The following is a 144179-nucleotide window of genomic DNA, read 5'->3' on the forward strand; positions in this document are numbered from 1 at the left end:
TTTTAGCCCACCGTAAAAAATATGGCGAGGAGAAGACGGCTGGTTTAAATGACTTGGTCAGTAACAACCAGATTCAAACATAAGTTGCCTGTGAAGGATAACAAAGTCGGAAAAGGCGAATTAGAAAATAAGGACAAAGGTGTGGAACAAAGACAAGGCAGGCGAGCACGTATGCACTCATTCTCTGTTAACTGGGACCATTGCTGTCGCCGACATTTTTGGCTGTCGGTGATTTCAAATTTGATATTAAATCGAGATGAATCTGTGCAGATATTCTAAATAATACTGTTTACAATCAGTATCAAACTTCAAAAAGATTGCACCAAGTCATATTGCAGCGTCATTTGGTTCTATGTCGGCATTTTTGCTATGTCGGTAGTGCGTATTCTTTGCATTTTAGCTTGCTGCAAAGTTTATCCAACGGAAATTTTGTTATATTTAGTGTCATGAAAGAACCAAAATACATACGGGTTAATTTGCCCATGGTAGCATGTCGATGGTTCACCAAGCAAAACACAAAACTCACTTTTAGATTATTTGCTGATAATTTGCTGTTACGTTGTGTTTGTTTACAGCTTTTCTTGTGGTAAATTATCGCACAGACCACACACGATAACTTTTCTTGATTGGCCTATTCATCTATTCTCGATATGTAAAAACATGTAGTTTCGTTGACATTGATTTTTCTTACTATATGGAAAAATATGCTCGACATCAGTGATTTTTTTAGCAAGTAATCATAAATTACCGTTATAAGTCAAAATCGAGCATCCCAGTATTCTTCACTGTACATTTGGGGCCCGGCGGTCTCTTGTTTATACATGTGCCCCAATATATAAGCATTCTGTATTTATTCATCTTGCCATAACATTATTGATTACCAGAACTAATTTACGTTACTGTAGTTTACAATACCGCCATATTTGGAAATTTGGAAAGTTTCGCGAAACTATTGTGTTTTGTTGTCTGGTATTGTCGAAATATCAACAATGTGAATCAAGCTTTAACAAGTGAATGTAGATTTAGGTAGTTATCGCCCTTTATGTATAAGTAACGTCAATTACATTGCGGTAACGTAAATTACGTCGATGAATGCTTAACGATGTTAGTTTTTTATGCTCGATATTTTCAATTCTTTTAGTGTTAGAAAATGTTATTAGGCATCGAAATATTCCATTTGTTGCATGGATTGTGACAGGGTTATATTATTGAATGTTGAAATAAACTTCTAATTGATGAGATGTAAATTAACAAAAGTATGGAGCAGTTTCAGATAGTATCAATATGTTTGAGTTTTATTTGAAATTCTTTTGTGAAGGGGGTTGTGGCTGAAATAATCCATCGAAATTATTAATTAATTCAATAGTGTGCATTCACGAGTGTTGGTAAGCACATCATTATCATAACGTAAATTATTCATTACCCCTGAGATATTCAGGCGTTTCCAGAATGGTTGAATTAATATGGTAAAAACCGCTGTCATACCATTGATGAAACGTATGTAACAATGTCAAGTGGATTTCATTTCAGATACAATGGCTAAAACTGCTGCCCAAACGTAACATGATTATACAGAGAAAAACAAAACAAAAATGGAAGTAGCATACATTTGTATCTCAAAATGGAGATATAGTTGTGATAGTTGACGATTTTGTGTCGTTTTTATTAAAAGAAAATTGTTACAGATTGATTATAAGTTTTCTTGCTGAAATAAAGTTTAATTGTTATCAAAAGTGGATGTCATTATTGAAATATATTAATAGTAGTAATTTACATTACAGACGAATAATATCAGAATATCAGAAATATTTGTGCTATTGTCGATTGTTTGTCATCAACAAGCTTTGCAGTTTCGCACTCGGGCAGAAAACTATCAACTGATATTTCCATTTTTGATTAGTGTTGTTGGTTAAATATTTTACTGATATCATCAAACAGCTAAATAAGCAGTTCACAATGTTAATTACTCTATTTATTTATATATCAGATTTGAAGCAAATTAATTCTCTTCCATAGTTCGATGGATTTAGATACAATTTTGATCTACGAACGCCTGAGCGTATCACGCAATTCAAGTGGAATAAATAGATCGTAAGCATATAGGGATACTGTAACGTAAAATACAACACGGAATTGGTGGTCATATATTTGTGGACAAACATTGAGAAATCTGGTCGTGCCTGAGTGTGAATATTTGCAGAAAATTAGTTTAGATAGGGTACTAACTGAAAATATGACCGCGTAGCAAATTTCATTGACTTTATTTTTTCACAGTTGTAGACCCCAATGGTCCCAGTTAACTGGAATGAGTGATACAAAATTGCTATTTCATTGGTATATGCATGAATATCGCTAAAATGCAGTGTTCCAAATGATGTAGGTGAGCAGGTTTAAGTAACCTGCATCAGTTGACGTATTGTTTCGTTCATTGGGAAACGAAAGCATGACATCTGAGTGAGTGAGTGAGTATGGTTTTTAAGCAGCCGTTAGCAATGTTCCAGCAATATCACGGCAGCGGACACCAGAAATAGTACACAGTGTACCCAAGTGGGGAATGGAACCCGGCTCTTCGGCGTGACGAGCGAACACTTAAACCTCAAGGCTACCCCAACGCCCCGCATGATGTCAGAACAGTTCAGCTAATAAGATTGTAGGAATTAGAGTGAACCCGATGCAAATGTTATTATTGAAGCGAAAAGACAAAACGGACGCGAACATTGTGTAAATGAATTACAGAAAGTCAATAGTGACACCAGGTGCATCTCACTTCACCTCACCCCCACTGAGAAATATGAGATTGGCTGGTTGTTTAACGCCGCATTTAGCAATATTCCAGCTATATGACAGCGGTCTGAAAATAATCGAGTCTGGACCAGACAATCCAGTGATCAACAGCATGAACATCGATCTACGATATGATCTACGACCTATCTCACCACTCAAGGGTGCCGTTTTACAAAGCGATCTTAGGGTTAAGGTGATCGTAACTCCCATGCCTTCACATAGACTTACGACTGTCGTAGCACTAAGGTGAACGTAACTCCCAAACCCTAACATAGGCTTACGACTGTTGTAGCTCTAAGGTGATCGTAACTCCCAAACCCTAACATAGGCTTACGACTGTTGTTACAGTAGCTCTAAGGTGATCGTAACTCCCAAACCCTAACATAGGCTTACGACTGTCGTAGCTCTAAGGTGATCGTAAGTCCCAAACCCTAACATAGACTTACGACTGTCGTAGCTCTAAGGTGATCGTAAGTCCCAAACCCTAACATAGACTTACGACTGTCGTAGCTCTAAGGTGATCGTAAGTCCCAAACCCTAACATAGATCTTACGACTGTCGTAGCTCTAAGGTGATCGTAAGTCCCAAACCCTAACATAGTTTTACGACTGTCGTAGCTCTAAGGTGATCGTAAGTCCCAAACCCTAACATAGGCTTACGACTGTTGTAGCTCTAAGGTGATCGTAACTCCCAAACCCTAACATAGGCTTACGACTGTTGTTACAGTAGCTCTAAGGTGATCGTAACTCCCAAACCCTAACATAGGCTTACGACTGTTGTTACAGTAGCTCTAAGGTGATCGTAACTCCCAAACCCTAACATAGGCTTACGACTGTCGTAGCTCTAAGGTGATCGTAAGTCCCAAACCCTAACATAGACTTACGACTGTCGTAGCTCTATGGTGATCGTAAGTCCCAAACCCTAACATAGGCTTACGACTGTCGTAGCTCTATGGTGATCGTAAGTCCCAAACCCTAACATAGGCTTACGACTGTTGTAGCTCTAAGGTGATCGTAACTCCCAAACCTTAACATAGACTTACGACTGTCGTATCGCTAAGGGTGTTTTGTACAACGACACCTTGATCAATAAAGAAAGGACGTGAGATACAGATAGAGGCACGTATAAAGGCAGGCATATTGGCAAGTTAGAGCAAGTATTGATCGATCTCACAATAATCAGTTAACAGCTTTTGTATCTAGTCAGTTCAGGGTATATACTGCTACAGAAGACAACGAGGAGAAGTATGGGGAGGTGTGGAGTCGTACCTGTGCTCGTACTTCTGGTATATCCTGTAGCACCTTGTAAGTATATTTGGATCTGTTATACTGTTTGCCTCCATGCCGTGATACGATGTCCTAAATTGTAAACGATTTTCTGACTATTTCTGAAACTTTGAATGTTACATTGATATTGTATATTCTTAAATATTAACGGGAACTAAATATTTATTAACAAACGTTAACCCTGGATACACAAATATACTGCACAATGCTATCTTTGACAAACATTTCAAGTATGCTTGCGTATTAGAAAATGTACAAGGATCATCGTTTGTTATGAACTGGTCCAAAGGAATGGCATTCGCATTATTATAGACATGGACCTTAATCAACCATCACCAACTTTTTATACAATAAGTACGAATATACTTCATGTTGTTGTAAACCCTTTGAAAACAAAACTCCATCCGACCAGCACCCTCCTCCTGAGTGAGTGATTTTAGTTTTACGCCGCTTTTAGCAATATTCCATCAATTTTTGGGGACTCCAGAAATGGGCTTCACACATCGTACCCATGTGGGGAATCGACCCTTGCTCTTCGGCATGACGAACGAACATTTTAACCACTAGGCCACCCCACCGCCCCCATCCTTCTGACTGTATTGGTTGAGACCCGGGCTCCAACTATCCACTGCCGGCGCAGGTTCTCGCCTTGGGATCACTCGTCTAACTCTGTCTTTACTTCACCCGTTGTCTCACAGGTCGAATAATAACCTTGTGGATAACGTTACAGTTACCTTCGACTTTGCGACATGACGTTTTTATATGCCTTTCAGTATGCTGGGATGTGATCGCCTATTTGGTTCAAAATTGTAAAAACTGCCCTTGGATTCCGGTGGTGCTTCATTATTGCTGGGGTTGGGGGTTATAAATATGAAATATATAAAACAAATAAATTAATCATTATCAGTTATATATGAGATAATCCAGAAATTCGGAAGTTTTGTGTACGTTTTTCTTCTTTTCAATAGAGTGTTGAGGTAATAGCGGGTTTAACGTCACGGTCAAGTTTTGCACTAACTTGTCTCTCTCCATGTCAGTCTGTCCCTGTTTCTAACTATGTCTCTCCCTTTTGAAGCTTGACTTGACCTCGAATTTTTGAATGTTTTATCCTTCATCAAGCAAATTTCTAAGCATGATCCTGTGAAGATCCAGGTTAGAATTGGTCTTCAGTAACCCGTAAGAGGCGACTAACATGATCGGATGGTCAGGCTCCCTGACTTGGTCGTATCCCAATTGCGTATAGCTAGAATATTGTTGAGTGCGACATTAAACAACAAACCAACCAACCAAATCTAAGCATGAGTCTCTTAGAAATCTTCAATGATTGTAACTAAAAAATTGTTAAACCAATGGCTGGAGCTAACTTAACATTACTCGATATAAAGGAGAAGTTGACTATTGGAATCCCTCTTGTCATATATCCTTTTCACACTCTGAACCTCTGCAAAGATACAAATAAGAAGCAGCTGACGCGGTCTCACGGCTCTCCCAAATGAGTGGAAGGGAACTAGCTATTTGATGGTTATTGAATGATATAGATCATAGATACATCTGAACTGTAAGTTAAACGTCTTGGCCAAATTGCCTTGTTTTACCAAACCGAGGAGGAATCGTGATTCATATGTGCATCAGATCAGGTTCAGAAGTGAGACATTTAGCATTTTGTCCGTACACCTCGCATGGCATGTTCCTTTCATCTCTCTCAAATAGTCCTTAACCTCTGTAGATAGATCTGTAACTGTGTCTAAGGTCAACACTCACTTGTTGAGAAGGGAGAGTATTAATTCCACTTGTCTCAATTACATTCTGTGAATACAAAGAAAGCCCGTCCTTGATTTACTGAGAATAATGGTTAAGATCTGAAATGGGGATTTTGTGGTACTTTTTCTGATCTTTGTTGATTTGTTTGAAAGGCAATCTAGAAGTTGACGAGTCAATAACAAAGCATACGACTTTATGGATGTTGAAATGGAGGATATTTAAAAAGCTATTATCCATAAAGTTGTACGCTTTATTACTGTGTCGAATGTTTACAGCTTTGAACTCTAATACAAAATAGTAATTGACGTATACTTTACAAAAAATAACGCAAACGTGGTTTTCAGATGTATGTTTCACATTTATCACAAATCATTGTCGTTGACTGAGTTCAACATGGAACACATGAAACAATGTCAAGGTCAAAGTCATCTCTTCTCAATATCTTGTATGTCCCTTAGGCCGCCTCCGTGGTGTAGTGGTTAGAGCGTCCGCCAGGGGAGCGGAAGATAGCGGGTCATACCAAAATACGTTAAAATAGGGTACTTGCTGTTCCCTGCCTGGCGCTGGGAATTAATGGGTAAAACAGGGGCTGGTCGGCGTTAAACCCCATTTTACCTCACCTTGTATGTCACCCATGAGCTTCCAGAACTGCCTTGAATCGTCAACCCATGGAACGAATCAGATTGCGAATTGTGGCGTGGGAAATATACGCCAGCTCTTCCCCCAGAACAGGTGCCAACGGGTTGAGATTCTGAATATCCCATAAATGTTCGATGAGGTTTAGATCTGGTAACCTTGTGTGTCATGGCGGTACATGGAAGTTGTGAGCTTTTCTTCAAAAAGGCCATTGTCAGACTTGTTGTGTGAGGTCGGGCGTTGTGGTGTTGAAAAATGACTTTTGTATTACATTTTCAAACATCATATAACACTCCCGTCAACAAATCTGTCCTCTTTATGTGAGCAGTTTCGAGCATTCCCCGCCACGACGTCTGTAAACACGACATCTGTCCACAGTCGGCAGAAGAGAAAAGAAAAGAACAAAACAGAACAGAAGAGTATTACACTCAAGGCTATACTACAAACAAAATGTATGGGAACACCCTAGCCATATGTAAACTTAAACGTGGTGAAGTATTTTATACTCTAAGGTAAATGCAACTTTTTGTGTGCTTAATGGGCACTTTAAACGACATGTTGTAATATGCTAGAAAGCAACTGATTCAATATTCGTTGAGTTTGAGTGAAATGACACACTGTCAAAACTGCGAAAAACACGGGTGCTGAAACACACCAGCGCCATGTTTGATTCAAACGTCCAAACACAACAGTGCATGTGGAAGACGGTCGGATTGTAATTCGAGGGTGACCTGACACTAATCTGACACTTCCAACACTCTCCCGACACCAGTCCGACAAATCGGTTACTATTCGTAGGGTAATCGGACACTGACCCAATACTGGTCGGATTTGTCGCCAAAATCGGCAGTCGAGTAGAAAAGCGGGCTGCACCTCCTGACGGTACTTGTCATGGATCAACTTCATCGCAAGCTACAGCCCTGGGCTTTGTTTTTTTATGCTGCAGCAACAAGATGCAGTGACCCTTGAGGCCCTGATAGGAAGGCATAGAAGACCACGTCGTTGTTGGGTTCGACCATGGCTGCAAGCTGATAGAAGAATGTTATATGGGCACTACACCAGACTCATGAATGAACTGAGAATGGAGGATACAACGGCATTCTTCAATTTCTTAAGAGTTACGCCAGAATCTTTTGATGAACTACTCCAGAGACTTGCACCAAGAGATACCAATTCCAGGAGAGCCCTTGAACCTGGTCTCAAGTTAGCCTGCACCCTAAGGCACCTTGCAGCTGGCGATCGGTATCCATCACTATCATACAGCTTCAGGGTTGCTCGAGAAACCATTTGCAAGTTTATCCCCGAAGTCTGTCAAGCCATAGTGGATGAGTATGCTGAGGAAGTGATCCAGTGTCCAGTGTGAACAAGAATGGCATGCAATTGCTGAAGAATACGAAAGGCATTGGAACGATCCACATGTAATGGGGGCACTTGATGGCAAGCACGTGACACTCAGGAAACTGAAGAAAGCAGGCAGTCTCTACCATACAGTTCTTCTCAGTGGTCCTTATGGCACTTGTGGCTCGTGAAGATCCGGGTTAGAATATTGATCTTCAGTAACCAATGCTTGCCGTAAGAGGCGACTAACGGGATCGGTGGTCAGGCTCGCTGACTTGGTTGACTCATATCATCGGTTCCCAATTGCGCAGATCGATGCTCATGCTGTTGATCACTGGGTTGTCTGGTTCAGACTCGATTATTTACAGACCCCCGCCATATAGCTGGAATATTGCGGCGTAAAACTAAACTCACTCACTCACGGCACTTGTTGATGCGAACTAACGGTTCTTGTTGATAGACACCAGTGGTCAAGGACACAGTGTCTGACGCATAGATATACAGAGCATCTGAGCTCAAAGAGACAGTAGAGAGTGGTCAAATAGGATTCCCCCACCTGAGCCAATGACCCATGACAACCAGAACATGCCTTACTTCATGATCGGCGATGAAGCCTTTGCTTTGCGAACCCACATGATGGAAGCCCTACTCGAGAAAGAACTTGACTCTTACAGAGCGGATATATAGCTATCGCATAAGAAGAGCCCGAAGAGTCGTGGAGAACGCTTTCAGAATACTGGCAGCCAGATTCCAGTGTCTTTCAGGAACATTACAGCAACAACCTGACGTTGTGAGTAACATCATAGAAACCTGTGTCTGCCTCAGCAACCTGATCTGAATACGGCTCCCATCCATGCGCCATGGTCAGCTGGATACAGAGGATGCCAACCACAACATCATACCAGGAGAATGGGAGGTCGCTTCTTTGCCTTCTGTCCTCGACATTCCTGTTCATTCTTGGACCCATCTTCAGGATCTTGGTGATGTAGTGTCCGATGAAACTCTGTGGAGTGAGTGTCGGCTGACCCTCATTTTGCAGTCCGTTGGCCGTCAGATGTCACCGCTTGCTATGCGATATGTGTCGGATACAATCATACTTATGATATATATGGCTATACAGGAATATAAATGGCTATACAGGGGTTACATTCATAGGTGTTGCGATACTTTTTCCATGTGTATATATCTTTTATATACACAGTATAGTGTATGTTTTCGTAACTTATTTTATGGAAAATGTATTTATTTACATTAAGTATTCAATGACGGTTCTGTTTAAACTGTCATCAATAATCAGTCGTATAGCAATTATTGATTATTAAAACGATTCTGTGTTTCATACTGCAAATCCTTAATTGTCCAAAGTGGCCTGTGTATATTGATCTCAGTATTGAACTAGATGTTCTACCCAGAAGAAGATCGTGATACTTGACGCCATGCATTTCAGTAATCTTTACGAGGAAACATTTGTATTACGGTCAATACTATTTTGTTGTTATTTTTACCAGTAAGTACAATGGGGGACATGTCACGAATCTGTTCCAGATAAACAGATAAACTAGATACGCAGATAAAAGAACAACGACCTATAGATCGAAGTTCGATGACAGGCGACCACACCATGGAACACTTTTACAATTTAGTCGTTCCTTAGAGCAAACATTAGTTCATTGTGTCGTTTCTTAGCCCAGATAGTCGATAATGAGAAATAAGAAAATCAATCGTAGCAATAAAGTATTCCCTGTAGAATCATTTGAAGACAGACGGCAAATGTAACGAGAATTCGTAAGAAAAACAGTTGGTCCTCGATCACATGGCATATTTATCGTCTTACAAGAACGGAAACTGTAATGCAAACAGTGTATCTTGCCATCAGATTTATCATAAAGTGGGATAACAATATCTGAACTATCGTTAAACAAAGTCCTAGAAGTTTTCATTTTGAGAAGTTATTGCTTTGTTATGAATAATAGAAACATTTGCCGTACTGCTAATGGACCCAGCTATTGTGTACACTACACACAAGTCAAATATATATTTTACATGGAATCGATTCAACACACAAAAGTAAAACAGAAAACAGCATGAGCACTACATTAAAAAATACATTTGGATTTTTAATTTGCAAATGCCAATGCTATTGGTTATGACGGTTGCGTCATCCTGGCATGAAGTTTATATCAGCTTTGTCTCACTTTTTTCAGAACCTTTGCATTTATAAGTAATATTGAATGTTAGATGTGAGCAGAATAAAACAACACTCTTCTCTCAGGCCAAATGCATCGGCATATGCGGTAAAAGCAATATTTTACATAAAATAAACATACTCTGTAAACAATGGAAGAGACATTCGAAAACGCATTACAAAAGGTAAAATTGTATCGAATAACGGTAACAGATTGACAAGAAGGACGGACAAAGTGTAAGAACGCCGGTACTCTATTGTAAGGGTGACACAAAAGTATTGCTTGAGAATTGATCAATAAATAAGGTCATATCAACATGTACCCAACGCACTCCTATGCCGCTTGGTTCATAACTTGATGACGGTTTGTACTCTTCATGTACACTTTTTCCGATGATGTCTCAGTTCTAACGGTCATTGTAATCCCGTCCCATTTCTTATAGTCACCCGCCAACAAAGGAAAAGTATATCCCGATTCAACTGAGAAAAATACGACCATCGGCGTTTCTTTGAGTTTATAAGTTCTTGAATTTATTCACGTCCACATCTGCAATGTCTTTGGAATTTGACATTGATAAGAGATACATTTATGAATAAAAACCTGTCACCCATGGACAGTAAAACAACTAGAATATCCCAACCTGACACTTTACGCTAAAAATAACAGCACTATTCGTGTTATACATAATTTTATAAAATGACTATAGATCTGCATTAAAAGAATGTAGCTCTCTACACTAGAGATCATGGTGACTTTGCTATCCTAGCTGGATTTACATCATCCTTACAACTGCTGACGATTGTAGAGTCTCTGATTTAGTCATCACCTAATCATTCCATGGCGAACAGTAATTAGTAGTTACACAATACGTTAACCACTTTTGAGGATACCGCTACTCAAAATCGTAGTTAATTTAATCTACCAACTATATAATGATATATATGTTTTTGACAAAACATACCAATAACAATTTCTCAATAAGTTTCTTTAAAAATCAATAATTAAATTAAAATCTACATCATTAAAAAGATCCTTCATGGATGAAGATTTGAAACACTTTCTATGTGCTTTCTAAAGCAAAGTCCGTTGTCCTATCTGGGAACTATCATAAGTATGTTTTTAGGTGTTCGTGAAAGGTTAGCACATCCTACCCAACCTGTATCATTCGTTGCAAACAAATGCAAAGGCAAGTTAAAAGAAGGAATTGTGCTCAAATGTGCTCTTCATTTCTACCGTAACACCTTTTGAAGACTTTGTTGAGGTACGTAAGTCCCAAAACTTTCAAAGTTAAAGTTATGCTTACCTGATTTTTAAACGTAGTATATTTGTTCTTTTAAAATTCGGCTAAACTCTTCCTACAATCGCCAACGGCTGGAGGGATGGTGTAAATCCAACTAGGGTCCATGCAGGTATCAAAGGTACTTTAAGTCCCCATGGTCCCTAGCATGGTGATGTACCTTCAGTTGTTGGTGATCTATAACCTGTTTTTATATTGTGTTGTCCCCTATAGTTAGAATGTTTTAGACTTAATTACTACTTTTACATGTATATCTGTGATACTATATTTGTTTTACTGTCCTTCGTCGGCAGGTTTTTATAATATCTATATATATTCTATTTCAATGTCAAATGTTCTCGTCACGATATGGCTGAAATATTGCCGGTGTGACGTTAAATAATAACTCACTCACTCACTTTGTTGAGGCTTTGAGTGTTGTAAACCTTATCAAATACTGTTTGAGTCGCAACCACGTCTACCAGATCCCAAGCATGAAATTCGGTCTAATAATTTCCGGCCAAATATTTATACATGTACACAGCTTGTATGGAATTATGTTTCATGCCTTCTGGTCACAAGGATAAGCCAAGACTTACAAAGAATATCCGGATGGTTGCACTCTTTAGTGTTGAACATGCGTGATTACATGGTCAGTGTTTTTTGGCTTATGCTCAGGAAAAGCGTGGGATAAAAATATACGTCGATACGTCCATAGTCGTGACGGAGTTTTCGTTTGTCATCAATCCGATCAATATTTGTTCCTTTTCCAAAGACTGTTGTTTGTTATCTCTCGTGCACTATCCTGACCTTACAAAATACAATATCGCTGCGACAGGTTGTTAAGAAGATTTTTTTCACAGTGAAGACGGAAATGCCACATCTTTCACCTGAACACATATCCGCGGTTAAATTGTAACAAAAAGTGATTTTTCGTTTGGGTTTCTTCGTGTGTGCAAATTTGTGATTACTGGTTGCTTCGAGAAGAGATATTTGGATTCCGAACGTTTCATTCACAACAGTTCAACCTCGCAGCCTAACATAACACAAAATAAACTTTGATAACTAATAATAATTATAATTATTCATTTATATTGCGCCTAGTATCCACCTGAGTAGTTGCTCACTGGACGCTGTAATCAGAATCTGATTATTATTACCCCGGATAACCAAAGCTGCCCGCGAGGCGCTAGAAGGTTATAGTCACATGACTTTATCCAACCGGGAACCCATTTTCTGGTGGGTGAACAGAGGCAATTTTGAACAAACTCACTTGCCTAAGGGGCAGGACTGAAGTCCTAGAAACTGTCAGGAGTCAAGCTGCCAAACACGATCACCCATCCAAGGACTCTCCGGCCTCAACGTTGCTTAACTTCAACTGATTCGTGACCTGAGCTCTACGCACAGGACCACACACCACCACTATCGAAACAGGTTTAGGATATATTTTATTGAGTCATTATTTAATTACGTCGACTTCTACCATTTTCTCTGTGGCTTTCGTTTCATTTTGTCAAGGGTTTCTTAGGAGTAAATTACGTTTCCACCTGAGTTCGATGTTTTGCAAATCAACATTTATACGTACACAATAGTACACTTTCTGTTCCAACGAGTATAAAATCAACACGTACATGTCTAATTACTAAATCATGAACCAAATCAAAGAATGAGTCGTTTGGGTTTCTCTGCTGGTAAACGAGAGTAATATTTTCTTATGTTTGGCATTATGCAAGGATTATCAATAAGTATTGACTTTGATTTATGTGAATAAATAGCAACATGGTTATTTAATTCTTATATGCGTCTGTGAATACATCGAGGACGGCAACGCCTTTATTAAGTCGATATATATTTATGAATGTACATAGGTGTACAATCGTACATCAGGCATTGATAGATCTTCCTTCTGGATCTTAGGACAGTTCAGCACGGACAATTTTATTTGAGATCAATAAGCAGTACCTCGCGTATTGTATTCTTTCAAAATTGACATGAGGTTTAATTTTTCGTGGTTGTCAGCCATTTGAACGAAATGATTGTTACTACAAGGTTCCTATAACAAGATGACAACCAGAAAGACAAAACGTTTATCCCGCACCTTAGGAGAACATACACAGTTTTGCTGACATATTTATGAACTATTGTTAATGCAGTTCACCTTTGTGACACACGATGTCAGGTTCCTCTGAGCAATTAAAGCATATGACCTTCATCCCGAGAAGTGTATCGGCCAAATAAGTTATATGTATTGTCAACGCGAATATGTGTTCATGTGTTCACAATTGAATGAGACTGAGGGTATGTTGATTCCAAACTTCTTCAGCTGGTTATACAAGAAATCAACAAAGTCAACAATGAGCGGATTTACAGCTTAAACACACATGAGCGGAGTCCTAGTTCTCTCTCTCTCTCTCCCTCTCTCTTTACAAACGCTAAGAATCACTGGCCAAACACACTTAACCCTGAACTTTTTAATTGGTGTTTTAACCAAGCAATAGGGGGGAGGGGGGGGGGAGGGAGATTCATTAGTATTTTATCATTCCCCAAATAAAACAACACAATGGTTTAAAGATAAATGTAAACAGGTTTTGTATGGCTAAGAAAAAAGCTGCATTATATTTCCGTAGCAGTCCTGCTATCAACAATGTGAATAGTTTCAGGGTTGTAAATGCTAAGGCACAACGTTCTCTTAAACAAAGTACCAGCCAAATTCGAGGCTGTGTCACATAAACAACTTCACGTACTTTTGCGTTATGATTCAGAAGATCAACTGTGAAGTTTCAGTGTCCATTATCTGGTAGTCTGTACATAAATGAATTACAAGCTGATACAGTACATATACATATTGCAGACAAACTTGATGAAACTTTGCTAAACATGCTTCATATTCAAGATGGGGCGGTGGGGTAGCCTAGTGGTTAAAGCGTTGGCTCGTTACGCCGAAGACCCGGGTTCGAATCCCCACATGGGTACAATGTGTGAAGCCCATTTCTGGTGTCCCCCGCCGTGATGTTGCTGGAATATTGCTAAAAGCGGCGTAAAACCAAACTCAGTCAGTCAGTCAGTCATATTCAAGATATGTACCAAACCTAAAAACAAATATCAAAAGAATAAACAATATAACAACTATTTTCAAATCTCACAATTGGGAAGATAATTAAGAAAAATTTTCTACTTAACATTTCCATACTGCCCTTGGCCAAGCTCATGATATTGCTACAGGACTTATAACATATGTTATCAATTCCTGACACACACATCATGATAACATTGTTGAATATTTGTGATGACATTTGCATGTCTTGAAGACTTCCATCTTTACGGTGTCAATCTATAGTCATTCAATAACCTGAACAGGGACCTGATCACACTGTTGTGTCTAATTATCGACTTATTTCAATGACAGGGCGTTTTTGCAAAGATATGGAACGCATGGTCAATAATCGTCTATTTTTGTACTTAGAAACAAATAAACGAATAACAAATTCTACAAAAACGTAAAACAAACATCGATCAACTAGTACGCTTAAAATAATTTGTGGAAATACCATAATGAACAAGCAGCCAGTAGTCTTATAGCTGATAAACACATTTGAGGCTAAGTTGCAATGCTGTTTTTCAAAAGATTCATGAGACTTGAAATAAAGGAGACCAGTGATATCGTTGTAGGTGTTTCTTATTATAAAGATTCTGGGGAATAAACACCCCACAAGGATTTGTCATAAGAGGGATGACTTCAATTTTCCAATTGTCAACTTTTCCCTCATCTCCAACAATATTACAACAACTGTAGCTTTTCAAGTCTACTTTTCACAGCTTTTGAGGTACAATCCAGCTTCGTCTTTTTATCAATATTTCAAGGTGCGTCAAGCGTCTCTTGCTGAGATCCGAAGTTGTTCGATCACAGTTACAACGTGTAACTCAGCAAAACGTTCAAAAGGTTTTATGATAGATATGTGGAGGACGGATTAGTGAGAAGAATGCTGTCAAATGACATTCCTTATTTTGAGTTGCATCATGCATTCCCATGCTTGTCCGGGTGAACTTGCCTTTGCATGCGCTCATTGTTTTGTGAACACTTGTTACAAAAAGAATATATTGGATTACGAAGCTCTTACAATACATACACGTCTATTGAAATGGGTCAAAAGACAGTGGGGCAGCAGGGAGTGGGTGCAGAACTATATTGTCTAACAACTTACTCTTGTCGTATAAAAACATACTGTAATCGTTTACCTTGTACCATTAGCCTCTCTGTGATATATACTCTACAAAGAAAGAAATGCAAAAGTAGAAAACTTGGATCCCGTTTTGCTGATATTCATACAAAATTGCCAAATATGAATATCTCATGTCTGCATGGATCAGGAATGCTTTGTTCAAGTAGAAGAAAGTACGGCTACAGAATACCGAAATAGTTGGTGAAACACAAAAACGTACCCACATTAAAGCGTGGGAGCCAAACACACCAACCTGAAATGAACGTGAAACATGAATCGTTGGACTGTGACAACGATGGGTTTTCATTTTGCTGCTGTCCCAATTGTACAGCAAGTAAAAAGTGAAAACGTGCCAGGACTGACAGACGCAACAACGCCATCGGCCTACTACAGACAGGAAACTCCGCTTTGGACGTAGCCAGATTTAACCACGTATCGCCAGTCACTATTACTAGACTATGGAACCGTTATCAGACGTAAGGGTCGACACGTTACTACCCAGATCGAAAACGTGTCATAACTGTGTCGCAGGACAGGTTCATTCGGGCTCGTCATTTACGTGATAGAATCACCACGGCCAACTCTACAGCAATGCTAGGAGTGAGGAGGTACTACGGAGGTATTCACCCAAGACGACTTGTTTGAGGCGTCATTCTGACTGATCAGCATCGTCGGCTGCGACGCCAGTGGTGTCAAGGACACAGAGTGTGGCCACAACGGCGATGGAGACGTGTTTGGTTGTTTTACGAGTCACGCTTTCTGCTTCTCCATACTGACGGCAGACGTCGTGGGGAACGTTCCTGCCCGAAACTGCATGCAGGAAGTGGACTGATTTGGTGTGGTACAGTTAGTGGATCGGCTAAGATCATGTTTTCATAACAATTCGGCATTTGATGATAAAAAGCACCAAAATAGGTCATCATATACAAGAACATGTCTGAAATAATTTCAGATATGGAGGCCCCTCAAATTTCGTATTTTTTGCGCATGCGCAGTACATAAACTTTGACATACGATTTTCAGCGTTTCCCCTTAAATCTTTAATACTGCTATTCATTACACACCTATAATTTTCATAAATAGCGAATAACAGGCTCATGAAAGACAAGAAATACATAATTTTAGAATAATACAAAACGTTTTAAAACAATGAACACCCCCTCTTCCCAAAATGGCGGCTAGCATATAGAAACAAAGTCCGCAGTCTAGACTACCAGTTGCCCGACTTCCATTTTTGTGGATGTCGCGGTGGCTGAGTGCATTATGAGGCTGACTTTGTGTGCTGGCGATTAGGTGCCTGACTCTGAGGGTGTGGGTTCGAATCCCGGATGGGACTGAACCGAAAAAGTACTAGAATCTGTACTTTACTAACGAAGTGTAATCCCAAATATAACATATTGGTATGACATTATTCAGTCTCCTCTGAATTTCATCCCAAAGATGTTTAATTGGGTGTAAATCAGGACTAAGGGCTGGCCACTGTATAATGTTGACACCGTTCTGCGGTAGGAAGTCCCGTGTAGCTCTGGCAGTATGGGCCCGGGCGTCATCATGCTGGAAAATGTTGTTCTGGTGACGTGCGAAATGTGGTATGACGTGGGGTCTGAGAGCTTGGTCGATGTAGCGCACCACTGTGATGATGCAGCCTGCTCTCCCTGGACCAAGGTTCTGGAACACCACATGACCCACTCTCTGGTTCAGGCCTATTCCACCCCATACCATGATGCTTGCACCTCCCCATGAGTCTCTTTCCATAACACATTGGTCTGAGTAACGCTGGCCACGTCGTCGCCATATTCTTGTTCTGCCATTTGCAGTTGATACGCAGTACCGACTCTCATCTGTGAACAGAACAGTTCTCCATTGCCTGTTGTGACGTTAAATAATAACTCACTCACCTCTCCATTGCCTGTATCGCCAGTTTTGGTGTTGCAGGGCAAACTGTACACGTTCACGCCGATGACGAGGGGTGAGGTCCACGGTAAGGTCTACGGCAATGGAGGTTCCCGCTGTTAAGACGTCGGCGTACTGTGTCAGTACTGATTGGTCTTCCGTGTGTTCCCACTGTCTGGCGTGCTGTTTCGGATGCCTGCATGAAGGGATTCTGTGCATACTGTCGCACAACATGGCGGTCTTGTCGTCTTGTGGTCACCCTTGGTCTGCCAGTACGGGGGCGATCATTTGTGGTGTTGGTGGCCCGAAAACGTTGCTGCAGCCTGTAGATATCCGAACGTTGACCTGGAAGTGATTGGCAACGGCTTGTGCAGTGTGGCCAACTTCAAGTCTTCCTAACGCCTGGTTCCTCTGAGCTGTCGTAAGCCGCGGCATCCTGCTGACGTTGTAATGTGAATGTTTCAACCAGGTTTAGGGGTGCATTATATAGGGCTGGTCCTTGTGAAAAGCACGTGCAGTATGAGTTGCATGAAAAACATGGAGAACAACGTACCATCTCCGAGATCAGGTTGCGTTTTTGAGACCATTTGCTTGGTTCCATTCTGAGTTTGGGAAAGAATGTCTTTGCTCAGGTAAAGTTGGAGATGTTGTCAAAAATATACAATCAAAACATTAAATGAGTTTACAGTTATCCATTTCTGCGAAGGAAAATTCCAAACTGACGTTTCTTTTGCTGCTTAGTATATTTAGCCTATCCCACATTCACCCACTTGTAAACAGTTACATGCTTGTTGAAAGATACTTAATTAGCCAGGATGGAGTGAGTGAGTGAGTAAGTTTAGTTTTACGCCGCACTCAACAATATTCCAGCTATATGGCGGCGGTCTGTAAATAATCGAGCTGTTCCAGACAATCCAGTGATCAACAGCATGATCATCGATCTACGCAGTTGAGATACGATGCCATGTGTCAACCAAGTCAGCGATCCTGATCACCCGATCTCTTTAGTCGCCTCTTACGACAAACATGGGCTGCTGAAGACTAATTCTAACAATGATCTTCACGGGTGCCAGGATGGAAAAAATGTCTACTCAAAGTTGTTTTTCATCATTTGATACTAACTGAAGTGCGTGGTGTATTTGACGCTAACATTTAAGGGTTTGCCATGTATGTCTTTAAACCTAATGTTTCATTCATTTGAAATATCTTAATTAACGTATTCCTGTGTTCTTAAATGATCTGATGGCTGTGAGGAACCATGGTATTCGCTCAACAAATACAAGGTTAATACTGTGCACAAACATTCTTTGTGTAACAATATTGACCTACAATTATTTTTGAGTAATTACCAGTCTTCAAATACAGATCACGTAGGCAAAGTCTTACTTATTTAGACGTTCGCCAGTTGTGATCCATTGTGTGTTTCACAACTTTATGTTGGTTTTGTGGAATCTTTCTTTGAAAATTCAAAAGCAACGAAAGCCTGTTTCACGAGGCAACGGAAATGCATCTTTCCCTTTCTTAAATTAACTTAGGGCTGTGTTTATATTCTTGTCAAGCAGGATTCATAATAAAAATCATTAGTGTGCATATAAGAAGTATATAATTAAAAGCTTTTATTGTTTTTTGATCAAGTCGTTTTAAACCAGTCCTTCTCGAGTGGAAATAAATGTAAGTTTAGGTAGGTCCTAACAATAAACTGGTAAGTCTATCGGCGAAGGAAGCCTGTGCCAACGGGTGCGGCTGCAATCACGCAGTTCTAGTCAAATTCGAATTCAAACCGGCAAGACAATTAGTACAATAGATCCTAAAACACTTCTTGACATTATATGCATCCAAGAATACTATTGATCTATAACCATCCTAGAGGTGGCTAAGTGAGATGACAAATGACACATATTTGTACTTGCTGCGTCTGTTCTGCTCTGCCCACGAACACAGGAAAATGTCAAGTACACTAACACTACTGACACATCTCTGTGTCTACTTCAAGATGCACAATTGTAGCTCTTAAAGGAAGACCACAACAGTTCCTGTTGGACTCAAGAACACAGAGTTGTTATGTACCAAACGACATGTAAAACCAGAGTAATATTTTAGGTTTTTCATTATTTTTACGACATGGAAAAATGACACAGGGAACTGCATTGGACACCACTTCTGACACCACATGTCTGCCGTGTGTATTTTTGAAAGTGCTTCTGAGGTTTCAAACCCAGAACCTAAGGTTTGCTCGGAAAGAGCAGGGTGGGCTGAACATATATGGCTTAAGGTTTACATATGTGGCTGATGATGCTGTTTCACAAATGCTCCAACGCACCTGAGGCAAGCGATGCGTGTGTGTTTTTCGATGACAGCACGTGTTCTTCGAAGAATACTCTACAGGATACTTCAGTGACTTCAGTGAAGACACCCACGAAACCTGGAGTTGTAGTGGAATAATCGTTATTTTTATTTGTCATTAAAGTCTTTGATGATTGTCTAGATCAGTGGTGAATATCACATGATAGGAAGAAATCCTATTACACAAAAGATCACAGAGACTACTTGTGATCCGTTTGAGACGACACAAGAAACTGAAGGATGATCTTAGCCGACAAATACATTGTGTTTAAAAGGTGAATTGATACTCCAAGTACTTGTTTAAAGCTTAGTAATAGCAAAGACGGTTAATTCAGAATTCAGTGTGTGCATTGATCCTAAACTGATAATTAATCCTGGAATGAAGGTGATCTCGCTGAACTCAATTACGTGTGCCTGATTTGACACTACATACATGTACAACATAAGTTTTAGTTAGGCATAGATTGTGAGTGCCAGCTAACAAATGGGAAGTATTCTATACCTATACATTTCAATGGAAACCGAAGGCACATTTCTCACGTCAAGGAGTACCGAAGGTATCTCTAAGCGGATGAATGATGATGTGTGAAGTTTAGTACCAGGACTTGTAATATCTGACGTCGGTTTTTATATTACCTCTGTGTACAGTTTGACTGAAATATTTCATTGGGCATCAATTTGTAAATTGGTTTCTCTTTTGAAAAAAAATCAGAACGTAATCCATCTTTCTCCAAGAGATTTCTTATTATAAGTATTCTTAATACTCCCAGGCCAAATGTAGCGATAGCATCAAAATCAGGAATATGATACATCCGGCTTTATCACCCTCACTACACTTCTTGACCATGTTGAACACCACTGCTTGTCGCCGTCCATAAGACTATGACCATGGGTTTGCTCAAATAAAGTTCTGATCAGAATTATGAAAGACTTGTAGTTAGAGTTATAGTCTGTTTGCAGTGAAAACGTACCGATGAATTTCACTTTAAACAAAAAGTAAATCAAATAAAGCGATATTAAGATTGCGAATCATCATAATTTTACCTTGCCAATCGAACATTTAAATCTCAGAATTTTATTCAACTTAGGATAAAAGTTGTTTAACAAACGATCATAGTTTCAAATCGCTATTATTGGTTTGAATTACAATTGGGGGAGGCGCAGTAGATGAAACAGTGAAACAAACACACGACCGGTACGTGAGGAGCGTTAACTTAGACCAACCCTACATGTTTTCGGTGTATCATTTAATGTGCATCCCCCTGAGATTTACATGTTCGATTGGCAAGGTAGAATTATGAGGATTCGCAATCTTTATTTTACTTTATTCGACTTACTTTTTTGTTTAAAGTGAAATTCATCGGTACGTTTTCAATGCAAACAGACTATACATGAAGTCACTCGCCATTGTCACTCTTTGCTGTTTCCTCTGATGGTTGAACTACGTTTATTGTTATACCGGCTACACATTTCCCAAATGTTCATGCAAAGGAAATATGCATCTGCTCTCTTGACCATAACATATTTCAGTATCACTGTTAACATCAAAAGTTTATCATTTTCCAATATAACTGTGTGTGCTCGTGCTTTGTGCCCTGCACCCTCTTGGTGTTGATGTACAGTACATCTTCTCCACTTGTTTATTAATATGATTTTCATGCAAATAATGCTATAAAACCCAATGTCGATGCTTAGTATGTAACCTACACCCTCATGCTGTACTCGAGTCATGTGGGCTGTGTTGCTAGAGCAGTGGGGGATACACTGTTTGGTTTTAGTAAACTGATACATTCTGAGAATGTCTGGGTGATTGTAGGTGAGATACTAATTACTGGATAACACTTTCACTGCTGCTGAGAGATCCTAAAAGATAGGACGTTTCTTTCATTTTGCATAGGACTATTAATAGAATGTCCATTTCATCATCGATAATTTCCCAAGGTAAGTTGCCATTGATGTTCGGACAGAATCACATAAATTTGGATTATGATTATCTTTCAAACCTTTCTCTTTTGACATGTATTCTTGCGATGTACAATTGACATCTTTGTGAGTTGAGTTGAGTTGAAATTTGGTTTAACGTCGTGCTGGAGAATATTTCGCTCATATGACGACGTGCATGCGTGTGTATGTGTATGTGCGGCTGCTTGTACTAGCCCAGACTTAAGCTGGTTTTATAGTGCTAGCCCACTGAGATACCATGCCGCAGTGAAGCATGAATACCCCACTCAGACACATTATACTGACTCCGAGCCGACCAGTCCTTGTTGTACCCATTAATGCCGAGCGCCAGGCAGGGACCAACAAGTACCATATTTTAACGTCTTTTGGTATGACGCGGTCGGGGATCGAATCCGCGACCTTCCGCTCTCCGGGCGGACGCTCTAACCACTACACCACGGAGGCGGTCACATCTTTGTGAAGGTGCATCACATAGTATTCATGCAGAAAATGAACTTTTATTACAGAACCATAACCTAAATTCGTGGATAACCTTGATTCGTGGATCGCGGTAATTATCATGCTATCTCGTAAATTCGGTCTCGCATGACGTCACGAAGCGGTACTTTTGATGTACATACAATGCCATACCTCGCTGACAAAATGCTCCGAATCTCTGCAACACAGGTAAATACACAAATATCTAATTGTCCACCAATGAGATAAATAGCCCAAGATCACTAATCCCAACAATACCACCAAATTTCATTTTTACAACATGTCAAGTAAAAAAGATACCGTTAGCACAAACCTTATCACATCTCATCATATGCTTTCTTAGGTGTCAATACTTACTGCAATTGGCTGTCGTACATAGTGATATAAAGTAACCGACTACGTAATCCACGAAACATGATGACGTTACATTTTGTAGGCACATGAATGGATTATGATTGCAAATGGCTTTGGTAAACAAATGTTTCATTCACGAGTGGAATATTAGGTATTTTCAGTTTGCTGAATCAGTGAATAAAATAATCAGTGAGTATACAAAATGAAATTGTGCATTTAAGATATGAATTTTGCCGCCCTTCCCTTATATCCACGAATCAAGGTTACGCAAGTGTATATTTCTATTTCTATTACAACTTATCGTTAAATATGAAATTGATGTCAAGAGTCCCAAATTTAAGAAAGTTCTCGTTAAGATTTGACAATGTCCATCTCAACAACAGCGGCATTGACAGCATTGGTTTCCTCATTATATGTTGATAGTATATACTGTATTGTTTAGTGTATATGCTATTTCGTTATTGTTCTTTGGGGCGACGGGGTAGCCTAGTGTGGTTAAAGCCTTCGCTCGTCACGCCGAAGACCCGGGGTCGATTTCCCGCATGGGTACAATGTGTGAATCCAATCCGCCGTGATATTGCTGGAATATGGCTAAAAGCGGCGTAAAACCAAAATCACCTACTCACGCACTGATTGTTCTTTATGTGTACTGTTTCAGACCTACCCCACAACGACTGTGGGGATCCCCCGCCGATTGCCAACAGTTACAGGACATTCCCTGACAACAGCACCGTGGAGTATTGGTGTATGGACACTTACTTTCTATCATCAGGCGACTTAGTCCGGGATTGCATCAATGGAACATACACTGGAACGTCTCCTGTGTGTACATGTAAGTTCGTTTTTGTATTGTTTTCTTGCAGAGAAGTGAAGTAACAGTGTAACATGGATGGGAGGATGTCTAAACATTACAAATGATTCTTCGATCAAGAACGACCTGAAGTATCGTCACATGGATAAAGTGGATAGTGGACTCAGATAGCGTTTTTGAGCAATTACATTGATACAAATGCTTAATATATATTTGCATGTATGCATGTATCTCGGCATAACAGTTCGGTGTCGATGTCTATTTACAAAATAATATAAAATATTTCCAGGCAAGCTGTTTAAGCAATACATTCAGCTGAGCAGTGTATTAGTAAATTTAGAAATCATGTGACAGATATTCGATCAGCAAAAACAAACTCGATAGCACATCAAACTCTATAGTCATACTTGTGACCTTTAGACTTTTCTAAAGAAGTTGGAATATTATTCATAATTATGAGGAAAGTTAATTACTAAGAGAAAATGTTTTATGTCGCACAAAAACACAATCCTTATCTCAAGTGAAGGTATCCAACGTACGAAAACTGTGTAGACCCGGATTAAAATCACAATTCGGTAACTTTCTACTTGTTCTACAACGGGGTGAGGTGGTCAGACTCACTGAGTGTGCATGTATCGTATATGTTCATAGCTTGATGCGGGGCGGTGGGGTAGCCCCGTGGTTAGAGCGTTCGCAAAGACCAGGGTTTGATTCCTCCATGGGTGCAAGGTGTGAGGCCTATTTCTGGTGTCCTCTGCTGCGATATTGCTGGAAGCGGCGTAAAACCATACTCACTCACTCACCCACTCACCCATAAGTTGATGTTCATTTTGTAGGTCAACTCGATTATTTACCGAACCCCGCCCCACAGCTGAATTATTGCCACAGTGGAAACCCTTGTTATCTTGATCTCAAAATTTCCTCACAAATCAACAAAATAAATACTAGGAAATATCAATATCGATAAAAATTAAACCAGTCCCTACCACCAGAGCAGGCATATCAGAGACGCTGTATCAAATGACGTGGTCATTGACTGCCCAATTCATACATCTGTTCCTTGAGAACCGGCAGAAGGGTGGTTTGGGTTAGAAGGGTGGTTTGGACGATCCTGTATGTGAATATTGCTTCAAGGTTTTGTCCATACTGAAACGGGGAAGCAGAAACGGAATTCACTTCGAGAGAGGTGTGGTGGTGAGAGAGGTGATTTTGCCACTGCTGCTAAATGTTTAAACCCGTCGACGTTAAAAGGTTCATGGGCCGGGTACATTTGACACCACCCTGAGACTTATCATATGAAATTACACTCTCCTATTACAGTGGACTGTGGGCCTCCGCTTAACACAAGCTACGCCAGCATAAACTCTACTGGAACTAAAGCAGGAGACACGGTGACGTACACCTGCCCCAACGGTTTCCTTGTATCCTCAACAGACACTGAATGCAGTGGATCATCTGGGTACTGGTTGGCTGGGGACAGATGCTTTGGTAAGTCCTGCACAGGCAAATATACCAAATGTAGAGAGAAACTTTGACGTAATGTTTCAGCTTGAGCAGTATATCATAAGTACCACAGAGTCACCGAAGCGAATTTATTCACACATGAAACTGTTAATGTAGGAATGCTCATATCAAAGGTTTTTCAGTAAGGAGATTCATCTGCAACAGATCATATCTTGTGAAGTAAAATACTTCACCGTCGTGTATTGATCAGCTGTCTTTGGATTATGTGGTAACCTCAGACAACGGCAGTTACACTCCGGCGTGCAGCTGTGAGGATTATGTGGTAACTTTAGACAACTACAGTTATAATAAAGGATAAAGGATATAAAGCGCCTAATATCCACCATAGAGATGCTCAGTGGCGCTGTGACAATATTGGTGAAGGAAATAGTTCATATAACTTTACAGAAAGGCAGCAGTGAACAGATGGGTCTTTGGCAGAGATTTAAAAGTTTCTTTCGATGAAGTGTTCCTGATTTCCTTTGGAAGACAGTTCAACAGTTTAGGGCTGGCACAGGAGAAGGCTCGGTCAGACAGTTGGTTTGGAGATCTGTGTTGGGTTAGGAGAGAGCCAGAGGAGGATCGGAGACTTTCGCTGAGGTACATACACAGAGATGAGATGTTTGAGATAGTCAGGAACGTTATCATGAGTCAGAATGAGGATTTTGAAGGTAATTCTTGCAGAGATGGGGAACCAGTGTAGAGACTGTAGTACTGGGGTGATATGGTCTAGACGATGAGTGTGGGTGATACATCTGGCAGCAGAATTTTGGATTCTTTGAAGTTTCTGGAGTGGTTTATTTGAGAGGTTGGCATATAGTGAATTACAGTAGTCGAGTTTGGAAGTGACATGAAAGTGCATCAGAAGTTTACAAGTGTCAGTATCAAGGTAGTGGCGGACTTTGCTGATGTTATGGATGTTGTAGTAGCAGGCTCTACTGATGGAGGTGATGTGTGCATCCATGGACATGTTGGAATCAAGGATAACACCAAGATTCCGGGCACTTTCTGATGGTAGTATGTCTGTGTCACCAATACGAAGTGAAGGTTACACTCCGGCGTGCAGCTGTGGGATTATGTAGTAACCTCAGACAACTACAGTTACACTCCGGCGTGGAGCTGTGGGGATTATGTGGTAACCTTAGACAACTTCAGTTACGCTCCGGTGTGGAGCTGTAGGGGATTATGTGGTAACCTTAGACAACTACAGTTACACTCCGGCGTGAAGCTCTCGGATTATGTGGTAAGCTGACAACTACAGTTAAGGATCGAGCTGTTGGGAACCTTAGACAACTACAGTTACGCTCCGGTGTGGAGCTGTGGGGATTATGTAGTAACCTCAGACGACTACAGTTACGCCCCGGTGTGGAGCTGTACGGATTATGTGGTAACCTCAGACAACTACAGTTACACTCCGGTGTGCAGCTGTGGGGATTATGTGGTAACCTTAGACAACTACAGTTACACTCCGGCGTGGAGCTGTGGGGATTATGTGGTAACCTTAGACAACTACAGTTACACTCCGGTGTGCAGCTGTGGGGATTATGTAGTAACCGCAGACAACTTCAGTTACACTCCGGTGTGCAGCTGTGGGGATTATGCGGTAACGTCGAGCTCAGACAACTACGGTTACACTCCGGCGTGGACCTGTGGGGATTATGTAGTAACCTCAGACAACTACAGTTATACTCCGGCGTGAAGCTGTAGGATTATGTGGTAACCTTAGACAACTACAGTTACACTCCGGCGTGAAGCTCTAGGATTATGTGGTAACCTTAGACAACTACAGTTACACTCCGGGTTGCAGTTCTGGGTCTATGTGGTAACCTTAGACAGCAACCGTTGCACTCAACTGTGATGCTGTTACCTATAAATATTAATTAAAGTCATCTGTTGGTTAGGTAATTCAATCACCTGTGTGCCGTTCGTCTACTTGTTTAAATATTTTATGAAAATATGATTCACTGCAACTGATACCGCGTGACTGGAAAAGGTGCGGTAGAAATGGCAACCCATGCATTCATGGTTATCACTTAGTTATTCATTCATTTGTTTTTTCATTTAAGAATGATTTGTCAAACTGTCATCTTTTTCTCTCCAGCAAATGTCAGTTTAGATGTTACACCGTTCACTGCGACACAGACATCCACTGCGAATTTGACCGACATCCTCAACACAGTTATTCTTTCCTCACTGTCACCGAATTCAACATTTGATGCTCCTAACGCCGTGGACCAAACAAACCTGGCATTGAATCTTCTCACCGGCGGCTGTAGCAGCACTAAGCTTGAGCAACGTCCTTCTATGACCGTCACTCTTGGCGACTACTACACCATCTACCAAGTAGCTGTGACACTACCGAATGATGACTTTGGTGAGGGAATGTCTTATCACATAAAACCCGTCAATCTGATGTATAAATAATATTCAAAATGTAATAGTATAAGCAGGGTGCCGTTGTACAAGGCGTCCTTAGCGCCAAGGTGACCGTAACTCCCATACCTTAACATAGACTTCAGGTAGTCCTAGTGCACTAAGGTTGCTTTGGACAACGGCACCCTGATCACCAGACGCAATCTAATCGTGATTACATACAATGTGGTTACAATGCGCTTTTAAAAATTCTGCATCTTCCTACCCAGAATTCAGTTATCTACTCAAGAACTAAAAATGGCAAAATGAATGAAATCGATAGTCTATGTCAGACCCTTTCAAACAGTGATACAACGTTATTAACACGTGGATGTTGTAATTGTCGCCAAAACGTAGCTTAGGCAAAGCACAGATCAGAAACATCCGTTAAAACACATCCACGTCAACCAGTACGTTAAGGTCCTCAGACGTGCATGGTTTTCGTTTGTTCGTTCTCTTTATCTGGGCAGTTGAGTGAAACAGAGAGGAACGGTGACATTTGTTGCTTGGATATTGTGAATCAAGTTTAGCACTAGCCAGGGGATTTCATGTATCTCCAGCATTCTTACGAGACTTTTGAGTCCTAAGACTAATAATCAACCACGAGGATAGTAGGTGGCTTTGTTACGACGTAAATTGTAATAAAAACGCAAATTGTAATACTTGCAGCAAATTGTAATAAACTTGACGTAAATTGTAATAAAAACGTAAATTGTAATAAAAATTGACGTAAATTGTAATACGCAAATTGTAATAAAAATTGACGTAAATTGTAATAATTTTCGTTGCGGTAAAATGTAATAAATATTTACGTAAATTGTAATTACAGTTTTAATTACTCGTAAACACGCAGGTGTTTGTTTTTCGTTGCATTTCATACATCAAATAAGCTTGTTAGGGCGATAACTCAAGAAAGAAATGGTGGATTTTGTTCAAATTTGGTACCAAGGTATATTGGCGAGATTCACCGACACAAGTGAAATGGAGTGACCTTGGGATAATTTTCAAGGTCACAGCAAAAATCTGAGGGTTTTGCCAATATAAAGATTGTTAGCGCGATAACCCAGGAATGAATTGACAAATCTTAGCTAAATGACGAAAATGATATTCGTCCTGATATATAATCGATATAAACTGTCCTCTGTATCATGTCTTTTCGCAAATATCTTTTGAGGTTTTGATATGTATACATATAAAGTGGGAGTGGGGTAGGGGTGTGTTTCTAACGGGTATATCTAACACACTTGCATGCATGTAGAGTCGGAGAGGTGGGTGGGTGTTCTAACGGGTAGACGAGGGACGTTCAAATAGTAGTCAGCCTCACCTAGCTGAATATGATACAAATGCAGCTGTTTTTATGTTTTATTTTTCTACATATTATCTGTCAGCCTCAAGCAAATTGGTTTTGCTATGTTGCAGCCTCACGATCCCCATTTTGTGAGACTTTGTATATTGGCTTGGTACTCCCAAAAAACGTAAAATCTGCAATAAAATGCATCACAAACTTCAGGAAACAAAATATGCTATGTTTGAGATTGGTAGAAGTCGGCTAGAATCAAACTTAGATATTAAACTGCACAAAAAAGCAATTTCAAAACTACAATCGCTTGTTCAAATGACTTCCCATTCTGTTTACTGAAAGAACTCGAGGAAGAAATGATGGATTTTGTTCAAATTTGGTACCAAGGTTTATTGACTGTAGATTGGAGATTTACCGACACCACTTGAATTTAGTGACCTAGAGGTCATTTTAAAGGTCACAGCGAAGGTGTAACAGTTTTGCACATGCCAAGCTTGGTAGCCGCGAACTCAGGAAAGTATTAATAGATTGATTAATATTGATTAATATTGATCCAATTTTATATCAAGGTGTATTGGCGGGATTCCCCCAACACCAATTGATTGGGAAACTTGTGCTCATTTTAAGTTCACAGTGAAAAGTGTTTTGCACATGTCTTACTTTTTAGTGCGAAAATACAAGACAGAATTAATATGTTTTGCTTAAAGGTAGTACCAAGATGCGTTGGGAGTATCGTCTAACGCCAGTCGAATTCAGTGACCTTCGGATTATTTTCAAGGTCACAGCGAGTATTCTTGCGATATCTCCAAACCTAATGGATGGAATTTGTTCGCATATTGTATCAAGGCATCAGATGAAAGTTTCGGTAACGTTTAGGTGTTTAGGTTTTTCAGGGTCAGACAGAGGATAATTGCGACATTCAGATATCGAGCAGCTATGTTGTAGCTATGTTTGTGACAAACGCTTTGTCATTACTAATTTTCAATTTTTTGTTAGCATATGGTTTCTATAATTTCATGTTAATTCTACCAGCTGTGAAATTATTCGTGACACGTCGTAAAAAAGCCAGAGATTATTTGTGTATGTTTCGAAAATTAAAGTTAATTGTTTTTCATTATGGAGTTATTTTCGATGTTGACACAAGGACATATTTTACGAGCAATAGCTTTCAATAATTGAATGTTATTTCTATTACATTTTGAAGTTCTTCATAGCATATCCCAAAATAACAGGATATTGTTTGTTTACGCTTTGAAATGTACGTTTCTCCTTCTTCATTTTCGTATTATTTTCAATGTTGACGCAAGGATATATTTGAAGTCAATCTTATGTTTTGATCATATGTGATTCATTATGATTTATGTTTCGGTCATACATTCATATATTGCGTTGTCATAGTTTAACCTGGTTCGTATTATTTTCTTCATCATATTACTACATATTATTGTATTTTTATGAGAGGGAATTTTAAGTTACATTTGCTAAGGATATCATAAATCGCTAGCGCCTGGTTATTCTTTGCCACATAGCAGTCAATCTGTCTACTCATTTGTTGTATTTGATTGATGCATTTTAAATAAAATGTAGAAATGATACTGAATTGCATCATTTGCTTCAAGGAATCGATCAGATGTGCTCGTTATCAAAGTAAAGTCAAAACTTCTTTCTGTAAGGTATACAGTGGAAGTTGACAACTTAATTGTTATGGGTAGACCAATAAATCATTTATTTAGTTTCACCGCTCAAAATACAACAAAGAATTCAACGGATGGCATTAACCTCAAAGAATGATAATAACAATGCTTATAACATACGAGGGCAAACATATCGGGGATAATTTGTTTTCATGCGATATGCACCGAGTAAAATATCACTTTGTCATGGTGTCATGACATCAGGAACAATGTTATGACGTCACGTTGCTTCTAAGAAGCCGCCTTCTAAATACAACGATGACGGGGAGCCTGCCTTTGTTGGAAAGTAGATTATCGCGTAATTTCCGCAATTAAAGACTTAATAAGTCTTAAAGACGGTAATAAATAGAAAATTATATTCGTGACCATAATATGCTAGGTTAACGACCTAAATATCGGCATATCCCTTCTCTGGTTCCGAAAATACCAAGATTTAGGCAGTTGTGTTGTAAACTGATATTTATCTTCTATAAAGTCGGCTATATTCAAACCATGAGAAATGTCGTCAAATAATGTCTGATGACAGTTACCAACGTCCCAATAGTGTCCATATATTTTAGAAATCTATAACAATATAAAAGCACAACCTCACTACTTTTTTTGATAAATGACAAAGGATTAATCATCCATTTTGAAAGGTTTTCAGGCTTGAAGGACGAAGCTCATTAAAATCTATTGCCAGATCCCTTTTAGAGACTGATAAAAGGTTCGAAAATGTGGGTCATAAATGCATGAAAGTTTTTATTGTTGTTCATACCCGTTAGGCCTCCCGCCTCTACATGTATTTGAGATATAACCGTTAGAACCACCACCACCCCCTCTATGTCTTAAAGTATGCTAGATATAACCGTTAGAACACACCACACCACTTTTCTGCCCATTTATTCAATTGGGCTAAATCATAGTTGAGAGTTGCTTCTATGGATTTTACATATTTTCCCGCAACATCGATTGATGTGTCATCGGGCAACATTATTGTGATATTTTGTAAATTTCCAGGTAAATCATTGATATATACAAGGAACACAAATTAACCAAGGGCAGATCCTTGAGGAACCCCTGCAGTAACATTTAGTTTTTCATAATGTTCCATTAACAGAGACACACTGTCGTCTATCAGGGCCCGGTTGTTCAAAACTCGGTTATCTTTTAACCAGCCGTTAAGTACATTTAACCGACTGTTACCTAATAACAGAGGGTTATCTTGTTGTTCAAAACTCTGTTAACTTTTAACAGGCTGTTAACGTGACGTTAAGTTAACACACCTAAGGACCGCCGCGAACATTTTAACAACGAACGTTCTGTTCCTGCTGCTACTGTAACTTAACTACTCACTGCTCATGCACAGATAAATTACAGTCATTAAAACTATGCTCCATTAATCGGACAATACCAAAGATGTAAAAACCCGTGAATTTCCGGGTTAGAATATGGATCTTCAGTAACCCATGCTTGTCGTAAGAGGCGACTAACGGGATCGGGTGGTCAGACTCGCTGACTTGGTTGACATATGTCATCGGTTCTCAATTGCGCACATCGATGCTCATGTTGTTGATCACTGGATTGTCTGGTCCAGACTCGATTATTTACAGACCGTCGCCATATAGCTGGAATATTGCTGAGAGCGGCGTAAAACACACTCACTCACTCACTCAATGATGTAAATGTGTGTTACGTCAAAAATGAAAAAGACAAGCTATTGTCTGACCTTGTCATTACAGAGCTCTCTCCCTTTCCGGATACTCGATTCCTACAAATAGGACTACCCGAGTATCCGTCCCAGCCTTAGAATGCAGTGATTCATTTGTCGCCACTGAATATGAAATACAAGTGATGTAATTGGCGTTTCAATGCCGGCCTTTGCGAAACGTGATTTTGTAAACACTATCCAATAGGGCGCAAAGTGCACTTGGGCGTTCGTGTGAGTGTATTTATGAAAACATCTGAACACGATTCCAGGCTTATCGGCAACGTTGCAGAATTATAAGTGATTTTATTAAAAACTGATATCATTGTTAATTAATATGATATTTTTGAAAATCTATACTCCAAGTAATTATCCGATTTTGTTTTGATATGTCCGTCTGGCATCCCTTCCCATAGCCAACACAACACTATCTCTTGTCATATTACACGATAATATTTGGAATTTTTAACTTATTTTATAACAATATCTGAATGCTAATGTTATACACTGATAGGTTCATATAAGGAATACTATGGCACAATTGTATTTCTCTGCCGAATCGTTGCAGCGTTCTATAATACACTTATGAAATATAATACATGTTTTCCGTCCTTGAAGACATTGAAAAGAACTATCTATGCATTAAATGGAGGTTCACCTGATTAATGAGTATCGAGGAAATTATGTTTATCTACTACAGCGTTCTATAATACACTTATGAAATATAATATATGTTTTCCGACCGTGAAGTCATTAACAAGAATTATGCATTTTCTGCAGTCACTTGTGAATTGAACTAAATGAAGGTTCATCTGATTAATGAGTATCGAGGAAATTATGTTCATCTATAAATTAGACGCAGTTTCATGTTTTTCAAGACATCTTTCCGGAATATGCGTATGTGAAGGCGTTCAGATAATGACGATATTGCACAGTATTATTCATGAGATTCTTGTCAAAAATAAGGTCGGATAATAGATCGATTTTATTCAGCAGTGTTGGCCCTGGAGCCTATAGTACGATTAAAGTTTGATTACTTGCACGTGGTGCTAGTAACATATTAAGTTTCTATTGGTATTGAGTGCATATTTCAGATAAAAGCTATGGTATTAATTATACAACATCTATATTGTTTGATGTTAAAAGATTTGGCAATGTGTGTTCATACATTACAATTTTTGACAGACTTGGCAAATAATTAATAAATGATATTGATAGCATCTTCACGACTCGGCCATAGAGTCATGACAATTTAAGGAGTGAAAAGTTAGCGATAGGTCTTGTGGGAATTCAAAGATTCATTAAGACTGTAGCCGTCTAAGCGTAACTCTGTGTGTAATATTTATACATTTTCTATCCACGGACAACATGCTTCTAATATTATATATTATTTTCATGGATTCATCATATTTTATTCATCATATTTTATCTATAGCTGTGGTATAGTTGTTCATTAAAATGTGGGGCGGTGGGGTAGCCTAATGGTTAAAGCGTTGGCTCGTCACGCCGAAGACCCGGGTTCGAATCCCCACATGGGCACAATGTGTGAAGCGAATTTCTGGTGTCCCCCCGCCGTGATGTTGCTGGAATATTGCTAAAAGCGGCGTAAAACCAAACTCAGTCAGTCAGTCAGTCAGTCATTAAAATGTCTTTTCTGTTGCTGGAATTGAAGTAAGTCCCACACAGAGCTGGGATCATATGTCTTTGAAATATAAATTATGCAAACGGCTGGAACCTTGTGTTCCAATACAAAACGTTCTTAACGCTACGACATTCGCATGCCTATGATAAACTATAGAGTTGGCCTCAACCATTGACTGGATTACATTCTGCACCTTTTTCCTTGGGGTGCAGGCGACATTTTGCGTTTCCATTTTTGGTAAACCGGAAGTAAACAGAAAACGGAACTATGGGATATATGGAAGCTAACCAGTGACGATAACCACACTGTTAAACTTTGACGGCGACGTTAGCTAACGGCATGACTAACCATGTTTTGAACAACGCATATTTAACGTTCGGTTACCTAACGGCCGGTTAAGGATTTAACCGGCCGTTAGGAGTTAACCGGCGGTTAAGATAACCGAGTATTGAACAACCGGGCCCAGATAGATAGTTAGTTAACCAACTAAGTACGTTTCCACGAACACCATCATTTTCTAATTTGTGCAATAAACCTTTATGCCATGCCCTGTAAAAAAGCTTTTGAAATATCACAAAACAGCATACAGTAAAGGTGGTGATAATCTAGGACTGAGCATATATTATGATAAATGTCTATGTTGAGATGTAGTAGAATGACTAGCAGTAAAACCTGACTGGAATTTACTTCAAATAGGATGTTCATGGAAATGGTCGTGCACATGCTTTACCATTATTCTTTCAAGGATTTTCCAAAGGATAGGTATTAAACTAATAGGTCTGTAATTAGTTGGGAGGGATGCATTTTCTTCTTTCAAAATAGGAGTAACATTACCCGTTTTCCACAATGTAGGAAATACAGTCACTCAGTGATATATTATACAACAAACAAAGAGGTTCAGCTATAGATGTAAAAATTCTATTTAACACTCAATGCCATCAGGTCCACTAGATTTGTTTGCTGGTAAGGTCTTATCAGATACCTCCTTTTCGGTTACAATGACATTTGTTATACTGTTAACACAGCGATGGCTAACAGGTGACAAAGTCTTGCCGCCATCAGTAACATTTGAAACAGATACAAAATATTCATTTAATGTTTGAGCTTTATCCAAATCTGTAAAAACTGAAGGTATCCCAGAATCATCAGTGACAAGAAGGGGAGTGGGCCCCGATGAAGTAGTAACCACCTGATTGAGTAGACTGAGGTGATAAATAGTTATCAAAAATAGATTTAATGTTTCCCTTCGCTATTCTTTTTAGATTATTTACTTTATTCCTTTGCTTTTTATATTTAAATAGCTCAGAAGTATTCAGAGATCGAAATGCTTTTTTTCCTTAGACGTTCTCATTTCTTTTAAGTATGTTACGAGGGGCGTTGAAAATGTAGTCAAACTAACTATATTCTCGATGTCCAATGTTTGAAAAAAGCTTCCATTTTATTATGAAGGAGTCATTAGCAAAGTCATATCCAAAATTTCATGTGGGTAATGTGGTTAACGAGATATTAGTCATCACAACATTGGGGTATTATGTTTCTTGCAAATTTGTAGAAAATGGAAAATAGTCCGCTTATATGGCGCTCACATCCAGGCACATTGCCTGCTCACGGCGCTACGTACATTACTATCCCCGATCATAGGACACTATCGTAGTTTCCGATACTTTTTCAACTCCCCTGGGGACTGTACAGCCATGCTGCCTGTTAGGCGCAATGAACTAAACACTCACATAGCCAGCAAATACTCACGGGTACCCATTTTACAGCTGGGTGAACTGAGACAGTGTAGATCTAAGTATCTTGTCCAAGGATACTACGCAATGTGCCCATCTCGGGAACCGAACCTCGGTGCCTCCTCGAAACAGGGCCTTCAGCGTGATAGGCAGACGCCTTACAACTGCACTATTGCGCTATCTTTTGGATAATGGTATACCTCAGATAGTATCATATAAACTGTGTTCAGCATAGTATTGGATGACTTCCCGTCATCATCAACATTCAAAGATTTGGATTGCTTGATTTACATTTAGACGGGGACTGGTTTTTAGGACACCCTCATTTTAAATTTTCAAAAACATTGTGTCCAGATAAACAACATATTGAGAGCTGACACTTGTGTGACCATTCAGTATTTAGTTTGAACCCTTGACACCATGTATGAATAAGTGAAAACTTTAGCATGAGTTATATCCTTATGATGACGTCAACTGAAAGGGGGTGGGTAGTGTCTCCAAAACAAGCCCTTTCAGTAAACATGAAGGGGGAGTCACTTGAACAAGCGATTATAGTTTAAAATTGCTTTTTTGTGCAGTTTATTATCTAAGTTTGACTTTTACCAATATACAACATGTTTTTTGCATATTTTGTTTTAATTGGTGTAGGGGGATTCCCGCCAACACCTTGATATAAAATTGGATCAAAATCTATTAATGCTTTCCTAATTTCGCGGCTACCAAGCTTGGCATGTGCAAAACTGTTACACCTTCGCTGTGACCTTTAAAATGACCTCAAGGTCACTAAATTCAAGTGGTGTCGGTAAATCTCGTCAATAAACCTTGGTACCAAATTTGAACAAAATCCATCATTTCTTCCTCGAGTTCTTTCAGTGAACAGAAGGGGGGAGTCATTTGAACAAGCGATTGTAGTTTCAAATTGCCTTTTGTGCAGTTTAATATCTAAGTTTCATTCTAGCCGACCTCTACCAATCTTAAACATACAAAAATGTTTCTTGCATATTTTGTTTCCTGAAGTTTAATTTGAGATGCATTTCATTGCTAGTCAGCTAGGCTATTCCATTTGTCCGAACCACAACATACGGAGACAGATCATTTAGCAGACCGGGTGCTGTACTCTGGAATTGATTACCTGAAAATGTCAGAAAATCGGAAAATATCAACAGTTTCCGACCTTGTCGCAAAACCATCCTCTTCAAACGGGTATCCGACTAAGCGCACATGAGCAGGACTCTGGATATGTAGCGCTATACAGATGTTTAATCAGATTTTTGCTGTGACCTTGAAAATTATCTCAAGGTCACTCTTTTTCACTTGTGTCGGTGAATCTCGCCAATATACATTGTACCTTGGTACCAAATTTGAACCATATCCATCATTTCTTTCTTGAGTTATCGCCCTAACAAGCTTATTTGATGTATGAAATGCAACGAAAAACAAACACCTGCGTATTTACGAGTGATTAAAATTGTTATTACAATTTACGTTAATATTTATTACATTTTACCGCAACGAAAATTATTGCAATTTACGTCAATTTTTATTACAATTTGCGTATTACAATTTACGTCAATTTTTATTACAATTTACGTTTTTATTACAATTTACGTCAAGTTTATTACAATTCGCTGCAAGTATTACAATTTGCGTTTTTATTACAATTTAAGTCGTAACAGGCTTTCCCTCATTCTGCAGAGCTCGTGTGATCACCATGTGTGATCCCACAGTGACTGAATGAGTGTGGTTTTATGCTACTTTTAGCAGTATTCCATTAAGATCACAGTAGCGAGTGGGACATGCGTGCAGTCCTCTGTTTTCCGTTGGTTCCTTCAATGAAACTACACACTTTAATGTGCGTTTTGTACATCTTCTCCTTCATGCTTCTGGAAATGTGTAAATCTGGACATGTCAAGTAACGTATGGTTGCAATCCCAAGTTCTGTTCTCGTCATCTGGCGCAATAGACCTGAGTAGGTAGAGTTGAACGCCGCTTCTGCAATATTTCAGATATATCACGCCACGAATTTCTGCAAATTATCATACAAATGTGGTAACTGTCCTTTCACCAATCAGTCAAGACGGATTTGCATTTGATCATTGACCAATGACTCATTCCAGACTAACAGTATACAGAACACTAATCCATACCATACTGTCTGCAGGGATCCTTAAGGAAATATAAACCTTTAGGTCCCCTGTGCCCTCTTTTGCACCTCATGGTAAAGGGGCATGCCATGATTTGGTTGGTCTGGTTTTTAACGCCACACTCAGCAATATTCCAGCTATATGGAGGCGGTCTGTGAAGAATTGAGTCTGGGACAGACAATCCAGTGATCAACAGCATGAGCACCGATCTACGCAATTGGAATACGATGACACGTGTTAACCAAGTCATCGAGTCTGACCACCCAATCCCATTAGTCGCTTTTTTACGACATGCATTGGTTGCAAAAGACGATTTTTAACCCGCATCTTAAGGGAAGGATGATGCAGATGTCCTGTGACTACCATGTTGATGGAATTCATGATCACGGGATGACAAGAACATCTTTTGAGCATTTATAGTGGTTCTAACATGTGTTACAACATAATATGTTTTACTTACATTTTGGGGGCAATGTCTTGGCAGATACCGATACCATTGGTTTATTGCGATGTTCCTGTGTGCCTTTACATATGTCATAATACATATACATTTAATTTATGAATTCCTTACATTCTGTTCGTCCATGCTTCCATTCAATATTTATATTTGATACACGTATTTGTTATTAGGGTAAACCTGTAAGATGAGACTCCCTGAAATAATGTTTTGGTTTAGATAACATTGAGACTCTTGAATCGAATGCTGGAGCTGATATGTAAATAATGGACATGATGTGAATGTTTGAGAACGTATGCCATCTAGTTATATAAGGATTGTGACAAAGAATATTCTTTCCTACTGTTCTAGAAAATTCACCTTTTGTAAGAATGAGAATAAAGTGTGACCAATAAAACAAATTCTTCTATTTTGATTCGATTCCAGCTTTCTCCATCCCAAATCTGATCGTGAGGTCTGCCAGTAGTCACTCTCACTTGGGGTCCCTCTGTATGAAACACAAAGATACTATACCCGCTGGGTCTAGGTTCGTGGCTGTCTGTTCAGGTAATAGGTATCCAGTGCCTGGAAAGATTCTACGTTTCGAGGTGGACTTTGGAAACAATCCTGGCATGTTACAGATATGTCAAATTGAGGTGTATGGCCGGCCTGTAATATCAGGTATGTAGTCTTGTATATTTCGATTAACATACCGACAGGTGTAATAGAGAATGGTCGTCTGTAAGAATGTTAAAGAAGAAGGTTTTAATGTGGGGTTTGGTTTCTATGGTGACTGCTTCAGAACGGACCCATTGTTTTTCTGTGGAAGTTTGAGTGTGTAAGTGTTTTCAGTTTTACGCCGCATTCAACAATATTCCAGCTATATGGCGGCGGGCTGAAAATAATAAAATCTGGACCAGACAATCCAGTGATCAACATCATAAGCATCCATCTACGCAATTGGGATACGATGACATGTGTCAACCGAGTCAGCGAGCCTGACCACTCATTCACGTTAATCGCCTCTTACCACAAGCATGGGTTACCGAAGATTAATTCTAACCCGGATCTTCAGTTTGAACCCAACAACAAATTGCATGTGTATAGCAACAGACACACATCATTGAGAGCGAACATTTAGTTTATTATTGGTCAACCTGAGGACAAGCTATCTATCAGTTGTTTCTCGAGTATCAAAACTGATAATTACCATGAACAGATGGTCATTAGAAACGCGAATAATGCTGACATGTTGACCAACTGGACGTATCGAGTGTTTCATTTGTAAAGGGTTTTGTATTTTACCGTTTCTTTTGTTATACTCTCCCACAAAAGATAAGCATTGTGTATTTTCAGGGATTTAATCTGCTGGCTTTAAAGTGAGATAACTCATGTAATTCAGTTGCAGCCACATGTTACAGTATAAAAGATCAAATGTTTGTTAACAGTTATAGCTTAGAAAAAGTTCAATAAATGAAGGCGTCCGTTCCCAGTTGGGCGTTGTCTCCAATATCTGATGTAATCACCATGGACCCTCAAAAACTGCTCTGTTCCGTCTCGGCTCGGAATGAACTGAATAAGTGTTTGAATTCCACCTTATTGAATTCCTCCCCATTTCTTCTTTGGAAGAGTATATTTTATTGTATGATCGTATAATTTAAATCGTGTCTGATATTCTTGTTGACCCTACCCGTGAAGGTCCGGGTTAGAATTGGCCTTCAGTAACCCATGCTTGTCGCAAGAGGCGACTAACGGGATCGGGTGGTCAGGCTCGCTGGCTTGGTTGACACGTCATCGGTTCCCCATTGCGCAGATCGATGCTCATTCGGTTGACCACTGGATTGTCTGGTCCAGACTCGATTATTTACAGACCGCCGCCATATAGCTGGAATACTGCTGAGTGCGGCGTAAAACTAAACTTATTCACTCTTATTGACCCTTTTTGCAGTCGATTGCGGTCAGCCTCCTGCAGTGCCATTCGCAGTGATAACAACCCCGCCGTCATCAACGTTCTACAAGCTCGCCGACGAGGCCGTGACATACGAATGCATCGAAGGATACACGATGAAATCTGGCAAGGGAACGGGTTACTGTAATTCCCGTGGTAACTGGGTTGTCAGCATTACATGCACAGGTCAGCGTTGACAAGTTGTCAAAAAATGAAAGCAGTTGTCATTTGACGTTTAAGATCAAAGCAATTTGTGAAATGTTGACTTCATGATTGATATTAACATTCGTGTACAAACTTGGGATAGCATTTGTGTACAAACTGGCAATAACTCCATTGACTCTGAAAATACCCGTGAAGATCATGGTTAGAATGGGTCTTCAGCAACCCATGCTTGTCGTAAGGGGCGACTAACGGATCGGGTGGTCAGGCCCGCTGACTTGGTTGACACATGTAATCGCATCCCAGTTGCGTAGATCGATTCTCATGCTGTTGATCACTGGATTGTTTGGTCTAGGCTTGATTATATACAGACCGCCGCCATATAGCTAGAATATTGCTGAGTGCGGCGTTAAACAACAAACCAACCAACCAACGACTCTGAATATACTCTCCTACTTCTACTGGTACAATGAAGAGCGCCTTATGCCTCTTGCTCAAAAGTTGTATGATAAAGGCTATCATAAAGTTTTCAAAACGTGTGTAGTAACCGTGAGAAGGAAATGTCTACACAGTGCCATTTAGAAAGTGGTCAAATGTAACATATGTTATTTTGGGATTACACTTTCTTAGTAAAGTACAGATTTTAAGTACTTTTGTTGGGTTGAGTCCCATCTAGGATGCGAACCCACACCCTCAGTGTCAGGCACCTAATCGCCAGCACACAAAGTCAGCCGCCTAACCCGCTCAGCCACCGCGACTTCCACAAAAATGGAAGTCTGACAACTGGTAGTCTAGACTGCCGACTTTCTGTACCCCTCTGATAAGTGTTAGTTTCGGACCCTCACTCTATCTCTTCCTCAGTTGCATATCTTTCCGAAAATCCTGTGTGTATATTGTTTCATACTGTTTATGATGAAATATCTGACATACCTTTAGAAAAACGGAGGCCAATCAAACAAACAAGTGAATCTTTTCCCCAAAATGAAATTAATTTATTAAATTACATTATTTCTATGAAACCTTCTGCGGACTGTTCATTACATGAAGTTAACTGCTGTGCCTATGCTGCCGTTCGAACCTTGGAGGAACTTCAAAGAAAAAATCATCTAATACTAAGAACAATACACCAAAGAAAAAACGGTTTCTTGTAAAACTGACGGGAACTAGAAAATACATTTCTTGGATAGAGCTGTGCCTGAAGTTAAGATCATGACGGAATCCCATGTCTAAACGACAAAAGTCAATTTGGAGAAAATTAAAATTACAGTATAAGACAACGAAAGAAAAGATGCTTCTTCAAATTGTCGATTCCCTAAAGGCAAAAATAAAAGTTTGGCCTGAATGAAAGAGAAAATGGGAAGAGAAAATTAAATTCTTCAAACAAAATAAACTTTTTAGAAATAATGAAAAACACTTCTGCAGGCAACTTAAAACAAATGGTGATGGTGGGCATGATAAACGGCCTCCCATGGCTGCCAATGCAAGGTTCTGGAACAGTTGTGGTCTGTACCCGGCGACTGTAACCTTGAGGCACCATGGGTCCGTGATTATGACCATGCAATGCATAAGAAAGTAATGAACTAGGTCGTTTGTCTATAACATCTCACCAGATTGCCTGAAAAGTGTTATAAAAAGGTCCAAGTCTAATACAGCTCCAGGGCCTGATGGCATTCGAAACCGGTACTGGAAACTATTCCCATGTGTCAAAACACCATTACTTCACTGTTTCAATTCTCTCGTGGACACAGATGATGTTCCTCCATGGTTCTGCAAAGGTCGCACAATACTCCTTCCCAAAAAGGAGACTTGACTGATCCCAAAAACTTCCGCCCAATCACATGTTTGAATACACAATACAAATTATTCACAGGGTGTTTGACAAACCTCGTGTTGTCATACTGCTCTGCTAATGATATCATTTACAGAGAGCAGAAGGGAGCAAGAACATGTACAGAAAATGATTTTGGAAGAGGCTAAAACATATCACCGCAACCTCTCCATGTGCTAGATTGACTACAAAAAAACATATAACTCTGTTCCTCCGATTCTGAAGTCTCTTCTCCTTGTCAAAGGAGATACCAATTTGACTGCTTACGTGGTCAATCCGAAAGATACGGGTTACAAAACGGTCTTCAGTAATCCATGCGTGACCAGATTCTCTGACTTGGCTGACGCATGTGTTGACAAAATTGCGTAGAGAGATGCTCATGATGTTGATTTCTGGATTGTCTGGTCCAGACTCGATTATTTACAGACCGACACCATATAGCTGGAATATTGCTGAGTGCGGCGTCAAACAACAAACGCGCTCAAACGGACATTTAAAGGACAACCGAAATGTCATTTTCTCCAGTGGTGACGACAGATGTAGAATTCTGACCGCTATGACTCATTGAATAAGTGAGTGAGTGAGCTTAGTTTTACGCCGCACTCAGCGATATCCCAGCTAAATGGCGGCGGTCTGTAAATAATCGAGTCTAGACCACACAAGCCAGTGATCAACAGCATGAGCATCGATCTACGCAACTGGAATACGATGACATGTATCCAACCAAATCAGCGAGCCTGACCACCCGATCCCGTTAATCGCCTCTTACAAGCATGGGTTACTGAAGACCAATTTTAACCCGGATCTTCACGGGTCTCAACCGCTATGACCAATGGGATGGAGATTTGATTCTGCCAGCTTACCTTAAGTACTGTTCCACGAGATGCCTCTTGCAGCAGCAACAACAGATGACGTACGGTAATAACGATAGCACAGAATATGATGAAGACAACGATGCCGATGACCATCCAGACCCACCAATTTGTATCCATGTAGCAGTCGTCGCTGTCGTCGCCGCAGTTGTCATATGAGTCACAGTACAGACTTTGGTCGATGCACCGGCCGTTGTCGCAGGAAAATTCGTCGCTGTTACACTTCGTATCTTTAACAAATGCACAATATTTCACTGCCTGTTTTATGTTGGAGGAAACCCGAAATAATCATGACACCCCACAAGTCAGGAAAATCTCAGGAACCTGAAATTCAAACCCATGATAGTTTGGTTGATAGCTAAATATAAACTTTAAGAATAAATACATCATCCTCGATAATCTCCAGGGTATACGTTACGATCACTCTCCACTATACCCTGGATGCATCCACGGCTTGGGGCGATGATTTTATTACCTCCCTTGGCTGGCTCCGCATTCTCACAGTAGCCAATCAGCTAAGCCGCCGTTACAACCGAGCTTGCCAGTGTCAACACAGATAGCGGTCGCAGTCGCAAAGGTTTGTTCGCAGTGCCACTCAGATTTTGGGGAAATAATAAAGACAAATTCACAGATCTGAAACTTTAAAAAGAATATATGAAAGAACTCCTTCTACTTTTTTCAGAGTACCTCTGCATCAATTGTGTTGCCAAGTTTAAACGGTTAGATAATTTAAGACGCGATAGTGAGTAGTGATTGGTACGCTCAACTTCCCAGCGTAGGCACCTGACTGGATAAAAAGCCAGCCAAGGGAGGTAATAAAATCATCGCCCCAAGCCGTGGATGCATCCAGGGTATAGTGGAGAGTGATCGTAACGTATATCCTGGAGATTATCGAGGATGGTATACTTACAGGGAGTTGAGAGATTGATAATACGTTGTGCCGCTGAGATTGACATCCTACGATCGAGGGAAAAACAAGCGCTTCAGGAGCAGCCGAGCTGGAACTCGGCGCTATAAAAAGAGATTATTATACTAAAAAATAATAAAACAGACAAACAACTTAAATCATTTTGCCAGCATAAAATGACACCTGTGTCTTTGCCTCAAATTCGCAAGTTGAAAGCTTCGGTCACAAGGATGGCGAAGCTGTCATCCCTCCTTTGTAGGAGCCGCTTTCAAAACTTCAGAAAAGCGTTTCTCCTGGGCTTGCTGAGTTAGGCTAGATGGTATGGTCTCCCCAATAATATCTGGTAAACTCCAAGACTGAAAAAGAAAAAACGTTTCTCTTTGTCGTAGATGTACCAACTCTCCTGAAACAGCATAGATATTGGTTTGGTTTCTGGGGGTTTTGTGCCGCAGGATTGTAAAATTCCCAGGCGTAGACAATACTTCAGGCGAATATCTCCTAAAATAGCAACTCAAGGACCTGAACGTCACATGATTTTCTCTGATCATATTCGTTTGATGATGAGGAAAACGGAAGCACGCAACATATATTTACACAGCGGTGAAGGGAATTTTATGATACACAGATATACAGGATATGGACATTTCGCCTAGCCCCTCCAACACAATACAACAAATAACATAACACACATTGATGCTTATGTTGTGCACCACCGCGTCTGCACAGACTGGGTACTGGATGCAGGTCGGTGTCCACGTGAAGATCGCAGATTCTTGGCAGATTTCTTTGATAGCCTTGTTCTCTGCTCGCGTAATACGCCTGTCATCATCAGAGTTCTCCAGCCAAATCACGTGACACGTAGCGACGTACCGTCTCCCAACCAGCTTCGGAAGAATCAGCTGTTCGTATCAACTTATTACGATTCTCTCTATCCTGGATACCTCGCTATGCACAGCTTCTTTAATGTAGTCTAACCTCTCATCACTCTAGGGACCAAATTCAATCTAACGAAAGGCCTCAAGTGTCTCTGTGTTAAAATTGTACTGGATTCTATTACCTTCTAGGCCATGTAAAGTCTTAATCGGCCTTCAATTTCTGAATTTCGTTTGTGGTTTTCGCAAACTCTTCTCTCACACCCTCGAGACTAGCCTCTATTCTAGATTGGATGTTGCGTTCCAAATCCACCTGAGAAGAGTCCATACTCATTTAAAATGGCGTCGAGTTTGTCGTTAATGGATTGCTAGATTCAGAAGTATCCATGACGCAATGTATACTTGGTGCACAACAAGCGAGAATGACAATTCAAATATCATACGCCTTATATACTCTCATTAGGCGCCACCTACAACTGAACTACACCCCTTTGATGTATTTCTACGCTAGAGAAAGTAATTTCTATCTCATTCGTCCCTCAAACGATAAAAATATCATATCCAGCCCATATCCAGTATATGTCATTCACGTGAAGACGAAACGAATTGGCCCGTGAAGATCCGGGGTAGAAAAGGTGTTCATCAACCCACGCTTGCTACAAAGGCGACTATGCTTGTCGTAAGAGGAGACTAACGGATCGGGTGGTCAGGCTCGCTGACTTGGTTGACACATGTCATCGGTTCCCAATTGCGCAGATCGATGCCTCATGCTGTTGATCACTGGCTTGTCTGGTCCAGACTCGATTATTTACAGGCCGCCGCCATATAGTTGGAATATTGCTGAGTGCGACGTAAACCTAAACTCACTCACTCACGAAACGAACTGACTCCCCAAACGTCGTGTCTAATATATTTAGTTGATATCCAAAAACTCTTGACTCCATGTTTTTCACTCTTTTAGTGCCCCTTCAAAGATTGACAGTTTGTAAAAGCACACACCGAAGAAGAAGTATAGAATTGACTCCCAAACGTCGTGTCTAATACATTTAGTTGATATCCAAGAACCCTTTGACTAACGTTTTTCACTTCTTAATGCCCGTCACAGAACTTATGATTTAATTTTGCTCACCTGACTGACATTGAATAAATTAATGATACAGACTGGATACGGACATATACTGTCCATATCTACCATTAACCTGGAGAAGTAAATAATTGACTCCCAAACGTCGTGTCTAATACATTTAGTTGATATCCAAAAACCCTTTGACTAACGTTTTTCACTTCTTAATGCCGTCACAGAACCTATGATTTACTGTTGCTCACCTGACTGGCTTGAATACATTTATGATACAGACTGGATACGGACATATACTGTCCATATCTATCATTAACCTGGAGAAGAAAATAAATTTCCCCCAGACGTCGTGAATAATAAATTTAGTTGATATCCAAAAATCATTTGACTCACGTTTTTCACTTCTTCAAAGAACGTTACTATTTGCAAGGCACTCACTGAAGAAGTACAGAATTGACTCCCAAACGTTCTGTCTAATAGATTCAGTTGATATCCAAAAACCCTTTGACTAACGCTTTGCACTTCTTAATGCCCTTCACAGAACCTATGATTTACTGTTGCTCACCTGACTGACATTGAATAAATTTATGATACAGACTGGATATGGACATATACTGTCCATATCTACCATTAACCTGGAGAAGTAATGACCCCCAGACGTCGTGAATAATAAATTTATTTGATATCCAAAAATCATTTGACTCATGTTTGCCCTTCAAAGAACTATACTATTTGCAAGGCACTAACCTGATGAAGAGGAAGACGATCCATCGCGTATCTCCAAGTAGTCATCACAAGTGAAAATCTTAGCAATATCCATATCGAGGAACTTGAACGACAAGCGTTGGCCAGATCTGGTCTTGATACGCATTTTACAGTCCATGTTGCTTCTGTACTTGCTGGAGTAGGTCAGGCGCAGCTTCATTGAATCCAAGTTTGAGTCGTCCATGTCCACGGTATTACCACAGTAACTGTCCATAGTGTCTGTGTTAAATACATGAAGATATCACTACAGCATTTAAGGTAAAGACCTTTCTGTGTCGGTGTTTCAAGGGATATGGCGAAACAAAGATATGGACCGACGATCAAAGGACGATTTAAGGTAAAGAGACGATGCTATGGCGGCGTTTCAAGGGATGTGGCGAAAAGGGTTATTTCTTAAATTGTGTATTCGTTTCTTGTTTAAAATCCGCACTCAGCAAGGTACCAGCTATATGGCGGTGGTCTGTAAGTAACCGCGTCTGGACCAGACAATCTAGTGATCAACCGAAAAGAAAATGTATGGACAGATGATCAACCGAATGACAAACGGTGTGACATGACCGTCCGTTAGTGAGTGAGTGACTAAGTATGTTTCTAGAAGCGTTTAACAACATTGTATAATTATCGCGCGGGACACCTGAAATGGTACTTTCTACATAGTAGCCACGTCGGGAATTACACCTGGACCTTCGGCGTGACGAGCGAACGCTGTCACCACAAAGGCTAACCTTCCGTCCCACCTCAGCTGGGACCACATGGGTACAATGTGTGAAGCCCATTCCTTGTGTCCCCGTCGTAATATTGCTGGAATGTTGCTAACAAGTGGCAGCGCAAAACCATACTCAGTCAGAAACTCAGTATGCTCAAAGAATATATCCAAGTCCCGCACATATACTTTACACATGTCCCAATAGCGCAGATCGATGCTCATGCTGTTGATCACTGATTGCCTGGTCCAGACTCGATTATTTACAGACCGCCGCCATATAGCTTGAATATTGCTGAGTGCGGCGTAAAACTAAACTCAAAAGTGAACTCAATGACTTTGATTAATAATATGAACATTCATTCACTCAGTTCATTAGTAGTGAGTTATTCAATTTCTTACATAAACTTGCTTGCTATAAGAATGTTGGAAATGACAGTTTTCATCACCATTTCTACAACTTTAGTTATGGCAAATGTACGGTTAGACTACAAGTTTCTGCCTACTTCTCGTGGTGTAAGATACATATATGTAAATGTTATTATATGTACATTGTGAACAGGGGAATGGGAGAAAGGATCTCGTGGAGATGCATCCCATCCAGAAAAGACTGCAGATCAACAGTCTCGACAGTGGGCTGTTGTTATTTGCTTTATTTAACGTCGCACGCACAATTAAGGTATTTCGGCGACAGGGTAGTACACTTATTAAGAAATGAAGGGGAACAAAAAATAGAAATTTTGAAAGAGTGGTTGTGTACTACCCAAAAAAGAACATAAAATAAACAAACAAAATCTGAGTGTTAAGGGAAATTTGAACGGGAGGCCGAATTCAAAAAAGGTAAAGAATATGAAATAAGTAAAGAGTAACAGAGATTTGGAATTTAGTATATGCATATTTAGATGTAGTGTAGTAAGTGGTTATTGTTATTGTTATTGTATTTTCTTTAACCAACCCATGTTTAAAACATCTTTATTATGGAAATAATGATAAACATGTAAAAGGTTAAAATTTGAAAATTAAAAGAACATACATACCTATTTATAACAATTTTAAAATGGTAAAAAGTGGTATTACTGTTTTTTGTTGCTATATTGTTTGGTATAATTTTGTATGAATGAGATATTTACTGAGTGGTTTAATTAATTTGGGATTTGTCAGAATGTGCTTGAGATCAAAAAAGTGTTGGCATTGTTGAGGTACTGTTTTAAAGCATTGGTAAATGGGATTCTTTGCTTATTATATACAGTGAGCATATGTATATTCATTATTTATCATGTAGATAATAGAAATTACTGTCTAAATGAATGCACAAATAATAATGTCATTTTACAGCGTGGTCCTTGTTCAGTTATTTTCAGGTGAACATTTTAGCAGTAACCGTACCGTTGACTGCCTATTGTCTTGAACCAGTCGACGTTAACGACATACCCCTGCAAACCGATCAGTTTGTTTTTCCACCCATCCAATGGTCGGACTTACCGACCTGACCCAATTAGAACGGACAGTGATTTCCTTTAAGGTGACACGCCCGATACACGAAACGCTATTTACAACTCAACTGGCCCAAGATCAGGCAGAATTACAGCGATGTACAGAAGCATGTTTACCGATAGCCAGTGTTGATCATGTGAGTTGATGTGGCTTTTAAGTAATTACAGCGGATAAGATAATTGAATTTTGTTTCCGATGCTAACACATAGAAGTCAGTTTAGATAAGGATTAGACGGATTCGTACACATGTATGATTGAGATAATGGGGCTGAGAAAATTAATCACGTACACCCAGTGGCTGACAAATAAGGGAATACCAAACAGGGCAATACTTATGATTAGGGTGGTACAATTTACCAGTGGTTTTGTCATTAATGAACTATGAACAACTTAAAAATTCAAAATCAGGGTCCCGTTAGTAAGGCTATGACATTCGTAAGCCTATGCTAAACTATAGAGTTACGACTGGTTGTTACGTTACGAACGCTTTGTGGATTGGGACTAGAATAGGTTATCTTAATTCTACTATCACATTAGGGCGACGAGTGCTGAGTTAAACAAACGCACACACAACAATCATACGTGTTAAAATTGGTTTTCCGCAACCCTATGCATGTTGTAAGAGGCGACTAACGGGATCGGGTTGTCAGACAAGATGACTTGATTGAAACATGTCATCGTATCCAAATGGCGCAGATCGATGCTCACGATGTCAAACAGGTGACTGTTTGGTCCAGTTTCGATTACTTTCAAGTGGCAGGAATATTGCCGAGAGCGGCGTAAACGAAAAAAAAAGTATTATAGTATTATTAAAATGAGTGAGTGAGTTTAGTTTTACGCCGCTTTTAGCAATATTCCAGCAAAATCACGGCGGGGGACACCAGAAATGGGCTTCACACATTGTACCCACGTGGGGAATCGAACCCGGGTCTACCCCACCGCCCCTTATTAAAATGAGCCCAGAAGTGGCCATCTGCATTAACTACTCCAAATGTAGTGAAGTGTGCCAGCCAGCGTACAATCATGTCTGAGGCTAAGGCGAACAATTCGCTGTGCAGAGCTGCGTCGCTTTGGCACGCCAGAAACATTCTGGGTCTGAATCCGTGGGTACGAATCCTCTGATGCTATCCACAAAGCGTTCGTAGCATTGCGCCATTCGTAAGTCAATGATATGGTACGAAGTTACGACAGGTCGTAACGTTACGAACGCTTTGTGGATCAGGACCCTGGTTCGTCCTGATTGCTCCCAGGATTGCCAGATAAATATCCATGCCGAGTTTCACCCAACACAACAATACTAGCACTAGCAATACAGCAATCTGACACGCCACGAAGGATCCTGGAAACACTGTAAAAAAACAGGTGATATCGGTATGAAATACGTGCGTGTTTCTGACAAACCAAGTCAAATACACGCCTGTTTCTGACAAACCCAGTGAAATACGCGCCTGTTTCTGACAAACCCAGTGAAATATGTGCATGTTTCTGACAAACCAAGAACATATTCATGGATATCATCCCGTGTATAAGGTCAAACGAGTGAACTATAAACATATATCAAAGGATGTTTGGTAATATACCTGTCGAAATTGAATCTTAGATTTACAACAGAGATTGGTGACGGCAAGTGTAGGTCATGTAAATATCCGATCATGCCTGCGGGCTTTGGGTGACAAACACTGCTGGGTCAACTGGCGTCTAGAACTTGTGCGGATTACGGTCCATGAGGATTATTGTGTACATGTATTGATGAGGCTGTCCATATTTTTCCTGTTTCCCATCTACCGCCTGACCCAATTTTTGTATTCCGATGTTTCATAATAAATTTATTTCATGTTTCATAATTTTTATTTATTTTGTGTATAGTTGTATCCCCACCGGAGTGAGCGGAGTGAATATTGTTTCATGCAGCTTTTAGTAATATTCCATCGATATCACGGCGGGGGACACCAGTATTGAGTTTTCACGCATTGTACCCATGGCGGTATTGACCCCGGGTCGTCGGCGTGGCGAGCAAATGCTTTTAACCACTAGGTTAACCCGAGGCATGGCTAACGTAGTCAATAGGCCATTTCTTCCGTCATGAGTTAAGTCAGGGAAGCTTTACGGTGTGGCATTCATTGACCCGTGTCTATTTTCAGTGAGCTAGTGAAAGGACTGAGATGAAATGCATTCATCCACTTATAAATATTTCAGCGGGGGAACACCAGTAATGGGATTCACAATGATACCATGTAAGGGAATCGAACCCAGTCTTTGGTGTGACGAGCAAACGCTTTATCCACCTAGATTAACCACGGTCGATTAATGACGTGATCGAATGAAGCTTACAACGTGGAAGAACTTGATATTAACATTACACTACAGTACTGCATAAAACAGAGACAGGTATAGGGCAATAGCATGTTTTTAACCCGGACATAGTTCGGCCCCTTAATTTTAATACTATGATCCGGAAGGAACTTTGAAGAGAAAATAGTCTATTTCACTGGACAAATCGACCTTTTTAACTTCTTTGAATAACGAGAAAAATAATCGAAGCGACTTCAACGAGAAATATCGACAGAATTAACAAATATACGAACTGATAATGGAAACGTTGCTTTAAAATTTCCGTGAATAAAAATTCAAAAATGTGTGCTTAGATTTAGGCTTAGTAGGAGGAAGGTTCTGCATCAACTTGATCTTGCGGCTGTGGCAGAACATCTCTTGTCGCAGTTTGTTGACTATGTTCACTGATGTAGTGATGTCAGACATGATGCATGTGAATCGCTCAAATTATGAAAACACTGCTGGGTCTTTGTCCACAGGTTGGAATGGATTATGTGCAGGAAAAGGAAGTTTTTCCCTTTTCCTAATGGCACCCACAGCTGAACAACAGACTTTAGTTCAACCAGTTTTGACAACATATTTGTGTTGACAGTGCTAGTCATGATGTTTGTAGCACCTCTTTGCAAAGCATTTTTGACATGAAGGCAGATTCTGGAATCCGCCTCTTCTTGATCAGTGCACTGCATATCCTCTTCACTTCCCTGCTGTCACCACTGACTCCACAGCTGTTATGAGCATCACCTTTCCCGGTTCGTAAGAGCTGCCAGCCACACCATCTGTTAAGAATGCAAAGAGCTCTTCTTTGTCCTTTGATTCTAAGCAGTCTAGTGTGGCGGGACACTGTTCTTCTACTGCCTTTTCTTCGCTTTTCTCGTGTTGTCTCCAACAGTCATACTCAAGTATGCAAGACAATCTAAGAGCTCTGATTTGCAGTTTGGCAAATGAAGTGTTCCATGAATTGATATGGATGGTGGCCACGGGTGGTTTTCATGAGAAAAGAATTGACTTTAAATCAGATTGACGTACCTAACTATCAATGAACACCTGACTGAAGAGACTGTAGTCATTTTTCAGGTCATTCGTTTGCTGTTTGGTTCAGACTGAGGTTTTGTTTGTGGTCGCTTGAAAAAAGGAGGTGATTTTTCTTGATGAGGCTGTGAATTGACACTGAGGCTGTGAATGGAAACATCATTTTCAAACTTCTCATATTTGTCTTTTCCTGTTTTCTCCATTGATTTCATAGATGCTACGACGGCTCCACCAACTGAAATGACTGAAATCAAGGGTCATCAGTTCAGGAGACTCTTCCAGGAAGGGATTTCCCATCGAAGCAACTGTGCCACATACGTTGTTGACTTGAGTCTTAAATGTCTGTTGTGTAGCAAATGCTTGTTCATTGCTTCTTGTATCTGTTTCAGTCAGATTATGAAATCAGTCATTTCGTGAAATGACTAAAAACTTCAGTCATTTCATGAAATAACTAAGACATTCAACTATCTCTGCTGCTCGTTCTCTTTCTTCCTGGGTTAACCTTGGCATTCTCTCTGTGTGATTTTATGTGCAGTGATATTGCAGTGTTGGACAGGCCATTTATACTGATTTTTCGCACGATCTTTCCCATGTATCCGACTAAGACATCTGTTTTGTGTTTCTGAGAGTTGGGGCCACAAAATGCGTCTTGGCGTTTTATTTCGTGCATTACAAATATTGGCAATCGTTATCAAGCACAATTACATCAAATTAGATGGAAATGTCCAAACCTATTTATATAGCCAACAGCGAAATGGCTGATCCTCTTAGTCATTTCACAAAATGACTGAAATGTTTAGTCATTTCACGAAATGACTGATTTCACAATCTGACTGTAAGATATCCACCTTGTCATCTTGCTTCTCAAACTCTTGCAGAATTCTTGCTTGTTCTGGTCCTGATATCATCCATCCAGTTAAGGCAAATTTTCTGTTAATTCAACTGCCCCACCTGAGTGTTTTACAACGTTGCTGTTTTGTTCATGAGGTTGATCCAAAACCTGGGCATGGATCTGAAGCTCTTCTGTCAACAGGAAGGGATTTCATATCTCTGATGTAAACTGACAGCCAGTGTGCCTAGTTGGTGTGATCAAGAGCAAAGAACCAAGGGACAAGTTGTTCCATTACCTGGATGTACAGAAACATGTTTCTTTAGCGATGGGACTTGACAAAGATTGGTATCATTGTCTCGAGATGAAGAATCAAATCCCAGTATTTGAATGTTGGACTCTTTTCTCTGACATCCAATTTAATTTCAGTCTTGATTGTTGAACATGCGGTTCCAGTGAGGACATGTAAGCATCTCTTTGAAGCTTTGCTAGTGATATGGCAGCTTTTGATGAGCATGTCTTTGTAACATGAGACACCGAAATGAAAGATTCAGCTGATCCACTTGATGCAATACCCGCTTCTGTTAGTGCTGACGTCCACCCAGAATCTTCGAACAAGTCTCCAACCATTTTCCATAAGGCTATTTCAATGTGAAGACCTGATAGTGTACACGTCCTCACCAAACACATTAGGCCATCTCCATTTAACATATTTGCAAGCGCAAAAATGGTTGGTCTACAGCCATGACTGGGAGTTGTCCTGGATTGCAATGGTCTGTGACCGTCTTGTTGATAGACATACCATGCCTAACCATAGCAAGACTTGCTGCTGTATCCTTAAAGAAGCTTCGCGGGAGAGAACTTGTTCCTGTTGCAACCTGTTCCAGGGATTGACGAGAAGCATGAAATGCACAAGGCAATAAACCCATCCTTTTCCAAATGTTCTTTAGCAAGAAGGCCAATGCAGTGATTGAGCCAAGATTCTTCTTTAGCTTTGGTGATGCGTGTGAGTTCCAGGAACATCAACTCTCTCCACATTGCAGGCTACTGCAGGAACTATACAGTAACTGTCTGGAAGTGTAGGTTTGGAAGAGCTTGAAATAGTGTCTATTGAAATAGGTTTTCTGCTGGTACCATTATCAACAACATTATCAAATGTGGCTGCAAGTCTCAACCTCTATGCTCAAAGAAGTGCATTTGTAGATCTTCTCAACTTCTCTGCACATCGCTCTGTAACTTCAATGGGAACTGTTAAAGGAGACTTCACAATCACAGAGATCGATGTTTGACAAAATGATGTGAGGTGACTGAATAAAACAGAAACCTTTTCATTAATTGGATGACGAATTATATCTTTTTCTAAAAACACATAGATCTTGTTTGTTAGATTTCTTGAAAATATTAGAAATAGCCCTTTGAACGACGAATATATCTCACATATTGCAACAAATGAAGACTTTTTTAGTCGGCGACCATTCTTGGTGGATTTCAGAACTCTGTGATTCTGTGCGGCTGTCTTGGATTTTGGGGAAAATGGGCCCCAAAAATCGGGCACATCCCAAAAATATGTTTTATCATGATGTTCCCTAGCACTGTGCAAGGTTTTCTGCTATAATCCAGCGGGGTAAGATCATATAGTGTAAAATGTGGAAATCTTTGATTTTTGGCTGCCATCTTGGACGCCATGTTGGATTTTTCGGAAAAGGGGCCCAAAAATCGGGCACCCCACAAAAATATATTTTATTATGATATTCCCCAGCACTTTGCAAAGTGTCCTGCTTTAGTCCGCCAAGTATCTATTTCCACCTTTAGCCACTGCACTAAACCATGCTATCATGGGCATGAGCATGTGAAGAATAAGAATTGGCCTTCAACAACCCGTGCTTGTCGCAAGAGGCAAATAACGGGATCGCTGATGTCATCGTATCCGAACTGCGTTGATCGATGCTCATAATGTTGATGACTGGGCAGATTCGATTATTTAGACTGCTGTCATATAGCTGGTATCGTGTCGAGTGCGGCGTTAAACAACAAACACTATCAAATATGATGAGACTGTTCTGGCTGGTGACATCTGGTCCAACGCTGTAGAGTCAGTGAAGTGACAGGACAACTTGTTTCCAATGTTCATGTTCTTGAAATACATGTTATAATTCGAAAGGAATATATACAGCTTCTGATGTTGACACTGGTTAAGAAATAAGTTGGTTGTTAAAACCTGTGTTGTTTCTTAAATCTCAAATTCCTTCCAGTCGACTGTGGCGTTCCTCCGTCGATAGACCATACAGATGTTAACATCAATTCAACGTTGCTGGGACACACTGCCGTTTATTCATGCCGAGATGGCCTTAAGCAGCAGTATGGGTCTGACCAGGCCACCTGTCTTGACACAGGCGTATGGGAAATGGCTGATATGAAATGCGCAGGTAAGTACAAGACAGTGGAAGAAATATTGATCCATTTATCACAAGCAGTCGGCAACATATGTGTTGTTTCTTTTTGAGATTCGAGAAATAGATAATGAAAACAACGATTATATTTAATTTAGATACACCCGTGCACACCATCATATCATTACGAGCAAGGTCGCACCATCTGCTCACAACGACTGAGTGAGCTACATGTAGGTCGCACCATATGGTTACAATTACTGAATGAGCTAGGTCGACAATCACGTCACAACGTCTAGTTTTTACTAGGTTGCACCATCTTGTCCTATACAATTGTTGTAACCAGGTCGTATCATCATGTCATAACGACATTTGAGCCAGGTCGCACCATGTCATATCAAATTTATGAACTAGGTCGCACCATCATGTCATATCCACTTTTGAACTACTGACTGAGTTTGGTTTTACGCCGCTTTTAGCAATATTCCAGCAACATCACGGCGGGGGACACCAGAAATGGGCTTCACACATTGTATGTGAGCATTCGAATCAGGTCTTCGGCGTGACTTTTCTGAACTAGGCTACCCCACCGCACCACACTTTTTGAACTAAAGCACCATCAGGTCAAAACGACTTTCTGAACTAGATCGCACCATTAGTCGCACCATCACATCATATCCGCTTTTTAACTAGGCCACAATCATGTCATACCGACTTTTTTAACTAGCTCGCACCATCATGTGATAACGATTTGTGAGCCAGGTCGCACCATCAGGTCAAATCGAACTTTTTAACTAGATCGCACCTTTAGGTCATATCGACTTTTTTTTTTTTTAACAAGATCACACTATAATGTCATATCGACTTTCTAAACTAGGTCGCACCATCCTAAATCACCTTCAGCATCATTCGAGTGAACAAAATGTGAACAATGAAACCTTAGCCATTACTTTTTTCCTGAACGTTAATGTGTGCTATATATGAAGGAAGTAAGGTTTGTTCTTCAGCTGTTCCATATTTTGATTATTATCTTAATTGGTAGAGATTCGTTTTCCAGAGTGTAATATGGCAGTGCCTGGCTCCGAAATCAGTAAACATTTTACGATATGTTTCAGTTAACTGTGGAGACCCGCCAGCAATAAACAGAACCAATGTCTCGCCTACCGATGGGTTTGTGAACGAGACCGTTGAGTACACGTGTAAACCTGGGTATGCGCACGTGTCGGGCTCACCAGTCATCACCTGCCCAGATACTGGCACATGGGAAGAACCGGGGATATATTGTGAAGGTACACATCGACATGATCCCGAAATTGTAACATATATTTCCCATATGGTTTCGAATGTCGTCATCTTCAAAAGATTAGTGGCAGGAACCACCACCAACAACCAAAAACAACAACAAACTGGGCAAGAGCTCTGTTTACATGAAAATAGTGAGAAGAGCAAAGTATTGCCCACACAACGACCGGAGTGTCTATATAACAAGACAGGATCCTACTCTCTCTCTCTCTCTCTGTCTGTCTGTCTCTCTCTCTCACACACACACACACACAAACAGACATACACACACGCACATACACACAACCCAAAGAACATAACATCAATTCTTCCGCTCTCAAACGTAAAGACGATTATAGAACATCAAAGACAACCATAAAAATACATAACACCAATGCGTGAGACAAGAAAATACAGTTGATCTTATCACAAGAAAGCCTTTCTGCTTCAGTGAACTGTGGAAAACCTCCTTCCATAAACAGAGGCGAGGTCTCGCCTACCGATGGTTTTGTGAACGAGACAGTTGAGTACACGTGTAAACCTGGGTATGCGCACGTGTCGGGGTCACCAGTCATCACCTGCCTCGATACAGGCACATGGGAAGAACCGGGGATATATTGTGAAGGTACACATCAACATGGTCGTATAATCACGACATTGAATTTCCATTTTGATTAAAGTTGAAAACGGTTTCGAAATGTTTCATGAACGTTCACAAATACTTTCCTTTTCATCATTTGCATGAAAGAGACACGCAAGGGATGTTACGGCCTAAATATCAATTACGCATTGTTTGGATGCTGTTTGATGCTGTACTTCAGAGCTATAAGACTTACAGTCTACATAAACGGTATGCGTAGGTGTACTTGGAAGCTGGTTATAATGATACGAACAGATATGGCTAACGGATAGCATGAGAAGATGATCAACGTTAAGCGTAGAGAATTTGACTCGAGGGAAATCAATCTAGGTTTACAAACACTTAATGCACTCTCAGAGCTGCTTTGTACGTGTAAAGCTAGTTATTGTACATGTAAAGATAGTCGTTTTACAAGTGGTTGTTTTAGGCGTAAAGCTAAACGTATTACACCTAAGTACATTGATCAATCAAAATTCAACGTTAGATTAAACGTTACACACTTGATACGCGTAAAGCTGCTTTGTGAGTGTCAAACGAGTTATTTTGCGCGTAACGCTATTCGTTTTACGGGTAATGTTAATGTTTCACGCGTAAAGCTAATTCATTATTCGTCATTACTTTCGTGTATGATTATACGTGTTAATCGTTACTACGTGTAAATACTTTGACCAATCTGAATTGAGTGTTGTATAGGTGAAAAAATTGTACTGCGTAAAGATAAGTAGGTTATTTTACTTGTAACTGACGAAAATACTAACCGACTACTGATTTGGGACAACGCTTGTGGATCATCATTCGGCCCAACATAGCAACCCGTCACATACCTTTCTGTTGGTGAGTGACTTTAGTCGTTGTAAAGTCAGATGCTTTACGCGTAATGCAGCTCTAAGTCTTCACTGGGATAAAAGGTTCATGCGTACAGACGTTAGTTTTACGCGTAACAATTTTAACCACACCTAATACCTATATTGATCACCCTTTGATGAAAGTTTCGATATAACTTTGCGCGTAAAGACGTAAGTGTTACAATAGTGATTCCCTGTAGGGTAAAGTCTCCTTTCGTAATGATTTTCGCTTTGGGGTTTCCTCCCTTTGGTTCACCAGAACCTTGTTGTTGTGGGACGGAAAGACTAGATTTGATTTGATGATGTTTCTAGATTTGTAGGCACCAGACCCTTGCTGGGGCATACTGGGTGTGGTGAAACAATTAAGACCTGCATAATTTCGTTTTTTATTTCTTCCACAGCGGGATATTAGTGAAATAATCCCAGGCTAGTAATTTTACGAAACTGGTAAACATTGTATCACATGTAAAATTCACATAGATGGAATGTTATTTTCTTTCCTTTTCCAGGCTCTAACGTTTATATGACGATGTTATTGTTCATTGTAGGCATGAACGTTAAATGATTTGTAAGTAAAACCATCATATATCTGTGTTGCATATAGTCGACTGCAGCAGTCCACCGGTTGTTGCCAACACTGTTGTGATCACAGACAATACAACACGGAACAGTATCGCGGTGTACAGATGTACTCCTGGGTTTGTACACGCCAGTGGATCAACCAACATCACATGTCTGGGTACAGGTTTCTGGGAGACTCCCTTCATGCAGTGTGTTGGTGAGTTACAAAGAGCATGTTGTTGATTCCGATGGAATGAGTGCATGAGCATCACAGACAGTGACCCGTGAAGATCCGGGGTAGAATAGGTCTTCAGCAACCCATGCTTGCCACAAAAGACGATTATGCTTGTCGTAAGAGGCGACTAACGGGATCGGGTGGTCAGGCTCGCTGACTTGGTTGACACATGTCATCGATTCCCAATTGCGCAGATCGATGCTCATGCTGTTGATCACTGGATTGTCAGGTCCAGGCTCGATTATTTACTGACCGGGGCCATATAACTTGACTATTGCTGAGTGCGGCGTAAAAGTAAACTCACTCACTCACTCACAGACGCGTTATAGTGCGTCCTTGAAAGTTGCAATGCTTGTTCGTGAGTCCCAAGTTCATTTGGAACTCTCTCACTCTGGCTGGTAATAGCGGTTATTCATCGTTTAGTTTTCCACACGGATGAAATAGGTGAATCCAATTTCGGTGGCATCAGTGATATTTTTGGCAGATTGTAAAACGCGGCATAAAACCACACTGATAAATTCACTTCTCAAGCAAGTTATGAGTAAAATTTGATTCATTTAGGCTTTTAATAAAATGTCAAAATATTTGAGTCTTTTTACAGACTGACTAAATAATGTGTCCAATGGGGAATCTCTTTTGCGGATTAACTTAAAATGCGATGTTCGAAGGGCTTTAACTCATCTTAATGGACTAATTTTGCTAGAACAACAAGCTAAGAAACTTGTATGAATATACATTGACTTTTTGTTTTCCTTCAACCCAATTCAGTTAACAAAGAGATAAATTGAAATATTGATTAGACGTCTTGTAAATCATTGCTTCTGTTTAAAATTTCATCTTCGGTAGGGTTTTGTTCCATTTGTTCAATCAATAGGACCAACGCTATACACATAGTAAAGTAGCTGTTTCTCATTGTACAGATACACCGTTGCCCTCGACTATGGCGTCGCCAACAACACCAGACGCACCAGTGAATAAATTCGGAAGGACAATCTACGAAAAATGTACTTGCCGATGCATCAACAAACAACGCGTGGACCAAGAAGACATGGTCAAGAAAATAACAAAAGAACTTATTTTGGACATAAAGAGTCTCAAATCCTACACAAGGACAAAGGAAAGTCTTCCGGACGGTAGGAAGTCGTCTCAAGGAGTGGGATATATTGCAATGTCTGTGATTGGGGTTCTGTTTGGAGTTGTATTTCTTTCTGATATTTACTATTTGATAAATGTAATCGTGGGATGCTTTAGTGCCCGTCAGTGATAACAGTCATACAACATTTGTTGCTAGGACTTCGGATATCAAAATTCATTTGGTTTCGAGTTAAGAATTGGTGGTTCGATAGGTAAGCCCACGAGGGTCTGTGTTTATTCTTTGATATTCTGAGATATTGGGTTACAAAATCTAAATCTTTGGTTTGGACAAAGCAGGCGATATTTGGAAATAGCTTCCTATTTTTAAAACTGTTGGAGGTATTAGTTTCTTGTAATAGTTCGATAATGTTGAATGAATAGGGAACACGTAACGGTTATAACTGACTGACTGACTGAGTTTAGTTTTACGCCACTTTTAGCAATATTCCAGCAATATCACGGCGGGGACACCAGAAATGGGCTTAACACATTGTGCCCATGTGGGGAATCGAACCCGGGTCTTCGGCGTGACGAGCCAACGCTTTAACCACTAGGCTATCCCACCGCCCCTAACGGTTATAATAGGTACTGAAGTGTGACAGTTGCGTTGTGGGTATAACTGTCACGATTTGTCAAAGATTCATTCTCTCGCCGAGGTATATTGCGTATGAGCCTCCAAGTGGTTATTGGTAGGTTCTAGTACACTAAATCAGAATCCCATGCTCGCTGAGCGGGTACCGAAGAGACAGAGACATGTGACAGCTGTGAATGGATGACATAGTGTAAGATGTTTATGTTTTTTAAAAGCACATCCATCCAGTAATTAAAACTGACCACAATTTTAAGTATTTAGTGCTGTCATTTTTATCACCATGACTTATACTTATTGTGTGTACAGATATTTTCCAGTAGGTGGCATTTGGTGCGGAAGTGGAGTTGACGTGTTCCGCTTCCGGTGCTCGGAAAATGAGCCGGACAGTTTTGCCAGAAATAGTGTTTTATTATAGTTTAAAGACCAGACTGTATCCATGTGTACATGGAATGGCTGTTGATAGCCTGGATAATTTTAAAAAATATAAGGTTACTATAGAAGTATATGGGAAAACATTTGATGTTGTGTAACCTAGGAGTCGATACCACTGCCCTTGAAGCGCATGACCAAGTACACCCAACATTGTGACGTTGTCGTCCGTTCACGAACAGATAGAATATCAGACTACATGACTGTTTACAAAAAGTTGGACATTTTGTACAGCCCATAAAACAAGACACGTTCATATACACATTTCAATATTGCTCTTTTAACGAGATGACATTTAGAACAAAGCAACGATGAGGTGTTTACAGGACCTAACCTAAACTCTCATTAAGTGAAGGGTAAGGTAACAATTGGCTGATTAGCAAGGTAGCGTAGCCAGATAAAAGAAAAAAATGACCTAAATTAAAAATCAAAACAAGCGTTTGAATTAAGGGATATGTGTGTGACACAATGTCAGACTGAATTTAATTCCAGCAACCGGTGAGTGAGTGAGTTGAAAATTAACGTCGCATCGGCATAATCTGAGCCATTTTGCGTCCCCTACCGATGCTGGTAGTAAGAGGTGACGAACTGGATCGGGTGGTCAGGCTGGTGAAGGTGGTTGGTGCAGGTCATGATATACTACTCACACTTTGCTAAGGATCACAAAACTTCACAACTTTACTTAAACGTAGATTTATAATTTGAAATTGTATCCATTTAAAACTGAATAAATAATAATACGGTAACCCCTCTTTAGGCAAACGGTCACTTTAATCTAACCTTGTGCAATTGATACATGAGTAACCATAAAAATGGTTTTCATGGCACCAATCAACCATTTTGCAAATCATGGTACGAGTCATTTACAAGTACACAACATCTATCAATAGCAGGTATGGGATCCACAAGATGAAATGACATACTGAAACCTTGGATCCATGCTGACAATAAGCTTAGATATTTAAACCAAATTTGACCCCACATCATAGTTTTCGGTTGAATCCATGATTTGATCCTTAGCAAAGTGTGAATAGTATATCTACATTGTGTAGATCCATTGCTCATCCATGATGTCAATTACTGCCACAGTTGTCTCGCCAGAACCCGAAGCCTTACAGTCCAACGTCATACAGCTGAAATATTGCTGAGTGTAGCAAAACTTTTTGCTGTAAAATGATTAATTAATGTTATTTGGACAATATCTTTGAGCTTCAAAGGCCTGCAACCGAAACAATTAGTTCCTATGAGCGCTTGTTTGCTGTAGTAGAACATTCTACCTTTTGTGTATGGTTTCCCAATCAATATGTTCTTCTATTACCGTCAGTTTGAAAATACATGAATAATTGATATCAAAGTTGAAACTGTTGTTTGTTGTCAGTAAAGGTTGCTCCTTGGAATTTTATATCACGAAGACTATTATCTGAAAAGTAACTGTAGCATGTTGAAAGGCTTACATACGATCAGGTTCCTGACAGTGGTAATGGATGGACGTTAAGGACATACCAATGGCCATGTTTCCCCAAATGACTAGTTTGACAGAATGTATACAAACAAGCCAAGTGTATAATGAGCACATTCATACATTACTCCCAGAACTGCAAACAAGGACCCAATACTGACATCCGAGAACGCGGACAGATCCAGATCGTCTCTGACAATAAAGCAGCCTTTGATGACATCCACATTATGAAACAATTCCAATAAATAAACAATTTCGATCCCCTGCAGAGTTACACTCCAGCTGTTACAAACCTAATGTTTTATTCTGTTGACAGGCGATACATCAGTCACACTATTTGTATGCAGTGTGCAATAAGACTCAAATTAAATGAATAAAGTTATCCTGTATGTTTTATTAACACAGACCCCTTTCAAAGAAAACAAAATACTCCTCTCGATTGCAGATATTCCGGTCGCTAGTTACACTTATATATGGTGCATAATTTATTTACCTCCCATCATTTAGACCTTACACCTTTCGAATCCCTCGGAATAAGCTCAGTAGAATATTCAGCTGAACAATAAACATAATTGTAATGCGTACAATACATGTACCAAAGCTGAAATGCCACAGACAGTTGTGGACAAGATTTCAAATGCAATACTTTATATACAATTACCGATATCCCCACAGAAATATTACACAAGACCAAAGCTGCATGGTCGAATTCCTTGATTCCTTCTTGTGAGAGTTTTATCGACTGCAGCTTTGCAGCTGTGAACTATTTGTGGCCATTCTATCAGCACAAAGGAGTTATCGGTGATTGTATATCTGAAAGTATTGCATTTGAATTACTGTCATTACTGTCTAGAACAATTCAGTTTTGGTACGTGTTTAAAACATCACAAATACGATGCTAGCAGTGCAGTTTATATTTTTGCCGACTCTGAATTTTATTAAATTTGCTACATTCGTTGTCACAATAATGAAAGGAAGACCCAAAATAGTTTATTCCACGGGTTCCAACGGTGTAAGGAAGATAACCGCTTGTGAGATAAATACTTATTGAACCATATATCATTAGGAACAAGTGCAGGATGTTGCATTCAAGTCAGTACTTTGTCTGGTGTCAGTGTAACTCGTAACTTTCTTCATCTTGTTTGTAGTAGACAAATGGGCAAAAGAAACGATATCAAGTCGAAGTCACTGATATTACAAAACGGCAAACCACCATTTTGAAAAAGGAAAGTGTATTTTAATGACAGGTGTATGGGCAACATGTACCTGTTATTAAAATTCACTTCCTTTTCGCAATGGTGGTTTGTCGTTTTGTAATATCAGTGACTTCGACTTGGTATCGTTTCTTTTGCCCATTAGTTTAGTTATGTCCAAGGGGAGAAAGGGATATTGTCCGTATTTGTATTTTGTCTGCAATTGTGTTTGACTGGTATTATCTATTTTCCACAGTATCCATTATTATTCCAGCTATGTTGTTAGTTGTCGTGTTCAGTTCTAGGAAAAACCCTCTAAATTTGTGGAACGTGTGGAAAAGCTGTTATGGTAATGAGGAGGCGGCATTTAAAGATGTAAAAATGTTGCCTGGTCTGCCCTTGTCTGCAACAGTTGACCTCAGTCAGCAGAACATATACTGAGAGAAACAAATGAAGGAACACGGGAAAATTCAAGTGTTCCTATAATATTTTCCAGTTTTCAACACCAGTTTGGAATAGCGCTGTGGGAGAAAATATGAGAAACAAATAAAGGAACACTGCCATGAAGTGGCGTTCCCTTATTTGTTTCTCTCAGTATATCAATGATCTACTGAGTATGCCTGATTTGATAAAACCTTCTGATTATTTATTTGTTCACTTGTAATTTTGGACAATTTACACCTGAATTAAATCTGTAATTTTCTTGTTTATTTGTAATAATGTTGAGTGAGCCCCACTTGAATATTTATCATCCCAAATAATTGTGTTCGGTATATGTAACGTCTTTGTTTTGTTGGCTTACGTGACCCTTAAACATTTAAAACAATGCTTCAAAATGTTAATAATTGCCAAAACCACACATACATCATTCAGCCATGAGTGAGTGACTGGTTTTACGCTGCTTTTAGCAATATTCCAGCAATATCACGGCGGGGAACACCAGAAATGGGCTTCACATATTTTGCCCACATGGGAATCTAAACCGGGTCTTCGGCGTGAGGAGCCAACGCTTTACCCACTAGGCTACAACACTGCCCCTCATTCAGCAGCAATTGTAGTCATAAATGCATAAGTATGAAAATATGCAGCATGTTCTGTTGTTATATTTAAAATAAAGTCAAGGAGAAAAATCACTTGAAAACATCTGCAGCTATATACAATGTTCCATAGGATTTAATTGTCAGAACATAGGTTTTAACATGAGTTCCTCAAGTATGGTTCGGTAATGTGAACACCTAAAACATGAAACTTTTGTCATTGAAACAAATGATTTTATTACTCTTCATAGTATATGTGGTAACAGTGAAAACAGTAAAAGAATATAAAGAAAGACAAACATATCTTCATCAAACGACCAGCGTTGTATACAATAATCATATGTGGTAAATATAAATCATCCCACCAATCTGTTTATACAATGTCATATCACTGCAAAATATAATCACATATTACAAGTACGCGATACCATATACAACATACTATGATTCTGATTAAATGACATTTCTCACCACGATAATAGTCCAAATTGACACTTCCAAAACATCCAAATATTCGAGTACAGATCAATATAGAGATTACTTTGTTTTTCGGGATTACCGTGTTGTAGAGATTCGGTTTTGAAAATACAGTTACCGGTTTTAACATAATTTATCACTTGGATAAATAAACTGCTTCCTATTAGTGAGCAAATACAAGGTCTGCACAAAACACATAAAAGACAGTCGAGGTAAATTGTTTTGAAATACAACAACCCAGACATGTTATGTGAAACGTCAATTTATAATCCGATATACATTCATCTTCATGCTACCACAGCAGCCGATCCCGTCATGTCGTAACAGCTGTGTGGATGTAGCTGGGGAGTTAGTTGGGACACCGTTTTCAACAGAATTTCAGTGAAATGTCATCCTAATTAAGGAAGCCATCCCTAAGTGATGAAGACGTTTGCGACTGGCCAAGGATCATACAGAGATCATGTGACAGCCATATTCCGAGGCTGACAGCCCCACCATACAAGGGATTGTGACAGTACATAATCGATTCATGTGACAGGCGAAGGATCATAGTGACATTCCATCTATCGTACTTAGAGGCTGTGATAGTCCTGTGCAGATATTCCGAGGATGTTACATTTAAAGAGTCTGTGACAGTCCAAAGATCACAATCAGTGACAGTGAGAGTCCAGGGATCATAATCAGAGACTGTGACAGTCAGAGAATCATAATCGGAGATTGTAACAGTCCAAAGATCATAGTCTGAGACCGTGACAGTACAAGGATCATAGTCTGAGACTGTGACAGTTCAAGGATCATAGTCTGAGACTGTGACAGTTCAAGGATCATAGTCTGAGACTGTTACAGTTCAAGGATCATAGTCAGAGACTGTGACAGTTCAAGGATCATAGTCTGAGACTGACAGTCCCAGGATCATAGTCTGAGACTGTGACAGTTCAAGGATCATAATCTGAGACTGTGACAGTTCAAGGATCATAGTCTGAGACTGTGACAGTTCAAGGATCATAGTCTGAGACTGTGACAGTTCAAGGATCATAATCTGAGACTGTGACAGTTCAAGGATCATAGTCTGAGACTGTGACAGTTCAAGGATCATAGTCTGAGACTGTGACAGTTCAAGGATCATAGTCTGAGACTGTGACAGTTCAAGGATCATAGTCTACTGTGACAGTGAGTGATCATGGTCTGAGACTGTGACAGTTCAAGGATCATAATCTGAGACTGTGACAGTTCAAGGATCATAATCTGAGACTGTGACAGTTCAAGGATCATAGTCTGAGACTGTGACAGTTCAAGGATCATAGTCTGAGACTGTGACAGTTCAAGGATCATAGTCTGAGACTGTGACAGTTCAAGGATCATAGTCTGAGACTGTGACAGTTCAAGGATCATAGTCTGAGACTGTGACAGTTCAAGGATCATAGTCTGAGACTGTGACAGTTCAAGGATCATAGCGTTGTTTAGTTTTGAATAGTGTTGTTTAGGTATTGTTTTGCTTTGTGTAGTATTAATTATTAAAATTTACAAAAAGTAGAAATAAAAAGCAATGCTCGTTCCCCGTAAGAAATTTAAAATGGTCTCTCAATTATATGACTTAAGAATACATTTTTTAGAAAAACCATTTCAAAACGTCTGCCTATTGAATAGTACTGTAAAATTTACAAAAAAATAGAAAATAAACAAATGTTTATTCCCCGTGAGACATTTTAAATGGTCTCTCAGTAATATGTTTTAAAAATACATTTTTTTGAGCAAATTGATTTCAAAACGTCTGCCTATCGCTGCGGAACTGCAGCAAACATGATCAATGTCACCATGGGTTAATCTGCATAGTGAGCAATATGGCTGATTGAAGGCACAGACCTTGATATACACCATACCATATTCTATGAGGGCAATCAATAACTGTTTTCCCCTTTCTGTGCGTACGGAGGCGGGGCATTTGGGGGAAGGGCTTGCCAATCCCCGGCGCCGGCTTGGGGTGGGTAGGCAACAGGCTGGTATGTGGTTGGTTGTGGGTAAGCAGCAGGTTGTGGGTACCCGGTAGGGTCTCCTGAAGCCGCTGTATAGCTGGGAGGTGCCATCGCTTGGTTTGGCGGCGGTGCCAGGTAGCCCGGCTGCGTCATGATTTGGTTGTTCGTGTTGCCGTACCAGGGATTGGCGGTGACCGTCTGTGCGCCTGCGTTGTAGTTGACACCTGTTGTAGTCTGAAAGTACAACAGCCACAATATGCAGTCTGTGTTCAATGAGGACATTGTGTTTCGCGGCATTATTCATGAGTGAGTATTTTGTTTACAGTTTACATCGCATTTAGATATATTCCACAAACATCACGGCACACATTGTACCCATATGTGGAATGGAACCTAGATCTGCGGTGTGACCAGCCTGCGCTTTAACCACGTGCCTACGCCACCGTCCCAATTATACAAGAAGTCCTAAATGTAATTGTAGAAAACGGATTTCAAACCAGTGATCAATAATGTGAGTATTTAGTTACTGTAAAAATGAAAGGAGGCAAGTTTCCAATTAAGCGAATGGGAATCCCCTTGGTTGAAAATCCAAACACATATTCATCAGCGGCCACCATACATCCCATGCTTCCTTCAGTACCCTGATAAGCAGCCACATTGTTTGAGTGGAGTGAGTGAGTGAGTATGGTTTTACACCACTTCTAGCAGTATTCCAGCAATCTCGCGGCGTGGGACACCAGAACTTGGCTTCACATGCAGGACCCATGTAGGGAATCGAACCCGGGTCTTCGGCGTTCCTAGCGAACGCTTTAACCACAAGGCTAACCCAACTCTCACTGGAATGAAAGACATCACAGTTTCGATACAGCGATCACTGTGGTCATCGGAGCGAAAGGATCACACTGCTTACGTGGTCAATCCGAAAAGATACGGGTTACAAACGGTCTTCAGTAATCCATGCGTGACCAGATTCTCTGACTTGGCTGACGCATGTGTTGACAAAATTGCGTAGAGAGATGCTCATGATGTTGATTTCTGGATTGTCTGGTCCAGACTCGATTATTTACAGACCGACACCATATAGCTGGAATATTGCTGAGTGCGGCGTCAAACAACAAACGCGCTCAAACGGACATTAAAGGACAACCGAAATGTCATTTTCTCCAGTGGTGACGACAGATGTAGAATTCTGACCGCTATGACTCATTGAATAAGTGAGTGAGTGAGCTTAGTTTTACGCCGCACTCAGCGATATCCCAGCTAAATGGCGGCGGTCTGTAAATAATCGAGTCTAGACCACACAAGCCAGTGATCAACAGCATGAGCATCGATCTACGCAACTGGAATACGATGGCATGTATCAACCAAATCAGCGAGCCTGACCACCCGATCCCGTTAATCGCCTCTTACAAGCATGGGTTACTGAAGACCAATTTTAACCCGGATCTTCACGGGTCTCAACCGCTATGACCAATGGGATGGAGATTTGATTCTGCCAGCTTACCTTAAGTACTGTTCCACGAGATGCCCTCTTGCAGCAGCAACAACAGATGACGGTAATAACGATAGCACAGAATATGATGAAGACAACGATGCCGATGACCATCCAGACCCACCAATTTGTATCCATGTAGCAGTCGTCGCTGTCGTCGCCGCAGTTGTCATATGAGTCACAGTACAGACTTTGGTCAATGCACCGGCCGTTGTCGCAGGAAAATTCGTCGCTGTTACACTTCGTATCTTTAACAAACGCACAATATTTCACTGCCTGTTTTATGTGGGAGGAAAACCCGAAATAATCATGACACCCCACAAGTCAGGAAAAATCTCAGGAACCTGAAATTCAAACCCATGATAGTTTGCTGATAGCTAAATATAAACTTTAAGAATAAATACATGACTTTTGTGTTTGCAGTTTCTGAAATACATAATTTAGAGATTCTGAATCTTTTCAAAATAGATATCAATTTATATAAACAAATATCCAATAAACTTAGAGCCAATTATTCTGCTTTTTTGATTTGACACTGTAGCAAGTATTTCTTCACGCATGATAAACCAGACCTCCAAATCAATGCCATATATGTCCCATTAAATATATAACTTGTCATTGTGCTGAATTCACCGATGTCTGAACTAATAAACGAAAATCAATTTTGTTATTACATTTATCGATTCCTCCAGTTATATTTCATTTTTAATAAAGCGCATAAATGATTTCCTCTCTAACACACTAGTGGTCGCTGAGTGGTATAGTTGTTCTCACACCTCGCGTGTGATCTGTGGTTATATTCTGATGACAACTATATGTTTTTTAACCAGGTATGGATAAAAACATGTTGTCTGTCATTTGTATTCCTATGTTACATTTCGCATCGATTACCATCCTCAATAATCTCCAGGGTATACGTTACGATCACTCTCCACTATACCCTGGATGCATCCACGGCTTGGGGCGATGATTTTATTACCTCCCTTGGCTGGCTCCGCATTCTCACAGTAGCCAATCAGCTAAGCCGCCGTTACAACCGAGCTTGCCAGTGTCAACAAAGATTGCGGTCGCAGTCGCAAAGGTTTGTTCGCAGTGCCACTCAGATTTTTGGGGAAATAATACAGACAAATTCACAGATCTGAAACTTTAAAAAGAATATATGAAAGAACTCCTTCTACTTCTTTCAGAGTACCTCTGCATCAATTGTGTTGCCAAGTTTAAACGGTTAGATAATTTAAGACGCGAAAGTGAGTAGTGATTGGTACGCTCAACTTCCAAGCGTAGGCACCTGGATAAAAAGCCAGCCAAGGGAGGTAATAAAATCATCGCCCCAAGCCGTGGATGCATCCAGGGTATAGTGGAGAGTTATCGCAACGTATACCCTGGAGATTATCGAGGATGATTAATTACATGATTATAGGATTATTTTCCCACTTCAACAAGTTATTCATGTGTTGGTTGGTTGATTTGTTGCTGAACGCCGCTCTCAGCAATAGTCCAGCTATCAGGTGGCGGTCTGTAAATACTCCAATCTGGACCAGACGATCCAATGATCAAAAGTATTAAGACGATCAACGCAGCTGGGACACGATGAATGACTCAACCACGTCAGCGACCCGAACCGATCTCATTTCTCGTCCTGAGACAATTATTTACAGGCCGAATTCTCGTCACATAGCTAAACAACAAACCACCTGTGACCGGGTGTAAAAACCTTGGAGTCAACTTTGTGTCAATATTCTTCCAGTGTTCTTTCACAACCCCTAGTGTACAGTATACAACCCTGTGCACCAGATGGTGGCCACAAGAATACGTGCAAACGCTCAATTGCGGGTACAGCAACGTGCAGTAAACTTGGACAAAGTATACTATGTGTCCCTGGCCACCCAGCAGTGAATGGCTAACCCACATTAACTCGGTGCGCCTAGTGGCTGAAAGAGTTGTATACCCCCCAAGGAGTTGAGATTGATAATACGTTGTGCCGCTGAGATTGACATCCTACGATCGAGGGAAAAACAAAGCGCCTGTGAGCAGCCGAGCTGGAACTCGGCGCTATAAAAAGAGATTATACTAAAAAATAATAAAACAGACAAACAACTAAATCATTTTGCCAGCATAAAATGACACCTGTGTCTTTGCTCACCCGTGTTGAAGCTGGTCACAAGGATGGTGAAGCCGTCATCCTCCTTGTAGGAGTTGCTTTTAAACCTCAGAAAAGCGTTTCTCCCGCTTGTTGATAGGCTAGATGGTATGGTCTCCCCACACATTCGGTAACCCAAGACTGAAAAGAAAAACGTTTCTCTTGTCGTAGATGTACCAAATCTCCTGAAACAGCATAGATATTGGTTTGGTTTGGGGTTTTGTGCCGCAGATTGTAAAATTCTCAGGCGTAAACACAATAGGCGAATATCTCCTAAAATAGCAACTCAAGGACCTGAACGTCACATGATTTTCTCGATCATATTCGTTTGATGATGAGGAAAACGGAAGCACGCAACATATATTTACACAGCGGTGAAGGAATTTATGATACACAGATATACAGGATATGGACATTTCGCCTAGCCCCTCCAACACAATACAACAAATAACATAACACACATTGGATGCTTATGCTGTGCACCACCGCGTCTGCACAGACTGGGTACTGGATGCAGGTCGGGTGTCCACGTGAAGATCGCAGATTCTTGGCAGATTTCTTGATAGCCTTGTTCTCTGCTCGCGTAATACGCCTGTCATCATCAGAGTTCTCAGCCAAATCACGTGACACGTAGCGACGTACCGTCTCCCAACCAGCTTCGGAAGAATCAGCTATTCGTATCAACTTATTACGATTCTCTATCCTGGATACCTCACTCTGCACAGCTTCTTTAATGTAGTCTAACCTCTCATACTCTAGACCAAATTCAATCTGACGAAAGGCCTCAAGTGTCTCTGTGTTAAAATTGTACTGGATTCTATTACCTTCTCTAGACCATGTAAAGTCTTAATCGGCCTTCAATTTCTGAATTTCGTTTGTGGTTTTCGCAAACTCTTCTCTCACACCCTCGAGACTAGCCTCTATTCTAGATTGGATCTTGCGTTCCAAATCCACCTGAGAAGAGTCCATACTATTTAAAATGGCGTCGAGTTTGTCGTTAATGGGATTGCCAGATTCAGAAGTATCCATGACGCAATGTATACTTGGTGCACAACAAGCGAGAATGACAATTCAAATATCATACGCCTTATATACTCTCATTAGGCGCCACCTACAACTGAACTACACCCCTTTGATGTATTTCTACGCTAGGAGAAAGTAATTTCTATCTCATTCGTCCCTCAAACGATAAAAATATCATATCCAGCCCATATCCAGTATATGTCATTCACGTGAAGACGAAACGAATTGGCCCGTGAAGATCCGGGGTAGAAAAGGTGTTCATCAACCCACGCTTGCTACAAAAGGCGACTATGCTTGTCGTAAGAGGAGACTAACGGGATCGGGTGGTCAGGCTCGCTGACTTGGTTGACACATGTCATCGGTTCCCAATTGCGCAGATCGATGCTCATGCTGTTGATCACTGGCTTGTCTGGTCCAGACTCGATTATTTACAGGCCGCCGCCATATAGCTGGAATATTGCTGAGTGCGACGTAAACCTAAACTCACTCACGAAACGAAACGAACTGACTCCCAAACGTCGTGTCTAATATATTTAGTTGATATCCAAAATCCCCTTGACCCATGTTTTTCACTCTTTTAGTGCCCTTCAAAGATTGACAGTTTGCAAAGCACACACCGAAGAAGAAGTATAGAATTGACTCCCAAACGTCGTGTCTAATACATTTAGTTGATATCCAAGAACCCTTTGACTAACGTTTTTCACTTCTTAATGCCCGTCACAGAACTTATGATTTAATTTTGCTCACCTGACTGACATTGAATAAATTAATGATACAGACTGGATACGGACATATACTGTCCATATCTACCATTAACCTGGAGAAGTAAATAATTGACTCCCAAACGTCGTGTCTAATACATTTAGTTGATATCCAAAAACCCTTTGACTAACGTTTGTCACTTGTTAATGCCGTCACAGATCTTATGATTTACTGTTGCTCACCTGACTACATTGAATACATTTATGATACAGACTGGATACGGACATATACTGTCCATATCTACCATTAACCTGGAGAAGAAAATAAATTTTCCCCAGACGTCGTGAATAATAAATTTAGTTGATATCCAAAAATCATTTGACTCATGTTTTTCGCTTCTTCAAAGAACGTTACTATTTGCAAGGCACTCACTGAAGAAGTACAGAATTGACTCCCAAACGTTCTGTCTAAAAGATTCAGTTGATATCCAAAAACCCTTTGACTAACGCTTTGCACTTCTTAATGCCCTTCACAGAACGTATGATTTACTGTTGCTCACCTGACTGACATTGAATAAATTTATGATACAGACTGGATATGGACATATACTGTCCATATCTACCATTAACCTGGAGAAGTAATGACCCCCAGACGTCGTGAATCCATTTATTTGATATCATCACGTTTTTTGACTCATGTTTGCCCTTCAAAGAACTATACTATTTGCAAGGCACTAACCTGATGAAGAGGAAGACGATCCATCGCGTATCTCCAAGTAGTCATCACAAGTGAAAATCTTAGCAATATCCATATCGAGGAACTTGAACGACAAGCGTTGGCCAGATCTGGTCTTGATACGCATTTTACAGTCCATGTTGCTTCTGTACTTGCTGGAGTAGGTCAGGCGCAGCTTCATTGAATCCAAGTTTGAGTCGTCCATGTCCACGGTATTACCACAGTAACTGTCCATAGTGTCTGTGTTAAATACATGAAGATATCACTACAGCATTTAAGGTAAAGACCTTTCTGTGTCGGTGTTTCAAGGGATATGGCGAAACAAAGATATGGACCGACGATCAAAGGACGATTTAAGGTAAAGACGATGCTATGGCGGCGTTTCAAGGGATGTGGCGAAAAGGGTTATTTCTTAAATTGTGTATTCGTTTCTTGTTTAAATCCGCACTCAGCAAGGTACCAGCTATATGGCGGTGGTCTGTAAAGTAACCGCGTCTGGACCAGACAATCTAGTGATCAACCGAAAAGAAAATGTATGGACAGATGATCAACCGAATGACAAACGGTGTGACATGACCGTCCGTTAGTGAGTGAGTGACTAAGTATGTTTCTAAGAAGCGTTTAACAACATTGTATAATTATCGCGCGGGACACCTGAAATGGTACTTTCTACATAGTAGCCACGTCGGGAATTACACCTGGACCTTCGGCGTGACGAGCGAACGCTTTAACCACAAGGCTAACCTTCCGTCCCACCTCAGCTGGGACCACATGGGTACAATGTGTGAAGCCCATTCCTTGTGTCCCCCGTCGTAATATTGCTGGAATGTTGCTAACAGCGGCGCAAAACCATACTCAGTCAGAAACTCAGTATGCTCAAGAATATATCCAAGTCCCGCACATGTACTTTACACATGTCCCAATAGCGCAGATCGATGCTCATGCTGTTGATCACTAGATTGCCTGGTCCAGACTCGATTATTTACAGACCGCCGCCATATAGCTGGAATATTGCTGAGTGCGGCGTAAAACTAAACTCAAAAAGTGAACTCAATGACTTTGATTAATAATATGAACATTCATTCACTCAGTTCATTAGTAGTGAGTTATTCAATTTCTTACATAAACTTGCTTGCTATAAGAATGTTGGAAATGACAGTTTTCATCACCATTTCTACAACTTTAGTTATGGCAAATGTACAGTTAGACTACAAGTTTCTGCCTACTTCTCGTGGTGTAAGATACATATATGTAAATGTTATATGTACATTGTGAACAGGGGGGAAATGGGAGAAAGGATCTCGTGGAGATGCATCCCATCCAGAAAGACTGCAGATCAACAGTCTCGACAGTGGGCTGTTGTTATTTGCTTTATTTAACGTCGCACGCACAACTAAGGTATTTCGGCGACAGGGTAGTACACTTATTAAGAAATGAAGGGGAACAAAAAATAGAAATTTTGAAAAGAGTGGTTGTGTACTACCCAAAAAAGAACATAAAATAAACAAACAAAATCTGAGTGTTAAGGGAAATTTGAACGGGAGGCCGAATTAAAAAGGTAAAGAATATGAAATAAGTAAAGAGTAACAGAGATTTGGAATTTAGTATATGCATATATAGATGTAGTGTAGTAAGTGGTTATTGTTATTGTTATTGTATTTTCTTTAACCAACCCATGTTTAAAAACATCTTTATTATGTAAATAATGATAAACATGTAAAAGGTTAAAAATTGAAAAATGAAAAGAACATACATACCTATTTATAACCATTTTTAAAATGGTAAAAAGTGGTATTAATGTTTTTGTTGCTATATTGTTTGGTATAATTTTGTATGAATGAGATATTTACTGAGTGGTTTAATTAATTTGGGATTTGTCAGAATGTGCTTGAGATCAAAAGTGTTGGCATTGTTGAGGTACTGTTTTAAAGCATTGGTAAATGGGATTCTTTGTTTATTATATACAGTGAGCATATGTATATTCATTATTTATCATGTAGATAATAGAAATTACTGTCTAAATGAATGCACAAATAATAATGTCATTTTACAGCGTGGTCCTTGTTCAGTTATTTTCAGGTGAACATTTTAGCAGTAACCGTACCGTTGACTGCCTATTGTCTTGAACCAGTCGACGTTAACGACATACCCCTGCAAACCGATCAGTTTGTTTTTCCACCCATCCAATGGTCGGACTTACCGACCTGACCCAATTAGAACGGACAGTGATTTCCTTTAAGGTGACACGCCCGATACACGAAACGCTATTTACAACTCAACTGGCCCAAGATCAGGCAGAATTACAGCGATGTACAGAAGCATGTTTACCGATAGCCAGTGTTGATCATGTGAGTTGATGTGGCTTTTAAGTAATTACAGCGGATAAGATAATTGAATTTTGTTTCCGATGCTAACACATAGAAGTCAGTTTAGATAAGGATTAGACGGATTCGTACACATGTATGATTGAGATAATGGGGCTGAGAAAATTAATCAGCTACACCCAGCGGCTGACAAATAAGGGAATACCAAACAGGGCAATACTTATGATTAGGTGGTACAATTTACCAGTGGTTTTGTCATTAATGAACGATGAACAACCTAAAAATTCAAAATCAGGGTCCCGTTAGTAACGCTACGACATTCGTAAGCCTATTCTAAACTATAGAGTTACGCCTGGTTGCTACGTTACGAACGCTTTGTGGATTGGGACTAGAATAGGTTATCTTAATTCTACTATCACATTAGGGCGACGAGTGCTGAGTTAAACACACGCACACACAATCATACGTGTTAAAATTGGTTTTCCGCAACCTATGCATGTTGTAAGAGGCGACTAACGGGATCGGGTTGTCAGACAAGATGACTTGATTGAAACATGTCATCGTATCCAAATGGCGCAGATCGATGCTCACGATGTCAAACAGGTGACTGTTTGGTCCAGTTTCGATTACTTTCAAGTGGCAGGAATATTGCCGAGAGCGGCGTAAACGAAAAAAAAAGTATTATAGTATTATTAAAATGAGTGAGTGAGTTTAGTTTTACGCCGCTTTTAGCAATATTCCAGCAAAATCACGGCGGGGGGACACCAGAAATGGGCTTCACACATTGTACCCACGTGGGAATCGAACCCGGGTCTACCCAGCCGCCCCTTATTAAAATGAGCCCAGAAGTGGCCATCTGCATTAACTACTCCAAATGTAGTGAAGTGTGCCAGCCAGCGTACAATCATGTCTGAGGCTAAGGCGAACAAGGGGCGGTGGGGTAGCCTAATGGTTAAAGCGTTGGCTCGTCACGCCGAAGACCCGGGTTCGAATCCCCACATGGGCACAATGTGTGAAGCCCATTTCTGGTGTCCCCCGCCGTGATGTTGCTGGAATATTGCTAAAAGCGGCGTAAAACCAAACTCAGTCAGTCAGTCAGTAAGGCGAACAATTCACTGTGCAGAGCTGCATCGCTTTGGCACGCCAGAAACATACTGGGTTCGAATCCGTGGGTACGAATCCTCTGATGCTATCCACAAAACGTTCGTAGCATTGCGCCATTCGTAAGTCAATGATATGGTACGAAGTTACGACATGTCGTAACGTTACGAACGCTTTGTGGATCGGGACCCTGGTTCGTCCCGATTGCTTCCAGGATTGTCAGATAAATATCCATGCCGAGAGTTTCACCCAACACAAAAAAGCCTGACACTAGCAATACAGCAATCTGACACGCCACGAAGGATCTGAAATACTGTAAAAAAAACAGGTGATATCGGTATGAAATACGTGCGTGTTTCTGACAAACCAAGTCAAATACACGCCTGTTTCTGACAAACCCAGTGAAATACGCGCCTGTTTCTGACAAACCCAGTGAAATATGAGCATGTTTCTGACAAACCCAGTGAAATACGTGCCTGTTTCTGACAAACCAAGAACATATTCATGGATATCATCCCGTGTATAAGGTCAAACGAGTGAACTATAAACATATATCAAAGGATGTTTGGTAATATACCCGTCGAAATTGAATCTTAGATTTACAACAGAGATTGGTGACGGCAAGTGTAGGTCATGTAAATATCCGATCATGCTCGCGGGCTTTGGGTGACAAACACTGCTGGGTCAACTGGCGTCTAGAACTTGTGTGATAACGGTACATGAGGATTATTGTGGTGTGTACATGTATTGATGAGGCTGTCCATATTTTTCCTGTTTCCCATCTACCGCCTGACCCAATTTTTGTATTCCGATGTTTCATAATAAATTTATTTCATGTTTCATAATTTTTTTTTTATTTTGTGTATGTTGTATCCCCACCGGAGTGAGTGAGTGAATATTGTTTCACGCAGCTTTTAGTAATATTCCATCAATATCACGGCGGGGGACACCAGTATTGAGCTTCACGCATTGTACCCATGGGTGTATTGACCCCGGGTCGTCGGCGTGGCGAGCAAATGCTTTAACCACTAGGTTAACCCGAGGCATGGCTAGCGTACGTCAATAGGCCATTTCTTCCGTCATGAGTTAAGTCAGGGAAGCTTTACGGTGTGGCATTCATTGACCCGTGTCTATTTTCAGTGAGCTAGTGAAAGGACTGAGATGAATGCATTCATCCACTTATAAATATTTCAGCGGGGAACACCAGTAATGGGATTCACAATGATACCATGTAGGGAATCGAACCCGGGTCTTTGGTGTGACGAGCAAACGCTTTATCCACTAGATTAACCACGGTCGATTAATGACGTGATCGAATGAAGCTTACAACGTGGAAGAACTTGATATTAACATTACACTACAGTACTGCATAAAGCAGACAGGTATAGGGCAATAGCATGTTTTAAACCCGGACATAGTTCGGCCCCCTAATTTTACTATGATCCGGAAGGAACTTTGGAGAGAAAATGGTCTATTTCACTGGACAAATCGACCCTTTTTAACTTGAAATAACGAGAAAATAATCGAAGCGACTTTAACGAGAAATATCGACAGAATTAACAAATATACGAAATGATAATAAGAAATGTTGATTTAAAATTTGTGAATAAAAATTCAAAATGTGTGCTTAGATTTAGGCTTTTGTTGTAGACTGAAAAGATGTTTGGGTTGTATTATCTAACAGCGTATTTATTTATTTATTATTTATTTACTTATTTATTGATGACCTGAAAAAGTGTTTTTGAGTGACGCAGTGACTAACGAGATAGACTAACAGTTTTCAGTTTTAATTTCAATGAAACATAGATTTTATTTTTCAAATAAATTATGCATTTAATAACGATGCATGAACTCGAGTCACCTTTGTGACAATTGTCATATGTGATATTCACAATTGTCCGTATTCTTCTATTTCTCTTTTTGGGGGGCATAGAAAAGAACGAAGCACAAACCACAGTCACTTCACTTTTTGAATATCGCATAGGTAATTCATACCAAAAACCCAAAATTTCCCTCAACTGAAAAACGCGTTGAATACCCGTTTTTCAGTTATAAGAAATTTGTTATGTCGCTCCATTTGTACTGAGGTATATTCAGATGGTTATATTCAGTAGTAGATAGTTATTTCTCAGAGGCCGGCAAATCAGGACCGAAACACAAAAAATAGATAGGTCGGAAAATTAACCTTTTCATCAAAATTGTACCATCATTATAATTATATTCATAGTAAAACGGTTGTATTGTACCATACCTTATACATGCCAGATTTAATTATTTCAGAAAGAGTTTTGATATAAGCGATACTCTAAGTAAGTATTTGCAAATATATAAAACATTTTTATACATTTGAGTCATTGAGCCATTATATAATTACAGATATAATCATAAATTGTACCATACTCTAAAAAAAACTTTATACATCTGAAATTTGATTATTTCCGAAAAGGTTTTCTTATAAACGATACTCTGAGTATTTACAAAAATAAGAAACATTTAACTACCAAAACAATATATTTGAGTAATGGAGAGCCGGTTTATCTTCATTACAAACCAGGAACAAAAACTCAGTTGGTCATTTCCTTATTCCACACCAATGAAGATCCGGGTTAGAACTATTTTCAGCAACCCATGTGACTAAGGGGATCGGGTGGTCAGACTCTCTGACTTGGCTCATAATGGCATCGTATCCCAGTTGCATGGAGAGATGCTCATGCTGTTTGTTGATCACTGGATTGTCGGGTCCAGACTCGATTATTTACAGACCCCCGCTATATAGCTGGACTATTGCTGACTGTGGCGTAAAACAACAGGCAAACCTAAATACACCTTATTCCACGTTTCCTTAATGTAGCGATCTACAAATCTTAGTAACAGTCCATTAAATTTGTTGGGATCATTTACCCCTGCTGTTCCATTACAACTGCAGTTCCTGTCATATAGACACAACAATGCAGTATGCAATACTACCTGTCTCCCATTCATTATGAAGATATATGCAGTTTATTGATTTTGAACGAAGGTATACGATATATCACTGATATTGTTCATTTGTCATTTTAGTCATCCCCAAACGTTTCACGACTTTCTTTCTCTCTTATTCGATGACTGTGAAGCGGGTTTATGTGTACGTATATGCACAGTGGTATATCGTCCTGGTCAAAATCACATTCACAATGAAAAATACCTGTCATCTCGTGCCGATGACTAAGGTGATCATACACCTTTGCTTATGTCAACAATGACACCGACTTACCTGGGCTAAATCTTAACACGTTCATTCATAAAAAAACATCTCTGAGCATTAAAACCAGGTTTCGATGGTTCGTTAATATACACTTACATGTCATGGTCGCTGTCCCTCTAGAAACACACGAGTAGAGAGCTGCGAGACATATCAGCATGTAGGACGCCGCCATTTTGAATCCAGACCCGTTCTCACTGCGTGATGTAAACAGTGTACCGGGCCGGTTATTTTTAGCCTCGCTACGTCAGCTGCATACTCTTCACTGGTTCGTCGGAACTGTGACGCATGACGACACGGGTGGACGCATTCGTAACTACTCGTCCCTTTCCGTTCAGGTTACGGAAAGGGACGAGTAGTTACGAATGGGGTGGACGGTGAGATTGCGCGGTGTGTTTATGGGAAGATGTCGGTCCTTCTGCTCAGTTTTCCTGATTAACCACAGCGGTAGAGTTATCGATTTGATAGTGTTCCTACTGAATCGCTATGTCATCGGTATTTATACTTTGTAATTGCATTTTATGAACACGCATGGGCGTGTGATATAATGTTTTTGATCAGTTGGATTATATCACCGTCGGTTATCATAGGCAGGAATGGGTGAGGTGGGGTTGTGGGGGCCGGTCGGCTGACAGCGGAGGGAAGGGGGCGGGGATGGTTTGACGGTTTCTGGCTGGGGTATGGAGTGATGGTGATTTTAGGGTGGGTGGGGTGTCTCACTCATTTTGTTCTGGGGAGGTAGAGGGGGTCCTCAATTTATACATAAATATATTTCAAAATTATGCTTAAAAACTATAGGTGGGGGTGGGTTGTCATTGATTTTGTATTTGTTTGAGTGACATTCTAGAAGTTGGTGGTATAGGGATGACAGGACTTTGTGGATGATCAACTTCTTTATTTTGACATTGGCGACGTTTCGGTATAGATTCTTATACCGTTTTCAAGGATATGAGGGAATGAAGGGGTACACTAGTTCCTCGATGTCCTAGTCACTCGTACCACTGACAACACTTTCCAAACCTGTCTACCGCAAACCCACGCACACTGACCAGTACATCCACTTTGACTCTAACCACACTCTCGGAACTAAACCGGCATTATCTCCACTCTCGCCCGCCGAGCACTCAACCTATCCTCTGTCACCTGAACTTAAACACCTCCGGCATGTCTTCACCCAACTTAACAACTACCCCACTAAACCTGTTGACCGTGTCATCAACTCCACCCTCAACCCAGCACCTAAACCCACCACTAGCAAGCCCGACTCCGCTCCCATTCGCATCTCACTACCCTACATCGGCAAAACTTCACATCACATCAGTCGCTTACTTAAACAGCAGGCAGGCATAGACACTTACTTTTCCACGGCCACACCTCTCAAAACTATCATTAAGGCAAACGGTAGGAAACACACTACAAAACAACAACAGCCTAAATGTGTGGTCTACAACATCAGCTGCGACTGTGGCAGCAACTACATTGGTGAAACATCCAGACCACTCAACATACGCATCAAAGAAGAGACACCCACAAACAATGCAGACACCAAATCAGCCATTACGGAACACATCACCAAATTTCCTCAACACAACATCAACTGGGACAGTGTCAAAACACTTACAAACAACAAACATGATTACACTCAGCGTAAACTGGCCGAGGCATTACAAATACGCCGTTTTAACCCCTCTATTAACAGGGATCAGGGCAATTACATCCCATCAGCTTACAACCACCTAATCCACAAATAATTATCCACTCAACCCACCCTGGCTTCTCATCACCTGCCTAACTGACATTCCTAACCACTGGCTTCCCACTAATTAATCCCCCACCACCTTGGCTTCTGCCTAATTAACTTACAGTCACTAATTGTCATGGTAATCCCACTCATCTCATTTATGTTATCTTAGCTCATCATCATGCTATTGTAGCTCATCATGTAACTTTCTTTGATGCTTTGTTTTTCCACCCTTGTTATTGTTATCTCTTTATCTTATCTTGTATATAAACTGGTGTACCCTTCATTCCCCATGTGAGTGAGTTTAGTTTTACACCGCACTCAGCAATATTCCAGATTTATGGAGGCGTCTGTATATAATTGAGTCTGGATCAGACAATCCTGTGATCAACAGCATGACCATCGATCGGGCGTGACGAGCGAACCTTTTAACCACGAGGCTATCCCACCGCCCCTCAAAATTATGATAAGATTTAGAGCCATATGTACGTTTGATTGCAATAAGACTTAGATGCATGTGACCTGCAAAGGTGGGGAAAATATTTTAAAACATGCTTACATTCTATGTTTTGTTGTTGTTTTGTTCACATTCTGTAACTCTGGTACGCAGAGACATAGAGAATATTCTGACCCTGAGATTTTATAAAACAATGCACATATTATTAAACAAATAGTGAAGGTCCGCACTCGTTCTAGTATGTTACTTGTGGCAGTGTTTGTAGTCATTGTTAAACAGCCTTGCGCCACTAAGGTAGAAAAGTCACCTTTTGTGTATTGTACTTCTCACACCCACAGAACACCGAATGTCTTCTCAAACGACTTTATTCACGACCGTACAAAACGCACGCCGCTCGAGAGAGAGGCGGTCACTCGAGCAACAGTGAACAAGGGACGTAACTCTATAAGCAGATGGATAAAGGGACGTATGTCTGTACGTCTTAACTAACTCTGTACGTCTTAACTAATATAATACAATCTAGTGCTAATCCACTTGCGTTGTGCTTGTATTACAATGTTTCTAGTAAGATTTAGTTGAGGGTGGTTACCATGACGACGTGCTGGTTACATGGTATCGTTTTGACAAATCTATAACCGGTATCAGTGTGGCAGTGTTTGTAGACATTGTTAAACAGCCTTGTGCTTGTATTGCAATATTTCTAGTAAGATACAGTTGAGAGTGGGTACTATAGTTACCATGACGACGTGCTGGTTACATGGTATCGTTTTGACAAATCTATAATCAGTATCACGGCAAGCCAGATAGGATTCCCGATGTGCCGATGAGATGTTATTCTGTCACAGTGAACTACATGGTTTATGTTACTGTCGCCACTTCTGGACCACCACAGACAATAAAGAATTTGTTATCCATGAAACTGTTTAAATTGTGATTTAGTGACGCAGAGTACATAACGAGAAGGTGTACCATATTTCCTCAAGTAGGCGACGGGTCTGTTAAATGTACCAGTCTTTTATGATAGCGACAGTTAATATCGCCTTGTATCCTTGTGCACCAGTCAAACTTTGCAGTTTGTTAATCACCACATTTAAAAGTGGAATAGGGTTTTAGTGTGAATCAATGGCCTGTTCTGTGTCGCCTCACTGGAATATTATTATGTCACCGGAGTTGTAATTACAAACATACACGTGGCCACTTCCATCTGCACAAACTCCGGACGGATGATCGACACCGTCACTTGCTGTAAGTAAGATCCTAACAAACTGGCCTGACTCGGTCAGATGAATCACATTAGTCTGAGAGTATATAGGGCAACCAGAATGTCACCTGTGTTGGTACTTGTGATGTCCAGAGGAAGCACCTGTGTTGTGTGTCCTGTCGGGGGGTAGGTGAACACAACGTCCCCTTCAGGTGTCAGGCACAAGACACACGTACAGTTAGAATCACAGTCGGACACAAGAACGTTTCCTGTTCTTGAGGTGCAAAGAAACCAAGGAATTTTCAGGATCTCCGTTCCACTACAGAGTGGGCTGACTGACCTAAGCACGTTTCCTGTCATGTCCAGAATATCCACACAGAGAGGAGACTTGGAACCCGCTGCAAGTGTTGATGGGGTCAGGGATGTTATACCATAGTAGTGTTTGTTTGTTGTGATGGTTGACAGCAGCACCAGGTCAGGGTTGACTTCAACCGTTATGATTGTTTTATTCATTACAATGACAGCCACTTGATTGTGTTGTAACTTTGTCAGACCCCACGGGTAGCTATTTAGGCTGAGCTTGCTATGGCGTGACTGATTATCTCTGGTATAGAAAGACTTCACACTCATGTTGATATCATCTGTGGTTACAACTGTATGTGTATCATGTATCACTAGCGCTGTCACGTCAAGAGGCCCTGCAACACTCTTTTCTCCTGCTACAGGGACGTTGATCGTGTCTCGTAACACAGGTGTTGCCGCCAGGTCCAACACACCGTCATACAAAACGTCTATCTCACCCAGCTGTAGCTCGTCCACTGCTCTACTCAGCTTGTCCGAGTCCTGTCTGAACGTGATCCTGGCTATTCTTCCCTTCTCTTTCAAGTCTGTGTGTCCGACATCCTCCACATCACCGGCATTACATCCCTGGTACATCTCATACACACCCATGTCACACTCAGATATGTCTGTGCATATGGTGCATGTGAGGCAATTTTCCTCCAGTTTCTGGGATGTTGCCATCTACAAACAGACGAGGATACGCATTTGTGATATCCACCGACATTTAACTGTCAATTCAAAATTGAAAATATGAATTAAGTAAGAATACACTGCAAGATGGACAAAGAATAATTAACATATAGAGACATGTTTAACGATTAATCAATCGTATTTCATCAATAAGTTTCCAATTGACGAAATCCATACTCATTTTCAGTAACTCAGTTTCATCAATTTTTGAATATCATACATTTGTATTGCGTGGATGACGTTCCAATAGACCGATCCAGTCTGTCAATCAAAACTGGCGCATGCGTCAATTTTGACCAATCAGCAGGCCGGGCGCGCTGTGTGGATTTGTCAGACTTATTTCCGGGGTCAAACGATGCCTCGGAAGCGATGTGCTTCGTATTATGCCATTCACACTCGCTATATCTGTAACATATTGCTGCGATTTGATGTGTACTTTTAACACGACCATTATGGTCGAGACAAAAGATTTGAAGCGGATCAAGGAGCGCGATATGCCTCACGATCAATGAAATGCCTGCACCATCGCTCACGAAACCTTTGTCTGCTTGAGGGTGAGAATTTGCACGAATTTACACACTTTCGCACATGTGCAAAATCATTACCAATAGATGACAACAAATAGCACTTTAAGACTTTGCAAGTGTTATAAACACAGGCAATTCTTGTAACTACAAAATTGTTTTTGCTTAACGTGTTTTGTCAATACTGGGCATTGAGTTGGTACACCATAAAGCTGAAATGAGACAGGCGAGAAAGCCATGACACAATGTAAACAAATCTGACAGCGATCTGATTTCGGTTACGGTCGATCGAAATAGCAGAACTTGTTACATTAAAGAACAATGTGGTGAATGTTGTTACCATCGCCCTTAAATATTCTTAAATTTGTCACACGTTATAGGATGTTTTAAAGTGTCAAAAACACAATCTGAAAGCCTACAGTACAGTATCTGTTATTAGTGCAAAATATTCCAGAAATAATATTTTTTATATTTCAAACGGAAACATAGTCAGTGTCAGCAGTTGCCTATCAGGCAACATCCAAATAACAAAATTAATTCAAATGAGTGTATAAAACCATGCCATAAATATTTCAGAATTTTTATAAAGAGATGGGACCTTGAATTGAATTACTTTACTCCATGTGGATCAGAGACGAAAACTATGTGAGAAGAATAGTGACTTTCTGGAATATTGGACGGAGTGAAATAAAAGTGTATTTCTTAACTATGAGAACATTATTTCTTTTGAATTTTTGTTACAACATAATTTTTTTAACATGTAGGGGAGGCGCACTGGTACATTTTAGGAGTCATAACATAACTGTCATTTTAATTATAATTCACTGGAAATGATAGCAAGGTATGTTTTTAGAATCTTGCGTCCTTAAGTAAACGTGGAAAGGTAATAAAATAAATAATAACATAATTAATTATAAATAACTACTTAATTGACTGACATATCAGTTTCATGTGATTTTAAGGCAGACCTAGGCAAACAAACACTAAATACGTACCCTGGCAGAACAATCACTTGCTACTAATGAACTTAGTTTGTTGGCTCCTGCTGTAAGATATCTTTGGGATTTTATAAATAATATATTTACTTAAAGGATTATTCTGAAAATGATTACTAGTATCAAGCTCATGATAATAAATTTCAACATCCCGAAAATTTGAAAAGAAATAGGTCACACCCTGGTCAGGCATTATTCAGTCTTGGAACAGAATTACTTACAAAATTTTCAGTTGACTACTCATGTAACTGGAATGAATATCGAAACATATATTTATCCCAGATTTGATGTAAAACGTCTTAGAAATCATCAGCTTTTGAGGAGGTTACCATTATTTGAAGACATTTGAGCCAAAGTAGTGTTTATTAAGATGGTGGTTTTGGACAAATTGTTCAAGGTTTGTGGATGGTTATTTGGAAAATGAGCTTCATATCAAATTGCACACTGGTTTGAAGGAGGTGAAAGCTTCAGGACATTTTCATGTGCATTTTCTTAAACTTTTATTTTGTTACCAATTTAGAAACAACTTAAATATATTTTTGATGGCACTAGTAAGTATCTCAGAAAAGGAAATGTATCAAAATTAGTGTTATGTCCCTTAGGGATATGGTCTCAGATCTAATAAAACAAAGATTATCATTGTTTAAGAAGCAATAATGACAGTATGTAATTTTATTGACGAAAAGCTTTGAATTTGGGATATATTCTTTACACCTTATTTACATTAGTAGTTAGTAGTTAAATATCTATGAAGAAAAAGCAGTATATTTGTATTTTGTGTAACATTTCAATGCTAGTTAATTGTTTGGATAACTGTGGATCCCCTGTTCAAAGATTTTGCATCACAAGTTTCCTATGTCTGGAAGATGGGTCAGTGTACAGGTGAAGACTTGGATCTTCTTTGTGTTATTGTGGTGTGACATAACTGTACGTAAATGCTGGCAGTTCATGAAGCCCGGTATTGTGGAAGTTTGTAAATTATGATACCACAACAAAGTACACATAGAAAATATATTGGAAAGGATGATTTAAAAACGGATTTCCTTATATTCAGTGTCATTTTAGGATGGTGTACAGATTTTGAAGAGAGAAATTATACTGAGAATTAGCAGATTAGCTGCTGAATATTTGCTTCTGTGTATGTCCAGATACATCCATGCAAACATACTGTTTACAAGCCCAATAACCTTTTTCCAGATTCCCAAATAAGATCAAATAGGATATCCAGTGATTTATTTGTTTACAAATATAGACAAATAAGGTGGACGAAGTAGTAGACGGGACAAATTTTTCTGCTTAGTTCATTAAAAGGTAGAAACCCATGTTTTCACATTATTGATTTAACTAAATTTGAACAACGTATTAAATAAATAAAGGCGCCACGCGCAGTTTTGACAATCTATTTATAGATACCGAAACGATCTCCAACTTGAACATGTTGCTGTGTTCCCGGTTTTTTGTAATATTACGATGGGAATTTTTGAAAAAAACAAAACAACATATTTTCTGTTACCCCTTCCCTGCTAATATCATAGACGGATGTGAATTGCCAGATATGTTATTTGGTTCGAAAGGAAACACGTTCCACACTCAGCAGCTGGCCGAGACGATTTTTCATCGAGCATGTAACTCATTTTCACTCGCCAATTACAATCTGTCAACTAAAATATATTAAAAATAAAGTACGTATAACTTTCCTCTTTAAATATCATTCACAAACGACGGATACCAACGTACTACAAGCAGAATTCATCAACAACGTTCACAATCACGTACGTTTCGCCGGCGGTGACGCCATTGTGATTAGTCCGTGGTTGTCCCCCCCCTAACGTCAAAAATGAAGTGGGCGGGGCTTATCGGCCGGGACTGGATCGGTCTATTCACAGGCAAGCATGTTGTGTTGAATGATGCACAGGAAGCAACTCTTCTAAGAAAATTTAACAAACCCGGGCGCCACACCTACTTATGCCACTAACTAACATGAATCTGTTTATTGGACAATTAGCATTTGTCCTGTGACATGATATATTGTCAGTCAGAAAAATATGTGTTAACCTTAGAACAATACATCTCTGTTGGATTCTGGGAAAACAGTCCTTCAGCTCTTGTTTGTGGCTGTTATGAGGATCGGATTTTGTGACTCTGATTGCATTCAAAAGAGATGTCGCTCGTGTTATCAATCATTGGTCTAGGCTGTATTATGTATTATGTACAGGCCGCCCTGCTATACCTGAAGTGTCAATGCGGGCGGCGAAAACAACATACAAATGCCATCCTCATGTTCTGCATTATATCTATATTATATTATATCTCATGTGATGCATATATTGGAGATTCAACGGTGTGTGTCCGTTTAGCTGTAACAAGATTTAGAAGAGGCATGTGCGTCTAATTTGAACCTGCAACCTACAACTGAAGGTGGTGAAAATATTTTTAAGCATGCTTATGTTTTATGGGTTTTTTAACATTCTTCAACTCTGGTAAGTATCTGTCATTGGACATGGAGATTATTCTGACCCAGAGTTTAATTATACATGCACATGTTATAAAACAAAAAGTGAAGGTTCGCCATTGTTCGGTAGACATTGTTAGCAGTCTTGTGTTTGTATTACAGTGTTTCTGTTAGGATTCAGGAGAGGGTGGTTACAATAGTTACCATGACGGTGAGCTGGTTATATGGTATCATTTTGACAAATCTATAATCAGTATCACTGCAAACCAGTATTCGAGTCCTGATAGGCCGATGAGATTCTGTCATAGTGGACTGCATGGTTCAGATGACTGAAACCACTCCTGGGCCTCCACAGACAGTAAAGAAGTTGCTGCCCATGCAAATGTTTAAATGGTGATTGAGTGAGGCTGAGTGTTGCAACGAGAAGGCGTACCGTGTTTCCTCAAGTTGGTGACGCGTCTGTTAAATGTGCCAGTCTTTTATCAAAGCGACAGTTAATACTTCCCTATAACGTTTTAAAGACAGACACTACACCGACACTCGTCGTTAACAGGTATACTCAAGAGCCTCTGTGCATACTCACTGTTGAATACACACAAATGCACACAGTACACAATTAGGTAGTATATGTGTATACACTAGGATGCACTCTAGTCTGGTACATATTGAATAAAGCGTTCGATTGTCACGCCGAAGACCCGGGAGCAATGTGTGATGCCCATTCCTGATGTCCCCCCCACCTCCAAACCCCCCCTTGACAGTGCTTGAAGTTTGCTGCCAACGGTGTAAAACCTACTCAATATACATAGGGTACTTTTGTACTTCTACAAACACAAAGATCCCAGGGAACAACTCCGAAAAACAACTGTACCCATGTACCTCTATATACACTGAGATACCGTTTGTTTCCTTTTGTACAAATATACCCCGTGTACCCCTCTGAACATATAAATGTACTCTTGTGCGTCTCTGTGTACACATGTTATCCAGGTATCTCACTGTTTACACACAAGTGCCGAGGTATCTGAATATTCAAACGTACCCATGTACCTCTCTGTATACACAAAGGAGCCAAGGTTCTAAGACACGTTTAAAGGATGGGGTGAGGTGACGTGAAATTGGGTTTTACGTGGTGCTTGAGAATATTTCGCTCATATGACTGCGTCCATGCGTGTGTATGTGTATGTGCGGCTGCTTGTACTAGTACTAGCCCAGACTTAAGCTGGTTTTATCGTGCTAGCCCACTGAGATACCATGCCGCAGTGAAGCATGAATACACCACTAAGACACATTATACTGACTCCGAGCCGACCAGTCCTTGTTGTACCCATTCATGCCGAGCGCCAGGCAGGGACCAACAAGTACCATATTTTATATTTTTAACGGTTTAAAGGATGGGAATCGTGGCAATCAAGGCCATTCCGTTCCTCACTATGGAAACCATTTTGGAAGAAGTAGATCCCTAATCAAATTATCTACCTATATCTAAGTGACAGAATTTGCTTAAATGGTTGATTAATGTGACTGTTTTATCGCATGATACGTTATAACACAGGATATTAACTTGACAATCATTTGGTATTAACAAGCTTTCTCTGGCGGAGGTTAGGACTCCGTCTATTTTAAGTTATGCTATTTCGGTCATTATATTTATTGATACAATTCAAATAACAGTAGAACATAAAGACTTTACATTTATGGTGATGTTTGTCTCGACAATAGTATAAGAGAACAAAACAGAAAGGACCACACAATACCGACTTCTATAGGCATATGGCGTGTCATTATTGAAAAAATCTTACTTGAATCACATCTTAGTGCTAATTGTATTTAAATGATATTGTTTTTAAGTCAAATGTACACATACATATTCAGAAAGCCAAATGAACACAAAAGTATTATGTTTTGTATGTGTGGAAAGCTGCACTCAGAATTATACTTTTACTTAAGGAATTAAACAGTAGACATGTTTCTGCATGTGTTTGTGACGGATGCAACCGGTAGAGCAGGATACGCTGAACATCTGGTATCATCATCGTCTGATATTGATTCGTGGAACATTTCTACATGTTTCACTTATACTCAACACTCCGGTTGTAACAAATATTTCAAGTGATTATGGACCGGGAATTGTCGCTTTATTTGTATGAGTATGCTTCTGAAATTAATTCAAACTTCTTTGATTAGCAACACAAATTAAAGTGTTTCAAAAAGCAAAAATCAGCAGTTCAGTCTTATGTTCATGCACAATCATAAACAGGTCGTTATTTGTGATTCGTCAAAGAGGAATATTACTTTCATGAGATCAAGTATTTAACATGTTTCCTTGGAATCGCAAAGAATATATCTTTAAGAACAGACCGGCTCCTTTTCCATGTTTATGTAACCCTTAACTATTGATTATCTTATTCGTTAACCTCCGGTATTGAACTGTTCTCATATCCACAAATTACCGAGGTTTTCCATTTAATGCAAAATAATACATTACATAGCAAACACTACCAGTTTTGCCTAATCTGTATTCAAATTATTTTCAAACAGTTCAGACAATCTTTGCAGTTTTTTCTCATCTCCAACTTCAACAAGCTGGGGGTGTTTTTGGCTCACGTAATGTATTTCACTTTCATCAACATGAATAGTACTTCATCTTGAGTTACAATGGATTACATGAATTAAATAAATTCAAATTTAGATGTCAATACAAAACAACAGAGTAGACTATAATAAAGACATTAAAGCCAATTTATTAATGTTTATATGAATCAATTAATATAGATTTGTCTGTGTTCAGACATACATTTGCAATTATGTTGTTATTAATTTAAGTGCCTGAAAGTACAGCCGCATTGGTAAATAATATCAGTCGTCAAACTCTCTCTCTCTCTCTCTCTCTCTCTCTCTCTCTCTCTCTCTCTCTCTCTCTCTCTCTCTCTCTCTCTCTCTCTCTCTGTGTGTGTAGAGTATGGGCAGGTGTCTACGCCTCACTTATAATCCATGTGCAAATTGCAGTTTATATTCTGAATCATCATATTATCAGGTGGAATAGAGTTTGAGTATGAATCAGTTATCTATTCTGTGTCACTACATGTGAAAACTTTGATGTCACCTGAGCTTAAATTACAAACATACACATAGCCCCGATCATCTGCACAAACACCGTACGGATGATCGACACCGTCACCTGCTGTAAGTAAGTTCCTAACAAACTGGCCTGACTCAGTCAGATGAACCACATTATTCTGAGAGTAGAGAGCAACCAGAATGTCACCTGTGCTGGTACTTGTGATGCCCCGAGGATCTACCTGTGTTGTGTGTCCTGTCGGGGGGTAGGTGAACACAACGTCCCCTTCAGGTGTCAGGCACAAGACACGCTGGGAACCATAGTCGGACACAAGAATGTTTCCTGTTCTTGTGGTGCAAAGAAAGTAAGGACTATTCAGGATCTTCGTTCCACTACAGAGTGGGCTGACTGACCTCAGCACGTTTCCTGTCATGTCCAGAATATCCACACAGGGAGGAGACTGGGAACCTGCTGCAAGTGTTGATGGGGTCAGGGATGTTATACCATAGTACTGTTTGTTTGTTGTGATGGTTGACAGCAGCACCAGGTCAGGGTTGACTTCAACCGTTATGATTGTTTTATTCATTACAGTGACAGCAACTTGATTGTGTTGTAACTTTGTCAGACCCCACGGTCGACTATCCAGGCTGAGCTTGCTATGGCGTGACTGATTATCTCTGGTATAGAAAGACTTCACACTCATGTTGGTATTATCTGTGGTTACTACTGTATGTGTATCATGTATCACTAGCGCTGTCACGTCAAGAGGCCTTTCATCACTCTGATCCCCTGCTGCATTGACGCTGATCGTGTTTCGTAACACAGGTGTTGCCGCCAGGTCCAACACACCGTCATACAGAACGTCTATCTCACCCAGCTGTAGCTCGTCCACTGCTCTACTCAGCTTGTCCGAGTCCTGTCTGAACGTGATCCTGGCTATTCTTCCCTTCTCCTTCAAGTCTGTGTGTCCGACATCCTCCACATCACCGGCATCACATCCCTGGTACATCTCATACACATTCATGTCACAGTCAGATTGTAAAGTCTGGTCAATGAGTTCAGCCTGTTGTCGGTACATCTGTACTGATATTTCCGCTGACTTAATGTGAGCGTTCAACTGTTCAATGTGCCTATCTGAGATTTCTTTCAGTTCATCTAAAAGTTTATTTTCCTTAAGAGTGATTGTCTCCCTCGCCTTGATTCCGTTGGACTTGATCTTCGATTCCATTTGCACATATCGATCTTTCTCAGTGATGACATTCGATTTAACTGTATCGACTTTCTTTTCCATAAGGATTTGTTTCTTGAGTATATTTTCCTTCTCATTCAGCAGTTTGGATTTTAAAGCAGGAAATTCCGACTCAAGTGTGACAACTGACTCACATTTTCTGTGATAGATAATGCAGCAGGTTTGACAGGTGAGTTTCTTGCAATCTTTGCACAGGAACTTCACGCATTCATCCTTGTGTTCACTACACATGACTTTTCGCTTCCGGGGGATATTGACCTCGCCAGAAAGGTCAATTACGTCATGATGACGAATGGATGGCAAACGTTTGTGCATTCTAGCACATCGGTCACACATGGATTCGTCACACACCGAGCACCATACAGATGCAGGAGTTGTCTCCCCTTCTGCGTGACACCAGGTGCAGTTTGTTGTACCTTGGGAAGAAAAAAAAACATTGAAAGAAATTCAGTATTGAATTGGCAAATTCCAAATTACCAAAACGGAGGAGCTCATAAAGATGAAATATTACTTTTCTTACCAATCTTCAAGAAACGTGTACATGTCATGATCTATGGTGGATCTGACCATTAAACATAGGGTTTGTCCCAGAGTATATTAGATTGCAATATTACAGATCATGCATTTTGTCAGTCACTGCAACCTTCTTTTTCAGAAGTCCAGGAAATGGAACGAAGTGTAGTTGTACAGGTAAAAACTGACGATGTATAAGTTTCCCAGAGTATCGTCGTTTCTAACATTGAAGGTAAAAATGATCCTTCCAACAGAAAGAAAAACAGATCCCAGTTCCCGTTTATAAACATTGAAGGTAAGAATGAGACTGCAACAGAAACTATGATATGCTGTGATAAGTGGGGGTGTCTGTATTTGACACGTGTTGGCGCCAACTTGGCGGTAGAGCAGAACATGCTTACCCGTTTCGTGAACACCGTTTCCAGTGATCAAGTCACGTTTATATTCACTGATAGTTTGCCCAGTATGAAATCTGACACATAGCACCTACAAGTAGTCCACTAACGATCCTGTCCATACTTCACGTGCTAACGCGGTGGGGATGTGAAATAAAACATCCAAACCTCACCTTTAGATCCCGGACCAAAGGAGTCCAACAGTCCCTGGATGACAAAGCTTGGCTTGACAGCATCCGCCCATTCCTCCACTGGTCTGTCGTCAGGTTCAGACACTTTCGTCATCTTGCTGCAGAAGGGACAGAGTAGAGACTTGGCACTGATGGCTTCGGGTTTGGTTTTGGTGTAGTTGACGACACATTTCCGACAGAATGTGTGATAACACACAAGCGTGCATGGATTGTCAAACACCTCTGTGCATATGGTGCATGTGAGGAAATGTTCCTCCAGTTTCTGGGACGTTGCCATCTACAAACAGACAAAGTAACGCATTTGTGATATCCACTGATGATCAATGGTCAATTCAAAATTGGATATAGTATAAAATAAGTGAATACACGTTGCAACACGGATAAAGTAAAATTAATATTAAAAAATCAGGTTTTAAAATTTAAAATCTAACGTATTTCAACACTAAATTGCATTTAGCGTATGTTTTTTAACACTTAGAACCAACATTACAGAATTAAATCAACAATATCATACGATATCAATAACTATTTTATGTAATAAATTAGGATATGTTTGATGAATACATCAATAAACAAAAACATTAAAAAATATTGTAGGGAATTGATGGTTAAAGTCCTCCTTATACTGTAACAGGTATGTATCGTCTCGCTGATAGTGCGCTGACCCACTTATGATATCTCATTTGCATAACGAAAGTAGAATTTTATCAATAAGCCTTGAGCGAAAACACACAAGAAAATATTTCAATGCATATGATAAATTTTCGCAAAAATGAGTTCTATATATACATGTAGGTATGGTAGAGTTAATGGTTATATCACTGGAGTCATTGTATCTATATGACAATAGCCGTACGTGAGGTTAGAGAAGTGGATCAAGTGTACATAACGATAGTAGACAAAACAAGACACGCCGGGTGTACGACACGAATGTGAAGCTGAACTACCACAAGAACTGAATTAGTAACTTAGTCTGACTTCATAGATTGTCTACAAATCTCTCTGTAATGACGTGACTAAAGCATGTCATTGTTAGCGTTATAGTATACATAAAACCAAGAAGATATGGACTGCATATCACCTCACCTTCACTTCCTCGATTCACATGGGCGGTGAAGAGTGAGATTGAACCCTGTGATATATGGCTACAGATAACGAAACGGGTTTACAGCGTGGTATTGGCATCATACATACTAAAATATTGTCTGAAATAGAAAAAGTAGTTTTTAGACTGTTACCCTGTGTCCCTAAAATTTAGACAACTGCAAATAGCATATGTCGAAATAATCCACATCGGCAAAAACTGGGCGTAACAAGATATCAATAAAAGCATGTTTACTCGTAATATCGGGCAAACTACGAGCCGCTGCTGAAAACAACACATCAGACAATAGAAGGCGATTGTGCCGACTCACCTGGCATGAACTGCACGTGCTGTCTACAGGCACAACGGGTCATCTCAAAGATATTTGATGCTTTTTCTTGTGTGTTGAATATGTTTCATCTATTGATCAACATCGTGTTGTTAGGCCGAACTTAGTTTAACAGAAATGTCACACATTCACATATTAACTACATAAATTGTAGATATAAATGTGAGAAAGAGGGGTTTTTTCTATTTCCGACAGTACTTTAGTATATAACTTGAAGGTATATTTTATTAAATTAAAGTAAAAAGGAAATACTTGTGATTGAAGTGCCTTCGGCCTATTGTACTTTTACAGTGTGACACAAACTCATTCTGTTTAAAATATGTTATAAATAGGTATACATTGTTGATATACTCACATTTTTAATAAACATATCACTTCAGTGAACATATTTTTGGTTACGATTAACAAGCCCGCACACTTTGTGCCTGAGTTTGAGGCAAATGACTAACTCTAGTGTTTGTACACTAAGTCATAACATCAATACGTAAAATGATTTTATCAGTATTTTATCGGTATTTAGATGAAGGCATACATGAATGATTGTGTGTAAATCTTGCTATTATTAGCAATAGGTGAGCTGAATGGGTTTGTCGTGACAGAATACTTGCTCTACGTTATTAGCAATAAAGAGGCTGTCTGCCTAAAGAGGGGTTACCATATTTTTTCCAGTTTTAAATGGATACAATTTCAAATTATAAATCTACGTTTAAGTAAAGTTGTGAATTTTGGCGATCCTTATCAACGTGTGAGTAGTATATATTGGATTTGTATTACGTAGACTGACTGACTGAGGTTGGTTTTACGCCACTTTTAGCAATATTCCAGCAACATCACGGCGGGGGACACCAGAAATGAGCTTTACACATTTTACCCATGTGAGGATTCGAACCCAGGTCTTTGGGGCGACGAACCAACGCTTTAACCACTAGGCTACCCCACCGCCCCGTATTACGTAGAGGACCTTCATATTTATGTAACTGTGTTGACTGATGCAAGGGAAGTAACTCTTCCAAGCAAATGCTAACCAGCCCGGACTTCGCACCGCCCCTTCCTTCTTATGTCAATAACTAACATAAATCTGTTTACAGGACAGTTGGCAGAAAATTACAGAAACAAAAAATAGAAAGTGGTCAGATGAAACATGTTTTGTTTTTGGGATTACACTGACTCAGTAAAGAACAGATTCTAGTATGTTTTGTGGGTTGAGTCCCATCCGAGATTCCAAGCCACACTCTCAGAATCAATCACCTTTAGAATCGTCAGTTCTCAAATTCATCGATCTTACCTACTCAGCCATCGCGGCTCCCACAGAAAACGAAGTTGGAGAACTGGTATTGTAGATGAAAGCATACACTGAGTGAATGATTGTGTGTCAATCTTGGTATTATCATAGCTCCAACCGTTTCGCAACTAGGAACACCATGAAGGGGGGTCACATAATGTAAAACATATATTTGGAATCGATCTCCGGTCTTCAACGTGGTGGGCGAACACTTAACCACAGGTCCACCCCTACCTCAAGTGGTTGGGTGTTTCGATTGTCACCTAGTATACTGACAGTCAACAAACTATGTGTTAACCTTAGGACAATACAATATTTTCTCTTTTGCTTGTGGCTATTATGAGGATCAGATTTTGTGACTCGGATTGTATTCTAAAGGATGTTTCCTCATGCTATCAATTATTGGTTCAGGCTTGATGATCTACTGACCTCGTTGCTATTAAAGGAGTGTCAATGCGTGCTGCTCGAAACAACATACAAATGTCATACTCATTTCCTGCTTTTCAGTCCGCCTCCGTGGTGTAGTGGTTAGAGCGTCCGCCCGGAGAGCGGAAGGTCACGGGTTCGATCCACCACTGCGTCATACCAAAAGACGTTAAAATATGGTACTTGTTGGTCCCTGCCTGGCGCTCGGCATTAATGGGTACAACAAGGACTGGTCGGCTCGGAGTCAGTATAATGTGTCTGAGTGGGGTATTCCTGCTTTCACTGCGGCATGGGATCTCAGTGGGCTGGCACTATAAAACTAGCTTAAGTCTGGGCTAGTACAAGCAGCCGCACATACACATACACACGCATGCACGTCGTCATATGAGCGAAATATTCTCAAGCACGACGTTAAACCCAATTTCACCTTACCTGCTGCTTTTTACTCAACAAGCCATATATATACAGACATATAGTATGACCAGAAATGATTGAGAATTTTAGGAATTTGTTTAATTGGATTTCTAGTATAAACAACTTGACAAGCTATCAAGTGCTTGGTTTCATTCAGGAGAGACAACTCCGTTAATCCTTTTTCATTAGTTTGTGAAGAGTTTTCCCCCTTTGTTTACTTGCTAGCAGATGACATTTTCAGTGATCCTCAGTCTGGATGATTTAGAGAAGAGGAAGTTGATTTTAGAGTTTTGTAACAAGGACATCAGATCAGCTAAAGTGATTTCAAGTAGAACAGGCATCCCTTTGCCCACTGTTTATCGTGTTTTGAAAAATATTGCAAATGGATATGGCATTGAGCACCAGGGAGGCGCAGGTAGGCCCAGAAAATTGACTGTCAGTGACAGGAGGCGGCTTGGTATTCTTGTTTTTAAAAACAAACGAAGGAGTTTAGAAAACTTAAGGCTGGATATGATTGATATAAGAACTGTGGCTGTCTGTAAGGAGACAATAAGAACTGAGCTGCATGCAATGGGCTGGCAGAAAAGTCGAGGAATTCCATCACCAATCATGAAACCTGAACAAAAGGAGCGAAGGTTGAACTGGTGCTTACAGCATATAAATTTTAACTGGGACAATGTGATTTTCTCAGATGAAGGTTCTGTGTGGCTGTTTCCTAATACACTGAAATTCTGGACCAAACAAACTGAAAAAACCTTTGTATCAGCGCCCAAAATACAGTCCGAAATTTAACGTGTGGGTGGCATATCTGTGTTAGGGGCAACGCCCCTCTGTGTATTTGAAGGGAATATGAACAGTGAGCGGTACACAGATATTTTAGAGGGACATTTACTTCCATCTGCTCACGTGTTCTATGGAAAGTTTTGGGATTTTCTAGCAGGACAACGACCCAAAACATCGTTCAAAGCATTCACAGGCCTGGTTTCGGACCCAAAATATGACATTATTAGATTGGCCAAGCTATAGCCCTGACCTAAATCCAATAGAAAATGTTTGGGGACTTATGAAGGAAAGTGTCAATAAGAAAAATCTGACAAATATTGCTGAAATGAAAGAAGAGGTGGTCCGATATTGGGACAGCATGGACCACGACTTTCTAACTTCTTTGATCAGTAGTATGCCCCGCCGCATTGAAGCCTGCATTGCTGCCCATGGTGACTTGACAAAATACTAACTGTTCACCTGTCTTTGAATCTGGAGTTATGTTCTGCTAATATTCACATTTATACGTGAGTAATGAGTGAAAAAAAATGCTAAAAATTACAATCTATAAATTCTCAACAATTTCTGGTTGTACTGTGTATATGTTGTAAGCTTCTCTCTAGGGTAATGTGATGTACGCCTTTTCGTAGCAGTGTCACCAGGTAGGCGAGGGATAACACTGCTTCAAAAAAGGCGTACATCAGACCGTATAACCCGAGGGAGAAGTTTACAGCGTATTTATCTCACCGCCATGTTGATTGTACAAAATATCGTTTCATTTTATTTGGAAGTTCGATAAGCTCGCTACTGACTATAGGACATGTAAACAAAATGGCGTCTGCCTCTCCATTGGATTTTTAAAGCGTCATTGACCAATGAAATTAAAGTATTTTACATGAAAGTAAGATAAATAAATATAACTCAACGGACTCGTTGAATCATTACCATATATATTATGTGATGCATATGGTAGTGATTCAACGAGTCCGTTTATTTTAAATAAGACTTACTAGAGGAATGTACGTTTAGATATACACTGCAACCTACAACGGAAGGTGGTGAAAAATGTTAACACATGCTTATGTTTTCATATGTTTATACTATTATCCCGCAACTCTAGTACGTATCTATCACTGGACATAGAGAATATTCTGACCCACAGTTCTATCATAAAGCAATGCACATTTTTTCGTTTCATGCTACATGTGTCACCTATCATATTGCAAATGTCTGTAGACATTGTTAAACAGCGTTGTACTGGTATTGCAATATTTCTGTTAAGATTCAGTTGAGGGTGATTACCATCGTTACTGGATCGGTATGCTGGATACATGGTAATGTTCTAACAAATCTATAATCGGTATCACGGCAAAGATTGGATTTCTGATGTATCAATGAGATGTAATTCTGTCAGAGTGAATTGCATGGTTCAGATGACTGTAACCACTCCTGGGCTCCTGCAGGCAATTAAGAAGTTGTTATTCATGCAAATGTTTAAATGGAGATGGAGTGAGGTAGAGCATCCCGTGTTTCCTTAAATAGTTGACAGGTCTTCACACTACAACGGTACCGGAACGTATATTTTACACACGTACCCAAGTACCTCTGTGCATACTCAAATATATTTAGGTACGGCAAGTCTACATCCAACATATACTCAAGTAGGTTACTGGTCTGTTAAATGTGCCAGTCTTTTATGATTGTGACAGTTGAAATTGCCCTATAACATTGGAATAACAGACTCTTCTCCGCCACTTGCTCTTTCCACATGTACTCAAGTATCTATTTGTTGAAGTGAAGAAATATCTGTGTCTACTAAAATATATCCAGGTATATCTCTGTATTTACAAATATACATAGTACCTCTATATATACAAAGGTATCCAGGTATCCACTATGGTGCACTGGTACATAGTGATTAAAGCGTTCGCTTGTCACGCCGTAGATCCGGGTTCGATTCCCCTAACGGGAACAATGTGTGACGTCAACTTCTGGTGTCCCCTGTCGTGCTAGTTTGCTACAATCGGCGTAAAACTTTATTCAGTACACATACCCCGGGAACCACTCCGCACAATCAAATGTACAGGTGCCTCCAAATAAGCGTGTGAACACATAAACGTACCCTTGTACCTCTCTGTATACAAAACTTATCAACACCTCACAATAACACAATAATCTCTCTCTCTCTCTCTCTCTCTCTCTCTCTCTCTCTCTCTCTCTCTCTCTCTCTCTCTCTCTCTCTCTCTCTCTCTCTCTCTCTCTCTCTCTCTCTCACCTAAAGTACAACACAACACCCAGTTTCATTGCGTTGATCGATGCTCATGCCCGTGGTGTTAATCAGTGGAACATCTGGTCCAGACTCGAAATATTACAGACGGCCGCCATATGGGCTGGAATATTGTTGAGTGCGGCCTAAAAATAGACTAAGCCGACTGTACACATACGTATTCAAAAATCCAAATGTAGACACAAGTATTCAGTTTCGTATGTGTGGAACGCCGCTCTCAGAATTATACCTTTACTTAAAGAACTAACCAGTAGACTTGCCTGTGCATGTGTTTGTGACGGATGCGACCAGTGGAGCAGGATCTGCTGACCTTTACGCGAAGCTCTGGTATCATCATTGTTTGGTATTGATTCATGGAACATTTGTACAACACTTCCATCGAAACAAATATTTCCTTATGATTATGGACTGGGAATTGTCGCTTATATTTGTATATGTATGCTTCGCAATTTAATCTAAACTACTTTGATTACCAACGCAAATTGAAATGTTTAAAAAAAAACAAAAATCACCAGTTCAGTGAGTTGTGATTCGTCAAAATGAATCTTTATTGTAATGGGATCAAGTGTTTAACATGTTACCTTGGAATAGCAAAGAAGATATTTTTAAGAACTCATGTATAGTATAGGCATAAAATCGGCTCTCGTTCCATGTTTATGTACAGCCAACATGTGTGTTAACCTTAGGACAATGCATTGTTTCTCTTATTGTGGTTTCTGGGAAAACAAAGTGTCCTTCAGTATCTCTTGCTGTAGGCTATTATGACGACTGGATTTTGCGACTCGGACTGTATCCTGAGATGTCGCTCATGTTATCAATCATGGTTGGCCTGGTCTAGGCTCCATTATCAACAGGACGCTTTGCTATACCTGGAACGTCAATACGTGCGGCTAAAAACAACAAACAATTGCCATGCTAATTTTCCTACTTTTCTCGCAAGTTGTTAGCGTTAATTCTTCACGTTATATATCGTGAGTGAGTGGGTGAGTGAGTTTACTTTTACGCCGTAATATTCCACCAATATCACAGCTGTGGACACCAGAAATGGGCTTCACACATTGTACCCATGTGTGGAATCGAACCCATGACTTCGGCGTGACGATCGAACGTTTTGACCACTAGGCTACCCCACCGCCCCCATATATCATGAGATGCATATGCAAAATACTGTATGATCGATAAGCATTATTATTTTATCATTAATACAATTAGTTTTTATTCATAGAATGTATCGACATAAAGTTTGATTTAAACTTTTATAGTTGTGTTTCTTCAGAACAAAGCAACAAGGCAAATGTAATCGTTGGATGTGGTATTCAGTTTTTCAGGCATTTTTTTTACATACCTGTCCTTTTCAACACATTTACATATAATGAAGTCATAAACAGGTGGTCCATCAATAAAACACAGTGTCTCTTTTCAGTTGTAGCAGTGATGAGTGTCTCAATATCTTAATTCACAGGCTCTGTCCATATCACCACACTGAACATAAAATTGCTTATACAAATGAATAGTGACATTTTATTCCAGATGGACCGATCATTTGGGATCGCAAATTTTTAGATAAAAGTTTGTTCAAGAAAATTCGAAAACACATTATCGAAATTTTAACAAAGATATCGTTGTTCAGTAGATGCCCTGCAAGATTTGATCTGTGGAAGAAAATTGCATGCGAAAGATATGTATTTTACAAATGTGAAAAAAGCCCGTGCCCAACAAATATTCAGTAATTTGTCAGTGGTCGGTGTACTGATGCAATTTCCACTAGTTGATGATATGGTTTTTCATCATCATTCTGTGATGAACTAACTGTTATACGTACAGTGAGTGAGTATGGTTTACTCCGATTCCAGGAATAATACGGCGGGGGACATCAGAAATGGGCTTCAAACATTGTATTCATGTGGGGAATCAAACCCTTCAGCTAATGAGCTGACGCTAGCGCTTAAACCATTATGCCACCCCGGAGCCCCTTATACGTACAGACATGTCAGTGAAAATGTCAACCCAGTCTGTGTTCTTGGATTCAGTTATAAAACTCTTTATACATCTGATGTGCCAAAATCTCGCATGAAATTAAAATGAAGATCAAAGGCTGCTAAGGATAATCTGTCAACGAGTGACACATTAAGGCTTGGTTCTGGAGAAGGTTTTCCCTGTTATTTTCCCTCATGCAGATGTCGATAATGCGTAATTCCGACCTGTTTTCTGACTATCATTCTAGGACTATACACTGAAAAATATGTTTCCTTTTCACAAAGTTTTTCCGTAAATCTATTATTAGAACAGTCTGTGATGTCATGAACAACGTATGACGTCATTTCAGTTCTTTGCAACGTTGCGTTCATGTCGCCATTGATCGATTTGCTGACAGTAAAAACGATGAACTAATTAAAGGAATTTGTTGATCTTCATAAGCAAAAATTGTAATACCCAGTGAAAATGTATCGAATATATATTCGCTTATTCCTCATCTGCTTTCAGTCCAATTTCTCATTCATCACAACAGGTCGAGTGCCTCACATGAAGAGCTTGATCTTCTGTCATAAGTTGTATCACTTGTTGGGCTTGTTGTGATCGGGTACAAAACACGCTTTAGACTTGCAATACAATTACCTTTCTTTTCGACTGGGACCACACAAGTTGACGCGTAACGTTCCGTGTAGCAACAGGAACGTGACAAAATGGGTAACCACACGTTACTGAGTGACGTGTAGCAACAAAAACGAGACAAAAAGGTAGCCAGACGTTACCGAGTGAAATTGGGCTTGACTGTGTTATAAGGAAGGACATCTCGTCTGAAGTGTAAGGGGGAATTTCATTTTAGTTAATTCTTCACCATTTACGAATCTCTGTTGTCCCAAACAAATGTGTATCTCCTAAGGAGTATACAGTCAGGTCCGAATGCAAATAATAAAGACCACACTTTTTTGGTCGCTAACACACACAGTGTCATTTCTGAACGCCATTAAGGTACTCGCAAATCGAATACATCTTTGTTGGGCCATTTGGTACATCACATTTCTATTTCCAATTCAATGAGGTAAAGAAATATCTCTCTCAGGATTGGTAGTGACAGGTCTTCAACTGACATTCGCTGCACGATATTCATGCTACACAGAAGAAGAATATTCCTTTTAAAGTAAGGGCCCGTCTGTGTCAAACACTACTTTGACTTTCATTCCTGCTGTGCAAGAGGCTCTGAAGACAAGTTAAATGGGAGCAGAACAGGAATATTACTGTAAAAATATTGTAGTGTGTGTACGAAAATGCACCGAAAGACACTAATGACACTAATATGGACCATTAAGGTAATTGGTTCGCTGTATGGTGTAAGGGAAGCAACTCGTACCGTCTTATTATGCCATCCAACCTGCTATCGGTAACCTGAATGTCCCCCAAATGTCAAGCTCTTTCACTGATCTCGATTATTTCCGTATCGTCAAATGGACGGGTTATTACTTAGTGAGTATGTAAGCAAGAAACAATATCACTATAAAGAAGAGATCTTGTCCAACTGATGAAATCCATACACATTTTCAGTTACACATCCACGTTTGTGAACTATAATATATTTGTCTTGAGTGGGGGACCTTCCTATTCACGTGCAAGCCTATTGTGTTGAATGGTGCAAGGGAAGCAACTCCTCTAAGCAAATTTAACCAACCCAAACGCCCCTACCTCCTCATGTCACTAACTAACACAAGTCTGTTTACAGGACAATTTGCAGAAAATTACAGACACAAAATATCAATACGCAATGCCATTTAGAAAGTAGTCAAAAATAACAAATGTTGTAGTTTGGATTACACTTTCTCAGTAAAGTACAGATTCTAATAGTTTGTGGGTTGAGTCCCATCCGAGATTCAAAGCCACACTCTGAGAATCAAGAACCTAATCGCCAGCTCTCAAAGTCATCGATCTCACCTACTGAGCCACCGCGGCTTCTACAACAAATGGAAATTGGCCACCAGGTAGTCTTGATAAAGACAGGTTTTGAGTGGTTGACTGTGTGTCAATCTTGCTATTACCATAGCTTCAGCCGTTTCACAACTAGGAACACCATGAAATGGTTAAACATTGTAAACATAGTTGGAATCGAACTCCAGTATTCAACGTGATGGGCAATGCTTATCCATATGGCCACCCCTACCTCAAGTGGTTGAGTGTTTTGATTGTGACATAGAATGTTGTCAGTCAGTAAAATATTATGTGTTTACCTCAGGATACATTGTTTTCTTTATGTTGGATTCTGGAAAAACACAGTTGTGCATCATCTTGTGCTTGTGGCTATTATGGGGATCGGATTTTGTGACTCTGATTGTATCCCAAATGAATGTTTTTCATGCTATCAATCATTGGTCCAGGCTTGATTATCTACAGGCTGCCCTGCTATCAATGAAGTGTCAATGTGTGCGGCGCTAAAGAACAAACAATACCATACTCCTGCTTTTCACTCAACAAACTGTTAGTGTAAATTGTACACTTTAAATATATATCATGTGATGCATATGGTGGTGATTCAACGAGTCCGTTTGGTTTAAATAAGACTTAGTAGAGGAAATCACGTTTAAATTTACATTGTAACCTACAACTGAAGGTGATGAACATATGTTACACATGCTTATGTTTTATGAGTTTATGTTAATATAGCTTAACTCACAGCGTTGTACTGGTATTGCAATATTTCTGTTGAGATTCAGTTGAGGGTGGTTACCATCGTTACCATAACGGTATGCTGGATACATGGCATTGTTCTGACAAATCTGTAATCGGTATCACGGCAAGCCAGATTGGATTCCTGATGTATCAATGAGATGTAATTCAGAGTGAACTGCATGGTTCATGCATGACTGAAAGCACTCCTGGGCCACAGCAGGCAATACAGAAGTTGTTATCTATGCAATTGTTTGAGTGAGGTAGAGTGTGCCGTGTTTCCTCATATAGGTATCAGGTCTTCACTCCACAACAACCCCGGAACGTATACTTTACACATGTACTAAAGTACCACTGATTATATTTAAATATAATTAGGTACCGGCAAGTCTACTTTACACATACATGTATACTCAAGTAGGCGACTGGTCTGTTAAATGTGCCAGTCTTGTATGATTGTGACACTTGAAATTGTCCTATAACATTGGATAACAGACTCTACTCCGCCACTTGCTCTTTCCACATGTACTCAAGTATCTCTGTGTTCAAGTGAAGAAATATCTGTGTTTACTCAAATATATCCAGTTACATCTCTGCATACACAAATATGCACAGTACATCTGTTTATAAAAAGGTACCCAGGTATCCACTAAGGTGCCCTGGTACATAGTGATCAAATGGTTGGCTAGTCACGCCGAAGATCCGGGTTCGATTCCCCTAACAGGAACAATGTGTGATGTCAACTTCTGGTGTCCCCCGCAGTGCTTGAAGTTTGCTACAATCGGCGTGAAACCTTACTCAATATACATACCTCTACAAACACAAAGATACCCTGGGAACCACTCTGTACAAATAAATGTACAGGTACCCCTATATACACTATTAATGTTGATATGCGTTGATTAATATAGATTTGTTCTGTGTTCACAAATACATTCTTAATTTTGATATTTTACAAATTCATTTCAATGACTTAAAGTACAGTTGTACTGGTAAATAATATCAGTCGTTAAAAATTCAATCTCTTTCTATTTGTTGGCTGCGTACACGTGTTGGTCAATTGGTCGACATTCAGGGTATACACTCTACTGACTTGGAACAGTCTGCGTTATAGCGGAGTATGGGTATATGCATGCCAACGCCTCACTTCTGATCACCAGTCAAACAGTGCAGTTTGTTTATCATCACATTATCAGGTGGAATAGGGTTTGAGTATGAATCAGTTATCTATTCTGTGTTACTACATGTGAGAACTTTGATGTCACCTGAGCGTAAATTACAAACATACACATAGCCCCGTTCATCTGCACAAACACCGTAGGGATTAGTGACGTCGTCACTTGCTGTGAGTAAGTTCCTAACAAACTGGCCTGACTCAGTCAGATGAACCACATTATTCTGAGAGTATAGAGCAACCAGAACGTCACCTGTGCTGGCACTTGTGATGCCCCGAGGATGCACCTGTGATGTGTGTCCTCTCGGGGGGTAGGTGAACACATCGTCCCCTTCAGGTGTCAGGCTTGACAGTCGTCTGAGGGAGGTTAGGACTCCGTCTATTTTAAGTGAAGCTATTTCGTTCATTATATTTATTGATACAATTCAAATAACAGTAGAAAATAAAGACTTTACGTTTATGGTGATGTTTGTCTCGACAATAGTTTAAGAGAACAAAACAGAAAGGACCACACAATACCGAGTTCTATACGCATATGGAGTGTCATTATTGAAAAAATCTTATTTGAATCACATCTTAGTGCTAATTTTATTTTAATGATATTGTTTTTAAGCCAAATGTACACATACATATTCAGAAAGCCAAATGAACACAAAAGTATTATGTTTCGTATGTGTGGAAAGCTGCACTCAGAAGTATCCTTTTCCTTACGGAATTAAACAGTAGATATGTTTCTGCATGTGTTTTTGACGGATGCGACCGGTGGAGCAGGATACGCTGAACATCTGTCATCATTGTCTGGTATTGATTCATGGAACATTTCTACATGTTTCACTTATACTCAACACTCCGGTTGTAGCAAATGTTTCATGTGATTATGGACCGGGAATTGTCGCTTTATTTGTATTAGTATGCTTCTGAAATTAATTCAAACTACTTTGATTAGCAACACAAATTAGGGTGTTTCAAAACGCAAAAATCATAAACAGGTCGTTATTTGTGATTCGTCATCCAGCGGGGTGTGTTTTTGGCTCACGTAATGAATTTCACTTTCATCAACATAAATAGTACTTCATCTTGAGTTACAATGGATTACATGAATTAAATAAATTCCATTTCAGATGTCAATACAAAACAACAGAGTATACTAAAAAAAGACATTAAAGCCATGTGCAAATTGCAATTTATGTTCTTAATCTTCATATTATCAGGTGGAATAGGGTTTGAGTATGAATCTCTTATCTATTCTGCGTCACTACATGTGAAAACTTTGATGTCACCTGAGCGTAAATTACAAACATACACATAGCCCCGATCATCTGCACAAGCACCGTAGGGATTAGTGACGTCGTCACTTGCTGTAAGTAAGTTCCTAACAAACTGGCCTGACTCGGTCAGATGAACCACATTATTCTGAGAGCACAGAGCAACCAGAATGTCACCTGTGCTGGTACTTGTGATGCTCCGAGGACGTGTTGTGTGTCCTGTCGGGGGGGTAGGTGAACACAACGTCCCCTTCAGGTGTCAGGCACAAGACACAGTGAGAACCGTAGTCGGACACAAGAATGTTTCCTGTTCTTGAGGTGCAGAGAAAGAGAGGCCTCTGCAGCATCTTCGTTCCACCACAGAGTGGGCTGACTGACCTCAGCACGTTTCCTGTCATGTCCAGAATATCCACACAGGGAGGAGACTCGGAACCTGCTGCAAGTCTTGATGGGGTCAGGGATGTTATACCCCAGTACTGTTTGTTTGTTGTGATGGTTGACAGCATCACTAAGTCAGGGTTGACTTCAACCATAATGATTGTTGTGTTGGTCACAGTGACCGCCACTATTGTGTTGTAGCTTTGTCAGACTCCACGCGTAGCTATTCAGGCTGAGCTTGCTATGACGTGACTGATTATCTCTGGTATAGAAAAACTTCACACTCATGTTGATATCATCTGTGGTTACAACTGTATGTGCATCATGTATCACTAGCGCTGTCACGTCAAGGGGCCTTGCATCACTTTGATGTCCTGCTACAGTGACGTTCATCGTGTCTCGTAACACAGGTGTTGCCGCCAGGTCCAACACACAGCCATACAGAACGTCTATCTCACCCAGCTGTAGATCGTCCACTGCTTTACTCAGCTTGTCCGAGTCCTGTCTGAACGTGATCCTGACTATTCTTCCCTTCTCCTTCAAGTCTGTGTGTCCGACATCCTCCACATCACCAGCATTACATCCCTGGTACATCTCATACACATCCATGTCACACTCAGATATGCCTGTGCATATGGTGCATGTGAGGCAATTTTCCCCCAGCTTCTGGGATGTTGCCATCTACAAACAGTTGAGGATACGCATTTGTGATATCCACCGACATTTAACTGTCAATTCAAAATTGAAAATATGAATTAAGTAAGAATATACTGCAAGATGGACAAAGTATAATTAACATATAGAGACATGTTTAACGATTAATCAATCGTATTTCATCAATAAGTTTCCAATTGACTAAATCCATACTCGTTTTCAGTAACTCATTGTCCGCATTTGTGAAATATCATACATTTGTATTGCGTGGAGGACGAACCAATTCACAAGCAAGCATGTTGTGTTGAATGATGCAAAGGAAGCAACTCTTCTAAGTAAATTTTCCGGTGTCCCCCGGCGTGATATAGCTGGAACATTGCTAAAAACGGTGTAAAACCAAACTCGGTCAGTCAGTCAGTCTAAGCAAATTTAACAAACCCGCACTTTCAGAGACAATCATCTAATGAATATTGGAGTTTACAGGTTGTCTGGTTCACGTAGTTTGTGATCATTACACAAAGACATACTGAGTGAGTGAGTGTGTGTCGGTATTGCTAATAACATGGTATGTTTCCCAACCAGGAACGTCATGAAAGGGTTTCACAAGTTGTAAACATGTTTTGAATCGAACGCCAGTCTTCAGTTTGATGGACGAACACTAATTGATCCACATGACCACCTCTACCCCAAGTGGATGAGCGTGTTCGTTGTGACATGATTTATTGTCAGTCAGAAAAATATGTGTTAACCTTAGAACAATACATCTCTGTTGGATTCTGAGAAAACAGTCCTTCAGCTCTTGTTTGTCGCTATTATGAGGATCGGATTTTGTGACTCTGATTGCATTCAAAAGAGATGTCGCTCATGTTATCAATCATTGGTCTAGGCTCGATTATGTATTATGTACAGGCCGCCCTGCTATACCTGAAGTGTCAATGCGGGCGGCGAAAACAACATACAAATGCCATCCTCATGTTCTGCATTATATCTATATTATATTATATCTCATGTGATGCATATATTGGAGATTCGACGGTGTGTGTCCGTTTAGCTGTAACAAGATTTAGAAGAGGCATGTGCGTCTAATTTGAACCTGCAACCTACAACTGAAGGTGGTGAAAATATTTTTAAGCATGCTTATGTTTTTATGTTTTTTTAACATTCTTCAACTCTGGTAAGTATCTGTCATTGGACATGGAGATTATTCTGACCCAGAGTTTAATTATACATGCACATGTTATAAAACAAAAAGTGATGGTTCACCATTGTTCGGTAGACATTGTTAGCAGTCTTGTGTTTGTATTTCAATGTTTCTGTTAGGATTCAGGAGAGGGTGGTTACAATAGTTACCATGACGGTGAGCTGGTTATATGGTATCGTTTTGACAAATCTATAATCAGTATCACTGCAAACCAGTATTCGAGTCCTGATAGGCCGATGAGATTCTGTCATAGTGGACTGCATGGTTCAGATGACTGAAACCACTCCTGGGCCACCACGGACAATAAAGAAGTTGCTGCCCATGCAAATGTTTCAATGGTGATTGAGTGAGGCTGTGTGTTGCAACGATAAGGCGTACCGTGTTTCCTCAAGTTGGTGATGCGTCAGTTAAATGTGCCAGTCTTTCATCAAAGTGACATATAATACTTCCCTATAACGTTTTAATGACAGACACTACACCGACACTCGTCGTTCACACATATACTCAAGAGCCTCTGTGCATACCCACTATTGAATACACACAAATGCACACAGTACACACTTAGGTAGTATATAGAGAATCTCACCCAAGTGTCTTCTGATATCAATTATATCAACACGAGTTGATAAAGTTACAAATATCCGAGGCTTGCCGAGGATATTTTTACTTTTATCAACGAGTGTTGATATATTTGATATCAGAAGACACGAGGGTGAGATTCTATTTATCATCCAAAATCACTCTTCATTAATTTTCAATGAAAAATGTACATCTCTGAACATGGTACTGCCATTAGACTTGCAGTGCAGCGATGTCATAGCATTGTGACGTCATCAAGTACATGACGTCATGGCATTGTTAGGGCATTGTACAAAATCTCCTGTCAAAACGATATCTCCTAGGAGATATCGTTTGATCTCACACAAGCGATATCTCCTGTGGAACACAGTTTTGGGTGATAAATGTGTATACACTAGGATGCACTCAAGTCTGGTACATATTGAATAAAGCGTTCGATTGTCACGCCGAAGACCCGGGAGCAATGTGTGATGCCCATTCCTGGTGTCCCCCCCCAACCCCAAACCCCCTTGACAGTGCTTGAAGTTTGCTGCCAACGGCGTGTAAACCTACTCAATATACATAGGGTACTTTTTGTACTTCTACAAAACACAAAGATCCCAAGGAACAACTCAGAAAACAACTGTACCCATGCACGTCTATATACCCTGAGATACCGTTTGTTTCGTTTTGTACAAATATACCCCCGTACCCCTCTGAACATATAAATGTACTCTTGTGCGTCTCTGTGTACACATGGTAGTTTTCACTGTTTACTACACAAGTGCCGAGGTATCTGAATATTCAAACGTACCCTTGTACCTCTCCGTATATACAAAGGAGCCAAGGTTCTTAGACACGTTTAAAGGATGGGGTGAGGTGAGGTGAAATTGGGTTTTACGTCGTGCTTGAGAATATTTCGTTCATATGACGGCGTGCATGCGTGTGTATGTGTATGTGCGGCTGCTTGTACTAGCCCAGACTTAAGCTGGTTTTATAGTGCTAGCCCACTGAGATACCATGCCGCAGTGAAGCATGGATACCCCACTAAGACACATTATACTGACTCCGAGCCGACCAGTCCTTGTTGTACCCATTCATGCCGAGCGCCAGGCAGGGACCAACAAGTACCATATTTTTATATTTTTAACGGTTTAAAGGATGGGAATCGTGGCAATCAAGGCCATTCCGTTCCTCACTATGGAAACCAGTTTGGAAGAAGCAGATCGCTAATCAAATTATCTACCAATATCTAAGTGACAGAATTTGCTTAAATGATTGATTAATGTGACTGTTTCAACGCATGACACGTTATAACACAGGATATTAACTTGACATTCATTTGGTATTAACAAGCCCTCTCTGGCGGAGGTTAGGACTCCGTCTTTTTTAAGTTATGCTATTTCGGTCATTATATTTATTGATACAATTCAAATAACAGTAGAAAATAAAGACTTTACATTTATGGTGATGTTTGTCTCGACAATAGTATAAGAGAACAAAACAGAAAGGACCACACAATACCGAGTTCTATACGCATATGGCGTGTCATTATTGAAAAAATCTTATTTGAATCACATCTTAGTGCTAATTGTATTTTAATGATATTGTTTTTAAGCCAAATGTACACATACATATTCAGAAAGCCAAATGAACACAAAAGTATTATGTTTCGTATGTGTGGAAAGCTGCACTCAGAATTATACTTTTACTTAAGGAATTAAACAGTAGACTTGTTTCTGCATGTGTTTGTGACGGATGCGACCGGTGGAGCAGGATACGCTGAACATCTGTCATCATTGTCTGGTATTGATTCATGGAACATTTCTACATGTTTCACTTATACTCAACACTCCGGTTGTAGCAAATATTTCATGTGATTATGGACCGGGAATTGTCGCTTTATTTGTATGAGTATGCTTCTGAAATTAATTCAAACTACTTTGATTAGCAACACAAATTAAAGTGTTTCAAAAAGCAAAAATCACCAGTTCAGTCTTATGTTTATGCACAATCATAAACAGGTCGTTATTTGTGATTCGTCAAAGAGGAATATTACTTTCATGAGATCAAGTATTTAACATGTTTCCTTGGAATCGCAAAGAATATATCTTTAAGAACAGACCGGCTCCCGTTCCATGTTTATGTAACCCTTCACGGTTGCTATTGATTATCTTATTCGTTAACCTCCGGTATTGAACTGTTCTCATATCCACAAATTACCGAGGTTTTCCATTTAATGCAAAATAATACATTACATAGCAAACACTATCAGTTTTGCCTAATCTGTATTCAAAGTATCTTCAAACAGTTCAGACAATCTTTGCAATTTTTTCTCATCTCCAACTTCAACCAGCGGGGGTGTTTTTGGCTCACGTAATGTATTTCACTTTCATCAACATGAATAGTACTTCATCTTGAGTTACAATGGATTACATGAATTAAATAAATTCCAATTTAGATGTCAATACAAAACAACAGAGTACACTAAAATAAAGACATTAAAGCCAATTTATTAATGTTTATATGAATCAATTAATATAGATTTGTCTGTGTTCAGACATACATTTGCAATTATGTTGTTATTTTCAATAGTAATTTAAATCAGTCTCTCTCTCTCTATCTGTGTATTTACAAATATACACAGTAATCATAGTGATTCTCTCTCTCTCTCTCTCTCTCTCTCTCTCTCTCTCTCTCTCTCTCTCTCTCTGTGTATGTAGAGTATGGGCAGGTGTCTACTCCTCACTTATAATCCATGTGCAAATTGCAGTTTATGTTCTTAATCATCATATTATCAGGTGGAAAAGGGTTTGAGTATGAATCAGTTATCTATTCTGTGTTACTACATGTGAAAACTTTGATGTCAACTGAACTGAAATTACAAACATACACATAGCGTCGATCATCTGCACAAACACCGTGCGGATGAATGACACCGTCGCTTGCTGTAAGTAAGTTCCTAACAAACTGGCCTGACTCAGTCAGATGAACCACATTATTCTGAGAGTTGAGAGCAACCAGAATGTCACCTGTGTTGGTACTTGTGATGCCCAGAGGATGCACCTGTGTTGTGTGTCCTGTCGGGGGTAGGTGAACACAACGTCCCCTTCAGGTGTCAGGCACAAGACACGCTGGGAACCATAGTCGGACACAAGAATGTTTCCTGTTCTTGTGGTGCAAAGAAAGCAAGGATTTTTCAGGATCTTCGTTCCATTACAGAGTGGACTGACTGACCTCAGCACGTTTCCTGTCATGTCCAGAATATCCACACAGGGAGGAGACCGGGAACCTGCTGCAAGTGTTGATGGGGTCAGGGATGTTATACCATAGTACTGTTTGTTTGTTGTGATGGTTGACAGCAGCACCAGGTCAGGGTTGACTTCAACCGTTATGATTGTTTTATTCTTTACAGTGACAGCCACTTGATTGTGTTGTAACTTTGTCAGACCCCACGGTTGACTATCCAGGCTGAGCTTGCTATGGCATGACTGATTATCTCTGGTATAGAAAGACTTCACACTCATGTTGTTATGATCTGTGGTTACAACTGTATGTGTATCATGTATCACTAGCGCTGTCACGTCAAGAGGCCTTGCATCACTCTGATCTCCTGCTACAGTGACGCTGATCGTGTCTCGTAACACAGGTGTAGCCGCCAGGTCCAACACACCGTCATACAGAACGTCTATCTCACCCAGCTGTAGATCGTCCACTGCTCTACTCAGCTTGTCCGAGTCCTGTCTGAACGTGATCCTGGCTATTCTTCCCTTCTCCTTCAAGTCTGTGTGTCCGACATCCTCCACATCACCGGCATCACATCCCTGATACATCTCATACACATCCATGTCACACTCAGATTGTAGAGTCTGGTCAATCAGTTCAGCCTGTTGTCGGTACATCTGTACTGATATCTCCCCTGACTTAATGTCTGCGTTCAACTGTTCAATGTGCCTTTCTGAGATTTCTTTCAGTTCAACTAAAAGTTTATTTTCCTTGAGAGTGATTGTTTCCCTCGCCTTTCTTCCAGAAGACTTGATCTTCGATTCCATTTGAACATATCGATCTTTCTCAGTGATGACATTCGATTTAACTGTATCGACTTTCTTTTCAATAAGAATTTGTTTCTGTCGTAGGTTTTCCTTCTCATTCAGCAGCTTGGATTTTAAAGCAGGCAATTCCGACTCAAGTGTGACAACCGACTCACATTTTCTGTGATAGATAATACAACAGGTGTGACAGGTTACTTTCTTGCAATCTTTGCAAAGGAATTGGACGCACTCATCTTTGTGTTCAGTACACATGACTTTTCGCTTCCGGGCAATATTGACCTCGCCAGAAAGATCAATTAAGTCATGATGGCGACTGGATGGGAAACGTTTGTGCATTCTAGCACATCGGTCACACAGGGATTCGTCACACACTGAGCACCATACAGATGCAAGACTTGCCTCCCCTTCAGCATGACAACAGGTACAGCTTGTTGTATCTTGGGGAAAACAAAACATTGAAAAGAAATTCAGTATTTATTTGGCATATTTTTAACAACCAAAAGGAAGGAGTTCATAAAGAGATGAAAAGTTACTCTTAGAATTATTCTCCAAGTAACATATAAAACATGTCATGATCTATGATTGATCCAACATTAAATATTATATGGCTGGTTGGATGGAATGGTACAGATCATGTATTTTATCAGTCACATGCAGTTGGTTTTTAGAAGATTCCGGACATCGAACGAAACGTTTTTGTTCAGGCAAACCCTTAAAATAAGTAATCTTTTCCAGGCCAGCATTGAGCAAATAATCCCTCAAAACCCCTTCCAACAATTTGAAAGACATCTGCAGACATTTAAGTTAAAGATTTGAGTGTATCGGAAAGTTTTGGTATGCCAAAGTGTGTGGTCTGAAATTGGCGGGTATTTCGAGTAGAGCAGAGCATGCTTACCAGTTTGGTGAACACCTGGTGTCAACACTGATTTCGAGAATTCAGTTCAGTGGTTCATAACATTTTCACAGATAATATGTCCTTTAAACCAATAGGAATCTGACGGAAACCATTTATAAGATGTCCACAGACGATCCTGTTCACACCGCATGTACTAACGCGGTGGGGATGTGAAATAAAACACCCAAACCTCACCTTTAGATCCCGGACCAAAGGAGTCCAACAGTCCCTGGATGACAAAGCTTGGCTTGACGTCATCCGCCCATTCCTCCACTGGTCTGTCAGGCTCAGACACTTTCGTCATCTTGCTGCAGAATGGACACAGAAGAGACTTGGCACTGATGGCTTCTGGTTTGGTTTTGGTGTAGTTGACGACACATTTCCGACAGAATGTGTGATAACACACAAGTGTACATGGATTGTCAAACACCTCTGTGCATATGGTGCATGTCAGGAAATGTTCCTCCAGTTTCTGGGACGTTGCCATCTACAAACCGAAAAAGATCACGCATTTGTGATATCCACTGATTGTCAATGGCCAGGTAGAAATTGGAAAGAGTATAAAATAAGTGACTACACGTTGCAAGATGGATAAAGTATAATTAACATAAAAGAACGCGTTTAAAGTTTTGAAAATCTATCGTATTTCATCATTAATTTGCATTCAGTGTATCTTTTGACCACTTAGATCAAACAATACTGAAATAAATCAATAATATCATACGGTCTATTCAAAATTGGAAAAAGTACAAATTAAGTGAATACACGTTGCAGGATGGATGAAGCATAATTAATATGAAACAACGCGTTTCACGTATTGAGATCTATCGTATTTCATCCTTAAGTTGTAAGAGTGTTAACACGACGATCCAACAATACTGAATAAAATCAACAATAGCATACAATATCAATTTTATGTAATACATTGTATTTGTTTTATAAATACATCAATAAACACAATCAAATTAGGAAATTGATGGCCAAAGTTCTCCTCATACTGTGACAGACGTATATCGTCATGCTGATAGTGCGCTGACCTACTTTGGGGTTCTCATTTGCATAACGAAAGTAGACTTTTATCAATACCTTTGAGCGAAATCAGTACATATGATTATTCTCTCAAAATGAGTTCTGTGTATAAATGTAGGTATGGTAGAGTAATGGCTTATATCTCTGGAGTCTTTGTATCTATATGACAAACCTCCTACGTGAGGTTATAGAAGTGGAGCAAGTGTACGTGAAAACAGTACACACGCCCATGACACGAATGTGACGCTGAACCAACATAACGGCTGAATTAGTAGCTTAATTTGAGTTCACGGACTCTCTATAAATCTCTGTGCAATAATGTGACTAAAGCATGCCATTGTTATCATTATATTACACACATAAAACCAAGTAGATATCGAGTGCATGTCACGTCACCTCACCTTTACTTCCTGGATTCACTAGGGGGGTGAAGAGGGAGATTGGACCCTGTGATGAATGGCTACAGATCGAGATAATGAATGAGGTTTCACAGCGTGTAATAAGCATCGCCAATGCAAGTACATAACTTGTAGGTATATTTTTGTAATGTTAGAAGGAAACCCAGGCTACCCTGCTATTCCTGGTGATATGAAGGAACTTGTTCCAACCTCTTGTTTTGTTCTCTTAAAATGTGCACCTGTTAGGCTGTATGGTAGAGTAATGCAACTTTCACAGTCCTACTAAGCTGATAACTTTCACTGCACTGCCTGCTGATGTCTATAACTGACCAAGATCTATGTGGGTGACTGCAATAACATTTTGGTGTTAGATTGCAAGTGTAATTGCCTCATTTCTGAGGAGAAGCCTGGCACCATTTGTGATTATGTTTAATCCCCGAGTGGTGACCTTTTAAATTTCGTTATGCTTAAGTGGGAGTAGAACAAAATTATTACTGCAAAAATTATGGATTTGGTATCAATGATACTTGTTAAAAGGTGTACGAAAATCCATCGAATTTATAACGATATTAAATCTGGACCATGAAGGTAACCGTTTCGCGGTATGGTGCAAGGGAAGCAACTCGTACCGTCTTATTATGCCATCCAACCTGCTACCGGCAACCTGAATGCCCCCAAATGTCAATCGCCCTTACTGATCTCGACTATTTCCGTATACTTAAGTACACGGGTTATTACTAAGTGAGCATTTTAGCACGGAACAAGCTCACTATGAAGAAGACCTATTAATCAAATTCACGCAATCCATACTCATTTTCAGTAACTCACTTTCCGCGTTTGTGAAATATAATGCATTTGAATTGAGGTGGGGTGGTGGGTGGGGGGTGACTTCAATTCACAGGCAAGCCTATTATGTTGAATGATTCAAGGGAAGCAACTCTTCTAAGCAAATTTAACCAACCAGGACGCCCCACCATCCCTACCTCCTTACCCCTCTAACTAACATAAATCTGTCTACAGAACTGTCAGCATTTGTATCTTAATATCGAGTGCTAGCGTATATGATTTTGTTCTTACTTTAAAAGCACAAAAGCTTTAGTCCAATTCCTTATCAAGAGAAAATTACAGAAACAATATTTCAATACACGATCTCATTTAGGATGTGTTGTATGATGATTACACTTTCTCGGGTTAGGTCAGATTCTTGTATTTTGTGGAGTTACATTCCAGATTCAAGCCCTCACTTTCCGAATGAATTACTTAATAATTATCTCTCGAAATAAGCAATCTTACCTACGCGGCTTCAATGGATGTCGGACAAAAAGTGTAGGAAAATCGAATCAATAATAAAACTGACCTGAACCATTCAGGTACACGGTTCGCGTTATGGTGTAAGGGAGATAACTCTTACCGCCTTATTATGCCAGGCAACCGGCTTTCTGCAGCATAAACATCTCTTTAACTGATCCCGATTATTTCCATGTCCTCAAATAGACGGAAACCCCGCATTCTCAGAGTCATTCATCTAATGACTACAGCTTTCCCAAAATATTAGAGTCTACAGGTGGTCTACATCACGTAGTTTGTGATCATTACACAAACACAGATACTGAGTGAGTGAGTGTGTGTCAGTCTTGCTAACAGCATGGCGTGTTTCACAACTAGGAACAGTAGGAAAGGGTTTCACATATTGTAAACATATATTTAGAATCGAGCTCCGGTCTTCAGTGTGATGGACGAACACTTAACCAAAGAGCCACCCTACTTTAAGTAGTTGAGAGTTTTGATAGTGACATAGTTTATTGTCAGTCAGCAAAATATGTGTTAACCTTAGGACAATACATTGTTTTACTTTTGTGGAATTCTGGGTAAAACACAGTCCTTCGTCACCTCTTGTAGCTGTATTGAGGATCAAATGTTGTGACTCGGATTGTGGAATATTGCTAAAATCCCAAAGACATGTCGCTTCATGTTATCAATCATTGGTTGTCCTGGTCTCGGCTTCATTATCTACAGGCCGCCCTGCTGTACCTGGAGTGTCAAGGCGTCTGGTGCAAAACATCAAACAATTGCCATGCTCATTTTCCTGCTTCCCTTGCAAGATGTTAGCGTCAATTGTTCACGTAATACATCAAACGTGAGTGAGTGAGTGTAGTTTTACGCCGCTTTTAGCAATATCAAGGCGGGGACACCAGAAATGGGCTTTCCCACATTGTAGCCATGAGGGGAATCGAACCCATGACTTCGGCGTGACGAACGAACGCTTTAACCACTAGGCTACCCCCTATATATCATGAGGGAGTGAGTGAGTGAGTTTAGTTTTACGCCGCACTCAGCAATATTCAGCTATATGGTGGCGGCGGTCTGTATCTAATCGAGTCAGGACCAGACAATCCAGTGATCACGAGTTTGAGTATCGATCTGCGCAATTGGGAACCGACGACATGTGTCAACCAAGTCAGCGAGCCTGACCACCAGATCCCGTTAGTTACCTCTTACGACAAACATGGGTTACTGAAGATAAATTCTGACACGGACCTTCACGGGTTTATATATCATGAGATGTATATACATAATAAAGTATGATCAATAACAAAGTCTTATAATTTTAATATCAATGCAGTTAGTTTTTATTCAAGAACCATTTCGACATTATTAAGCTTTTATAGTTGTGTTTCTTTGGAACAAAGCAACAAGGTAAATGTAATCGTTGGTTGTGGTATTCATTATTTCAGACTACATACTTGTCATCTTCAACACTTTTATATATAATAAAGTCATAAGCAGGCGGTTCATCAATAAAACACGGCGTCTTTTTCCAGTTGTAGCACTTAATGTCTTAATTCACATGTCCTGTCGACATCATCATACTGAACATACAATTGCTTAATATTGAAATGAGTAGTTACACTTCACTCCATATGGACCGATCATTTGGGATTGCAATAGTTTAGATAAAGTTTATTCAAGAAAAGTCGGGAACATAATTAATACCTAAGGTTTTACAAAAAATATCGTTGTTCAGTAGAAGCCTTGCAAAATTTGATCTCCGGACGAAAATTGCAGCGAAAGATATGTATTTTGTAGGGGTGAAAAAAGCCCGTCCCAAACAAAATATCCAGTAATTGGTCAGCGGTCGGTTACTGACGTAAGTTGCTGATATGTTTTTATTATCATTCTGTGAAGAACTAGCGGTTATACGTACAGTGAGTGAGAATGGTTTACGCCGCTTCCAGGAATAATACGGCGGGGGACATCAGGACTGGGCTTATCACATTGTACCAATGTGGGGAATCAACCGGACTCTTCAGCGTGACACGCTGAATCGCAAACTCCCAGGCTACCACAATGCCACTTATAAGTACATACATGACTGTGAAAACGTCAACCCGTTAGTCAGGAACGTCTTTAGAACGTCACCAGTTCACGTCTCACGTAGAATTCGTTAATCGGATCACCTAAAACCCTGGACGATTAGGTTGGATATACATTCGGCACGTTGCTGTCGGTGTTGTTGGAGTTTCGCTGTATTTGAGTTTTTATGTGTAATGAATGGGACAACTTGTTGTTCTTTGTATGTCCTAAGAACTGAATGTCAACCGTGAACAGAATACAATATTGACAACGAAATTTGATTCCAGTCCGCCATCGTGAACACTTGTTATCGCGTTTCGATAGTCAGTAGTCTATCCTGATGGAATCAGTGATAAAACATCTAAATAGGCTGATGCATTTGATATTCCAAAATCTGAATTAGGATTAGAATGAAGGTCATAGGCTACTAAGAATAATCTGCCAACAAGTGAATTCATATTAAGCCTTGGTGCTGGAGGAGGTTCGTTCCTGTTATTTCCCTAGGCCAGATGTCCGTAATGCGTAATTCCGTCTTGTTTGTTCTGTTTATCATTCTAGGAGTATATACTGGAAAATATGTTTTTTTCACAGATGTTGTCCGACAACCTATTATCAAAACGACGTCACACAAAACAGTCTGTTGTGTCATGAACAATGGATGACGTCATTTCAGTTCTTTGCAACGTTGCGTGCGTGTTGCCATTGATCAATTTGCTGACAGTGAAAACGATGAAATAAATAAACGAATTTTTTTATCAGCATAAAGCAAAATTGTAATACCCAGTGAAAATGTATCGAATATATTTTCACTTATTCCTCATCTGGTTTCAGTCCATTTTCTCTTTAATCACAACTGGTCGAGTGAATCATGTGAAGAATATTCTCAGAGCTTGATCTTCCGTCATATATAACTTGTATTAAAATCACATATTGGGCTTGTTGTGATGTGTACATCTTACATCACTTGAATTATCCAATGGATACTCCACGTTGAGTGACGAAAAGCATCTTGGCATTGGAACTCCATTCATCGATTCATCGATCACACAAAGGCTGTGCCAAAACAAATCATTTCACTCCAGTTCTTTTCACAACCATGTGTTCATTCAGTTTATAATCTAACCTAATTTTTTTGCCATGGCGTACAAAACACGCTTTTGACTTGAAATACAATTACTTGTTTTTCGGTGGTGTTCTCACAAATTGACGCTTAACGTTCCCGAGTGACGTGTACCAACAGGAACATGACATTAGGGGTAACCACACGTTACCGAGTGAAATCAGGCTTGGCTGTGTCATAAGGAAGGGGCATCGATCTCGTTTGAAGTGTAGGGTGGAATCTCATTTTAGTCAATTCTTCACCATTCACGAATATTTCTCCGCGTGAGATTTGACACCTTGTACATCTTGTTGCCCAAAGTTAACCCTTTAATCAGTCAATCAAAATGAATGCCTAGGAATTCTCGGAATGAGTGAGATAATGTGCATCTCCTAACCAGCTGTACACAGTCAGTTCCGAATGTAAATAATATAGGCTGCACATGTATTTCACACACCATGGCAATTCTGAACGCCATTAAGGTACACCCAAATGGAGTACCATCTATGTTGGTCCATTTTGTGTGTCAAATGTCAATTTCCAATTCAATGGGGCCGGGTAAAGAAATATAGCTGAATCTCTCAAGATTGGTAGTGACAGGTCTTCACGTGACACTCGCTTCACAACATTCACACAACGCAGCGGAAGAGTCTTCCTGTTTAAGTACGGGCCCGTCTGTGTCAAACACTACTTTGACTTTCATTCAGGAGCGGTTCCTGCTGTGCAAGAGGCTCTGAAGACAAGTTCGAACTGCTTGATGACCTACGTCCTGAGAGACCCCGGAAGGAAGACACGCGCATGCCCGTACTGGTCGTGGTGAGGTCATTATCAGCCCCCGATGATCCGCTCTGCAAAAACAAAGGAATGGAAGTAAAGAGAGGCAAAACTATGAGAGGGAAGGATGCTCGATGTAGACCTGGTTGCTGATTTAACCCGGTAAATTGAGTTTTGGAACCAAAAGCATACATTAAGCAAACATTAACATACGAAAGCGACAAGGTGCAATCTTTTTCTTGGTTTAAATCTTCCCAACATTAATTTTATTGCCAGACATATTTTATTATTGTGGTGACGGCAACTTAACATTTTGTATGGCATAATTCTACATTGTACATACGCCAGAGTCAAATGCTCTGAGGATAATGATTGAGAAATTTACAATAGCTTAGGCCGTGATACGGATCGTATCAATAAAAGTCTCAGCTTTGTTTTGCATATGCAATATAAAAATGCAAAACATCGTTTCATTGAACGTAAAGGTTCATCATACGACACGCGATGAGGTTTTATCGCGTTGTAAAATAATCGCAAGTCCTTTGAGTACGCTTCTATTTCATTGGAACCCGACCCGTGAAGATCCGGGTTAGTATTGGTCTTCAGCAATCCATGCTTGACTAAGAGGCGACTAATGGGATACGTCAGGCTGGTTGACATGGTTGACACATGCCATCGTATCCCAGTTGTGCTCATAATGTCAACCACTCGATTATTGACAGAGGGCCGCCAAATAGCTGGAATATTGCTGAACAACGGACAATAAATCAAATAACCAACTGAATCCCGTCTATTGCACTGATAATTTCTCAGATTACAAGCATGGGTTGCAAAAGATCATCAAGTGTAAAGTATTCAAATTGGATCGTCGGTGTGGGTATTCCTTTCCGATAGCAAAGGCTGTACACATGCGATAAAAGGTTTTATACAATCCTGTAATGTGGGAATATTCCAAGATGGTAAATGAATATTCCAAGTTGGTAAATAAATATTCCAAGATGGTAAATGAATATTCCAAGATGGTAAATGAATATTCCAAGATGGTAAATGCATATTCCAAGTTGGTAAGTGAATATTCCAAGATGGTACATGAATATTCCAAGTTGATAAATGAATATTCCAAGATGGTAAATGAATATTCCAAGATGGTACAGGACAAATGAAGAATTTATCCCAAGACTACACGCTACAACGAGTTCACTCACGCCATGTGGGCAATACATGAGCCCCACCCACTCAGAACATTGAAATATGCAGTGTACAATGAATGAGATTCACTCGGCTAATTTCGCAACCCCAAGCAACAGTGAAACTGTGATATCGCAATATTACATATTTTCATTAAAAAATCGATTTGATGCGCACATATTGCTGTCTATATATCACACATCACGTTGCATTTATTGCACACGGGCCAATGACCTTTATACAGACATAAATTATTCAATGTTCAATGTTATTGGTGCGTATCTGTGGAAATGTTTTGCCTGCAATTAAACATTATGCTGTTATGATGGCGATCGCGATTTACAACCTTAAACCAGCATCAGGACTTTTAATGGTTGATATGTTACGTTTAGTAATCAATCATGTTGTGTATATTGTGCCCATTTCTCAAAAGATACATCCAAACACACAGAGAAGCGACCAAAAATTATCGTATGAGGCGACTAAATAGATTGAATGCTAAGGAGTGAGTGAGTGAATCTTGTGTCAATATTCAGCGTGACGGGGCGAACGCTTTACCCTATTAGGCTACCTCACCGCCCCGGATGGTAAGACTCAGTAACTTGCGTGTATCGCGATTGCATGGAACGTTGCGCATGATATCTGTGACTGGTTTGTTTGTAAATATTGCTCAATTACTGTCTGTCATCATATGCCTGCAATACATTTGATCGGGGCATTGAACAGCAAACATACACAAGGAGACATTACCTTTGAAAACTTGCGAACCTTTTCTTTACATGCACATCTGATGACTGACGAGACGAGGAGGATGAAGACTGTGACACAGATGACGATGATGAGGACCATGAGGATGGTGCTGGGGCCGCACCAGTCGCTGTAGTCGCCACAGTTGTTGAAGTCGTCACAGTGGAGGCTGGTGTTGATGCAACGTTTGTTGTCACATCTGAACTCGGTAGTGTCACATTTGCCTAAAAGAGTAGTAACAAACTAACTTTACAAAATAAACATTGAAACGTGTATTGTTTACATGTGTGTTGTTTATTGTCAAGCTTAACGATACCGAAGCTTCAAGATGAAGGCATGTAAAATACTCGGGTGTGGACCAGAGAACGCAACACTGCTCGGGACTTGATGACATGCATCAACCAACTCCTGTAAGTCGCCGCAGAAGACCAATTGTAATGTATATTATTGTATCGCAACTACGAAACATACGAGCATGGAGATACAGGTTCCTGGGCATAGACCCATTGTCGTGTCCCTCTCTCCGGACACACGCTCCTTACCTGCTTCATCAGACTACTATTAGTAGTTATAATTATTATTATGATAATCATGTCCTATGTTCCAAGACAAACCACAGCTCACAAGACGAAAAAGATAAAATAAGATGAGGACGTTTTCCAGTGATGACAGAAAACCAAAGAATTTGTGCTCAATGTCCCTGTCAGAAAAACTCCAGATTTGTCGCTGCAACAGCCAGACCGGGATTGAGGTGAGGTAAAATGGGGTTTAACGTTTAAGAATATTTCGCTCATATGACGATGTACATGCGTACCGAGGTTGAGTGCAGTTCAAAATTTAAATAATCTGACAATGCACAAGGTTACAAAATTCAGGTTTGAAACAGGTACTTTTCTAGTGTATGGCGAACATCGTTAGTAAATATTGTTGCGACTGAACTATTTCGATTTGACGTCGTTTCGAGCAGAATTTTAGTCATAAAATGGCGAGTAAACCTGACGTGAGGGACATCCATTAGTCATGCAGGTTCCGGGCGTTTGCTATCTGTACATGGTACAGACAAACCAAGGAAAACAATTAGGGATAATTAGAGATTCGAACCATGATCATGGAATCCTTCCACAAAAATGTTTGCAATACTACTTAGAGGATTATATTGTGAACGGTGGTAATCAGAAGGACTCCAACACACGAAAAGCGGATTCTAACACACTGAAGCGACATAACCTTGGATATCGAATTGTTGTTTGAATGATCGTGATTTGAAGGATTCGCAGACAGGACAAGAGGATCATTCACTTCCAAACAACGTCATTTTATCTTTATCACTAAAAATATACTTTCAATGGCACCGACTGTAAATCTCACCAGTATGGAATGCAGTAAAAATGAGGTCAAATCCTCTGTATTCAATTGTTAAGTCGCTGTGGAACACAAACGTGACGACATCGCCGGTGGTGACAAACGTTGCACGAGGAGTGAGAGACCCACATAATTTGTTTGTTATTGGAGTTTCTGAAGCAAACAAGAGATTTTTCCAAAAGTTACAACGTTTGGAAAAGAAACATGTACAAACACACGCACGCACACGCTGCTCTTCCGCACATTTTGCAGTCATGTAATTACATAGCACCTTGTCCATAAATGTTGTCGCAAAATGTCACGTCCTGTTCTGAAGGGGCCTCTAGCATTGGTTTTCTTATAAGACATAACGCTGAAATAACATCTTGCGTTAATCAGGATTAGGTATAATAATGGTGGTTTTAAGTAAATTTGTCGGATTATTCTGTCTTAGCTTTATGATGAATAATGTCACGTGTCATTCTATCCCTTCCCAATCCTGATAAATTTCCTTTTTACAGTTATAAAACATCATGTGGAGAAATCTGATAGGACTATGTAAGTGCAATGATACTGGACATTTGTGCCCTGCAGTCAGTCGTGATATTGAACGATATGTAGCATGGTTGCTACGAACAATAATATTTTGAACACTCATTGCGTCATTGTTTTTATTGGAAGATAAATAACAGCGACACAAATCAATTCCAAAGTCCATTGTACGGTGGAGTATGTCAAAACAGAGTATTACTCCCGACATACTGATGGGTCAAATTTATGGCATCCAGATGTCGTGCCAAAATATCCTTTTGAACAGTTTACTGATGCCTTGAATGTCGTAACCCTGAATTTGTTTAACCTGGCATTTGTTTTCAGTTGTTGGTAATATTCGTTATTAAATTAAATTCTAAACCATATCAAAGTGGGCGATTGATCAAACCTTTTTTTTTTATCTGATAATGGACATGAATCTGTTATTTAGCTGTTACTGTCTATTAATCGTGGAGAAGTCGACAAAGTGATGTCTCCTACATGTACTACAGCAACTGTGAAAAATATATGTTAGTGAGTTTGGTTTTACGCCGCTTTTAGCAATATTCCAGCAATATCACGGCAGGGGGACACCAGGAATTGAGAAACATATGTCGTCATACTGAACATTGTCAAACAATGAATGATGTCACAATTCGTGATCGTGCAATCCTTAACAGGGATGATGATAAGAATTAACGGCCAGCAGAATGCGAAGTAATACATAGAAATGATGGGTTTCTATCTTGGAAAACTGAAAATTGAAAAAACAGTAATTGAAATATTCATACTGCAATGGAATGTGGATTGAATTTAAAGAAGTGTCACAAACGGAAATGGTTCATTGCAACAACATGTGAAAACCTATTCTGGACTCAACCGTGGTGATAAAGCTGGAATTAAATGAAAAAGTAAAAATGAAAGTAAAACAAGGAACTTCAGACTCACTTGTATATTGCTCAACATATTTGTGATTATCCATAGAAGGACTCTTGTCATCCGGACCATCATAGAGGATCAAGTAATCTGACTCACAGCCCTCCGACATGAACCCTTCGATCTCCATGTCAAGAAACCTGACCATCAGGTGATGGTCAGCAGGTGTCCGGATGGACATCGTGCAAGCCATGTCCTTCCGGTATCGTTCATTCTCGTACGTGAGACGCAGCCTCCCTGCTGAGATTGGACGGTCCATCATATCTAGCACACTCATAGAGCACCATTCTGTCATGTAGTCTGAAATAGAGATAGCCGGGACGTGCCCAACGTTCCATCTGTTAATGCAACAAATATATGTCTAAGCGCCAGCAAATGGTCACTGAAGCCAGCTTGAGTCAATTAGCTCATACTGTCTGGCAGTCCATGTGTTATAAAAGTGTAGTCACTCCCGATTGACCTGTGCTTTCATGTCTTTTCTGTTATCACTAAAACGCCAGACCCGATACATCGTTAATGCAGTTCATGACCGTCTTCGCGAGAAAACAATTAAATCATCTGAAAAAAAGAACTGTTAGCAGTTTGTTTTCGCAGCAATACGCAGAATTACTTTCCATGTTCATGCTCGTGAATCACATTCAACGCGGGGATATGACGCCATTTGGTTATACAATTCATAACAAAAACGTTTTGCTATTATTCCAAGAATAAAGATAGGATGCTTGACCTGACCTGGAACCTGCACCCGCTTGTGACAGTATCCTGTATGAATCATTACAACTTTTCAATTCAAAGATAATATACTCATGACAATAATGGTTGTCACCCCCTTCAATTTGTTTTATTGGAGAGGGGGCGTTATTGGCATGAGTATATTAATGTTATACAAGCAAAGATCGACACTCATTTGTAACTTTCGTCTTACTTCCTGAGGACTGGAAAATATTTAATGTGAACACATTATTTCCCTTCATTAACGAATATATGATCCAGGACTCTTTGGATGTACAATATGAATTATGTGAAAACAATCAAAGAAAACAACTTAACATTGTATAACTAGACTGCAATAAATGCTCTCACTACGTCATGAAGAAATACGCAAATACTTCCATGTCAAATGTGACGGGTCATCATAGTCATCACCAATCCTTGTGTTTGGACAATGCAAGGCGAGTACTATTCCATGACGTTTGCATCACGCACAGAGACATTAAAAGTCTGGAAAAGACAATCCAGTTATCAAGAGCATGCGCATCTATCTATGCAATTGGGATGCGACGTGACCACCCGATACCTTTAGTCAGCGCGTACGACAAATATTGGTTGCTGAAGACCAATTCTAATCTGGATCTTCACGAGTTTCGTTACCGGGATAAACGCCTAAAGCATTGTGCCATTATTCGATAACCATGGTTTGAATTCCAAATTTGTCAAGTTAGTATCACCTATATGTACACACAAATCTGTATTTCAGCGGTGCTCACGCCCACGCACAGGCACACGCACAGAGAGAGAGAGAGAGAGAGAGAGAGAGAGAGAGAGAGAGAGAGAGAGAGAGAGAGAGAGAGAGAGAGAGAGAGAGAGAGAGAAACATCCACCCACACCAAACCGTAATGTGACCGTACCGTTATAAAAGTGTTAATTGGATCCTGCAAATAACTTTGCAACCCCATCGATTTATCTAGGGACCTCCGCAACCTAAATATTGAGCATGAACGCATCTGAAGTTTAAGCATGTGAATACTGCACAATATGATTCTCAATCTCGATTGCTAATCAACTGATGGCCAGAGTCCCATCGACACTACTCGATGGTTGAATTACATGGTTGCACCAACACGCCATTAAGTTTATGAGGATGGACATATCTTCCCCATGAGGACAGTAACACACAAACTCAATATCGTAATGTCTGATGGAGCCGTATAGTTCTGCGGCGGTCGATGCAGTGACTGTGCACATGTGCTTCATATTAACCATATAATGAAACCTGCAGTTTGCAAAGACCCAGTATGTCAATATTCTTTGTATTTGCTCAGACAGATCTAGATTCACGCAAACTCTGTATGGGATTAAACAAGCAGTGAGCTGTTTACACTGTTTGATGTTCAAAGTTGTGAAGTGAGGCTCACTGTATTGTGGCACACTGTGGTTTGAGTGTTGGGCATGGATCGATACTTGAGTTCATTATACCTTTGAAGGGCTTATAGATAAGTACCTTTGCTCTGTGAGCAGCAAACGAAATGGTTAACAACACGTGTGCATACATATGCATGAACATTAATTACGCACCATCTGACCGCAAGGGCAATTTTAACATTTTTGTCCAAGCAGGTGATAATACCCAGTCATGAAATGCACATGCATGTCAAAGACGTGCAAAATCTCAAAAGCTATTGGTGGCAAGCTCACCGCATAGTTGCAGGATGAGCATTACAGTTTTCTGAACTGATTTAAAGCTTGACAGAACTAGCATAAAAAGACTTTCAGAATATGCACGTTATTGACATGCATGATGTAGGGACGTCGGTATTAATTTTAACTTTAACCACACTGATATTAGTCGACTTATAACGAAGCACGTGGCTACCGGTGAAGTATAAGATCGCCCAAGACATGGAAGACCGAGGAAACACAATAACCGTGATGACTGCGTCCTTTCGCTGTTTGGCAAGACGCAATCCCATGTGAAACTGCACTGGCCACTGAGAGGGGACGTCCATCTCTCCACCAGTGCCATCAGTAGGAGGCTGGGGCTGCTGGCCTGAGAGAACGTCGTCCGATCAGACGTCCCTTCCTCACAGATAGGCGCAGTCAGGGACATCTGTCTGTGGTGCAGACGACTTCAGGACATGGCAGTGAGTTCGTTGGCCTATCTTTCACACGTTACTGGCAGTCGTAGTCGCGTACGGAGACGTCGTAAATAGCCATATCACCAGGAAATGGTCCATAGAGCTGAACTATTTAGTGGTGGTTCAGTGATGGTATCGGTTTTTTTCGTATGATCGATCTCATTACAGTATCCGGTACACTTTATGGTCAACGTTACGAACAGGCAATAAAGGGTACCGCCGTACCTGCCACATTGTCATGCCCACCCCTTAGCCAGTCGTCCGATTTTCATGGATGGCAACGGTAGATCTCACCTTTCTCGGAACGTTACCATGGCCCGCAAGGAGCCCCGATATGAACCCGATTGAACATCTTGAACATCAGGTGCAAGATAGAGACCCTCCTATTCAATATCTGCAGGGATTGACAGCGGCACTCCATAAGAAATTTTTTGAGGATTCCGACGCTGAGAATTCAAAGCATGGTCGAGGAGGAGACTGACAGATACTATCCGTGCAAGGGGTCGCCAGAAGTGTTTCACACAATCATAACATTCATTATTTGAGAACTGTGTGACAATCAGATTGGTCGCGTCGCCATGGTGACCATACCTTCGGCAGCGTTGATATGCACGTCTAGTGTATTCCTCTCAGATCAGTAAATTGTTGCCAAATTTCAATGTAAGTTTTGGCTTTGTACTAATCAGAGTAAAACGTGACAATTACCATATAAATACGCGGAATGGGCCGCTGGTTTTCAAAGCACATACATTAACAAGTATAGGTTTCATGCTTGTCACATATAAACAGGACTGCTTGGTTAATGCTCATGTGTATATGTACTCTCACAGGTTTCTAGGTGAAAGGTGTCCCAGAACAACAGGACTGCACTGCATTGGACCTTCAGTTTTTTTACATATCACTGAACGTGTTCCCTGCAAGACACACACAATTTCATGCATTCTTGAGACAACATTCGCAGACAACACCAGTACCATGTATTTGGATCCCCCATGTATGCAATACACACAACAGCTTTTACATGGTGTTGGGGACATACTAAAACTGTAACAAAAGCCCAAATCAATAATGGTTTTTCCATCCCTCCTATCATCGATTGAGGTGAAGCTGTTCAAACATGGATACAGCGTTTGGCAGAGAAATTAATTTTGTTGACCATATTCATGCTCTCGAATATAATTATATAGTTAGTAAGTAGTTGTTATATTGTTGCAATACGTTCATCTTTATATACCACTACGTTACAAGCCATCTGATGTTTTAAATGTGCAGATCAATTTCAAGGGATGTGGGTGGGAGTGGTAGAAATTTGTAAGCAGGTTGCGCTCTTCAAGTCCAGAATGCATAAAGGTATCAATGCATTGCGCATGTTTTTACAAACCATGATCAATAGTTGACATTGTAAATCTAATAAACAGTAAGACATATTCAACACTGCAAACCTTGCCACAAGAACAACCTATTTATGTGAGAAGTATCTGTACGACCACGTCTCACTTAATGTATGATTCTTTACCGATAGTTCTCGTACCTCCATGAGCGCAATTGCTGAACAAACACTTCTGGGAATTGGGGACTCAACTGACTGTCTGTGAAATAGGACAAACAAGCCCACGGACATACATCTGATATCTAGCGTTAAGGATCGATTAAACTAACTGGCTGTCAGCTTTGTTGAAATGGACATCCGGAATGTTATAATGGCGAGGCAATGTAGCGTTGCAATAGGATAAATGCGCCCGAAGCATTATGATCAGAAAATTGCATTGTCTAGAACCTAAATCTAACCAGATAAGATGACCATTACGCGCGCCTCTAGTAGGCTCCTATTGACCTGACAGCGGGGCTTCAAGAAGATTGGCTGACTACGTTTTGTTTTACGCTGATTTGCATTTTGAGCATCATATCAGTTATATTAGGACGTGTCATCTTGATATGGAAGGACAGCAGGTCTGGTGCGGTTGGTCCTGTCCGTCGACCACTTTAATTTGGTGAAACCAAGGAGCATAGAGTGCTGCTGTAATGATCTAAACTGGGATTCGAACCTACAACATACGATTTCTGGCACGACGACCCGTTGCCCTGGTAGCACATGGGCCCATGTTTGTGTGTCGCACATAAATTAGTTATTTTTCTTGCAGATTAAAATTAATCCTTCTTGTAATATTCGCAATTGACATTGTCATCACTGTCACTAGTAATTACGCTTTATTATGTTAAAGACTGCAGTAGAACTGTATCTTAAGTGCATGTCAAATTGACAATGTGTGATCCCTGTAACTTGAGTTATGCTATAAGTTTATAGAATTACTGGGGGTTTCTAAGGTAAATGCCTGATAATGTTGCCCGCAATATTAGAATTACTTCAAGATCACATTCAGAAAATCAGGTGAAAAGGTATTCTTGGGAAAAGGTCAATCAGATATGGAGGGGAAGACAATGAAGGATATTTTGTGTATTGACGTGATTAATTACTAGTTTCAATATTTTGCATATCTTGTATGGTGGTCAAGTTATTTTATATCCCGATTTCAAAAGGATCGCCGTTTTTTGCTCATGAACTTTTTGTTTGCCAAGTTATGATGGTATTTAACCACCTTTTCTCGGCTGAACACTTGAATATGTGAGTCAGTATATTTCCGTTAGGTTAGCCTTGATATCAAACATACCCGTGACGATCCGGTTTAGAGTGAGTGAGTGAGTTAAAATGTATCGTCACATCGGCAATATTTCAGCCATATCGTGACGAGAACAATTAATTTTATACATAGTAATTAATGATAAATTGTAAAAAACCTGTCAACGAAGGACAGTAAAATAACTAGATTATAAAAAATTCGAATTTAAAACTAGTAATTAGATCTAAAACAGTTTAACTATAGATGACAATACAATGCAAAAACAGGCTATATTTTGCTAACAACTGAAGGTAGATCACCATACTAGGGACCATGGGGACTTACAGTACAGTTGCTTCCTGCATGGGCCCTAGCTGGATTTACATCATCCATTCAGCAATTTAGCAATCTTGCCGTATAGTAAAATAACAATTATTCTACGATTAAAAGTGGAATTTTAATTTACTGGGAATGTTTTCGGACTTACGTACCCTCTCAGGAGGACAATAATTTTACAGTACTTTAACCCCTCGAGGATACAGCCACTACCAATCTGAGTTATTAATTCAAACTTCCAATCATAAAAAAACTTACCTATACAAATCATTTAACAAATCTAATTCTTTTAAAAATGCAATAACTAAATGAGAACTGATATTATTAAAACGATCCTTCATAGTTCGTGATTTAGAATAGCTATCCCTTGTGATGGAATATTCAACACAGTCAAGCAATACATGCTTGACCGTGATTCTCTCATCACAAAGGATGCAGAACGGAGGATATTCACCTTTCAATAGGTATTCATGTAGATATCTGGTGTGGCCAAAACGACACCGTCGCATGATGACCTCTTCAAATCTGGACTGACAACTCAAGTAGGTGTAACCAATATAGACTTTTATTTCATGTAATTTATTAATACCCACTTGGGTGTCCCACTTCTTTGGCATCAGATCACGGATATAAGATCTAACAGCAGCTTTGTAATCAGAGAAGTGGCGTCACAGATTTGTTCAGTGCTGCCTTGGCAGCAAGATCGGCCATTGTGTTCCAAGAAATGCCAACGTGGCTGGGTAACCAACAAAAGACGATGTCGCATTGGCCAGTAGCAAGCTCATTATACAATAAAATAATTTCTTATAAAAGTGGATGTTTACAAGAAAGGTTTTTAATAGTCCGAAGACACGAAAGAGAATCGGAAAATATTATGTATTGTTTATATTTACGGTGTTTATTAATATATTTAAGAGCTGTTAATATGGAATTAGCTTCTGCTTTGATCCGGTTTAGAACTGGTCTTCAGAACCCATGCTTGTAGTAAGAGGCGACTAAAGAGACTGGGTGCTCATGCTCGCTGACCTGGCTGACACAAAACATCGTATCCCAATTGCGTAGATCGATGCTGATGATGTTGATCACTAGATTGTCTGGCCCAAACACGCTTATTTATAGACCGCTCAAATAGCTGGAATATTGCTGAGTGCGGCGTTTAACAACAAACCCAACCATATTAAAGTCTGTCTTGTGTTAACTCCAGGATGAGTCAGAGTTAGGAACAAACTACGGAATACCAGTGACTATCGAAACACTACTTACACGTAAGAAGAGGCAGGACAAAGTGGAGATGGACGGAGAGAAGAAGGCAGCTGTGTAGAAACTTCATTGCACTTGTAACAACCGTGCTGACGTTAGTTGAGTCGTGGAGGATTAACACAACTATCGTTCACGCTATATCGCCAGTTGGAAAACATACCTTGTCACAGGGGCTGATGTCGCTTCACTTCTTATTACCAATGTGCTATGTCAAAAAACAAACAAACTATGATCATATAGTGATATGATTGCCGGATCACATACCATCAACGATTGTGTCCTCACACTATGAACTGAAAAGTTATTGCAATGATGGTTTAATTTTCATCATTGGCTTGTGTGTTTCCAAACCTCACGCTATGAACAGTATATTTGAAATGAATTTCTTTGATCTCCAATAGTGCTAGTAGACGCTGAGAGCGGTAACATCTTTGGCAATATTTCATCAAAGGTGTTGTCGTAAAACCCCACACTCTGAATTGATGTTTATAGTGGTTTACATTTGTTCAGCACCGATGTTGTATTCAAACCTCTGACTCCGAGAAGTAATATATGTTATTGGTGGTTCAGTTTTACTCATCGAGTTTTCAAACCATACACTGTGGATGAGCTGTAGGATATGACGCCGGTGTACATGTGGCCATTGTCGAGGTAGTATCCAAATATTAGACGTTGTATCAGCTTCTGGTGAAAGGATTTCAAATGAAATATCATCAAACCCTTGTAATCTCTTGAGACAAAGCCCTGACGTTCCAGCTGTATGATTCAATCCTTATACGAGAAGTGACACCGTGAACTTGTCCTATTCATCAAAACGAACTTTGTCAACATCCCTCATTACCTCAGAATCAGGAAATGTTTATGGTTCTAAAGTAGCTGCGTTGCTGTCGCACACTGGGAAAATAACCATTAACAATTCACTATTTCACATTCTGCCCCACGCTAAAATCGTTCTTGTCGATTTTGCACAGCATGTACCAGACACCATTCGTGAAGAAACAACATTTCGTTTTTTCCATCCCGAAAACCAGTGCAATACGATATTAGTCAGGAGATTTGATCCGCCATCGAATCAAGAACATAGATTTGGTGACATCCATTCCGGAGTGGAATTACCGTGGTCAAAATAACCAAACAAATTGTTTGTGCATCATGCTTCGGGGAATCAATACATGACCTCTTTAGGCAACCTTTATCATGCTGATCATTAATCATTAAAGTTCTCGTTCTCCTTTCTAGCTTATGTACACGTCACAGAAGCATTGTTCCTCACTTTCCGGACAGGCAGTGTATCTTGTAAGCTTTTTCTCCAGCTTTTAATATGTCACTTGCCACACCTGAATTGGTGCACATTTGCACAGTGTTTCCCAGGACATTGGCTAATGATCAGCGTGTGTCATTATATTCATTGCGTCAGTCGTTCCTTGAGAGCACGTTTGTGTGTAAGGTAGTGATCTGGAAATTACATTATTACTCTTCTAGCTCCGGTCTGTGATTCCGTTATTGACTCAGCTTGTAAATGCTTCCAATGAAAAAAATGGGTTGAAGACGCCTTGGAGCTGATGTCTGGAAGAGGCGACTTCAAGCAGGTTCCGTTAATTGTACCTTGTCACCAGTTCTCTGAAAACAAATTCATTTTGTACGGTTAATGTCACTTTTCTAACGCGGAACTAGTGTCTTATATTCACTTTAACTTCGTTTGGTTACAAACGCTCTGAACAAACCCGACTTCATGAAGCTCTTTTTGGGTGTAACATGTCACCAGCTTATCGAACATACAATGATTTGTAAACGTTTTCACTTTAAAACTAGTGCATGATGTCTGAATTTACTTCTCGAAGTGAATGGTGAAGCCAAAGACAGAGCTCTACAGAACACAAGACACAAGTTTTCTCGTTCTTTAATACCATATTAAGTTTACACGTTGTCCTGAAATTACGAGGCAGCAACGAACCCAATCATTAATATCTGTCGTTTTCGTTCCTAAAACAAGTCCAATTGTTCAGACTGTTGCATGCGTTATCTGAATTGAAACGGATGCTTCTGACAGGAAGATTAGGAAAAAAACACTTTTACACATTTCAATCTTATCCTTTTATAAAACCAAACTGACAAAACATACCGTGTGAGCTTTCATCGATCTATCACAAGAAAAATGCCTTTCTTTCTTTAAAAATTGATGATTCGTTTCATATTACCATGTCATTGTGATCTACCAGGCAATGTTCCAGTGGTAACAGCGGTCTTTGAAATCGACGGCGGCCACGGTGACCTGACAGTAATACTCAGAACAAATGAATTTTGTATAGCTCATTATAAATGATTTTGGGGGCCTCTGACTTCCTGAGTCAGTGAGTAGATTTGCGTCTCAGCCATTTTAGAAAATATATAGTACGTGTCCATAGGCCAGAAAGAGAGAGCGAAAATTTGAAAAAGATCGTGGAAAGGTTGGAAGAAAAGGGGTTAAATGTACAATGAGGTCTTGGCAAGTATCCAGTGGTTAGGATTGTGAACCAGCAAACAAGTGGATGATGGTCTATACGAACAAACCAGGGGACAATTATGTGAACATATGAACCAGTGGTTGTTGAAAACACACATTGTGCTAAGAAGGACACCTGTGATTCATCAGTGAATCATAGCGCGAAAAATATATACAACGGGATGATGTTGTGGACGGACATGTAAACGACTGGATAAAAGTGTGAACACATACAGCAGTAGGTGCTAGTATAAACAAAGGATTACAATCACGGTTTTACAATATACCAAAACATGATCTTGACCACCTGTGGTCAGAAACTGCGATGGCTGAGTGGGGTAATCATTGATTTTGTGTACTGGCGATTAGGTGCGTCACTCTGAGAGTGTGGGTTCAAATACCAGATGGAACTCAAAAGCTAAAAACACTAGAATCTCTTTTACCAAAACGTGTAATCCCAAACACATACGTTATAAACAACTTAATTAAATAAATCTAATGTGTAATTTAACATTCAAAACCAACAGCTGACACTGTCGTTTTTAAATGAAAATCCCGGGCATACTTTTAGGCATGTTCAGCGTACTTAAACAATGCGTGAGTTTGGTTTTGTGGCGTGTTTAGCAAACATGCACCCAGAGAAGCGCCAAGGTGTTACACTTCCTACCAATTGGAAATCGAACCCATATCTCTGACGTGCCAATACATATATGTGCATACAATCGCATGGTAGAACCTTGTACGGATGGTAAATTCCTACCCTCCTCCTGCGAATGACAGAAGAAATACAAAATCTTTATCACATATTGTTCAGAATATGACCTTACCATGACATCCTATTGTGCACAATGGAATCTGATTCGGAGGATTTAATGGTTCATTTCTGGTGTTGATGTTATATATTCACAAACGGCATGTATTATTCATTGTTTAAAAATGCCATAGTACTTGAGTCATATCTATCCTGTGTTAATGTTAAAAAGTTTAGAATAGCACTGGCACGATTCAGATGTTCTTCTCATGATTCGTTGTTTGAAAGAGGCAGATATATGAATGTAAAAAGAGAACATAGATAATGTACACTTTGTAATTTAAACGAAATAGAAATTGAATTACATTTCCTCCTAATATGTCCATTTTATGACTGGTTGCCAACCAAATATATTAAAAGATATTACTATGTCCATTCAAATGTGATAAAATAGTAGTAAAAAACCAGTTCTTCTACAAAATATTTCAATGTTCATTTACTATGCTTTGATTACCCGATCTAAATTCCTCTCAAATGTAACATAACTTAATGTACTATAGGCCTGTGGCCTTTTCAGTGCAAATAAAGATTATTATTATTCACAAACGGCAGAACATATATTCTTCATCTTCAGTCTTTCTTCCCTCATTCCCGTACATCTTAACCCTATCAGTCTGCACATATCCCATTCTCAGCTAAAATAACTAATTTGCTTCTGGGCACCAAACTAAATGCATTCTAATCTTTGCATGGTGGCTTTATACTGTGTATGCTATGTGACATCCAGTGTGAGCTTTCAATATGTTTCCCGAACCTTGGAAGGCAAAATCATTTGTATATGATCATTATAGAACTACTCTTCTTTGAAAATTATTCTATTTACGAAGTTAAACGCATGTATGTAGCAATTAAATGCAATTCTTATTTCACAAAAGCATTTGTTTTATTGAAGAATCTGTCACTTTGATGGCAGCGAGATGCTTTGAAGGATAAAGTATTTTTGGATACGTTTCGAAGGGTCTTTATTAAATTATATCCGTTCGTATGGCTTCCAAAGGCGCCTTGTTCCATATAGCAAATCAAATCAACGGTGGTGATGTATTTCAGAGCACTATAAATATAATGTGTTTGCTTGGTGTGTCAAACTGGAAGTATTTAAATGAAATTACACGGCTGACATGTTCACAGAGAATGTAATGATGTTCTGGTGTTCAAAAAGCTGTATTGGTGACGAAGGAAGCCAGCGCCATAAGCCCAGTAAAGAAATATAAAACATTTTATTTCAATTTTGAACAAAGTAAGTGACACAGAAGTTTGCAAATTCCAATGTTTGATCGGATAGCTCAAATTTACAAACCAGAATACACAATTTTGGCAAAGCGGGTATGCACACTGCAAACATGTACACCACAAAACTATCATTCGGTGGGCCCATATCAAGGTTGGAGACATGGGAAATAGGCTTCACGTCGTGTACAGTTGTTTATGGAACGGTATCGCCCATGATAAATGAACGCTAAGCAGTCTTACTGCATTAACAAATTTTATATGTCTAGATTGAAAGGATCCTGTCTAAAGAGGTTAAATGGGGAAAAAATATGTTCTGTGTCTGTACAGAGCAAACACAAACATTTGAGCCGGTGTGTGGCTCCCTGGTGACATAGGTAATCAATACAGGAACAGGTCCAATGTCCAATGTCAGAATCAGAGAATCAGGCTCCACTAGCACCTATGTCTAATTGGCAAGTCTCTCGAAACAAAATCCAATTCATCGATCGCAACGCATTAGACAGTGTTTTCTGTCCGCGAGCTCGTCTCAACATGGTCTAAGAACGCATTTCCACTCATAATTTGCTCGTAGTTGCTGAAGCAACTCATGTCCAAGTTGATATAGATAACACTGACCAGATTATTGCTCCATGTGACAGAAAGAACCATGTTTTAGATATACTTAGAAAACACTCTTTGCAGTTTGATCCGCTTCTTCAATTATGTATAAGGTTGTAAACGGTCGACGTGAATGTTCCACAGCGATAAAGCATCATGTCCCTGACGAAGACTCATGTTTAGTGTTATTTCGATGTATCGATTTCCGATACATTGCATTATTAACTAAGTTGGTACTTTCAAAAAGATAATATTTTGCTATCTGTTGTTGCTAACACAGAAAGACATAAACCGAAATTACTTGTCATGGCACACTGAATATACAGAACTTACCATATCTTACTGATTCCTCAGGGCTTGACAAGACTCACTGACACAATCATCAAATGACTAATTTATGTGCACAGACCTGAGTCACTGAGAGCATTTGGACCTGCCAAGGTTTGCGTAAATCAGCAAGACTTGCCAAAAACGCACTGGCATTAACAGGACTTTCCAAGACTTGTTGAGATAGACACATCTTGCTATTGCCATTAAAAGGACGTTTGAAGGTTCACTGACATAAGCATAACTAACTCTCCCTGAGAGGCATTGACCGGCTGTCATAAACAGGATTTGAGTGGACTCACAGGTATAATTTGCTAAGACACACTTACATAATCAAGACTTCCTAAGACTCATTCACATTATTATGGATGACCAGTCAATAGCCAAGACTCACTGACATAAAGACGACTTGCCAAGATTTACTGACATGCACATGCCTTACCAAGAGTCATTGACGAAAACTGATCTTGCCAAGACTGCTCACTGTCATACCCAGGACTTGCCAAGACTCACTGACATACATAGGATTGGCTCGGTGACATAAACACAACTTGCTAAGGACTCTCAGTAGTGAAATGCACTTGTGTAGGGTTCACTGACTTAACAGGACTTAATCATTAACTGCCACTGTCATACCCATGACTTACCAACACACACTGACATAAACTGGACTTGCCGATGCTCACTAACATAATCGACTTACCATGTAGCCGGTATCCACGCAGGTGTGTCAACGTGCTACTTGATCCTAATTTTCCTCAGGCAGAAGAGCAATTCAATTATTAAGTCCTAAATTAGCACACATATTGATTGTGTGTGATTACTGGGAGCACAGTTTGTTGGAGTACATAAGACATTACAGAATATCGCATACTTGTTTGTTGCAATTTTCTGAGCTTGAAGTTTCTGTTTTGATATATTGGTTTTCCTGTTCATGATCTAGTTCTACAGATATTTAGTTTCGAAGAGATTGAAATTTTAAATCTCATAACACTAAAGGAGTATTGACGTAATTCAATCAAATATTTACAACATTTACTGAACCAATAACATTTACACACACGTACGATAAAGGACATGTCATAAGTGGCAAAACATGTCTGAAAGCGCTTCCATCTTGCCAGCAAATTTCGCTTTCAAGCAAGCTTGCCGTAATCATTTTGTCGATACATAATGACTGCTTAGGTAAAGGACGTTTCATGAAGACAGACATAGACTGATTGCCCTTGTCTAATAGTCTGATCTCCCCGTGATTACAAAGTAACAACCTAAACGTAGACAAATAGAGCTGGGCTTACCTAAAGTTATGTCAAGTTGACGCATCAACCTACTATATGAATTACTTGATGAAGATGGGCGTTGAAACATTTGAAGAAATTTCACATACATTACCTCTTCTTCCTGTCATGACAAGCTGTACAAGTGTGCCATCATCATGAGATATACACAGTATTAGCTCCAGAACACAGTTCGCAATGGATACTAATCCCTTCACATGAAACAATCTGTCATATCCACCATAGCGCAAGCTCTCAACATCATCGATTCCACACAGCTGAGTTTCTCTTGTTGGTAATGATTGCAGAATTCTTCAGATGGTATTTATCCGTGTTCAAGGCATGATCAAATTTTCATGACTATTAAAACATCCAGGTCAGGTGCTGTACCTATAAAGGTAGCAACTGTCCCACGGGACCGCCCTGTCGCACAGCATCCACTTGCCATACGCGACTACGCCTGGAAAGCGTCGTATACAGCTCAACCGTTATGGTGCAGTCGTGGCTCTTCACTGTAAGATCAATAGTCAATGGTTCTTCTGGAGGAGTCGGCAGGATCTATGTTCACCGTCCCAGGCCAAATACTCGGTAATTAGTGACATCTACTTATTGATGGATTTGTTCAGGGAAGAGTGTGTCATGTCTCAAAGAGCTTCTGATGTCTTTATTACAGAAGGTGTCTTAGTAAATTATGTGAATACGTCACCAACGAGATCAAGCATATGCTTACAAACATGTATGTCGGGGATTGCCCCGATGATTGCTTGTTAGGGAGATTTGTTCGGAGCCCTGCATAAAGATCCCTCTATAATTTGCTAATTAAGCTCACCCTGAGCTGAGGCGGCATATGCCATCATTGTTTGTGTACGTCATGGGGTATCGATCCTTTACAAATAACTCTTGCTATTATGAATCCCATGTCAGAGAGCATTTATACCGAGGAACCTTCGGAACGGGTTTGCTCAGTTGCTTTACAATTATATATGACTATTCCAAGACACATTGCACTTCTTATTCCATTGAAATGCACAGGCGTCTTAGTGTTGATTCTTGTTGGGGTTCAGGTTGACCCGCATCATTTCTTTTTCCTTCCTTCTACGTTCTGCTGTTCAAAGCGACCTTAAACCCATCCACCAACAGGTAATAGTTATTTCACTGTGGGGTTCCCAACGTGGTCATTGTTTGTCTTAGTGGGGTTATGGACAGCTTTTCTAGCATGATGACTGTGGGATCTATGGGATTTCATACCAGGCTGACTACTGTCTTTCGAGCTATGGTATTCATGGTTGTTTCTGCTTCGGCGTTTATGGCATTTCCTACCATGCTGACAATGGAGTTTCCTACTACGGTTTTATGGCATTTCCTACCATGCTGACAATGGAGTTTCCCACCATGCTGACAATGGATATTCCTACCATGCTGACAATTGACTTTGCTACCATGCTGACAATGGACTTTCCTACCATACTGAAAATGAACTTTCCTACGATGCCGACAATTGGCTTTCCTACCATGCTGACAATGGATTTTCCTACTTTGGTGTTTATGGGCTTTCCTACTCTGGTATTTATTGGCTTTCCTACCATAGTATCTGCGGTCTTTCGTACCATGGTGTTTATGGGCTTTCGTATCCTTGGTATTTATGGGCTTTCCTACCATGGTATTAATGGGTTTCCTACAATGGTATTCATGGGTTTCCTTAGTATGGTATTCATGTGTTTCCTTAGTATGGTGTTTATGGGCTTTCCAACAATTCTGGACCGCCTCCGTGGTGTAGTGGTTAGAGCGTCCGCCCGGAGAGCAGAAGGTCGAGGGTTCGATCCCAGACCGCGTCAAACCAAAAGACGTTAAAATATGGTACCTGTTGGTCCCTGCCTGGCGCTCGTCATTCATGGGTACAACAAGGACTGGTCGGCTCGGAGTCATTTTAATGTGTCTGAGTGGGGTATTCATGCTTCACTGCGGTATGGTATCTCAATGGGCTAACACTATAAAACCAGCTTAAGTCTGGGCTAGTACAAGCAGCCGCACATACACATACACACGCATGCACGTCGTCATATGAGCGAATATTCTCAAGTACGACGTTAAACCCAATTTCACCTCACCTCACCTCACCTCAAACAATACTGACTATGGGGTTTTCTGACATGATAGCTATGAGCGTTCCTACCTTGGTGCCTGTGATCTTTACTACTAATATAACCACATATTTTCCTACTGCGTTGACTGTGGTATTTACTACAAATGTGACCATGGGTGTTTCTACTGTGGTGACCATGGGCTTCGATGCCATGATGACTATGGGTTTTCCTTCCATAGTGAATCTGGGCTTTCCTGTCGTGACTGTGGTCTCTACATTCATTCTGAATGTGGGTGTTTCCTTGTCGGTATTCTGACAATTATCACCGTTGGCTCTTCATCACAGCCACTGTGGATAAGGTGAGCCTACCCACTGTAAAATGATGCTGAAAGCTTCAAATGCATCACCCCGCTCTCTGATGATCTAAACACAAGATGATTTATTGTGCGCATCGATAATAGAAGACATTACTAACATACAAATAAGGTTCTCTCAGATTACGTTCGGGAATGTCCACTTCCCTAAATATACTACACATTGAAAACTGTAACATTTACTTACGAACTGGTGTAATGTTGAAAAGCAACACCCTAATTTCAGCCACTTTTACGAAATAGTTTTCTGGTACTGTACAATTGTGTGATCACCAACATGGTAAATTAACGCCATTGGTTTTACTTTGGGTTATTTCATTAGTTGGAAGACACTTATTTTGAATATGATAAGGTAAGACGATACTTGTTGGGATTTATTAGAAATACACCTGAGAAATATCTTGCTGAAAGGGAAAAGGTACACGAGGCACTAATTCATGATGGGAGATAAACATGAAGCTCAGTCACTTGGTAAATAAATGTATATATATATGTAAATATATATATATATACAATGCCGTCCGGTAATTCCGCGCACCAAAGCACATCGATCGCAACATATTTACCTAGAAATATAAGTTTTATTGACGATTATAAGATTATGCCATACGGTTGACCTTACCGGCGTTCTGACGCCTTCGATTGCTGTCTGGTAATTCTTCGCAGCAACTGATGCGCATAACATCCAGCTGGAGCTCCGAAGTATGGAAGCGTATTAGGCCAGATTATTTTCAAAAATCACTTCATCCATGTAAGGAAGAGTGTTTCATATTAAATCAAATTATGAATAATGAAGAAAAAGTTTTGAAAGTCTGAAGAAAATGAATTTTCATAAAACTGTCAATTTATCCGTCAATTATTGTTATTTACTTACCTTCAGTGATTAAAAGCCAGTCCCTTGTGAAATGTCTCGATTTCAAGCGTAAATGTGGTAGCAGACGATGTTTACCTTCGATACGAAAGTACGCCATTGCAGCTGGGCGGATTTACCCGACTCGCTTGTATATATATACCCCATACCCCGAGGGTCTGAGCTAAAATCAAAGCTAAACACTGCTATTGAAACATGCATATCGATTTCTGTGAATCTTGGTTTCCGTCCATATGTTAAGAAAACATTTCTTATTCATTATATCAAATGAAATATACACATGTGATACAAGAGATTATGGCAAAGGTATATTGTGATCGTTTTGATATGTGCTCGAGATTAAATGCCACATAACATTCGGATGATGGCGATAACTGATCACTAAGGGCTGTTCTATTCCCATTACGTCTGCTTGCCACAGACATGACCTTTAGCATGCATCGAATTGAGCAAAAATTACCCATTTGAGTGTGACCACTAAGAAGCATCTGTATATCGTGAATAATTTTTCATTACAAGCACGAACAAAATGATGATTACAAAATGTGAAACTATCTGTTAAATTATGATTAAATTTGAAATTGAAATTGCTATAGAGCAATCATACTTAAAGCATAGGTCCATATTTGGTGTTTTATGTACGTGTTTGCATACGTAACTGTAACGTTGGAAATTCCCCTCTGATATTTGTACTTGATCAGATGACTGTAACG

General features: G+C 39.9%; 7 protein-coding genes across 12 annotated transcripts; 2 read left to right on the forward strand and 5 right to left on the reverse strand.

Annotated features, from left to right (window-relative positions):
- The first annotated feature begins 4012 nt into the window (after positions 1–4012).
- Positions 4013–40023, forward strand: LOC124290803. The gene is made up of 6 exons (XM_046727629.1): positions 4013–4088; positions 23175–23348; positions 24648–24815; positions 26932–27204; positions 38326–38559; positions 39827–40023. The coding sequence occupies exons 1-6, from the start codon at positions 4031–4033 to the stop codon at positions 40021–40023; spliced, it is 1104 nt and encodes a 367-aa protein (XP_046583585.1). The 5' UTR covers positions 4013–4030.
- A 1002-nt stretch (positions 40024–41025) lies between these two features.
- Positions 41026–46537, reverse strand: LOC124290804 (vitellogenin receptor-like). The gene is made up of 3 exons (XM_046727630.1): positions 46293–46537; positions 42680–42918; positions 41026–41076 (listed from the first exon to the last, which is right to left on the reverse strand). The coding sequence occupies exons 1-3, from the start codon at positions 46522–46524 to the stop codon at positions 41026–41028; spliced, it is 522 nt and encodes a 173-aa protein (XP_046583586.1). The 5' UTR covers positions 46525–46537.
- Positions 46538–54951: 8414 nt separating this feature from the next.
- LOC124290799 (CUB and sushi domain-containing protein 1-like) lies at positions 54952–60238 on the forward strand. The gene is made up of 5 exons (XM_046727624.1): positions 54952–55122; positions 56202–56375; positions 56819–56992; positions 58457–58630; positions 59569–60238. Exons 1-5 carry the CDS (start codon positions 55101–55103, stop codon positions 59910–59912), a joined length of 888 nt encoding a protein of 295 aa, XP_046583580.1. The 5' UTR covers positions 54952–55100; the 3' UTR covers positions 59913–60238.
- Positions 60239–66620: 6382 nt separating this feature from the next.
- Positions 66621–80101, reverse strand: LOC124290798 (abnormal cell migration protein 13-like). The gene is made up of 5 exons (XM_046727623.1): positions 79800–80101; positions 73038–73274; positions 70578–70715; positions 68447–68682; positions 66621–67176 (listed from the first exon to the last, which is right to left on the reverse strand). Exons 1-5 carry the CDS (start codon positions 79873–79875, stop codon positions 66868–66870), a joined length of 996 nt encoding a protein of 331 aa, XP_046583579.1. The 5' UTR covers positions 79876–80101; the 3' UTR covers positions 66621–66867.
- A 3125-nt stretch (positions 80102–83226) lies between these two features.
- LOC124290821 (protein wech-like) lies at positions 83227–116392 on the reverse strand. Of its 6 annotated transcripts, XR_006902042.1 has the most exons (4): positions 116379–116392; positions 93494–93788; positions 91119–92828; positions 83227–83331 (listed from the first exon to the last, which is right to left on the reverse strand). XR_006902042.1 is itself a non-coding variant. In XM_046727646.1 (3 exons), the coding sequence occupies exons 2-3, from the start codon at positions 93786–93788 to the stop codon at positions 91171–91173; spliced, it is 1953 nt and encodes a 650-aa protein (XP_046583602.1). In that variant the 5' UTR covers positions 116379–116392; the 3' UTR covers positions 90827–91170. The 6 variants fall into 6 exon arrangements, 5 of the variants coding, with proteins under 5 accessions (XP_046583602.1, XP_046583603.1, XP_046583604.1 ...); XM_046727646.1 differs by lacking the exon at positions 83227–83331 and having other exon boundaries at positions 90827–92828; XM_046727647.1 differs by lacking the exons at positions 83227–83331; positions 116379–116392 and adding an exon at positions 94598–94636 and having other exon boundaries at positions 90827–92828.
- Positions 116393–121508: 5116 nt separating this feature from the next.
- On the reverse strand, positions 121509–125228 carry LOC124290805. The gene is made up of 4 exons (XM_046727631.1): positions 125171–125228; positions 124906–125052; positions 123541–123761; positions 121509–121676 (listed from the first exon to the last, which is right to left on the reverse strand). Exons 1-4 carry the CDS (start codon positions 125226–125228, stop codon positions 121509–121511), a joined length of 594 nt encoding a protein of 197 aa, XP_046583587.1.
- Positions 125137–133518, reverse strand: LOC124290824 (deleted in malignant brain tumors 1 protein-like). The gene is made up of 3 exons (XM_046727653.1): positions 133418–133518; positions 126358–126645; positions 125137–125924 (listed from the first exon to the last, which is right to left on the reverse strand). The coding sequence occupies exons 1-3, from the start codon at positions 133482–133484 to the stop codon at positions 125857–125859; spliced, it is 423 nt and encodes a 140-aa protein (XP_046583609.1). The 5' UTR covers positions 133485–133518; the 3' UTR covers positions 125137–125856.
- Between the last annotated feature and the right edge of the window lie 10661 nt (positions 133519–144179).

The sequence above is a fragment of the Haliotis rubra genome, unplaced genomic scaffold (assembly GCF_003918875.1).
Source record: "Haliotis rubra isolate DU_JTF1 unplaced genomic scaffold, ASM391887v1 Scf475, whole genome shotgun sequence".
NCBI classification, from domain to species: Eukaryota; Metazoa; Mollusca; class Gastropoda; order Lepetellida; family Haliotidae; genus Haliotis; species Haliotis rubra.

Excerpts from the sequence above, each read along its gene's own strand:
- LOC124290799 (XM_046727624.1), top strand. The coding sequence starts at position 55,101 with ATGGCTGATATGAAATGCGCAG. Across the intron at positions 56,376-56,818 it reads ACCGGGGATATATTGTGAAG|TGAACTGTGGAAAACCTCCT; the intron begins GTACACATCGAC and ends TTTCTGCTTCAG. Across the intron at positions 56,993-58,456 it reads ACCGGGGATATATTGTGAAG|TCGACTGCAGCAGTCCACCG; the intron begins GTACACATCAAC and ends TGTTGCATATAG.
- LOC124290804 (XM_046727630.1), bottom strand. The coding sequence starts at position 46,524 with ATGGACAGTTACTGTGGTAATACCGTGGACATGGACGACTCAAACTTG. Across the intron at positions 42,919-46,292 it reads ATCGTCTTCCTCTTCATCAG|ATACGAAGTGTAACAGCGAC; the intron begins GTTAGTGCCTTG and ends CATTTGTTAAAG. Across the intron at positions 41,077-42,679 it reads CTCGTGGAACAGTACTTAAG|TTCCTCCAAGGTTCGAACGG; the intron begins GTAAGCTGGCAG and ends TTTTCTTTGAAG.
- LOC124290798 (XM_046727623.1), bottom strand. The coding sequence starts at position 79,875 with ATGGCGGCGTCCTACATGCTGATATGTCTCGCAGCTCTCTACTCGTGT. Across the intron at positions 73,275-79,799 it reads AGGGACAGCGACCATGACAT|ACACTATGGACAGTTACTGT; the intron begins GTAAGTGTATAT and ends TATTTAACACAG. Across the intron at positions 67,177-68,446 it reads CTCGTGGAACAGTACTTAAG|ACTACAACAGGTGTCAACTA; the intron begins GTAAGCTGGCAG and ends TTGTACTTTCAG.
- LOC124290824 (XM_046727653.1), bottom strand. The coding sequence starts at position 133,484 with ATGAAGTTTCTACACAGCTGCCTTCTTCTCTCCGTCCATCTCCACTTT. Across the intron at positions 126,646-133,417 it reads TGTCCTGCCTCTTCTTACGT|ACTACATGACAGAATGGTGC; the intron begins GTAAGTAGTGTT and ends TCTCTATTTCAG. Across the intron at positions 125,925-126,357 it reads ATATGTTGAGCAATATACAA|TTGCTGTAGTACATGTAGGA; the intron begins GTGAGTCTGAAG and ends TATTTTTCACAG.
- LOC124290803 (XM_046727629.1), top strand. The coding sequence starts at position 4,031 with ATGGGGAGGTGTGGAGTCGTACCTGTGCTCGTACTTCTGGTATATCCT. Across the intron at positions 23,349-24,647 it reads AACGTCTCCTGTGTGTACAT|TGGACTGTGGGCCTCCGCTT; the intron begins GTAAGTTCGTTT and ends CTCCTATTACAG. Across the intron at positions 24,816-26,931 it reads GGCTGGGGACAGATGCTTTG|CAAATGTCAGTTTAGATGTT; the intron begins GTAAGTCCTGCA and ends TTTTCTCTCCAG.
- LOC124290821 (XM_046727646.1), bottom strand. The coding sequence starts at position 93,788 with ATGGCAACGTCCCAGAAACTGGAGGAACATTTCCTCACATGCACCATA. Across the intron at positions 92,829-93,493 it reads CTTTGGTCCGGGATCTAAAG|GTACAACAAACTGCACCTGG; the intron begins GTGAGGTTTGGA and ends TTTCTTCCCAAG.
- LOC124290805 (XM_046727631.1), bottom strand. The coding sequence starts at position 125,228 with ATGCTAGAGGCCCCTTCAGAACAGGACGTGACATTTTGCGACAACATT. Across the intron at positions 125,053-125,170 it reads CGACAACATTTATGGACAAG|AAACTCCAATAACAAACAAA; the intron begins GTGCTATGTAAT and ends TGTTTGCTTCAG. Across the intron at positions 121,677-123,540 it reads AGGTTCGCAAGTTTTCAAAG|AGCGGATCATCGGGGGCTGA; the intron begins GTAATGTCTCCT and ends TTGTTTTTGCAG.